Raw genomic sequence first — 144179 nt, forward strand, 5'->3', positions numbered from 1 at the left:
CAGAGGGCCAGGACAATGAGGGGGAGCCATAGACGCAGTCTGGACAAGCTTCCCTAGACTGTGGATGTATGGATGTGTGTCTGTTGGTTTCCCACCTTAGCATTCTGTCCCAGCAACTGCACATAGAGGCCATCTTGACACTTAATCTGTGTTTCCTTAGGCTTCTCTTGCCTGTGACAGATCTCTAGACTTTCCTTTTTTTTTTTTTTTCTTTTTTTTTTTTTGGTGCTAGGGATTGAACCCAGGGACTTGTGCATCTAAGCAAGCACTCTACCAACTGAGCCATATCCCCAGCCTCCCCCCACCTTTTTTTTTTTTTTTCCAGAGACATGGTCTCACTAAGTTGCTTAGGACCTCGCTTAGTTGCCAAGGCTGGCCTCAAACTTGTGATCCTCCTCTCTCAGCTGTCTCAGCCTCCCAAGCTGCTGGGATTACAGGAGTATGTCACTATGCTCAGCCTTCCTTACTTTGGATGACCTTGACAATTTTAAGACTACTGGCAGGTATTTTGAAGAATCCCCTCAGTTGTAACTTACCCCATGTTTTTCTTGTAATTAGACCAGGGTTACTTTGAGATGGAAGACCATGAAGGTAAACCACCAAACTCATATCTGGGGTACATGCTATCAACACAAATAATCACTATCGATGTTAATCTTGAGCACCTGGCTGGGGTAGTGTTTGTCAGGTTTCTCCACTGTAAACTTACTCTTGTTTCTCCTTTTCTATAATGTATACTTTGGAAAAAGTCAATATTAGAAGCCCAGGCTGAAGAAGTAGGGAGTTAAGTTCCACTTCTTTAAGAGCAAATGGGGCAGGGGATGGTGTCCCAGCAACTCAGGAAGCTGAGGTAGGGGGATCACAAGTTTGAGGCCAGCTTTGGCAACTTAGTGAGACTCTTTCTCAAGATAAGAAATAAAAAGGGTTGGGGACATAGCTCAGTGGTTCAATCCCCTGGGTTCAATCCCCAGTACTGAAAAGAGAGAAAGAGAGTGGGATTCTCTATAAAGAAGATTTGTCACTCCTCTTGTTTATTTGTTTGTTCCATAATTTATTAATATCATTATAGACCTATGGATATTTATTTTATACTCTGGGTTATAGTCCAATACTGCTTTATTACTTTATTACTCAAATCCTTTTTTGCTTTGGCCACTGAATGCTTTTCTAGTGGGCGGTCATGGCATACTCCCATCACTGTATTTTATTGAACACCTCTGGGCACAAAGTGATCCAGACCTAAAATCAACCAATTCTCCAAAGCGCCTTTGTTCCTTGGTTAAGAAACCAAGATCTGGGCACTAGATGTGATTGTTGCTGCTGGGATGTCATTGCTTCTAGACCCTCTTACCTGTTGGAGCAAGTAAATAGGTGAACTAGCCCCTCTATACCCACATTTATGAATGCTTACACATATTTATGTGCATATGTTCTATAAGTATGTATATAATTATTACTTGATCTCCAGAGGGATCAATTCCCAGGATTCTCTGTGGGTATCAAAACTGGAGCATACTGAAGACCCTTACTTAACATAGTATTTGTATATAACATGTACACATCCTCCTGAATACTGTAAATCACCCCTATATTACTTATAGTACCGAATACAGTGTAAATGTTATACAAATAGTTACTTTTAAATCTCTATTGTTTGGGGAATGATAATTTTTTTAAAAAGTCTGTACATATTCAGTATAGGTACATTTTTTCCAAAGTATTTTCAATTCTTGGTTGGTTGGATCAGCAGATGCAGAACCCTTGAATATAGAAGGCCAACTGTATACATGTCTCCAAGCTAAACATGACCCCATACTGATGTTTTACAACTCATGATCTAAGTAACTTCAGAAATAAGCAAAGTCTGAAGGATTAAAGGCAAAAGACTTGCATACTGCACTGTAGTTGAAAAAGTTGTTTCAATAGGTGTACACATGCACAATGTTATGTATCCACCAGTATACTATCAATAGAGTATAATTTCATCACACTAAAAAAAAAATTATCCAGTGGCACTTGCCTGTAATCTCAGCAACTTGGGAGACTGAGGCAGGAGGATGGCAAATTCAAGACCAGCCACAGCAATTTAGTGAGACCCTGTCTTAAAATAAAAAATAAAAGGGCTGGCAGTACTGGGGTTGCACACCTAGCATGTGTGAGGCACTGGGTTCGATCCTCAGTACCACATAAAAAATAAACAAAATAAAGGTATTGTGTCCATCAAAAACTTAAAAAATTAAAAAATAAAAAGGGGGGTGGTGCTAGAGGGCCAGGACTGTAGCTCAGTAGTAGAGTGCTTGCCTAGCACATGTGAGTCACTTGGTTCTATCTTCAGCACCACATAAACATAAATAAAATAAAGGCATTCTGTCCATCTACAACTACAAAAAAAAATTTTTTAAAGGGCTAGAGATGTAGATTGGTGGTAAAGCCCCTCTGGGTTCAGTCTCCAGTACAAAAATCAATCAATCAATCAATCAATCAATCCTCCAGCTGGGCATGTAATCCCAGCTACTCAGGAGGCTGAGGCAGAAGGATTGCAAGTTTGAGGTCAGTCTGAGCAATTTAGGAAGAGCTTGTCTCAAAATAATTTTTTTGGGGGGGTACTGGGGGTTGAACCCTCTGAGCCACATCCCCAGTCCTATTTTTGATATTTTATTTAGAGACAGGGTCTCACTGAGTTGTTTAGTGCCTCACTTTTTGCTTAGGCTGGCTTTGAACTCATGATCCTCCTGTCTCAGCCACCAGAGCTGCTGGGATTACAGACATGCGCCACCATGCCTGGCTCAAAATAAGTTTTAAAAGGACTGAGAGTATAGCTCATTGGCAAAGTACTTGACTAATATGAACAGGGCATTGGTTTCAATCTTCAGTACCATAAGAAAAAGGATGTTTAATTAGGTTTTATCCTATCCTTTAAAAGAAATGTCCATTTTGTGTACACACAATGGCACATTCCTGTGATCAATGCCAGCTACTCAGGAGGCTGAGGCAGGAGGATCACAAGTTTGAGGCCAGCCTTGACAACTTAGATCCTGTTTCAAAAAAAATTAATAAAAAAGAGCTGGGAGCCAGTTGTGGTGGCACATGCCTATAATCCCATTGGCTTAGGAGGCTGAGGTTAACCCAACTGGTGAATTAATCCCCTAAAGGGATTAACAGGGTAGGGTGGGTAGGGTGTGGCTAGAGGAGGTGGGTCACTGGCGTGCCTTTGGCATCTATCTGGAGAGTGGGGTCTCTCTCTGCTGTCTGATCATGTGAGCGACTTCCCTCCACCACACTCTTCTACCAAGAAGATCAGCCTCACCTCCAGCCTTGAGGAATGGGGCCAGCTGCCTACAGACTGAGAGCTCTGAAAGCGCGAGCCCCCAAATAAACTTTTCCTCCTCTAAGATTGTTCTCGTCAGGTCCTTTAGTCACAGCAGAGAAAAGCTGACTCAAACACTTGGGGAGCAGGAAAGAAAAACAACAAAAGTAGGAGGATGTTGAGGGCCACAGCCGAGTCAGGATGACACATGGCATTTTTGCCAGAAGTAGTGGTTGAGAGGTGACGCCAGCGAGTTCTCGCAGAGTTCCCGTTGGGTTCCAGTTGAGCTCTCTCGGGGATTCCCGGAGAGTTCCCATTGGTTGGGGAAGTGCCGGAGGAGAGGGAATTTTCCGGCTGCTGGTTCCTGGACGAGCCACATGGCGTTCAGGAGAATTCCCAGGAGTGTGTTTGGAGTGTGCTGGTGGAGTTCAGAAATAAAGTTTGATCCTGCTTCAGTGGCTCATGATTTGTGCCCAGCAAGACTGCGACATTTGGCAGCCCGACGCCTGAAGCTCAGAGGTAAGTGAAATTGTTCGCCCCTGAGGGAAGTCGAGAGAATGGGTGACCATTTCAAAAAACAATGGGTTCTTGTTTTGATTTGTTTTGTTTTTGTTTCAAGCTACCTATCCCTAGAACTTTCTCAGGCAAACTGGGAAAAATGGTTGGCTCAAGGTCTGAAGTTGTTCGCCCCTGAGGAAGAGATAGAAATAGACCACAAATGCACATGTCAAGAAAATAGGAAAATTGATACAACGATTTTTTGTTCCGTTTTTGTTTCATTCTGTTTCAGTTTTGTTTTGTGTTATCTTATTGGGTGGCGTTATCTTTATAGTAGATTAGAAATTAGTAAAAAACCGAAAGAGTGTTAAGTAAATTGTTAGAGGTTCAAACCATGGAGAAAGACATTTTAGATCAAGCAAAAAAGAAGGTTTCTCTAGCTAGTCAGACAGAGGAAGAAAATTTAAAGGAAAAGGGGCTATTAGGGAAAAAGCTACAACAGGAGGCTGCTACTAACTCCTTTCTATCACCAGAGGGCGTAATTCAACCAACAGCTCCACTTATAAAGACAGCTGAGTGGCCCTCAACCCCCGTAGTTGATAGATGGGATCCTGAGACAGGATCTCAAAGATTAACATGCCCTGCACTTGAGCAAGCAGGAGGGCAGCGAATTCACCATGCTTAAATTTCAAAACAGTGAAGCAGTTAAAGGAGGCTGTAACAACCTATGGTCCTCAAGCACCCTTCACTGTAAGCATCGTCGAATCCATTACCAACTTGGACATGATGCCAGCAGATTGGGCTAGCATGTGTAAATCTGTGCTAAATGGAGGACAATATTGGTTATGGAAGGTTGCCAATGAGGAATTTTGCATGGAGACAGCTAGGCAAAATACAGCAGCCAGTTACCCTCAAAGAAATCTAGATATGTTGTTAGGAAAAGGACCTTATGAGGGTCAAAGGCAACAAATTGAATATGATCCTGCTACATATGCACAAATTGCTGCAGACGCAGTTAGGGCATGGAGATTTACAAGGTCGATTATCTAAGGTAATACAGGGAGCTAATGAACCTTACGCTGAATTTGTAGATAGGCTTATTTAAACAGCTACCAGAGTTTTTGGGGATGCAGAACAAGCAATGCCATTAATTAAACAACTGGCTTATGAGCAAGCAAATTGTTGGTGCAGAGAGGTCATTAGACCATGGAAACATGGAGATTTAAACACATATATTAAATTATGTAGAGACATTAATGAACAAGGGCAAGTCTTGGCAGCTGCAGTACAACAGGCTTTAGATGCCAGGCCAAAAACATGCTACAATTGTGAACAAACAGGACATTTTCAAAGGAATTGCCCCATAGGAGGAGGGTTTAACAAAGCTAGGTATCAAAGGAGTAGAATACCAGGCATTTGCCCATGATGCCATAGAGGGAGACATTGGGCTAATGAATGCTGTTCTCAAATCACCATAGAGGGTACTCTGTTATCAAAAAACAGACAAGGACCAGGTGTTTACCCATGATATCATGGAGAAAGGCATTGGGCTCCATTGCCAAAAAACGGACAGGGAGGCCCAATGCTCCGGGGCCCATGACCACAAATATATGGGGCACTGGAGGAACCCAGAAACACCATGGAGGAACCCAGCAACACCATCAGGGTAGTGCCCAGGACACATTATCCATCAGATCTCTCATCAGACAAACCAGAGGGAGCGCAGGGTTGGACATCTGCGCCTCTGCCAGAGCAGTACTAACTCCAGAGATGGGAGTTCAAATCATTCCCAAAGGAGTAAAAGGACCTCTTCCTCAAGGAACAGTAGGCTTATTGTTGGTACGTAGTTCTTCTACTCTAAAAGGACTTATGATAAGTCCTGGGGTAATTGATCCCGATTATGAAGGTGAAATAAAAATTATAGCTAGTTCTCCAAAAGGTATATCAGTAATGTCACCTGGAGATAGAATAGCACAGTTATTAATAATACCCAGGCTACATGATAAATTTTTCGGTAGTAGTATAGAAAGAGGTTCCAGGGGATTAGGCTCCACAGGTGTAGATTGGGCTATGCTATCTTTAAATTTAGATTCTCGCCCAATGCTAAAACTAAATATTCAAGGACATGAATTTAATGGGCTACTTGATACAGGTGCAGACCTTAGCATCATATCTCGTCAAGAATGGCCAAAACATTGGCCGTTACAACAAGCCACTCAAATGCTTCAAGGCCTAGGAGTGGCAACTAATCCCCATAGAAGTGCAATGGTATTAGATTGGAAAGATCCTGAAGGATGTGAAGGAACTATACAGCCATATGTATTGGATCATCTTCCTATAAATTTATGGGGATGAGATGTCCTAAATCAATTAGGTTTGACATTAACAAATAACATCAATCCAAATGCACCTACTATTAGGGCTAGACAAGGTATCAGGAAAGAAAAAAGATTAGTAGAACAAGAACAAGGTATAACAGCACCAATTCAAATAGATCAAGGAATAAATAGACATGGATTGGGTTTTCAGAAGGGGTCACTGAGACAATAAAAATTACTTGGAAATCAGAAAGACCAGTATGGGTTCCTCAGTGGCCCCTGACTAAAGAAAAGATACAAGCAGCCCATGACCTGGTCAAACAACAATTAGCAGAGGGACATATACAACCTTCCATATCTCCCTATAATACTCCCATTTTTGTCATTAAAAAGAAATCTGGTAAATGGAGATTATTGCAAGAATTAAGAGCCATTAATAATGAGATGGTTATTATGGGACCTGCTCAATCAGGGATTCTTCAATTCTCTGCTTTGCTAAAAACCTGGTACGTTTTAGCTATAGATATTAAAGATTGTTTTTTTTTTTTCAATTCCAATTCATCCTGAGGATAGCCCACATTTTGTATTTACTATCCCTGCACTGAATCATGAAGTCCTAATCAGAGATATGAATGGAAAGTACTCCCTCAAGGGATGGCTAACAGCCCAACTATGTGTTAAATTTATGTTAACAAAGCAATCCAGCCACTTAGAAATCAAAATCCTGAACTACAAACATTTCACTATATGTATGATGTATTGTTAGCACACAAAGATAAAAAGACATTGCTAGAATGTTATGCTGAACTTACAAATTTATTAAAAAATTATAATCTAGAGATAGCAATAGATAAAGTACAATTAAATTTTCCAATTAATTATTTAGGAGTTCTATTATCCTCAACCATGGTCCATCCACCAAAAATTCAAATACGAGTAGATCAACTCAAATCACTTAACGACTTTCAAAGGTTATTAGGAGACATAAATTGGATAAGGCATTATCTAGGTATACCAACAGGAGAGTTGGGACCTTTATTTGCTATCCTAAGAGGTCTATCAGATCCTAATTCACCCCGCATGTTAACGCCTGAAGCAAGAAAGGCATTAAAAATCATTGAAACATATATGGAAAATATGCATTTGGATAGAATTGATATAAGTTTGCCTTTATAATAATAGATTGTAATACCAACAAAAAATATTCCTACAGGAGTATTTTGGCAAGAAGGTCCATTATTGTGGATACATTTATCTTATTCTCCTAACACTATTCTTCGTAGGTATCCTGAGGCTGTAGGACAATTAATACTCAAAGGAATAAAAGCAGCAAAGGGAGTGTTTGGAATTTCTCCCAATAAAATTATTACTCCATATACTATGGATCAAATTGATGAGTTAGCTAATGAGTTAAATATTTGGGCAATAATCATGTGTAAATCTAATGTTTCATTTGGTAATCACTTACCATCTAATCCTTTATGGTCTTTTTGGTCTTCGCATCCTGTAGTTTTTCCAAAAATGAAAAGAAAAACACCTATCATGAATGCTCCAAATGTATTCACCGATGGGTCAAATAATGGTACAGCAGCAGTAGTTACCCCTGATCAAACTTTTACATTTTTGAAACCCAAACAATCAGCTCAAAAGGTAGAGCTTAATGCAGTAATACAAGCTTTTGTGATGTTTAAAGATTCTGTATTTAATTTATTTTCTGATAGTCAGTATATAGTTAATGCTATAGTATCCCTTGAAGATGCTGGTAGGATTTCCCCTTCCTCTACTGTTTTCTCTTTGTTTTCCACTATACAAAGTCTAATCTGGGACAGAAAAGATCCATTCTTTATAGGACATATCAGAGCACATACAGGATTGCCTGGAGCCCTTAGTTTGGGCAACGATTTAGCAGATAAAACTACACATGACATACATATTTTCTCTACACTAGAAGAAGCAACAAATTTTCATAAAAGGTCCCATGTCAATGCTAATACTTTACAAAAGTGTTTTAAAATAACTAAGGAACAAGCTAGACAAATAATAAAACAATGTCAAAATTGTGTGACCTTTTTACCACAAGTTAATCTTGGAGTCAGTCCTAGAGGACTGATACCTAACCATATTTGGCAGATGGACGTCACACACTTGCCAGAATTTGGAAAATTAAAATATTTACATGTTACAGTTGATACTTCTTCTGGATTTTTGATGGACTCCCTTCATGCCAGAGAAAAAACTAAAGATATTATAGCTCATTGCTTACAAAACTTTGCCACTGTGCGCATTCCAAAACAGTTAAAAAAGATAATGGTCCTGGTTATACTTCTATCTCTTTTAAACAATTTTGCTCATCATTTGGCATTACTCATATAACAGGAATTCCATACAATCCTCAGGGACAAGGCATAGTTGAAAGAGCTCATCAAACTATTAAAATGTACTTACTAAAGCAAAAAGAGGGAATTGGAAAGGGGTATATATCCCCAAAGATAAACTTAAAATAATCCTTTTTACTCTAAACTTTTAAAATTTGGATTCATCAGGGCTTAGTGCTGCTGAAAGGCATATGTATTCAAAAAAATGTACATAAGCCTAAGGTACTTTGGAAGGATATTCTAACAGGACAATGGAAAGGTCCTGACCCAGTGATTGTCTGGAGTTGGGGTTCTGTTTGTGTGTTTCCACAGGGAGAACAACAGCCGATTTGGATTCCAGAGAGACTAACCAAAGCGATTTCTACAGACCAAAAAGAAGATGATTTGACTCAAATCCGTAACAGCTGATATCCAGAGCTCCAGCTTGGCTATTCTTACATCTGCGACAGTGATTAACCAGGACACTTTTTTCAATATCTATTTTATTATTGCCCTTTCCCACATCATGAAGTTCTATTTTATTTTTTGAGCTCATTCAGACCTAGGTTAATGTTTTTCTGATCAGTTTTATTTTTTGACTGTGGAGTTTTTAAACATTGCAATGGAGATTTCACCTGTGTAAAGCTACAAGGACTTTACTATTGTCTTATGTGTTGTATGTTACGTGTGCACACTTGTGTTTTGTGTTGTATGTCTGTATGTGCGTATGTCCATATATCATATATGAGGAGCGCTCATGAAAAAATGGATCCGAATTTTTTTTATTCACGTGATTTTAATGGTTTAATTTAAATTGGGTAAACATTTGTTGAGGATTGTTTTAATATGTGAACAAATAAGGAGGTTAACAGATCTGTTTGTTTACTTTCACCTTTCCTTTTCATTATATTTAAAAATTCTGTTCAGGATAATGTAAATTGTTCAGAAAATTGTTTTCTTAGTACCTGTTGGAATGTTACATAATTTTTTTTAGCATCATTGCCAGAATTCCTATCTTCATCCCAGTGCCGGTGAAGACAAAGATAAAAACAAACTATAGCTTCTTCAATAGTTATCACAACAAACTGTATAAACTGATGCATCAATGAATAATAACACAACAAGTAATGCTTAGTCAAGGAGTCGAATTACTTTGGGAGGAAATGGACATATTGATGGATTCCTCTGCTTTGAACTGCTTGCAGAACTTGCCTGGACTATGTATCACTTGTATGCATTGTGAACTATCTGTTGGTGCAGCGAATTGTGGTAGTGCTGGCGTATCTTTGCTGATGGTGTCACCGGTGATACAATTTTTCCAAAGGAGCCGTCAGTCAATTGGCTTGGTGTCATGGCATTTCTGTATCCTCCTCCCTTCTGATAGTGAAGGTCTAAAATTTGGGGGCCAACAAAGGTGAGGCAAAGAACCTCACCCCCCCCCACTGGTGCAAAGGCCTATCCACAAGTATGGCTGTATGCTGGACCGGTAGTCAGTGACGGGTATGATCCAATTGCAGTGGTACCAACCTAAGACAGGAGGCTGAGGCCTAGAGGTCAGCTCATCCGATGACGGGTAAGGATCATGTGTAGTATTGGACAGCCTAACAGGCATGGTCCCTAGGCCACATTGCTTGTTGTTTAATTAAACAGAAGGGGGGAGATGTTGAGGGCCACAGCCGAGTTGGGATGACGCATGGCATTTTTGCCAGAAGTAGTGGTTGAGAGGTGACGCCAGCGAGTTCTCGCGGAGTTCCCGATGAGTTCCAGTTGAGCTCTCGCGGAGATTCCCGGAGAGTTCCCATTGGTTGGGGAAGTGCCGGAGGAGGGAATTTCCCAGCTGCTGGTTCCTGGACGAGCTGCACGTGGCATTCGGGAGAATTTCCGGGAAGCGTGTGTGGAGCGTGCTGGTGGAGTTCAGAAATAAAGTTTGTTCCTGCTTCAGTGACTCGTGATTTGTGCCCAGCCAGACTGCGGCAAGAGGAAGTACAGGGCAAAAGGAAAGGGGAAAGGAGGGGAAAATATGGAAAGGAACTGTGGCTAGTTACACTTTTACACGAGATTACAACAATTTGGGCATGGTGGCACATGCCTATAGTCCCAGCGACTTGGGAGGCTAAGGCAGAAGGATTTCAAATTCAAGGCCAGCCTCAGCAACTTAGTGAGGCCCTAAGCAATTTATGAAGACCCTGTCTCTAAATAAAAAATAAAAAGGGTTGGGGATGTGGATCAGTGGTTAAGCACTCCTGGGTTCAATTCCAAGAGACAGAGGGTGGGGGGAGGAAGAGAATGAACATAAACAAGATCTCCCATCCTACAACATTTTAGGATGTGACCTTGGTCCTCCTCATGTTGCAAGATGAAGTCTGTTATTCCTCCCAGTGAGTGCAGGTAGGCATGTGACTCCATCAGAAGTGATGCTGTATCGCAAAAGTGAAAAACCAGCCTCTACCTCAGAGAGCAAAGCCTGTCCACGGAGGGGTCATGACCCACAGAGCACTCCTAGGCACATTCCTACCCTGCTAAATTGTTTATCTACAAATAACAGGAGAGATCTGTTTCACCAGGTGTCCCTGACTCAGTCAGGCTAGGTGGGGATCCATAGCAACCCCCTAGCAGCCACCAATCAGCATGAGACAGGGAAATACCTGGGGTGCCAGAAGACCCTCCCAGTAGTTTATGGTGGTTGGTAACATGTTGGGAAACCATGTAGTTGAGCACGAACACCCCTCTTGGCTTAAACCAATCAGTTCAAATGAATCCCCCTCTTGTAGTAATCAATCACCCCTACCCAACTTGTTCCCACCAGTGAATGTGCTATTCATGTTTTAGAGTTGTTATTTGATTTTCCCGCGGTGTGTGATGATTTGCTAAGAGATGCTATGATGTATGTGAGGTCCCTGCCTTCTCCAAAGAATGTATAAAAACTGCTGCAAACCCTGGGCTCGAGGTCTCTCAGCGTCACCAGTTGCTGTGTGCGCGCAGAGGACTGAGCTAGCTTGCAATAAACACCTCTTTGCTGCTTACATCGATCTTGGGTCTCTGGTGGTCTTTTGGGGGTCCTGAATTCAAGCATAACATAAGGTGATTCGGCTTCCACCTGATCTGAGTTGCTTAGGGCCTTGCCAAGTTGCTGAGGCTGGCCTTGAACTCACAGTCTTCCTGCCTCAGCCTCCCAAGCGCCTGGGATTACAGATGTGCACCACTATGCCCAGCTAGGCAGCATGAATCTTACCAGACTGGAACCCAAGGTAATAAATCAAAATGATGATGGTAACAAAGCTTTCCAGTCTCCTTTCTTTATATCTCCAGGGTAAAAGCTTGGCATTCTGCTCACTTCACAGCTTATGTGACCAACTCATTCAACTCCATGGTTGCTGAACACGATGGTTAGTTGTGGAGACTCTGGAGCCAGTGACAAGTTCAAATCCTAGCTCTTGTCATTTACCAGATAAGAGACTTTAAGAGACTTTGTGCAAGCTATTTGACTGTTCCAAGTCTCAGTTTCCCCATTTGTAAGGTAAAGGTGATGCTAATGATAGCACCTAACTTGTTCAGTGTGTTAATTTTGTCAGATGGCTATGCCTGGTGCAGAACAGGGACCTGTGTTAGTTTTCATCAGTTCGACCAAAATAACTGACAAGAACAACTTAGAGGAGGCAAAGTTTATTTTGGTCCATGGTTTCAGAGGTTTAGTCCATGGTGGACTAACTCCATGCCCTGACCCCAGTTGAGGCAGAACATCATGGCGGAAGACATGGTGGAGGACTCTGCTCCATTCATGGCAGTCAGGAAGCAGAGAGAAAAAGAGGAAGGAACCACAGGGAAGCTGCACCCCTTCAGGATACGCCCCCAGTAACCCCCCCTCCTCCAGCCCCGCCCCACCTGCCTACAGTTACTACCCATTATTTAGCACCCATTACCACCCAGTTAGTCCATTCAAACCCAGATGGCCTGATTCGGTTACAGCTCTCACAACCCAATCATTTGACCACCTAATATCCCTGCAGGAACACAGGAACTTTGGGGAACATCTCATATCCAAACCATAACAGTCCCTAATTACTGTTGGCTATTCTTGTGAAGAATGGACTGTCAATTCTTCTGCAGAAGCTACTTCCTGCAAGCATAAACACTGTCCTCTGTGCCCACTCTACGCTCTCTTGTCCACGACACATAAAAATAAGATATTTCCCCTCTTTACATTGGGAAGGCTATAAAGATAGAAATCCCTTCAGGCAATTTTAGACTCTTTTACAAGCCATATCCAAGCAAGATGGGGCTTTGAAAAGTCTAAACCAAATAGTTCTCCCTATGAGCAAAGGTGGATCCATAACTCTTCTATCGGCTTTGAAGTGTCATTCCCCTGTGTGAGGTCCAAGGTGAGATGGAACATTTTTCATTACATTTTGAAAGACTGAACAATGAGGAAAGAGGTTGTTGGGCTGTTTTTTTGTTCTTTCTTCTTCTTCTTTTTTTTTTTTTTTTTTGGTACTGGGGGTTGAACTTAGGGGCACTCGACCACTGAGCCACATCTCCAGCCCTCCAGCCCTATTTTGTATTTTATTTAGAAACAGGGTCTCCCTGAGTTGCTCAGTGCCTCGCCATTGTTGAGGCTGGCTTTGAACTCATGATCCTCCTGCCTCAGCCTCCAGAGCCACAGGGATTACAAGTGTGTGCCACCCTTCTCAAGCAAAGTCCCATGTACTCAGTACTCTCTAATCTTGCAACCACAGGTCAGCTTTTCAACATGTCACTGTGCTTAGTATCTTAGGAGGAGGGTGGGAAGAGTGAGAACTGGGCACTCCAAGCTTGGGGCACCCTAAGCTTGGGGCACACAGCAGGGTGATTGAGGCGGTGCAATTCCGGTTGGGATGATCCACCCTGGGAAACGGGGGTTGGGGAATGGGGTGAAGGGGCAGATGGCTCCACATTCTAGTTAATTCTGCCTTTTCTCTAACTCCTTTATTCCTTACCATTTCTTCACCCACCTCCAAGGACGTCACACTCTATGTTGAAGGAATCAGGGGAAGATGTCTTTCGATTAAGAAATGTTCTAGCAAATTTAAAGTGGAGGGAAAAAAGGGACCATCTGCTTTGGATGGCTTGTGTATTCAGTGCTATTTTATGTAAACACAGGTTTCAAGTATATAACTGTAAGATATTTCTAATACCTTTAATCAAGTTTATTGTATTATTATATTCTGGAGGTATCTGTAGATCTTGATAATTAAGATACATATAGAGAAGGTGCTTATAATTAATATTGTAGGTAATTGTCTTCTTGACTAATTTCTTTTTAGCCTGGGTCCTGGCTATGTAAGCATCTATATCTCTTAGCTTGCAAGGATCAGCATCCAGTTCCAATGTTTATTGCCCATCTGATTTTATTAAGGAGGAGGGGAGGGAGGGAAGGAAGGCAGGGGGAATCAGGCATCAATAATTACTGCCTGTTTTCCTTTCCCTGAAGAGTTGGCTTCAGGTTGTTTATTTTGAAAGTAATATACAGTATCAAGTGCCTAATATAAAATTCAGTCATGGGCTGATTTAATATTAAATTATGTCATTCTGAGTTGGCTATTTGTGCACTATAAAAATCACAAAGTTCCCTGATTCAATTCATCTTTGTTCAGGGTTGGAGAAGATGGGGAGATACGGTGCGAATGAACCTTGAGTTCTATAATCCAAGGTTATAAAGCAAATGATTCTCATCCTTTTTTTTTTTTTTTTTGGTGTGTGTGTGTGTGTATGTGTGTGTGTGTGTGTGTGTGTGTGTGTGTGTGTGTGTATGTGTGTGGTGTGTGTTGGGATGGAACCCAGGGCCTGTATGTGCTAGGCAAGTAAGTGCTCTACCACTAAGCTATACCCCCACCCAGGCAGTAAATATTTTAGGCTCTGTGGACCATGAAGTTCTGTCACAACTATTCAACTCTGCTGTTGTAGTGCCAAAGCATTTGTAGACAGTATGTAAATGAACAGGTTTGACTGTATTTCAGTAGAAAATAGTTACAAAAACAAGAGAGGGCTAGGGTCATAGCATAGCATGCTTGAGGCTCTGGGTTCAATCCCCAGCACGTGCAAAAACCAAAAACAAAAGGAGAATGACAGTATTGTAGAGAAAAAAAAATATATATATATATATTTTAAATGGTGCTAGGGATCAAACCACAGGCCTGGTGCATATTGGGCAAGTGCTCTATCACTGAGCTACGCTCCCAGCCTGCTGTGGATGATTTTAACAAGATCCAGAGTGACAACATAATGTTCAAAATATCTGGATACAGGGGCTGGAAATATAGCTCAGTTGGTAGAGTGCTTGTCTCACATGCACAAGGCCCTGAGTTCAATCCTCAGCACCACCACCACCACCCAAAAAAAAAAAAAAAAAAACATCTGGATACAATCCAAAATTCTTCAACTAAGCCCTAGGAACATGTAACCATTTTTTATGATCTGGGGCAATCTCAAGTTGACCCAGAGGTTGAAATTATCAGATATAGATTTAAAATACCTATTATAACTGTGTTCTCTGTGGTAAAAGTAAAAACACTTAAAGGCTAGAGAGACCTTCTCAGCAGAGAAACAGAAACTATAAAAAAAAACACATGGGAATTTTAGAACCGAAACCACAATATCTGAAATAAAAATTCACTGGATGTGCTTAATAGCAGAATGGAGATGACAGAAGAGTCAATGACTTAAGATAGATGAAGAGAAAATATTTAATCTGAAGAATGACATGAAAAGGGAATTAACAAAGTAATGGATAGTCTCAGAACTGGCCTAACATTCCTATTATCAGAGTCCCAGCGGAAGGAGAAGAAACTGATGCAGGAAAAAAATAGCTAAAGACATGTTCTCAAATTTGGCAAAAGACATAAAATTACAGATTCAAGAAACTCAGTGTGGGCTGAGGGTATAGCTCAGCTGCACAGCACTTGCCTACATGCATGAGACCCTGGCATCAATCCCCAGGGTGGGCAGGGGGGTGGGGGAGAAAAGAAAGAAAACTCAGTGAACTCCAAACAGGATGAACTCATTCAACTATGTAGGAAAAAACCAAGTCAGATTCTCCTATATTCTCACTCAACAAGCAACATAGATTCTTTTTTTTTTTTTGTACTGAGGACTGAACCCAGGGGCGCTTAACCACTGAGCTACATCCTCAGCCCTTTTTCATATTTTATTTAGGGACAGGGTCTCACTGAGTTGCTTAGGCCTTGCTAAATTGCTGAGGCTGGCTTTGAACTCGAAATCCTCTGGCCTCAGCCTCCCAAGCCACTGGGATTACAGGTGTGCACCACCACATCCAGCTCAATCAGATTACTTCTGACACCAGGGTGTTGATTTTTCCCCCCACACACTGAGCAAGCAATCAATTTGACAGTGACTCTTGCGCCTGCAGATGCCCAATGGGCAACTAAAAGCAGGATAGAACTTGGCATTTCTGCCTTCATTTTGTATCTGTCTTCAGATCCCTGCTCTCTCTGCACATAGGCATATTCATCATTTAAGGAGTATTCATCTAAAAACTGGTAATGTGAGGTTTATTAGCCCTAATTTTACCTAATCTGTCTTGCTTCCCTTTAAGACTAAGGCAAAATTTACAGGTACATTTGACTCTCAGCTTTTACAGCACCCTATTTTAGACCCCTGGAGTGGTGTCTAGAGTCTCCTGTCATTGCCCTAAATCTGCAGTCACCTTCCAGGAATAGGGGAACTTGCAGGCACATTACCCCACAAGAAGACTGCCTTCTGAAATAGAAGCAGTCATCTCATGAGAATTGGGAATTGGCCCCTTCCTGGATCACAGGTTTAATAAATAAAACATCCTAAGCAATGAGTAAAAATTGTTCCCTCAAGTGATAATGACTTCTCTGGACTTCTCCAGAGCCACTGCATAGAACCAGAACTAAGAGAATGATCAACCAGACTACAGTTTGACCAAGACTGCTTAACTATGTGCACCTCTTCCCTTGCCCCCAGTTCTTCCTCTGTTTAAACATAAAGCTCAGCTGGGCACAGTCGCACCCCTGTGACCCCAGCAAACTTCCAGGCTGAGGCAGGAGGATTGCAAGTTCAAGGTCAGCCTCAGCAATTTAGCAAGACCCTGTCTCAAAATTTAAAAATAAATAAAATAAAAGGTTGTTGCTTGGTGGTAGAGTCCGCTGGGTTCAATCCCCAATATTGCTAAATAAATAAATAAACAAATCTAAAACTTTTATCAGTGAGTGACTCAAAGGGCGAGATGCTTGATCTCACTTTGTCTTCCTAATACAGCTGTTTTTCTTTTTAATTTTTTTAGATGTTGATGGATCTTTATTTTATTCATTTATTTATATGTGGTGCTGAGGATCGAACCCAGTGCCTCACACATGCTAGGCAAGTGCTCTACCACTGAGCCACAACTCCGCCCCATAATACAGCTGTTTTGATATAAGTTTTTCTTTCCTGCTTTTCACCATTAATTTTTCTGTTTTTTTTTTTTGGGGGGGGGGGTAAATGGCTGAACCTACTTTGTTGGAACAGCCCAAGTCAGGTCTCTGGCCTAGGACTCTGGTTATAAAAAGATAGACCTAAATCCAACCATATAATTTGTAAAAGGTCTAAATTCACCAAAACCAAAACAACAACAACAAAAAAAAAAAAAAAGAAAAGAAAAAGAAAAAGAAAGAAAGAAAGAAAGAAAGAAAGAAAGAAAGAAAGAAAGAAAGAAAAACCCAGAAGATTGTTAGACTGAATTGGAGAATAGGACCCAGCTCTATTTGTCTCTAAGAAATCCACATTAACTATAAAGACACACACAACTTAAAATAAAGACACTTGGCATTTCTGCCTTCACCATTGTAACAACTTAAAGACACACATAACTTCAAAGGGTCAAAAAAAAAAATTGGAGACCAGTCGTTTGAAGAGCAGGTCTGGGCTTTCTTCTCTTAAGACACCTGGGTTGGGTGGTACAGTGGGGTGGTCACCAGTGAAATGAGCTAGTGTGGCTATAAGCTATGTACCCCAGGGACTAGCTCAAGGTTCCCCACACAGCTATCACTTTAGGCAGGGACTATCACACCCACCTCACCCCAAGAATCCAGAGCTCATAAACCCCCTGCAGCACCAAACTGATTGGGGGTTCCCTTACTTCCAAGAATTCTAATTCAACCTTTGCCAAAGTCAGGGAATGCACTTTTTGGGAGGATGGCTTTGATCTGACACAGCTGTACATGTGCTGCAACTACCCTGGCAAAATGGGCACAGGCTCACAAGATACTGGTCCTGGGGCATTGTAATTCATGCTTTCTAATTCTGTATAAATTTCACCTTTTTCATCATGAATCTAAAAGTCACCACTCTGGTGTCTCTAGAAGCTTCCCAAACTGTCTTCTACCAGGAGATGAGTATTGCCAAGTCCCAAGAGAGGACTTGGCTACTGAAGGACTGGGCTACTGGGGCTGTTTCTGCTTCAAGTGCACAAAGCTTCACATAGACACACTGACATGCAGAAGTCCAATCCAAGCCATTGCTGTCAACAAGACTCTCTCCTCTAGAAGATGAGGTCACTACGTGAGGAATCTGTGACACTATCCTTTCACTGGTGAATAAAAACGGAGGGAGGGCCTATTTAAGAAGAACTCTGGAGATTGTGATTGTAGAAACATTGGATGAATTGCAGGTCAGAGTATGCCAGGATCAGTTTGGAAGTCTTCATCTATTTTTTAGTCAGAATCAAACATATTTTAGAAGATGCTTGACTTTCTGCATAAATGAAAAGCAGATTTTTTTAAAAGAGAAAGTGAGAGAGGAGAGAGAGAGAGAGAGAGAAAATTTTTAATATTTATTTTTTAGTTCTCGGCGGACGCAACGTCTTTGTTGGTATGTGGTGCTGAGGATCGAACCCGGGCCGCACGCATGCCAGGCGAGCGCGCTACCGCTTGAGCCACATCCCCAGCCCCTGAAAAGCAGATTTTTAAAAATAAAACCTAGTTCAGGTTATTTTCAGCCTCAGGTACAATGAATGGCCTCAGTACAAATAATATGAAGTAGAAAGAGTGACCATGTTTTCATGACAAAAGTTAAATTCTAAAGTTAATTGTGAACAGTCACTAGAATTTCAAAGTTAAATTCCCTCCATGTACTTATGGAAAAGTCTGTCTCCATTTTCAACTTATTTTCATAAGTTGTTTTCTGCAGTGCTGGGGATCAAGCCCAGAGCCCTGTGCAAGCTAAGCAAGCAGCTCTTCACTGAACTTTGCCTCCAACCCTTCTTCTTCTTCTTTTTTTTTTAAATTTTGATACAGGGTATGGCTGTTGCCAGGCTGGACTCAAACTTGCTATCCTCCTGCCTCCCCCTCCCCAGTAACTGGTATTACAGGCACGCACTACTGCACCTGGCTCCTTCTTCTATTTTTTCCCCTCTTTAATCCATTCTGTGGCTTGGAAAGTGGAGCTGGTGCGTGTCTGGGATCCCTTAGCCTACTCGTGTGATGCTAAGCCAGGAAGATCACAAGCTCAAGGTCAGACTGAGTGACTTAGTGAGACTCTGTCTCAAAATAAATTTTTTAAAAAAGGACTGGGGATGTAGCTCAGCGGTACAGTGCTTGCCTGGCATGTGTGAGGCCCTGGTTTCAATATCCAGTTGTGGGGAGAAAAGCAAAACAAAAAACAACACAAACAGCTGGAGTGCTAGCGATCACCTTGAAACATTGATCTCTCCTAGGAACAGAGCTCAGCTTGCCAGGACTTCATCAGCGTAACAGCCCTGGGTGGCCCGCTTCTAGACGTTTATGTGAGAGAAGTAAATTCCCATCTTGTGTAAACCACTGCTTGTTTCTGTTTCATGTAGCTAAGTCGAATCCTTCTATAGGTCTAACCAGAAACCAAGATACAGTCTCATCTGAATCCTAGAAAGGACTTCTGGGTGGGAAAACAATGCCAACCTTTTCTTTGTAGATGACAAATGGTAAGGTCACCAAAGACCAACAGCCTGTAACAGAAGGCCTAACTGAGGACCCTAAATGGAGAGCCAGTCTTGGTGGAAAACACCCAACAGGAAGCCAGGAGGAGCTGCGTACTTCCCTGACCCGGAGGCTGCCTTCCTGGCCAGGGCTGGGCTTTCCTCTGAGCACCAGGAGGGTGCTGAGTAGCTATCTCCAGGCTTTCATCCAGCGTGGAGGTTCCAGTCCATTTTCCAACCTCCTTTAGTTTATATACTCCTTTCAACACCTGAAATAATCCATGTAAAGCGCTGGCCCCGGTGCTTAGCACGTGGGAGGCACGTGTCATCTTTAGGAACCATGTCATTCATTTTTGTAGTTTCCATAGTCCCTTTCACAGAGCAGGTGCCCAGTGTCTGCCGACCTGGGAGAATGCCTGCTGCTCTTCAGCTGGGCCCCTGCTTGCCTTCCAGAAGGCCTGCCCCACATGTATGAGTATCAGCAAGAAAAACCCCAGGAAAAGGAGAACCTTTGGCTCCAGGTTACATGAATCCACCAGAGAAAAAGCAGCAGATGGAGGAGGAAATACACTATTTATTTACAATTTGTTCACTTTATCCACAATTTCCCATACAAACATAAAAACTAAAAAAATAAAACCACCACTTGGGAACACAAGTGTCTTTCTGTAATTAGTCTGGTTGAGGGAGGCAGAGGCCCCCCTGCTCTGTGAAGGAGGCTGCTGAGGCACACCAAAGGGGGAGAGGAGGAGGAAGAACGCCTGAGAAACAGCTCACGAGAACCTCGCACACGTGTGGGGGGGTGGTGTGTGGAGGGCTTTGCTGGCAAAGAGACCTGGGGTGGCCCCCGTGGGGACACTGCTTGGCTTCCCAAGGGGATGACAGCTTGCCGCCCCCCTCCACTTCTCCACTGCCAAACACCAAAAGTCAAAACTGGGTCGCACATCTCATGAGCTGTGTGGGTGTGATGGTGACAGTAGGGGACACCTAATGTTGCTCTCTGAGAAGAGCCCTAAACCCAGGGATGCTCAGGACACTCCTTCCCTTGGCACTGACCAGTTGGTCACAGCTTCTGTCCTTAATCCAACGCTGACTTAAACATGGGAAAACGAAAGCCCTCCCCAGAGTCCAGGGAAAGGCAAGGGTCAAAAACACGGAGAAAGGGCTTCTGCCTTCGCAGTCCCTTCTCGAGGAGGCTGCCAGGGGTGGGGGCGGGGGTGAGGGTGGGGGTGAGGGTGGGAAGCTCTGCCACGGGAGAGGGGAGGGGCAGGGCAGATGTTCCAGAAAGGCCCAGGATGGGAAGAAAGGGGAGCAAAGACACTGAGACACTGACGCGGGCCGGGCCGCCCTAGCAGACCCTGCTCCACTGCCTTCAGAGAGGGCGCCCCGAAACCAACCTGGAGGCGCTGAAGCCACCAGCCTGGCAAGCTCATCTGTGCTAGTGACCTAGATTGCTTTCACGTGTTGATGCACATTATAAATATAAAATCATATCTGCTACAAAGAGGACATATATTTGTACATCTTCACCCATATACATAATAACACAATTTACACATAATATCTTGGAGTGGGTCGTCATGGAAACAAAGGTTTGGAGAGGTAAAAAGCCCCTTCTCCCTTCCCGCCTGGTCATTCTCAAGGACGCTTGTACACTTGGTCACGGGGGCCCTTCCCAACTGGTTCTGATGGGGCTAGTCTGGACACAGCAATTCAGACATGTAACGAAATGCTGACAGGTGTGCACACACACACTCACATGCACAGACACAGGGATCTGGTGAGAAAAAGTAAAAGAAAATTCCTAGCCCTTGGGTGTAGGCCTCTTCCCAGAGTTAAAAGCATCAGTGCCTCCTCCATCTGAGAACTGTCTCAAGCAGCTGCCCTTCACTGGCTCAGACGAGGGCAGGAGGATTAGGAAACCAGGGAGGGGGCGGGGCCTGGAGTGTTCTGAAAACATAAGGCATATTTGACCTATGATCAAATCAAACTAAGTCACAAAAAGCAACTGTATCAAAGCCTAATACTTCCATGCCTTAGGCATGTAATAGATTCTGTGGGGTTTTCTTCCTGTTTAAAGAGAGAGAGAGAGAAAAAAAAAAAAGTGATGGTATCACTTGGGACCTGGAGGCAAAAGTCCAGCCAGTCCAAGTCGGTCCACGCAGGGACAATGTGAGTGAGACCCTGAGCCTCCCCTTCTTTTGTCCATTTTTTTTTAAAGGGGCAGACAACCCTGTACCTCCTTTTCTGTCCTCTCCCAGAGCTGGGCCCATCCACATGGCATGGAATACTGAGAGTGGTCCAAGAGACATCCAGAGACACGGAGTGGTGGACGCCAAGAAGTTAAGACCTGGGTGGTGGGGTGAGCTTTTTACAGCAGGAGTGGCTCCTGGCTGGGGTCCACGGCTCGCATGGTGGCCACAGTGATCAGATTGCCATCAGAGATGGGGGCAGTCTGGGTCCCCAGGGGGAGACAGCACCTATCGGCGGTAGTGATTGGGGGCGTCAGCAAACATGTACTTGAGTCTATACGCCTCGGCCAGAAGCAGCCCGATCTCTTCGTTGCCCCAGTGTATCGTAGGTAGGTTCTGTAGCAGCATGAGGAGACCCTGGAAGGCAAGAAAGGGCTTATATTGCTTTCACACTGAAGACCACAGAACCAGTAGGACCCCTCTTAGGACTCAGGGCTGAGATGGGGCTTTCCTTCTGCGGCCCACACCCCCAGACCTTCAGCCTCCCAAACTGCACACAGCCTTGGCCGCTAGCTCACCCCAAGAAGCCTTGAAAAGCCTCTGCTGATTCTTTGATCCACTAACACCCACCTCTTTAAAAACCATAAATGGAGAATAACAAAAAAGCTTTTAAGAGAAATAATCACTCATCATCCAAATATAGCTCTCCTGCTTTGGAGGTATTCTGTCTCAGTTTTTCTTTCTTCCTTATGTGTTTCTTTAAATAGTTGTAATCATAATTACAATTTTATATGTACTTTAATCACCTTTCTTAAACTATAATTTTCATGCTTTTCAATCCAGCCTTCACAAATGGTTAGTCTCAAAGCTGGCGGACCATCCAGGCTACACCCTAATGTGCTCAGCCACTTCCCCTTTGTTAGATACGGAATCCACTTTTTTTCTCGTCTTTAGGGAGAAGGTCGCACTCCTGCTATAAAAAGCTCACCCCACCACCCAGGTCTTAACTTCTTGGCGTCCACCACTCCACGTCTCTGGATGTCTCTTGGACCACTCTCAGTATGGCATCTGGACATCCTTCTCCTAACCTCACTGTTTCCTTGCTGTCCTCGAGGTCCCCTTGTTCTAAGACTGTCCTCAGCCTACCTGTCCAGCTTTCTGTCCACCACCCCACCCTCACCCAGCCAGGTCCCCTCCAGCCACATTTGTGTGTGCCTCCGTGGCCTGGTTTCTGCTCTTCCTCTCATCTGGAACACTTTCTCTTCTCCTCCATCTAGCTAAATCCTATTCAGCTTTCAAAGTCCAGTTTTCTCAAAGAGCGCCACGGAAACAGCCTATTAAAGAGGATATTAGAATAAAATGAACGGGATTTTAGGTTATCTCTCTAATTTAGTTGCCCATGCTGTTTGTTGCTGCTGCTTCATATTATTTTTCTCTTTCTGAATTGGATAGTCTTATTTTTCCAATTATAAAAGTAAAATATAAGAAACTAGGAGAAAATATGTATGCCACCTATGAAAGATAAAAAGGTCAATATCCACATCAATAAGGAGCACCACAGAGCATGGTGGCGCACACTTGTAATCCCAGTGACTTGGGAGGATGAAGCTGGAGGATCACGAGTTTGAAGTCAGTCTCAGCAATTTAGTGAGGCCCTAAGCAACTTATCAAGACCTCATTTCAAAATAAAATATAAAAAGGGCTGGGGGTGTGACTCAGCAGTTAAGTGCCCCTGGGTTCAATCCCAGGTTCAAAAATAAATAAATAAATAAATAAATAATAAAATAAAATAAAAACCGAGTATCTACAGATCAGTGAAAGAAAAGACAAGAAGCCAAGTAAGCCAACAGATGAGCGATGAGAACAGATAACAGAGAATGCCCACGGCCCTCCACACACTATTTTTACTTCTAAAAACCCTGCTTTGGGCTAATCTGAATATTCCACCAGTGCTTCACAGTTTTTAGTGTCAAGATCTTACATATTTTTCATGAGGTTTTTTGTTTTAGTGACAGAAGTTCAGCTGGGCATATGGTTGCCCATGGCACATCATTGCTATGCGCAGCCAAAATGATCAAGTCTCGGCCAATTCTGGGATGGGAGCAGAAATGATCCGCATGTAACTTCTAGCTTCTGCCCTCAGCTTCTTCTCTGCCTAGAAAATGGATATGGGGGCTGGGCTTGTAGCTAATTGGCTGACATGTGTGAGGCCCGGGGTTTGATCCTCAGTACCACATACAAAAATAAATAAATGAAACAAAGATATTGTGTCCATCTACAACTAAAAAAAAAAAAAAATGGGTATGAATGAAAAACTGGAAATAGTCATCTTATACCATAGGACAAAAGCCACATGTTGAAGATGGCAGGGCAATAAATAGAAGATCCCTGAGTCCTTGCCTTTCTGGAACCACGGCATTATTCCTGGACTGCTCTTAGAATGTTAGTTCAGGAAAGTAAATGGCTATCTTGTTTTAAGTCACTATTATTTGGGGTCATCAGTTATAGTAGACAGTAGATAATTTCATATCACCTTAACAAATATAGGCTGTATATAGCCAAATTAGAAATGCCCACAGTTGAGCTTGGCATGATGGTGCTTTCCTATCATCCCAGCTACTTAGGAGGCCAAGACAGGAAGATCACAAATTCAAGGCCAGCCTGGGTGATTCAAGATAAAGTAAATTTCTCAAAATAAAATAAATAGAAAAAGGGCCGGAAATTTCGCTTGGTGGTAGAACACTTGCCTTGCCCGAGTGAGGTCCTGGGTTCAATCTCCAGAACCACCACTAGCACAGTGAAATGTGTGTGTGTGTGGGCTAGGGCTACAGCTCAGGAGAAAAGTACTTGCCTAGCTTGTGCAAGGATGTCAATTTGATCTCCTGCATGGCAAAAAAAAAAAAAAAAGAAAGAAAGAAAGAAAGGAGAAAAAAGAAAAAGAAATGTACATGGTCTTTGATCTAGCAACTCCATCCTGGGGAAATATTTACATTCATGGTCAAAGGTATACACTGCATCATTGCTTCACATGATGAGAGAAGTGTCTGTCACTATGGCAACAGTTAGATAAAGAGAAATGGTGGTGTTTATGACAAATGAAGTAGTTCTACCTGGACTAACATGGGAAGATATCTAAGACATTTTTAAATGGATAAAAGAGAAAGTTGCAAAAAATATTTATAGTAGGATCTCACTTAGATAAAAGAAAATACAACATATCGGTACATACATGTGTGTGTACTTAACAACTTGGGTGGTGAACTCTTAAGAGTTACCTTTGGGGAGTGAAGTCTTTTACTTTTCTCTAATTATACTTCTGTATCTTTTGAAATAAAGTCTATATATTACATGTGTGATAAAACATTTTTTTCATGTAATATAGTATAAGTTTTGTTTAGTCAAAAATAAAAAGGCAGAAAATAAATTACTCATAACTTCATGATCAAGAGGAAGGCATTTTTAAACATTCTAGCATACTTCTTTCTAATCCTTTTCCTGAGCATTTTACATAGTAAATATTTTCTATATGTAATTTTGAATCTATTTGGCATTAATCATAAGCATTTCCTCTATTATTAAAAACTCCCAGCCGGGTGCAGTGGTGTATGCCTAAAATCCCAGTGGCTTGGGAGGCTGAGGCAGAATTGCAAGTTCAAAGCCTGCCTCAGCAACTTAATGAGGCCTTAAGCAACTTAGTGAGACCCTGTCTCTTAAAAAAATATAGAAAAAGGGCTAGGAATGTAGCTCAGTGGTTAAGCATCCCTGGGTTCAATCCCTGGTACCAAAAAAATAAAAATAAAAAATAAAAAATAAAAAAATTCCCTTAGACATTTTCAATAGCCAGAGAATTTTCCATAATGTAAAATGTAGCATAATTTATATCTTCATATTTAATTATTTCTGGTTTTTCACTATGATAAAATTATAATAAACACATTTGTACATAAATCCATCTCTTGGATTTTTTTTAAAGGCTAAATTCCTAGAAATGAAATTACTGTGTCAAAAGGCACAAATGGCGGCTGGGGTTGTGGCTCAGTGGTAGAGCACTCGCCTAGCATGCATGAGGCACTGGGTTCGATTCTCAGCACCACATAAATGTAAAATAAAGATATTTTTTTTAAAAAAGGCACAAATGTCTGTAATTTCAGTTACTCTGGAGGCTAAGGCAGGAGGATGGCAAGTTCAAATCCAGCCTCAGGGCTGAGGATATAGCTCAAAGGTAGAATGCTTGCCTAACATGTGTAAGGCTCTGTGTTCAATCCCCAGTACTGATGGGGGTGGAAGTGAGCACCCTTAGCAACTTAGTGAGGCCCTGTCTCAAAGTATTAAGAATAAAAGGGACTGGGGAACACAGGTGTGCTCAGTATTAGAGCACACCTGTGTTCTGAAAACAAAACAAAACAAAAAAAACAAAAACAAGAGGCACAAACAATTTTTAAAGGTACTAATATTCATCCAGAAAATGTACTCCAAGAGCACACCGTTTTCCATAGATCACCAATATACACATTGACCTCGTTAATTGTGATGATCCCTTAGATCCTCAAGGCTGCGAACAGAACTCAAAACCTATAGTCAAAATGGTGGGGAACCCACAGGAAGGACATGAGAAAAGAATCAGGCTACACACTTTTCTATATGTCTACACTCTCCCTTCCATGGTTGCTCTCATTCTCTTTCTTCCTTTTTTGTTTTTACAGTATTGGGAATTGAACCCAGGGATGCTCTACCACTGGGCTTTATGGTCCACTGTATTTTTTTTTTTTTAAAGAGAGAGTGAGAGAGGGAGAGAGAGAGAGAGAGAGAGAGAGAGAGAGAGAGAGAGAGAGAGAGAGAGAGAGAGAGAGAGAATTTTTAATATTTATTCTTTAGTTCTCGGCGGACACAACATCTTTGTTGGTATGTGGTGCTGAGGATCGAACCAGGGCCGCACGCATGCCAGGCGAGCGCACTACCGCTTGAGCCACATCCCCAGCCCCAAGTCCACTGTATTTTATTTTGAGACAGGGCCTCACCAAATTGCCCAAGCCACCCCTGAACCTGTGATCCTCCTGTGTATCTAGGTGATGACTTTGGAATATGATACCCATGAATTCCTTGGCCTTGGCCCCTTGGGCTCCTCTCCTGTTTCCTATTTCTTTTCCTTAACGTGTCCCCATCCCCACACAAACTGGAAAAGGTATTATCTCTTTTTGACAACCTCCTCCTCGGGAGTCTACTTTTATTCTCAGCTGGGCAGACTCATCTAGAGATCTTAATCTTTTCTGTTCTTTAGACTTTTGGGTGTCTGGTGAAGCCTAAGGATCCCTTCTCAGAATAATGATTTTAAATACATAAAATACATAATGTAGCTATTAAAATATATTTTAAATGGGAAATCCCTACATCTGTATGGTAAGTTTTCAGGTACCCATTTTTTTTTCTTTTATCTTTTTTTGGCTTGTTGGAGTTTAAAATTTTTTCTATAATGGTTACATAATTTGTATAATTGATACAGAAAAACAACCAACAAAAGGCTAAGCTCTCTAGAAGAGAATATACTGTGCTGTGATGGGAGATATCTATAACTTCTAATTCTTCTAAGCTTAACAGAAACTTCTGGGAAGCTTCCAAATAATTCCACCCCTGGACAAGTTAACCTCTCACTTCCTCCAAGAGTAAGGCTTAGCTGTAAGGAACCCTTCTGCCACCTGGTGTCAATGCCTGGGAACTGCAGTACCCCACCCCCAGCCTCCATCACCCCCACCGCAGCCCATCCTAGCACTGCAAAAATGGGAAACCCTGTCCATTGGATAAAGACATAGCACGGTGAATAACCATAGCTGGGGGACAAAGGTATTAATCACAAATCAGGAGCTCTTATCTAGGGGTTGAGAAGAGCCACTACAGGGAATGGCTGAGATTTGTTACAGAGCCAGTTCCACGGGAGCATTAAGCATGACATGCTGTTAGATGAAATACGACGGCAGACAGTCGGGAGAAGGCAGCGTGCAGGGCAAGCAATGGAGAGCAGTTTTCAATTAATGGAAAGGGGGAAGCTGGCTTTTACAGAAGAAGCCTAAACATGGCTGAAACAGAAGAAAAGGGCCTGGCACAGTATCTGCTGAGAATCCACAGAACCCAAAGGAAAAGGCAATGTGACTGAGAAGGAATGTGAGTCATGTGATAAGGGACTAAAGGAGGAGAAGGTTATTAAGTAGTGAACAGAAACTCTGATAAAGGAAAGGCAGAGGGGAACCTCATTAGCAAATGCTTAAGGAAGAACTGGGGAGGAAGAGGGAGAACAAGATTAATTAGACTGGCAGTGACCACCTACCGAGATGTACTCCATACCAGACTGGCTCTGAATGCTTACCTGTACTTTGTACTAACTCACCAATCCTCACATCAACTCCATGAGATACAGATTATATCCATTTTACAGAAGAGGAAACCCTCACAGAGGTTAAGGAACTTGCCCAAGGTTACAGAGCAGTGCTGGGCTGGGATTAAACCAGACAATCTGGCTCAAGAGCTTGCGCTCATTTCTATACCACGCGCTGCCAGCCCTGGGGGGAGAAAGAAGTGAGGCATAAAGAAAAAGGAACAAAAAGAAAACAAGTCATAGGAGAAGCTGCTGGAAGGAAATCTCGGAGTCGACTAATTTCACTCAGTGATAAGGGCTCAGCACAACCAAAGATAGAATGTGTAATAATTAACAGCTAAAGAATTTAAAAGGTGGCATAAAATTAGACTATTAAATAAGATATTGTATGCAGAATCACTTTGCAATATTGGAACATTATTTGCAATTGTAAAGTGTATTCAGGCGTGTAAAAATACTTTCCTAGTCAAGTAAGTACTTTAAAACAAATCTCTCCTATTCTGAGAATCAGTGAGGTAACAAAATATTTCCCCTGGTCCCAATATAATGTTTCAAAATCATGTCCTTGCCTATAAACTTTGAGAGTCAAATTTGTATCCATTGGTTTCTCAGGTACCAAAGCACCTAGTGCATTTGGCATCTTTTCCACCTTACAGAAAGCTATATAGAATTTTTGTTTCCATGTTTAGGAGTCATTCCCTTTCTCATACCAGTTTTTTTTTTTTTTTTTTTTTTTTTTTTAGTGGAGCTTCAATTCTGGGTTCCCTCCAAACCCTTCTTACAGGCAGGATTCAAACTGGCAATTCACCAAATGTCTGTAAAGACAGGACCTGCACCCAATTCCACAACCACACCCAGAAGTCATGGGTGGTGCCATCTGGTTCAAGGAATCTATTTACTTTTAGTCCGTCCTTGGAGGCCTGGAGCACCCTGGGCTTGCACTATTTCACTTAATAACTCTGACCTGTCTCCTCCTTCACAACAGGACTCTCTCCAAGACTCTCCAGTAAAGAAAGAACAAAGAATGCTTCAATTCGGTGGTGCAGAGTCACTGCATGGTTACATGACTCCCTTGTGGGTTCCCTTTTTATATATTTAAAGGAACTTTGATTCCTAAGCCTTGGTCCCCTGTGCAGTGCTTCTCTGCTGTCCAAGTGTTGGCACCTGCTCTCACATGTCTGTAGGCTCCACGTACTTGTACTTTCCCAGAATGGCTTCCTAGACTGCAGAGGGACCAGGTATTTGGGGGTGCCTGTCCTCTCTGACTCACACATATTCCTCCTAGAGAGAGCAGGTCAGAGAACAACAGTCCGCAGGCTTCTGGTGAGTTTCGTGATCCTGTACGAATCCTTTGCCCGCTGTGCCCCCGTGCCCACAGCTCAGTGTAACTGGTGCTCTCTGCTGATTTTTTCCCTTGGAGGTGCTCCCCCCCTCCCAGCAGCTCCTCTGTGTTTGGTGTACTCCGTGCTGCTGCTCTGATCTAGAGGACCTGCCTCTCGTTCCCTCACAGAGAACTCATCTTAACTCCTGTCCTGGGTTTCACATCAACTTGCTTTGGAAAGTCTTCCCCAAACCAGAGCCCCCTGTCTGCCATCTGCCTCAATGGCGTGCTCTGTGAATGGGTCATGAATAAAAACTCTCCCCCAACACCTCAAACTTTCACTCCTACAGGGTCTTATGTCCGGCTATTCCTCTGCTAGGACATACCTTTCCATGGCTGGCTGCAATGGTGAGGACCTGTCCTCTACCTGGCGCTCAGGCAGATGACACCTAGCAAGGTGCAGGCCAGAGGCATGCACGAGAAGGGCCTGTCCTTGGTGTGGCTTTAATCGGAGTAGGGGTGGCAGGTACCTTGGTCCTTGCCTAGCTCCCTCAAGAGTCCTCTTCGCTTCTAGGACCATGCTGGCCTCAGGACACACACAGCCCTGTCCCCGGGCTCACAGCCCTCTGTTCTTACACCTGGTGAGAGAAGCCCCCTCACCCCCTAGGTGGTGCACACCTGCACAGGGGGTTGAGTTCTGGTGCTCATGGCCTACGCAGATGTCTTTGTTTGACTGTGGCTACAGCCTCCCTTCAGCCAGGGACTTCTCCCACCATTGCTGCTCCTGTGGAGAGAAGTCCGCAAGCTGAGCACCACGCAATCTCTTGACAGCTACCATCCCTACATTCAACTGGTTCTGTGTCTTGGTAGTCCTGAATCCTAGAGGCACCCTTTTCCCCTTGAATACCCAAAATGCCAACAACATCAAGATCCTCACTTGGTACCAAGAGTCTAATAATTTACTCTTCAGCATTCCCACACAAGAAAAGAAGCATGTGGTTGGGGATTCAGCTCAATGACAGAGTCCACCTCCAGGGACTGCCTGTGCCTGGCGCTCACAACCTCCATCTCCCACAGAGAACTGGGGTAGTACTCAGATACCTGGAACACAGAGCATGAGAGGGCAGCAGGAATCACAGGTCCTCTGAAAGTGGAAGAAGAAAAACCCAGAAGCCAGAATAGGACAAGGAGGACCTTGGAGGAATTCTTTTTCAGGTTTAAAAGAACCGAGTTTTGTGTTCAACACTTCATTGTGAGGAGAGTCTGCTAGCAACTGCCAAGGAGATGGGAGGAGGCAGATGGGGGAGTGCGGGGGTGGGGGGGAGTAAGCAGGCCCTATCTGTGAGCATGTAGCCAGGCCCCAGGAAGAGTGGCAGCAGGCACAGTGGTTCACAGGTCTCCACCACTCACTCTCCCAGTGACCTTCACCTAATTACTTGTGGTGACACATTTTCCCCATTTGTAACAGTTGGGGTACTAGTTATAGACCACCAGGTATTTTGTTCCAAGGATTAAATGAATTAACAAAGGTCAACATTTAGGATAGTGCCTATACATTAAAAGTGCTAATGGGCTGGGGCTGGGGCTCAGTAGTAGAGTGCTTGCCTAGCATGTGTGAGGCCCTGGGTTGATCCTCAGCACCACTTAAAAATAAATAAATAAAATAAAGATATTGTGCCCAACTACAACTAAAAAATAAATATTTAAAAAAAGTGCTAAGAATTAGCTCTTACTATATGGAACCATATGAAATTGTGGATATTCAAATATTCTCTCTTATAACAGCAATTGCATATGATTCAACCTAACATCATTAGCATTATTCTATTATACCAGCCCAGACGAAGGACATAATTGCAAAGGGCTCCCTCCTAGTACAAAAGAGGCTTGGCCCAGCCCTGTCGAAAGTTCTCATTTCAAGCAGCCCAGAGTCCCTGAGGACTGGTCATTCTACCCACAAAGTGCCTGTGACATGCCTCAGATTCCCTTGCTAAGGGCTCTCAGGAAGGAAACCTCTTAATGTGATGCTCCTTTGTCAGGTTTGGTCCCTCCCTCAGGTAGGCAGCTGCTTGGCCAGAGGGAAAGAAGCAGATGCCTTTCCTCCTGGGGATTCTCACCACAGCTGGGACCCTGCCCTTTGCTCCTGTGTATGCTGATGCCTCCTCTCCAGTCCAGTTTGCTCATCCAGTTTGGTAGTTTCACCAAGGATGAGCCCAGCATGGTGACTCATTATGTTGGAAACTTGGGTGTCTGGCCTACCACCTTGATACTGGGGATTGACCAGGGCTCACACGTGCTAAACAAGCATTCTACCTACAACCATGTTACATCCCTAGCCCTTTTTGTGATTTATTTTATTTTGAAACAGGCCCTGGGTGGCTTCAAACTTGCCATCCTCCAGGTAGATAATATTAATAACAAAACTGCTGAGTTTTTTTTTTTTTTTTTTTTTTTTGGTGTGTGTGGTACTGGGTTCTGGGGATTAAACCCAGGGACGGGACTACCACTCAGCTACATTTTCTACTCATTTTATTTTTTATTTTTGAGACAGGGTCTCACTAAATTGCTAAGGTTGGCCTAGAACTTGTGATTCTCCTGCCTCAGCCTTCCGAATTGCTGGGATTACAGGCATGTGCCACCATGCCTGGCTAATAAGCTCACTATTTTGACAGCTAAGTGCCAAGTACATTATTCCAACTGCTTCACATGCATGAACTTGGTTAATCTTTATAAGAGCCCTAGGAGGCAGGTACTATTATCCCCATTTTACAGATAGGAAAAAACCAAGGCACAGAGAGCTAAGTGACTTGCTAAATGTTGCACACTCGGAAAAGTGGCAGAGCTAGAATTAGACCCCACGTGGTCTGGCTCCAAAGACCATGTCCTATTTTGCATTGTCCCCAAGATGGCTGTTTTTCCTCTGAAACTCCCTTACACCAAGCTCTTCTTCCCAGCTCTTTGGGGTGACAAGTGGCTTGTTTCCCGAAACTGCCACAACTCCCATTTTTATTTCAGCAACCACTTCACCTGGTTTTTCCTTGTGTTGCTTATGAGAGCTTTTAGCCCTAAAACTGGCTGTCTGTGATCTCTGAATTCACTCTCGGAGCTTTCTTTGTGGTGATTTAATACCAGCAGCCCTTTAGCAGGGGGGATTCACATGTCTCCTTTCTCTGCAAAGGTCATGTCCAACCGTTCACGATCTTGCACAGTGCGCTGTGCCCTCGTTCCCCACACTTCTGCCATGATTCTTTCTCCTGAAGGCTACCACCTGTCTAGCCTAACAGCCAGGCACATTTTTTCAGTATTCATAGAACTTAAGAACTGTGGGGGTGGAAGGAACTCTGCAGATTATCCAGTTCAATCGCCAATTCTATTTGGTCTAAAGAAAGAGGGGAGTGTCCCCACCCCACCACCACAGAAGGATCAACTGAAGCGTTAACAAAGCAGCAGACAAAAAGCAAAAAAAGCTCAGGGATAGTCTGTGGGTTTCTGCCGAAAGGCCTCAGACCCATCGGAAAACTGAACACGCTCTATGGTAAGGAATGTCACTATGACCAACAATCTGTTTTTGTTTTTGTTTTGGTACTGGGCATTGAACCCAGGGGTGCTCTACCATTGAACTACATCCCCAGTCCTTCTTATCATTTACATTAAGACAGGCATAGAGAGCCAAGTGACTTGCTTAATGTGGCACACCTGGAAAAGGGCCTCACTAAGTTGCTTAGGGCCTTGCTAAATTGCTGAGGCTGGTCTTGACCTTTCATCCTCCTGCCTCAGCCTCCCAAGTTGCTGGGATTACAGGCATGCACCACCAAGTCTGGTTACTAACACAGTCTTAAAGTCATAGAGCATTGTCCTCTGCTCCATGACAACATTGTGAATTGCTAAAAGCCATTCCAGGAATCACCTGCACCTCTCTAAGCTAATCTGGGGGGCACTCTGATCACATCTGACAAGGCTCTCTGAGCCTGGCTCATGATAACTAAATTAGACCTCATGCTCTCAATATCCCACTGCACCTCAACCACATTATCAAAATTGATAGCTCACCCCGGCGCACAACCATTCCAGCCCCTTGTCCTCATTTATCCTGGGATGTCACATATGCTGCTTGTTGGCAGAAGCCAGGTTCTTAATCAGCGGTCTGCAGCCTTGGCACCTCAGCCAGCACCCACTCAGGGAAGTCAGCTCATCTGCTCTCCTTGTTCTCCAAAGCCCTCCGTGGGCAGGCTGAACCTGTCTCCCCATCTCCCTACAGAACAGACATCTGTTCTTTCACCACCTAACACCAATTACAGGGCTGACTGCTCAGGGGTCACACGGAGATGCTGATGCTCTTGGCGACAACTACGCCGCTGGCTGGACTCAGAAACACATTCAGCTTCTCCCCACCCGTTACCCCCTTCCCCCAGTTTTAAAAGAACTATATGCCCATTAAAGACAGACAAACCCCCTCAGTTCAGAAATGAACACAGCATAGAAACAAATGTCCCTCCCACCAGATGGTGACCAGGAACAACCTCCAGGCTGCACTCCCTCAGATGGCACAGCCTGGCCACCTCTCTCCTCACTCCACATTTCCTCTCCCCTGGAGTTCCACACCTAGATTAGGCCCTTCTGGAGTTTTCTTCAGAGGGACTCAACATGTCCCCGCCTAGGCCATCAGGACACTGTCCTCTCACAGGGCATCCACTCTCGGTCTCCTTTGTCTGTCTGTCTCTCCTCCCTGACCTCTTCTTGTAGGTGTGCCAGGGCTCACACTTGCTTCCTCAGGGATCTCACCCAGTGTCCTGGCCTTAAGCAGCTTCTAGCAAAGGCTCCTAAACTATGCATCCAGTTGAGACCCCTCTCTTTCAGACTTGCGACTCACAATGTCCCTTGGATACCCAATGCATTTGAAATTCAACACGCTCAGTACTGAATTCCAGACTCCTTCCCCATTAACCTGCTTCCCCTTCACCTTCTCCACACACTGCGAACGCCCTTCTGCCACTCACGCTCTAACACAATTCATTGGAAAAGCCTGAGACCCCAGACCTGGGAACTTCTCACACCCTACCGTCACCACCCAGGTCCAAGCCACTCTCATATCTCCTTGGAGAACGACGGCAGCATCCTGGCTGCCTCTTCCACCCCATGCACACCTACAGGTCACAAAAAAGCAGGGTGATTCTTCCAAGGTTACCAGTCAGATCATGTCCCTCCTCTGATCAAGACCCTCCTGTGGCTTCCCTTCCACTCAAAGTGAAAGCCAGAGTCTTGGCCGTGGCTCCGAGTCCTGTGTCTGGGTCCCTGTGACTTCTCTGCCCTCTCTCTTCCTGCTCTTCTCTGGGATCACTGCTCCAGGCCTCGTTGGTCACCATCGTGATTCTTCCACAGCCCAGCTGTGCTGCTGTCTTGGGGCCTTTGCTCCGGCTTTTCCCTCTGCTCCAATTCTTCCAGAAACCCACATGGCTCGCTCTCTCACCCTCCTCTCACCTTGCTCAAATGCCATCCCTCAGAGAGCTTATCCTGACTACTTTATTTGAAATTGCAGCTTGGCTGAGTGCACACCTGTAATCCCAGAGACTCAGGAGGCTGAGGCAGGAGAAACATATAAGTTCAAGGGCTGCCTCAGCAACTTAGGAGACCCTGCCTCAAAATAAAAAATAAAAAATGCTGGGGAAGTAGCTCAGTGGCTAAGCACCCCTGGGTTCAAACTCTACTACCAAAAAAAAAAAAAAAAAAAGAGAGAGAAAGAGAGAATATATATTTTTTATTCCCATCTATTTTTGGGTACTAGGGATTGAATTCATGGGTGCTTGACCACTGAGCCACATCCCCATCCGTATTTTGTATTTTATTTAGAAACAGAGTCTCACTGAGTTGCTTAGCGCCTCGCCATTGCTGAACCCAGCTTTGAACTCACGATCCTCCAGCCTCAGCCTCCTGAGCTTCTGGGATTATAGGCATGTGCCATTGTGCCCAGCCTCTTCTAACATTTTTTAAAAATTTACTATTTACTATGCTTTTATTGTGTGTCTCCCATCAACTAATATTTAGGCTCCATGAGAACAGAGGCCTTTGTTTCATTTCCCAGTATATCCTACACTGCCGAAGGTATCTAGCATGGCAGGCTTTCAATAAATGCTCGTCAATGAATGGATGAAAGACGTTAGGCTGTCCAGCTAGTCTGCAGCTACTCTGCAGCCTTTCTGACACAAAGATCCTTTTCAGACCCAAGGCCTCTGGACTCCACTGACTTCCTGCCACTCGGGCACTCTCTCCTGAGCATCCTTTCTCCCTTCCAATCCCCACCCCAGGTACTTGCTATGGCACCAACTGTTTTACAGCCATTGAGGGCTGACTCCTGGCCACTCACCTGAAAGTCCTCCTCGTCCAAGATCTCCTTCCTCCACTTGATCAAGAAGGCCGCACACACATAGAGATGAAAGTGGGAGAACCCTTCTGGTTCAGACTGGGAAGGAAAACAGAGACAGTCCTGACAAGGAGCCAGCTGTGGTCCTCTTAGTTCCAACCCTTCTGGAAGCTGCAGAAGCAGCAGGACATCACTTGCATGGCAGGGCACCCAGAGGCTGAGAAGACTTAGCAAGGGCCCTGCTCTTGAGGCCAAGGCAGACACAGAGGTAGGAGGTGATGGGAATTTCTGGGCACTCCTCACAGGGCAGGAAGCTGGGCACCTCAGGGACTGCCTGGCACAGAGCGGCAGGGGTCTCTTCATACCTGGTACGTGTCCCACAAGCGGATGGTGCAGCGAAGAGGAAGCTCCCGCATGAGCAGATTATTCATCCACCGAAAGGCAAACTGTAGGTATTCAACCTCGTACCTCCTGAAGTGATTATGCACCTGCTCTGAAACAGGAAGCATCGTGGGCCCTGAAAGCTCTCAGGAGCCCCAAAGGCAGATTCCATTTTGTATCACCCCTCCCTCGGGGAGCCAGACACAGGGGAGCAAACAGGCATCAGACGGCTCTTTGCGTTTAGATTCTATTTGATTCTCATAGCAACGCTGTAGCTCAGGGAGCCCAGCACGTGGAACTAGCCTGACATTCCAAAGTGATGCTCTCGGTGCCCTCTGCCTGCATGGGGCCGCTCTGGCCACAGAACAGGAGACATACGGTTCACTTGGCTGCTGAATCTTATTACTCATCAGAGAAGGAGCCAGAATGGAAAAGAACCTTGGAGGTCACCTTGGCCATTCTCCCAACAGTGAGGAATTCCTCCTCAGCATCCCTGACAGATGGCTAGCCAGCAGGGACTGTGCCACTGCCAGTGAAAGGGGCTCACTGACCCACCAAGGGCAGCTTCTTCCACGGATTTACCGAGTGATTTATCAGAAGGCACTTTACCAACTTCAACAGAATCTAGCCACCTACTAACTCCCAGCCCTTGGGATCAATGTGGTATTCTGACACAAGTCAAAACAAACCGGGTTTCCATTCTACGTGACATCCCTTCAAATAATGCTTACTAGGATTGTTTTGGTTTGATTGTTTTCTTTTTTTGCATTTCTGGGGATGGAATCCAGGCCTTGAGGATGCTAGGCAAGTGCTCTACCACTGAACTACAGCCCTAGCTCCTAATACCTTTTTTTTTTTTAAATTTTGAGACAGGGTCTCACAAGTTGCCCAGGCTGGCTCGCAACTTATGATCCTCCTGCCTCAACCTCCTGAGTAGCCCGAATTATAGGCATGAGCCACCAAGTCTGGCTCCTGATACAGTTCTTGAAAGAACTATTAACCATGCTTACTTCAGGGGAATAGAATTTAAGGAAGAAGATAGATTTCTAATTACTACATGTTTTTCTGCATTGTTTAAACTTCTATAATGAGGAAGTAATAGTTCTAAAATGCAAAGAGACGAGACATATACATTTAAAAGCTACTATCTTAGAGTGCCAGGCCTTAATTCATCAGGCAATTATAAGGGCAGGGGAAAAAAAAAGTGGACAGTGGCAGAAAGCACGGCCTCTGCCCTCTGGAACTGCTCAGCCTCTGGCAGCCAGCGTAGCAACCCAGGAAAAGGCAGCACATGTCCCATGCTAAGCTCTGGAAGAGCGATGCCAGACACTGCCAGTTGGGCCCCAGCATGGGTGCCAACAGCTGGGTTAGGTGATAAGACACAGGAAAACATTCCACTGCACTGTGCAGGAGAAATGGTGAGTAAACAAATAAGGCCGGGAGACTAAAACTCTAAGTCATGACGAAGAGAAGAGTGAGTAGAACCAATCAGGAAGGTTTTCTTTTTAAATATTTTTTTTAGTTGTCAATGGACTTTTATTTTATTTGTTTTTATGCAATGCTAAGGATTGAACCCAGTGCCTCACGCGAGCTAGGCAAGCGCTCTACCACTGAGCCACAGCCCCAGCTCCCTCAAGGAAGGTTTTCATGAAAAGAGAAGTTGGGAAAGGAGAGAGAATGATACACAACTTCTGTGTGTGGAAAAAGAAAGAGGCTTTTATTTTGGGTTATGCACAAAAGTGGGGCATGGCGTTTATGAGTTGGTGTGCTGACCGGCAGAATCCCAAAGAACCTCACTGATGCTAAAGGTTCTGTTTTATGGGGATCTCGTACTGGTTCTTTCCTTGGCCTTGGGGTCCTCAAGAGTCAACAGCTGAGCTTTCTGAATTGCCCTGTAGTTCTATCATCTCATGCCCCAGGCCAGAGCTGGGACTCCACTCTTGTAAGAATCCTGCCTCTCAAAGACATCCTCTTGAGCTGTGCCTCCAAAATCCCAGGCCAAAAGGGTCCCAGAGAGCTCTAGCAAGTCCTGCCTGCTGGGTTCTCAAAGAGACCTGAGGATCCAGCATCAAGCCTGGGAGTTCCAAGTTACATCACTGCAGAAAGTGTGTATGGCAGCCTACTAAAGGCTTGAAGCCAACAGTAATGGGAAGCCACAGGAGGATCCTGAGTAGAAGAGGAGGCGCTGGAACAGTACTTTAGAAGAATGCAAATAGGTGATAGATGGTTTGAAAAAAGAGTATGGAGGAGGCAAGTCCTTCTAGAAGAAAACTGTGGAAATCTGGGAAAGCTGGACCAGAGATGTGCCTAGGAAATACAGAAGAGGTAGACAGAACAGAGTTGCTGAAGGAGAACCGACAGAACTGAGACAGAAAAGGAAGAGAAAAGAAAAACTTGAGATACCTGCAGAGGCCTCCCTTTACCTTCCTGCTGGGAAGTGGGAGGGTGCTGGTGCTGACGACAGCAGTGAGCTACGGGGAAGGGCTAGGAAGGGAGCTGAGGGACCAAGGATTCTGGCTTGTGTCAGAATCATACGGGCTACTGCTAGAGAATTCCTGTTCCTTTGGACCTACCATCAATCCGGCTGACGAGCTCTTCCAGTGCCTTGACCTTCTTCTGGATCCCTGGTTGTGCAAAGGTATAGTTATCCTGCAGACGATACAGAGCCCAGGATGAACAGGGACCCCAAACAGTGGTGCTCCTGCCCCTCAAGTTCACTGAAACTCGTTAAAAAGTACAAGTTATTGTGTGAGGAATGGCCTGTTCAGTGTTGTAATGCTGTTGCTAATGGCTGATTACAGTGTTTCGGGGAACAAAGAATTGCCAGAACAGTGTAGTATGAGTAATGCCTGATGAAGTCCTGCTGGGTGTGAGCACAGCCACAGGGCACTGTGTGTGTGTGGCAGAATGGAGGGGCCTACTCTGAGGACAGAACCCGTGCACCACACAGATTTTCTCAGACTCCCAGGGACACTAGACAGATGCAAAGCTAACAGAAAGAGATAAAGGAGGAACCACGGTAGGCAGGTAGCCCTGTCTGATACTGAAGAGCAATAAGGGCACTGAAGGCCTGAAGGAGCCTCTGGACCTAGCTGTCCTCACAGAGGAAGAACCAGCTCACCTGGATCCCATCCAGCAGCTTGCTCATGCACCAAAAGCTGTCAGCTTCAATGCTTCGCAGCATGTCCTGAGACAAATTGGTCACGTCAAAGTTCTCCACATCCTCTTCTGTAAAACAAAAGGTGAAGAAAGTCCAGAGGTCTTTTCTAAAAATGAAGAAAGAAAGAGTCTAGTGTCTTCAACAGGGTCCTTCTGACCAGGGGAGAACCAGGCTAACCTGATGTCAAGGAACTGCACCTTGCCTCCCCTTGTCAGGGGGACAAATGGATCCCAGGGAAGTCCTGAGGGTTTCATTACAATACTGAATAGGCCATTTCTCACACCAATCCCACTGGGATCAACAACTCTTTCTCCTCCTCTGCACTTGTTCATTCATCTTTAGAAAGTGATAATTCAGGTCTCATGTTCAATGAGCTATACCCAGCTCACTGGAGACAGTCTGGAAAATTCTTTGATTTCAAAAATTATGTGAGCTGTCTTTGCACACTCTCACAATTACACGTAGCAAAAACAGCTGGGATCAGATAGCCCACACAGTGCATTTTGAGGATGGAATCCCTGAATGCTGATAAGGCAGACCAGTTCATGTGCATGCATGTGTGCGTGCGTGTGCACGCGCACACACACATATACATTCTCTCTCTCCTTTTTATTTTTGTCAGTACTGGGGATTGAGCCTAGGGCCTTGAGCTTGTGTAAACATTCACCACTAAGCTACACCCTGGCCCTGAACCTATGGTCCTGTCACTGAGAAGTGAAGGTATGTGCCTGAGGGAGGGTGGACCCAGACTGTGAGTGCTTCTAGGATTTAATTCCACCAAGTTGGTATTCTCCAAGAGGGGTTCTGTAAAACATCAATTCTATAGGATACTTAAGAAAAAAGGAGTTACACAGACAAAAGCAGTTGAGAAACACTGCATTGAACATCTTGGAGATTTATTTATTAATTTATTTTAAGATATTTTTATTAGTTATTGATGGACTTTATTTATTTATTGTTTATATGTGGTGCTGAGAATCAAACCCAGGGCCTCACACATGCCAGGCAAGTGCTCTACCACTGAGCCACAAGCCCAGCCCAAAATATCTTGGAGGTTCCTCAAGATCACAGCATACATTCTGACCAGGGAAGAACCAGGCAAACTTGATGTCAAGGAACTTGCCCCTCGCCTCCCCTTGTCAGGGGAACAAATGGATCCCAGGGAAGTTTCCGAGGCTCTCATTACAACACCAAATGGGCCATTTCTCACACCAATCCCATTGGGATCAACAACTCTTTCTCCTCAGGATTTGAGAAGTTATATGAAAGTCTGCACTAAGTTAACTTGCTTAACTTTGTTTATCCAGCATTTCCCAAGTCTATTTAATCATGGGACCTCTCTAGATAGGATCATCTATCAGCTTCTCACAGGAACCCCACAGTAAGCAATAGGGATTGAGAAGCTGTCTGGTCTGAGAATCAAGTGAGGAAAATGTAAGACACCCTCAAGAAACCTGAAGAAACTGGGCATGGTGGCACAGCTTGTTCTTCCAAAGACTCAGAAGGCTGAGGCAGAAGGATCTCAAGTTCAAGGCCAGCCTCAGCAACTTAGTGATACTCTGTCTCACAAAGTAAAAAAAATAAAAAGGGCTAGAGATATAGCTCAGTGGTAGAAAGCCCCTGGGTTCAATCCCCAGTAATGCAAATAAACAAACCAAAAAGAAAGAAAGAAAAGAATAAAATAAACCTGAAGAAGGAAAGGCCTTGGGATATTTCCTTCTGGCCCCTATTCAACTCTCCCTTCCTGCCACAAAGAGGTGTAGTAGTAAGAAACGTTCTCCTTGTCCAATAAGGCAGGTTACTGCACGCCTGTCAGAGGCCACACATGGGAATGTTCAGGCCCTTGAATTCCGCACCAAAGGCAGCTTTTCCCTTAGGCCCACAGGTCCTATTTTGAAAATAGGATGTTCACGGCAGACACTTGTGCTACAGAGAGACATCGCAACTGACAAAATGTATCCAGAATCCTGCCCTTTTACATTATGGGAATGATTACTAGATCTGAACCTTCTCATGACAACATATAGATGTAACAACTCTGAGATTCTCACTCTGCTTAAAGAACACTGAAGGCGATTAACAACAATAACAACAACAAAATAAATAAATAAATAAATAACCTTTGGAGAGAGTGAGGGTTTCTTGTCAGAAAAACTACGACCCTGGGAATGACCGAAAGGTCTGGCCACAGCCGATACATAAATGTATAAAGTGCTAACCACAGTATCTGGCACACAACAGACACACTAGAGTTATTTTTGATGAAGTTTAAAAGGAATGTATAATGACACAGGAAAGTATGTCACAGTATCAAAGGAAAAAGTAAGGAACAGAATTATTTATGGTAGACTTTCAACTACTGTATATACATTATTTATGTGTGTTTATATGAGCATAGAAGAAAGACAAAACGTATTACGAGATTTACAGTGCTTAGTCCCCAGGTGGTAATGAAGTATTTTATTGTCTTTGAGCTTTACTAGATTTTTCAAAATTTCCACAATAAGCTAATTTTTGATAGTCCCCCCAAATGCATTATTTCAGAAAAAAAAGAGCCACAATTGAGTACACTTGCCTTTTATCACCAAAAAAATAAATAAGATTTTATAAACAACACTAAGCTTGCAGAAACTAAGAATTTAGAGAATGTATAAGAGTCCATTTGAGGAATCCCATTAAAAAACAAAACATAATCCTTCCAAGTAATACCATTTGCCTTTTTGTCCTAACTTCAACATTTACTATGTAGTGTTTTGGGGGGTGGCCATATATAGTATTAACTTAGGTAAATGAAACTGAGCCTTAAGATCCAGCTCAGAATCTTCCTTTTTCTTTTTGCTTCATATTAAGATCTTTCCAGGTTGTTGTACATATCTCTAGCTCATTTCTGCACCCTTTATCTATCCATTTCTGCAGGGATTGCCTCCAACTCTCATGACTACAATGTCCTAAGGAATTGTCCTCTTTGAGCCTGTACAAGAACGGCTCTGGGTTGGACTCAGGCAGATCATTCTCTGGGCCAGTCTCTCTCTCAACAGTGCAGGAGGAAGGAGCAGCCCTTCCTTACAGTGAGCATGGGACTCACACTAACCCAGGCTGGGTAGTAGCTCCCTCATCATGAGAATGGGGGGTACAAGAAAAAGGTAAAACCCACATGGAAGGTTCCAGATTAAAAAAAAAAAAAAACAAAACCCCTCAACTCCTTGGATATACATTTCCCAGAGGAAGATCCAGAGGTCCATAATATTGGAAGGATCTTCCCCAACCTGGGCATTCTAGGATTCCAGAATGCTGTGGTGGAAATGCAAGTGGAGCCACAGAGGAGGAAGAGCCTGGGGAGGACAGGGGGAGCAGGGCTGTCCCCATAGCCTGTGGTTTTTATTGTCAGACAGAATAGCACCTGGGTGAGGGCACACTCTGAAGCCAGACTGCAGAACTCAAATTCTAGCTCTGTCACCCACAGCTACATGACTTTGGGCAAATGACTTTTCCTTTCGAGTCTCAAGTCATAATCTGTTAAGGTGGTAATATCAGTACCAGTGGCAGAGGATATTTAAGGATTTAAAAAGTTAATTAATATATGGAAAATGCTGACAATAGTGTCTGGGATAAAAAATGCATTATGTAAATGTTAGCAGGCATTATATTATTGTTATTATACAAGATACAAATACATTGACATTTGAGATATAGACTATTATTTGCCACCAAATCTAGTCTTCAACAATAAACCCACCCTCCCAAATTGTACCTTAAAACTGGTCAATTCTCAAAGCTTTCCACTTCTACCTTTTGGTCTTAAGGAGGAAATGCAGGCTGGGAATGTAGCTCATAGGTAGAGAGCTTACCTAACACATATGAGGCCCTGGGTTCCATCTCACACACACACACACACACACACACACACACACACACAGCTAATAAAATCTAAATCTTAAAAGAAAAAAAAGACGAAATCCAGGCTAATTACATATGGTCACAGTTGGTCAGATGCCACTCTCGGTAAGGGCACCAATTCCAAACCTTCAGCTGTGCAGGGAGCTGAGGGACCAACAGGCAAGGTGCTGGAGTATTACTCTAGGGCCTCGAGCTGGGGGCTGGTCTGCCCAGCAGCCCTCTGCTCTCACGGACAGGGAGGGGGAGTTCTCTTTTTCTGCCTGCTGGGAGGTTAAGATTCACTCATTCAGTCAAAAACTGTGAGCTGAGTGCACCAGCAAGAAGCAGCCGAGAACAGGAGGAGCAAATGCTCTCTGAAGGGCTTCATTCAGCATAAACAATCTGTTCAGAAGGATCATTAAGCGTCCACTTGAGGAAATTCAACACATAATTGAAGCTGAAATGGGAAACCATGCCAGCCGTGCAGTCTCCAGTGAGGGCAGCGTCTCTGGTTGTCATGACAAGTATACGGCAGCCAGGACTCAGGCTGAGGGACTGAGATTTTTAAGGGTATTTTATGGCTATTTTAAGAGGCAAAGCATCCAAAAGGAGGAAATCCAAAAGCTCTTTATAAAAATCAAATTGCCCACTCTGGGCTTGACGAGAACATGCCTATTTATTAGCTGATAAAAGGCAGCTGAGTGGTGGCTCCAGTCAACTGTTTATTTTTCCTGAGGACTCTGAGTCCTGGGCCTGAAGCCGCTTAATATATGCCTCACAAACTCCCTGACAGCTTTGGGAAGAACAGGTTTGGCCCAAACTGACAAGAGTAACGCCTATTCACTGCTTCACACACTTTATAGGATCCATCTGAGATCCCAGGGCCATTTTCAGATCTGTGAACCAGTGACTCTGCCTGGCTGGCAGCTGCAGGTGGCCTTTGTTTTCCAAAGCCTCGGATTTACCTGACCTGTGTCGTTTTCTTCTTTTTTTTGCTTTAAATAAAAACTGGAATTCTAAGAATACCTTGCATAATATTTTCTAATCACAGAAGGAGACTGAGGAAAACAACAAATAAAATCTTTTTTGGCCATGTGTCTAAAGAACCTCATAAAACAGAAACTTAAACACTTTTTAAAATTTTTATTTACTTATTTTTAGTTGAAGTTGGACACAATGCCTTTATTTTATTTATTTTATGTGGTGCTGAGGATCAAACCCAGGGCCTCGCACGTGCTAGACGAGTGCTCTATCACTGAGCCACAACCCCAGCCCCAAAATTTAAACATTTTATCTGGGAAAACAGTTTTAAGAAAAGTGCCAAAGTGCTGGGGATGCATCTCAGTAGAGCGCTTGCCTAGCGTGTAGAAGGTCCTGGGTTGGATCCTCAGCATTATAAGAAACAAAAGAGAAGAAGAAAAGAAAAGAAGTGCCTAGGACTTCATCTGATCAATTTTATAGAATGTCTAAGTGGTTCAAGCACTATGCACACTTATTGTTGGTGTTGTTCATCTGTCACTTCCAGGCAAGGACCTGGCAACACTGCCACAAACCTTCAGTATGTACAACAGGGTGCAGTGGCCCCTTGGACAAACCAGGAAAGCCAAAGCACCTGACATCTATGTCAGGGGAGTTGCTTTCTGAAGAGGAGATGTTGCTCCAGAGGTGGGTGGAGGGAAGGCTTACTATGAGGCCCTGGTTCTGTAGCACCAGGTCCATGTTTCTGCCTGTCAGAGGAGACATGAGATTCTGAAGATACAAGGAAGAACCTGACCATAGAACCTTCCTGACACTGCACCTGTCAATCAGGGCAGCAACTAGTAACTCTGAATGATATGAACTCTGGCTATTCACCATGGGTGTTCTTGTGTCACAACACCCTGGTTAAAATTACTTTTAAAAACCAATATACTACTTCGTATACAACCAGAGATATGAAAAAATGTGCTCTATATGTGTAAGATGAATTGTAATGCATTCTGCTGTCATATGTAACAAATTAGAATTTAAAAAATAAAATTAAGGAAAAAAACCCTAAAAAAAAATATACTAGTGGGGCGTGATGGTGCACAGTGTAATCCCAGCTATTTGGGAGGCTGAGGCATGAGAATTGAATTTTCCAGGCCAGCCTCAGCAACTTAGTAGAGACCCTGTCTCAAAATAAAAACTAAAAAGGACTGGGATATAGCTCAGTGGTAGAGTGTCCCTGGTTTAATTCGTAGTATCAAAACAAAACACTAATGCACCTCCAAGTTTTCTTTATTTTCCTTAGATTCCTATACTGTTTTTGCTTTCATTCAGTAAATATTAGAAGCTCCTGGGTAGGTCAGCCTCTTGGTACTGCTGTGGGACCCAGATTATGAGCCCAAACACATAAATGTTCAAGTTAAGGGCACAAAGGAAGAGCAAGGTCCAGCACAAACTAAACACCACTCACCCACAGTGGTAAATGTTAGGTCGGTGATGGTGACTTGGTGGCTACTTAGAACAAAGCAGCCCTCGCGGGAAAAGAACATCAATCAGATGCTGGCGGAAATGCCTGTCAATCAGCCAGATCTCCTGACTAACGCCTGTCAATCAGCAGGACCCCCTGGCCAATCCTGGAGTTCAGCCAACTCCCCTGACCAAATCCAAAGGGGCAAGGGACCCTAGAAACACCTTTTCCTGTCCCAAGCCCTTCCCTTCCTGCTGTAAGCCCCATAAAAGTCGAGTCGGGTCGAGCTTCCATGCGGTTTCTCCTCAGACCCTTCCCCTGTCCCCTCTGTGGGTCTGATCGAGTTCTGCCAGGGAGTGATATCTCAATAAAGCCTGTTCAGCGGCCCTTTTAAACCTGCCTCCTTTGGTCGCTGCCTGCCTCGCCTGATCTGACAGTAAATACCACCCTCAGTCACACTGAATATTTCCATCACCCCAGAAGTTTCCTCATGCTCCTCCCAGTCAGCCTCCCACCAGAGGCAACCTTTGTCCCCATCGCCATAGATTAGTTCTGCCTGCTTATGAACTTCAGATACACGGAATCAGACAATATGTACTTTTTTTGATTATCTGGCATCTTCTGATCAGCTTAATGATTTCTGAGATTTCCGTGTTGTTACTTCTATCAATTGTTTGTCTTTCACTGCTGAGTACTATTCCCTGGTATGAACAGCTGTTAATGTATATTTGGGTTGTTTTCAGTTTTCATCTGTATGAATAAAGTTGCTATGAATATTCTTTTTTAAAAAATACTTTTTAGGGGGTTGTGGCTCAGCAGTAGAGTGCTCGCCTAGTACTTGCAAAGTCCTGGGTTCGATCCTCAGCACCACATAAATAAACAAACGTCTTGTGTCCAACTACAACTAAAATATATATATATTTAAAAAAATTGTTTTAGTTATAGATGGACATCTTTATTTATTTACTTATATGTGGTGCTGAGAATCAAACCCAGTGCCTCACACCCGCTAGGCAATTGCTCTACCACTGAGCTACAACTCCAGCCCACTATGAATATTCTTGAACAAGTCTTGGGGGCTATCGGTTTTCCATTTTCATTGAATAAACAATAAAGGTAAAAGGCAAGGCTTTTTGACTAATTTGCTTATGGTCGTAACCCTAATGCCTAGAGCAGCCACTGGCAAAGCACAGGTGCCAGCAAGCCCTTGCTTATGTGTGCTGGACTCTGGTTCCATCCCTCAGGAAGGAGAACTTTTGGCCAACTCAGCCCAGAATCAGAGAAGTGTCGTTACTGCCCTCCAGTGGCCAAGCCCAGCAAAGCGTCACAAACTCACTGTCCAGCAACATTTCCATGGAATTTTCATTCTCTCATTCATCTAGATAGACACGTGGGGAAGGCCTATTTTTAGACACCAAAATGAAAGTACTGGGAATATCAAGAAACTTAAAATAGTCTCTGGCCTCCAAGAATGATAGTCTGGTGGCAGAGGGCGGGAGGGAAACACAATCCTGGTGTGGGAAGTGGGAGAAGCGAACAGGCTGTGGTGTGCTACTGGGTAGGAGGAGGGCATGCGCCTGAGATGAGGGGTGCTGGCGGCGTGGGTGTGGGGGAAGGCTTCCAAGAGGAGGGAGAGTCTTAAGACATGCACGAGGGTTCATCCAGGGATAAGGAGATGGTGGAGCACAAGGCTCTTGTCTTAAGGAACGAAGTGGAAGCAGCGTGCCCAGGTCCTTGCACACTAACTTGGAGAACCCTGCTGCTTAAAATTCTGGTTTTTTGAGATAGGGTCTTTGTGTTGTCCAGGCTGGGTCTGAACTGGGCTCAAGTGACCGCTTGCCTCAGCCCCCCTGGGACTACTGGTGTGAACCACTGTACCCTGCTGAGAACCTGGGCATTTCACCAGTGGGTGATGGAATGTTCGGGCTTTTAGCCCTCTTGGCAGAGTAATACACATAGCCACAGACAACTGCTGCTACACAGATTAGAAGATGAGTAGAGACAAAGAGTTCAATTTGGACACCTGAGAGGAGGTGTGTGTTACTTGAGCATCTGGACTACACGTTCTCAAAAGGGGAGATTTTGCTCCCCCGGGGAGTATTTGGCAATATTGAGAGCATCCTGGTTGTCATGACCAAGACAAGGTGCTCGCTCCAGGCATCTGACACATAGAAGGATGTTGCCCTATATCCAAGGTGCACAGGACACATGCACTGGGAGAGGTAGATTAGAAACAGGAGGAGCTGCGTGGGCAAGCAGGTGTGGAAGACAGGCTGAACGGGCCAAAATGAGACTGAAAAATCTGCTTGGCCATTTTGTCAATTCAGACCTGACCAAGCAGTCAAAAGAACAGAGAGGAAGAAACAGATTCCAAAAAGATTTGAGACATAAAATCATTAGTGTTGTAATTGACACAGAAAAATGAGAAAAGAGAATTATAGATAATTCTTAGCATTTCTGAATTTGGTGACAGGAAATATAGCCAATTGAGAGAAAAGGGTTGCTAGGTGAGGGAAGAAGAGGAGACAAACAGTTTGGAGAGCTGAGGGGTAGCAAATATTGCCAGTTTTCTTCAAATTGTTCCTTCTTTCCTCCTTGTTAATCAGCTCCCCAAGGGTATTTGATAGGACCCTTAGGTACTAGCCACCTGGGCACTAACATCATGTACAGTTTGGGGATATGTTCTTAAATGGAAGGAGTATATTTTTTTCCTTTGTTCTCTGTGTTGGCTGGAATACAGGTACAGTGGCTGGAGCACAAGCAGTCCCTTGGATCATGAGAAGGAAACCACATGGCTAAATATGGCAGAACAAGAAAAGAGAGGAGTCTAGATCCCTGATATCCTGGATCAGCATTTAAGTACTAGAAGACTTTCCTCTGGACTTTTAACATGAAAGAAATAAACTTTCCTATTTTAGTTACAGCACTGTTATCTGGGATCCTCTGTTGTGTGTAAATGTGCTAATCCTAACCGATCCCCTATGAGATATGTGGGTGGAAGTGTCACACAGGGAACTGGACACAGTCACAGATCTGAGAAGGACTTCCCTCCTGGGAATTCCACTGCTATCCTGCTTCTAAATAAAACCTGCAGTGAAAACCCTACTATGCTACCACATCTGAAAAGTTTTTTCACAACTGGTCTCACATTTTGCCTTGAAAGAAACTAACCAGGCATCATTCCTCTTCTGAAACCAGGACACATCATGAGCTCTGCTCTCTGCACACCACTTAGCAGTTACTGTTAAGTAGTTTATTTTGATGATGACCTCACTGTCAATCACACGGGCTCCTAATATGTTCTGAGCTGGATCAATGACACACCTAAGCCCAAATGCTCAGAGGTGAGACTCTAGAGGTATACCACAGACTCACAGATCCAGTCCAGAGACTCTCTCTTCACCATGACCCTCTAGCATTTCACCAGTGAAACTGGGCACAGCTGACTGATCTGCAGAGGAGCCACTTTCACAGAAGCAGCTGCCTTCTGCAGATGGAGACGCAGCCTGGGGGCCAGGCTACAGACTTCCCGCCCAACTTCCTCAAAAGGGAGACACCAGATCTCCCCGTTTTCATCTATTTTACAACAAACATAAAAGTAATAGAGGTTGTAGAGAATGGACAGGGAACGTGATGAGAGAGACCAAACAATGTCCTGGGGCACATGGATCCTGTAGCTCTACTGGGGCCGATTCCCCATGCCAGGTCAGTGGAATGGGGCAGTGGAGTGACATCTGCACAGGATGACAGGGTGGCTGTACGGTGTTCCATGGGGAAGGACAGCCAAGGCCTCCTGTAGCAGGGAGGGTCACATCAGAGGGGTCAAAGCAAAAAGCCTTGTATACCAGCTGCCTTATCAGGATGTGGTATCATTAGAGACGTAGAGAAAAGCAGCAATATTACCGAACAACAGAACCATTGTTGAAGACAGCAATGTTGTACTTCTGTTAAGAAAGGCCTTGAGGCTGGGAAGAAATCCTACTGACTTCACACACAGTAGAATGCTTGCCCAGCATGTGTGAGGCCCTGGGTTCAATCCCTAGAACTAAAAAAGCAAAACCAAATAATAAAACAAAAATCTTAATTTATGTCTATCGACTGATAAGTAGATAAATTTAAGGTGTAGCATATCATCATCATGAAATATTTGGCCACAAAAAGGAACGAAGTATTAATACATGTCACAATGTGGCAAGTCCACAGAGACAGCTGGTGGCTTAGTCTTTTGGGGGCTGTGGGGTAGTAGTGGGTGGTGCTGGGGATTGAACCCAAGGGCTCACACACACTAGACAAGCATTTTACCAATGAGCTACAGCCTCAGCCCCAGGGTTTCTTTTTGAAGTGATAAAATGTTCTAAAATTGATTGTGTGGTCATACAATTCTGTAAATGCACTAAAAACTACTGAAATGTACACTTTTAATGGATGAATTATATGGTATATGAATTATATATCTCAATAAAGCTACCAAAGAACCCCCATAAAATTTAATTTAAAAATTACTACAACTCCAATAAAAATTCTACAGGGTTCCCCTACCTCCTAAACTTGACAAACTGATTCTAAAATTCCTCTGAATGGACTTGGAGGGCATTTTACTAAATGAAATAAGCTATTTACAGATGGACAAATACTAATGATTGCACTAAGAAAGCAGCTGGAACAAGCCAAGCTCACAGAAACAGAGGAAAGAACAGTGGTTGCCAGGGGCGAGGAGAGAGGCAGTTGCCATGTCGTGGGTACAAAGTTTCAGTCATGCAAGATGAATACTTTCTAGAGATCCGCTGTGTAACACCATACATACAGTTGACAGTACTCTATTGTGCATGTCAAAATTCATTAAGAAGGCAGGGAGTGGTGACATATTCCTATAATCCCAGCAATTTGAGAGGCTGAGGTAGAAGAATCACAAATTTATTTGAGACTCTATCTCAAAATCTGAAAAAAAAAAAAAAATCTTCAAGAAGGTAGACTTCATGCCAGGCACTGTAATCCCAGAAGGAAGATCACAAGTTCAAAGCCAGCCTCAACAACTTAGTGAGGCCCTCAGCAACTTAGTGAGACCCTATTTTAAAATAAAAAACAAAAAAGAATGTGGCTCAGTGGTTAAGAGTCTCTGGGTTCAATACCCTGCTACCAAAAAAAAAAAAAAAGAGAGAGAGAGAGAGAGAGAGAGAGACTGACTTAATGTTAAATGTTATCACAGTAAATTTTTAAAAAGATAAAAATAAGTAATTAAAAAGTTCATCTGAAAGAAGATCCAAGACAATTTTCAAAAAAGGATGAGAGTGGAGCCAGGTGCAGTGGTGCACACCTGTAATCCCAGCAACTTGGGGGCTGAGGCAAGAGGATTACAAGTATAAGGCCAGCCTTAACAACCTAGCAAGACCCTGTCTCAAAATAAAAAATTAAAAAGGGCTGAAGATGTAGCTCAGTGGCTGAATGCCCCTGGGTTCAATTCCCAGCACAACAACAAAAAGGATGAGAATAGTTCTGGATTTAAACACACACACACACATATACACACACACACACACACACACACACACACACACACACACCACATGATAAAATAAACCCAGCTCTCTCTGCTGACTGATCATCATGGGAGCGGCTTCCCTTTGCCACACTCTTCCACCATGATGTCCTGCCTCACTTTGAGCCCCAAGGAATGGAGCCAGCAACTTAGGAACTGAAACCTCTAAAACCATGAGCTGCCCCAAAACCTTTCCTCCTCTACAGCTGTTCTAATTGGGTCTTTTAGTCACAGGAGTGAAAAGTTGACTATAACAGAAATTGGGGTTGTTGCTGTGACTAACCTGACCTTGTGGTTCATAAGTTTTTGGAGTATTTTGGAATTGGTGGGAAGAATTTTGAGATGCTTAGCAGCGCAAGCTGGAAATGCTTTAGACTGTTGTAAGTGATGATAAACCCATGCCTGGCTTTTCCTAACCAGATAACAACCCTCTCTGAAGCTCTAATGACCCTCATAAATTCTGATGTTGGAGCCAGCTAAAATATTAACTAGGCTTTGTGTTATGCTTGTCAAAATTTTGTTATCTGTAAGTTCTCAAACCCCTCTTTGTATAACTTTCTGTGCTATAAAGCTGTGCTCCTAGAGAGCTGCAGGGCTGTCTTCTGTTCCTGCGATTTTTGGGAGACACATTGGCAGATGGAAATTATAAGCTTGCTTTAATTTGATTTCAATTGGAGTCAGTGGTCTTTGCTTTGTGTCGTGGTCTAACAGCGGAGCTTAATGGCCGATTCTAGTGGGAGCTCAGAAGATTAGAATGGCAATAGGACCATGGACAGGGAAGAGAGGGATCAAGAGGGTTCAGAGGAGGACTGTAATGGAATTTGGAGTACAGGCCATTTGTGTTATGTTCTGCCTAAGAAGGTATCTGCATTTTGCCCTCCTGAGACTTTCTGTGAGGCTGATTTTAAAAGCAATGAACTTCTTAATCTGGCAGAAGAAATCCCTAGGAAGCATAGCATTCAGGAAGTGGCATGGATAGTGCTGGTGGCTTTTAGTCAAATTTATTGTGATAATCAGGAGCAGAAAGATTTAAAAAACATGAACTTGAATGATGAGAGTAAAACTAGGGCTAAGGAAGTTGTAATTGTTAAAGACAGTACTGCCACTAAAGAAATGCTAAAGACTTTGCGCAGAGTCAAAGAGAAAGATGGCTTGAGGGCATCTCAGGAGCTGGCAAGACCACACCCAACTCAAGTTCAAGGGAGTAAAAGTGAAAATTCTCGAGACCAGTGGGGCTCCCCTTCTTGCACAAGGGGGCCTAGGAAATTTTTTCAACATGTTCAGACACTCAGCGGCTACTGCAGCCAGGGTCCCTGGAGGCTGGGCTACTGCTCAAGATGGCAGCAGACCTTGGTGTCAACGTGATGCTGGTTCTGCAGGAATGCAGGATGCTGGAGGCAGGGGGTCATGGAGGCTTCTACCAAGATTTCAGAGGAAGGCCTGGCAGGCCAGGCAGAGTACAGCAGGGTCTGCGTCCCTGCAGGCACCCCCTGAGAAATCAAAGTGTGCAGATGTGAGGAGAAAGCTGAAGCTAAAGTGGACATCCCCGAGATTAAGACATGCCAGTAACATGCTAATAATCATCCTAAGAAAGCTGCAGGAATAGAATAGAAAGGCCACTTGGGCTACAACAAGCAAGCTCTTTGGAGAAGACATCATGCCATGTGCTGCAGATGCTGGATACAGAACTACAGGACCTGTTTGCCCAGCTGAATTTCAGTCTTGCTTTGGTCCTATCCCTTTTTTCTATGTGCCTAATTTTGTGAATGAAAATGTTTTCTCTGTACCATTATATATTGGATACTTATAAATTGTTTTTAATTTTATAGGAGCTCACAATGTGAGATTGCCTTCAGCCTCAGAGAAGACTTTGGACTTGAAATTTGAGCAATCTCAGAACTATTAAAACTACGGGGACTCTTGGGAATAGACTATATATTTTTTGCATTTTAGATAAGTATGAGCTTATGCAAGAAGGTTCAGAGAATAAATGACTGGGTTGTGAGAGCCTTAGGTCAATCAGTGAATTGATCCCCTGATGGGATTAAGGGTGTTAGCTGAAGGCTGGTAGGGTGTGTTTGGAGGAGGTGGGGCAATGGGAGCCAAGATCCTGCCTCACCTTGAGCCCTGAGGAATGGAGTCAGCCACTTAAAGGACTAAGACCTCCGAAACCGTGAGCCCCTAAATAAACTTTTCCTCCTCTACAGTTGTTCTGGTAAGGTCTTTAAGTTGCAGCAGCAAAAAAGCTGATTAAAAACAATGCAAAACAATAAATACGTGTCCTACCACACTAGGCTATTAAAAAAATTAAAAAATAAAAAACAAATAAATAAATCCAAGCCCTGTGGTACTTGGATTTTAATAAATTTATAAATTTATAATATATTATAAATACTATAAACAAATATTTTGTATCAATGAAAAAACAATGTACTATTTATTAATGGTATTGAAACAACTAGTCCTCCAATCAGAATAGTCCCAACTCCTGCCACACAAGAAAATAAATGATTAATGGAAATTTTAAAAGCTAAATGTAAAAATGATACCACAGAAGTATCAGAAGAAAACAGTGTAGAGTATTTTTACAATCTTGGAGTGAGGAAGAAAAGATTTCCTAAGCAATCCAAATACCCTAAAGAAGATCTTTCCTTCACAGTCTTCATCATAGTGTGGCTCCACAGACAGGGCCCACTGTTGTCTTCTTTAGTCACTAGTCCCTGACACCTAGTGAGAACTCAATAAATACCTGCTGATTGGACAGAGCTGACTATATAAAAATTAGTAAGTTCCATATAAGAAGACACAATAAACAAAATTTAGAGATAAATGATGGCCAGGGGAAAAATATTAGGTTGAACCATCAAAATTCTCATGTAGGGAAGTGAAAAATAATTGAGCATTACCAACTTCATGATGCCTCCACCACCTCCCCACACACACACACACACACACACACACACACACACACACACACGTTTTTTGTTTTGGTGGTACTGGGGATTGAAACCAGGGCACAGTACATGCTAGGCAAGAACTCCACCACTGAGCTACATACCCAGCCCTTTTTATCTTTTGAGAAGACAGTCTCACTAAGTTATCCAGGTTAGCCTTAACCTTATGATCCTCCTTCCTCAGTCTCCCAAGTCACTAGGATAGGGGAGTATGCCACCATGCCTGGCCTCAACTTTTTTTTTTTTTTTTTAACTACTTTGGATCAGAGAATGTTGTAGGGTGAGCCTTTAGATGTGCAAGGACAAAGATCTCAGTTGAGATATCCCCAGGTCAAATAGCAAGAATTAAGTTTTTTTTTTTTTTTTTAAGAGAGAGAGAGAGAGAGAGAGAGAGAAAGAGAGAGAGAGAGAGGGAATTTTAATATTTATTTTTTAGTTATGGGCAGACACAACATCTTTGTTGGTATGTGGTGCTGAGGATCAAACCCGGGCCACACGCATGCCAGGCGAGTGCGCTACTGCTTGAGCCACATCCCCAACCCAAGAATTAAGTATTAAGGTCAGAAAATCCAGATTTGAATTTGGGAATCTCTTTAAATCTCTGATCCTTGGATTTCTCTTCTGTAAAGCAGGTTGGTACATCTACCTTAAAGAGATATTTGGTTCTACTAAATAAAATCAGGTTTGTCAAGGTACTTTAGAAAAGGTAACGTGATTTAAAAATCAGGATGCTATTACTGCTTGAGGTGGCAAGGCCCTAGGGTAAAAAACAAGGGCTAAAGCGACATATTCCTTAGGTGAAGAAAGATGGATGGGAACTGAGAGATTCAAAAAGCTTTATCAACCAACTATATAACACATGGACCTAATCTGGACTCTATTCAATCTTTTGAATAAATTTATAAGAACTGGGAATTTATGGACACTGGTTGTACATTAGATTATATTAAAGAGCTATTATTACTTTTTAGATGTATTATGGCTATGTTTCCTTGTCTTATTGTTTCAAAATAATTTACAAGGTGAAGTGGTAGAGAATTGGCAAAAGTGCTGATAAATAAAACACTGCTAGAGTTGGGTGATGGACATGGTGGGTATAAAATATGATTTTTTTTCTATTTTTACATGTATTTGAAATTTAGCATGATTGGATATTTTGGGCCCCTCTTTCTGGATCAGGAGGTCCTGAAGACCATGTGAGATGAGCTGTAGAAGTGAGACTATGCAGGCTGGCCTAGACTGGCCCTTCGGGAAAGCAGAAAGGCCCACCCTGAGCAGATGCCACAGGTCAGCAATGGCTTCCCTCGTTGACAGGTGCAGCTGATTGTCAAAGACTAGGATCAGAAATCAGTTCTATCTATCACAGAAAGGCAGGAGCTTCATGGAACAGATGGGGTTGAAGTAGGATTGAGATGGGCACTCTTGGAAAGTAAAGGGAAGCTTGGTAGAAAATACAAATGATGGCTAACAAGGTAATTAAATATCCAATCTGAACTATAGCTGTATGTGTGAATGCATGACCAATGTGATTCTGCAACCTGTATACTCAGAAAAATGAGATATTATATCCCATCTGATTCAAATGTATGATATGTCAAGGCCATTGTAAAAAAAAGTCACTGGGCATATCAGCAGATAAATAAAGCTCAAGAGACATAAAAAAAACAAAACTATAGCTGTGTTCTTAGCATGTAAGAGGAGGAAAAGAGGGAGAGAGAGGGAGACGAGGGAGAAAAGGTAAAAGAAGGAAGAGCAGGAAAGAGGAAGAAGAAGAAAGCAATGACTATTACAAAAAACAATCCCCAAATTCCAATAAATCAGCTGAACTACTTTCTTTTTTTGCTACTGGTTATTGGATCCAGGGGTGCTTTAACACTGAAATCCCCAGCCCTATTTACTTTTTATTTTTGAGATAGGGGCTCACTAAGTTGTTTAGGTTGGCCTTGAACTTGTGATTCTCCTGCCTCAGCCTCTGGAGTCACTAGGATTACAGACAGGCATCACCATGACAGACTTGAACTACTTTCCTAATACAGTTAAAAACACAGTAGAATTAAGTTGCCTCCTAAAGTTGACCTATTATTCAGGGAGTGATAAAGTGCTCTAGAAAAGGCTTTCTTATGTTTCTGGATGCTAAATTTTAACTAGTTGTGCTTTCTTCTTAGGATCACCTGAAAGAGTAGACAAGAATAACCTTCCACCCTCACTCCCAGTTCCGTGTGTGTGTGTGTGTGTGTGTGTGTGTGTGTGTGCACGCGCGCACACACACATGCATGCACACATGCTTGTAGAACTGAAGACTGAACCCAGGGGTACTCTACCACTGAGGCTATAACTTCAGCCCCCCCCCCCCGCTTTTTTTTTTTTTTGAGAAAGTACCTCACTAAGCTGCTGAGTCTGGCCTTCAACTTGAAATCCTCCTGCCTCAGCCTCCTGAGTAGCTGCTGTTACAGGTGTGTGCCACAATACCAGGCCTTACCACCAGTTCTACCTTGGCTGCTGCTATTTAAGCAAAAGAAGGGATGATATTCTGTTGCCTCAACTTTTTGAGACTGTCTCATCAAAGACCATCCTTTTGTTTCCCATCAGAAAACCTGAACTGGATGGACCTATTCCTCCAAAGCCCCAAATAACTCATCACCCCAGAGCCTAAAGTAAAAGGTTCTAATTCTGGCTCTGCCACCAGTAAGTAGGCAGAACTCACCTATGAAATGAGGGCCTGCAGGGGATGATTTTCCAAGTCCCTTTCCACATCTTATTCCTACATGAGCTTCTCTTGCCCTGACTAAGGAAACAAAGCCTCCATGTCCCCGTGAACCTCTAAGCACAAGTCATCAAGGAAACCAAAGAGGAGAAACATGATCCTCAACTCCTTTCAAGACTCTGCTTCATTTAGGGGGGACCATGAGAAAGCCCAATTGCAACCATAAATCACCCACTCTCCAAAGTGAGAGGAACCCAGTAGGGCAAAGGTGAAGGAGGAGGGTTAGGAATCAAGGTCCTGGGGTTCTCCCTAGGGATTTCCTTGTCTCCTCCAATACAAGCTGGATTCTCATACCCCAACTTCTTGTCCCCTACATGTCCATATCCTGCTCCTAAGATCTAGCACATGAACTGAAGTGTCAAGGCCTGATGCACAACCCAAAATGCCAACACTTATGGACGGGAGCCTGTGTCTGAGTTCAAAGTAATCCTAAAACAACCTCAAATAAGTCATCAGACCATTTTGTTCATGGCAGAACATAAATACATCACCTTTTTCATTCTTGTGACAAAACAGGTCTTTTGAGGTGAGACCTGTGATCATCTCAAGAGATGAACCCCAGGCTGGTACCACTGTTAAACATTCCAAAGCCACTATCTGTCTTTTTTAGCAGGACCTACTGGCTGCACTCTTGGGAGAAACAAACAAACAGATGGCAGATGAGAAAGAGTGACAGCTCTTTCAACTCGGTGCTCGTGCTTCTTACCCACATATTCTGAGAGGAAGACGACAAAGAACGGAGTGACCAGGTCATTAATTCCCTGGACATACCCACTGGCAGGGTGTCGGATGGCCCAAATAAATAGAATTCTTTCAAAGATCTAGGAAAATGAGAAAGAAAGAAGACGCGAGTGTTAAATCACGGGGACACAATCCCGCCCTCCACTTACCTACCACACAGTTTATCTCGGGATTGATGTAGAATTTGGGAGGAAATTTTTACATTCTATGGGACAAAGGAAGATATAAATGCAGAGTTTCTAACGCACTAATTGTTTTTAAGGTAATTATTGCCCTTTATCTTTTCAGTGGTTCCTGTGACATAAAAATTGGGAAAAGGATAGCATAATGATACAAATGACTTAGAAACAGGTTCACTGTGGATGTCACTAATTCAAGCCAGCACATTCTCATTTCTGGATGCTGCTTCTCTATTTCCAGGATCAAGATATCAGAGCATTCTAGTCTGATACCTTTCTCTAAATCTTTTTTGGTCATCACAGAAATTAAAGAGGAAATACCTTCTCCACCGCCCCCTCACCCTGCTGAGAAGGAAGGAGATCTAGATTTAGCTCCATTCTTGCCTGACTAGGAACAAGTGACAGACTATACATGCAGGAAGTCCCTTCTTATATCAGGATGCAACCCAGACATCTGCTAGAGTTAGGAAGTCAAAGAAATCAAATTCTACGGACTCACACAGCTGGGACTTTGAAAAAGAGAAAACTGCTGGGGTCCCCAAAGGAGAACCTCTGGGGTAAAGTATATTGGTCACAAGAAGCCATATGTCTAAGCCGGGGATACAGAAAACATCTTTACAGCCCCTTATTGGAATCCTGCCCCGTCCAATCCAACTAGATTCCCCTCTGCCTGCATTAGGCCCTCAGGGCTTCTCCTCCCTATTTTCTCCATCTGAAGACACCTGATGCCTGGCTTCATCCTGTTGACCACAATTCCTGGGCCAGACACATTCTTGAGAATGTTTTTTTGACTGGGCTGCCACACCAGAGGAATGGCAGAGGTGACAGTTAGTGTGTGCAGGTGGGGAAGGAGTTCAGAAGGCCTCCCTAGCACACACACTCGGTGGGGTTCCAACCAGCTAGCTCTGGGGTCAGTCCTAAGCAGGCAAGGTCTTCTAGGGAGACCAAGAAAAAGGAAATGGTTATATGGTTTTGGAGATGGTTATTTAATATAGGGAAACATCTACAGACACAATAAAGGCTGTTTCTCAGCCCCTATGTCGGATGGTGGGGTCAGAGAGGGCTGAGAAACAGCCTCCATGCAGTGAGAACAAAGCCCTGTCAGGAAGTGAGCGGCCCTCTGCCTGCACTGCACTCACCCGCTTGCTGTCTGTGGTGTGGGGAAGCGGGTGGGGCACTCCTTTATATCAGCCCAACACTAATGGGAGCCTTCTTGCAAAATGACCTCTCGCCTTCTTGAAAACATAGCTCGAGCTAGACCAAAATTATTTCAGAAAATCTCAAGAATTCTCTGCCCCTCTTTGTTTCCCTGCACCTCTGTGGCCTTTGTCTATCTGGACACCTTTTTAACAAAGCTCCTCCAGGGGCGGGAGTGTGGCTCAGTGGTACAGCACTTGTCTGTCCCCAGGACAGTCTTTCTTGGGGCCTTCCCAGGGTTTCTATGCCACACTACTGGGCCCTTGTGAATGAATACACAGATCCTTGGTGACTGGCTTTAACAATGGCCAAGTGCATGGAGACCTGTAGTAATGCCTCCATAGTAAAAGGATGGGACAATGCAGACACACTCACACTGTACGAGCAAAAGCATCTGAAGGGCATCAAACCTGGCGACCCGGGACAACATGGGATCTGCGCTACAGGAAAAGACGTGGGATCCTGCCCTACAGACAGAAGGGGACAGGATAACCCCTGAAGGTCTCCTTTCAGCTCCTCTGCTAGTGTGAGTGGTTCTGACTTACTTTTGAGAGAGTTCTCAATTATCTTTCAGGTTTACAAAGCAAGCCTTTCAGTATTCAGTGTTGCTTACTTCTTGCTTCTTGGTTAGGGTTTTTACTCTGCCCAAGATGACTACAATCCATATCATGAAAAGGTGATTTGAGAAAAAAGACAAAGCTGGGCCTGGGGGGTGCACACGGGCAATCCCAGCAACTCAGAAGTTGAGATAGGAAGATCTCAAGTTGGAGGCCATCCTGGGCAATTTAGTAAAATAAAAAGGGCTTGGGGTGTAGCTCAATGGTAAAGTGCTTCCCAACTTGCATGTGGCCTTGAATTCAATCCCCAGCATCTCAAAAAACACAACAAAAATAACAAACAAACACACACGAAAAAAAAAAAAAAAAGAAAGAAAAAGAAAAGAAAGAAAGAAAGAAACTATGAAGAATAAAGTTTGAATTTCCATTTTCATTTTCAGATTCCACACTAGGAAAGCCTTTTGAACAACTACTTTCCCATCTCCAAGGTTAGAGTAAGCTTGCACAAAGAAAGGATAAGTATCTGAATATCATCAAGTTAAAATAAGGAATAAGCAGGGTTAGCTAGGCACACGCATCCTGAGACTTGGAGGCTGAGGCAGGACTGCAAGTTCAAGGCCAGCCTCCACAACATGGCAAGACCCTGTCTCAAAACAAAAAAATAAAGAAAGGACTGGGGATGTAGTTCAGTGGTAAAGTGCCCCTGCAGGGTTAAGTAGTAGGGAGCTGAATGCTGAGTGCCTAAAAGGGATTCCAAATATTTTCAGCTTTTTTTTTTTTTAAATTGGTTCTTCTTGGTTAAACATGATAGTAGAATCCATTTTGATAAAATTATACAAGTATGAAATAGGTTTTTAGCCTCTTTTGAACTGAATCTTCTAGGTAAAATAATGGTGTCAGCCTCAAAATATTTCTTATGACATTGGTACGTCATGAGGAATCCCATCAGTAAAGACACTTATGTTTAAATAGAATCATGAATATTGTCCAGAGTCAAACAGAAATTATTTTTGAGCATTTTTACCATCATCCCTATTATGAGAGTTGAAATCAATTCAAAGAGCATTAGCACTCAGCGTCCTGGCTACTGCAAAGCTACAAAGGAAATTCCTGATCTCAAGGAGTTTACTTGTGCCAAAAGATAACAGCCCTATTGACCTTCCATGTGCTTCATTAACTTGTTAGGTCTCAAAATATCACTATTAATTTCACTTCTGGGTTTAATCTCTGAAGAATTTAAAACAGGGACTAAAACAAACATTTGCACATATGTTCACTGCGGCATCATTCACAATAGCCAAAAGGAAGAAGCAACCCAGGTGTCCATCGATAATAAATAAATCAACAGCATGCATTACATACATGCAATTGAACATTATTCAGCCTTGAAAAAGGAAGGAAATTCTGACACATGTTACAACAAGAATGAGCCTTGAAAGACATTATACTAAGTGAATTGAGCCAGTCACAAAGGAAAAAACATTATATAATTTCACTTATTTGAGGGACCTAGAGTTGTCAAATTCAAAATGCAAGTTGTTAGGGAATGGGGGATTATTATTTAATGGGTAGTGAGTTTCAAACTGAGAAGATGAACAAAGATCTGAAAATAGATGATGATGATGTTCACATATCCAGTAAATCACCGCCAGTGAACTGTCCACTAAAATGACTAGGCACAATGGGGCACGCCTATGATCCTAGCTACTTGGGAGGCTAAGGCAGGAGGATGGAAAGTTCAAGGCCAGCCTGGGTAACTTAATGAGACCTTGTCTCAAAATAAAATTTTAAAAGGGCAGTGATACAGCTCAGCAGTAGAGCACTTGCCTACCAACAAGGCCCTGGGTTCAACCCCCATATCGCCCCCCCACCCCAAAAAAGGCTAAAGTGGTACATTTTATATTATATATGTGTTACTACAAATTAAAACAAAAACAACCACTACTTCTAGTTTGATAAAGTAGAACAAACCCAGGAATAGGAATTCTAAGATACAGGTTCTTTACCCTGTTACCAGGTAGCCCCCAAGACTCTTGAGTAAGTTCCTCTCCACTCACATTGATGAAGATCAAGTGAGAACACATGAGAAAGTGCTCCGAAACAAAGCTTCACACATGAACATAAGGTACTGTTGTGATGAGCTGCAGAACTGCAGCCAGGTGCCCTGGGCTATGGGGGAGAAGGACCAAAGAAGGGTAGGTAAATCCCTCACCTCCTGTACAAGTGGTTGCTGGAACAATGGAATGAGAGGATTCGTCCTTGGAATGTCAATGTGAATCTGAAAAAGAGAAGCCATATCCAAAAACACAAATGCCAGTGTGTTCTTTTGACAAGTCATTTTCTTAAGAAATGGGTATCAAAGGAATAAGGGTTAGAGGCAGATTATCTTTAGAAAGAACTGACCGATACAGAAGAAAAGTCAGTTAAACCCTCCAATCTGTATGCAGTAGTTTCCGTGAGAGCAATAGTTCATTGAGCAGCAAGGACACCTTCCCAAACAAGCCACTTACAACAAGCAACTGCTTCAGGGCCTAAGGGAATCCAGTGCTTTCCCCATTCTTTGGAATCTGATTCACTCTGGGAAGGCACTTATTTACCAAGTACAACCAAAGTGTGCACACCTCTCTCAGAAGCTAACTTGTCAACAGTTCTCTAGAACTTTAGTTCTCTTTTAAGAGCTCCAGTAACTGTAAAAAACACGCTAGGACAGGGGAGAAGAGAAGGACTTGTTTATGAAATCTCAACACATGAGAAGTGAAGAAGGACCGGGGGGCTGGTCTGCATGAAGTGGAACTGAAAATCTCACTTCTGTTACCAAAGAGGTTACTCGTGGTTGGTTTGGCTTTTAAGGACTTCCCAATCCCTAGTTAGGATGACATCCTAAAGATGATGTCATCAGCAGTAGAGGCTACTTCAGTTCTTGGGACTGGCCCACCACCCCTGGACTCCTCTTCTCCTTCTTTCACATGAGAAGCTGCCAACAGTCCTTTCTGCAGGCAATGCTGGAAGATTCCCTAATAGCGATGGCTCCTGCAGAAGGACAGGCAGCTGGAGGTGCTCACTGAGCACTGCAGCTGCCAGAGGTGATGTCACAGTCCAGAGAGACTGGACACTCCTGAGTGAAGCTGTCTTTCCTCTCATGTTCCATAACACCCATCACTCACTCTGTGGTCTGTAGACCAGCAGCATCAGCGTTGCCAGGGAGCTTGTTGAAAGGGCCCCCACTGAAGAGCTGCATTTTCTCATAGTCGCCGGGTGGGGACTATGATTTAAGGTCCTAGGTGGTTTGCATGCACATTAAAGTTTGGGAAGCACTGTCACTGACCAGTGCTAAAAATGTTCTATCTATTTAAAATGGCTAAAATCAGAGCCACTGAATGAAAAGCAGGAATTCTGGAAATAAATCTCATCCCTAATCTGTACACTAGAGCCCGAAGACCTGGAAAACCTCCGCCTGAAATGCTACCAGGCGACACACCTAAAGAACGCCAAAAATAAGCCGAGGGGCGGCAGGCGAGGATCGTACCTGTCTGTAGGTATCCTGGTGATGCTCCTCATTTCGAGAGTCGTAATACTGCTCAATGAAGCCGAAATACTCCTCCCGCTTCCGCTGCAGAGTCAGCTTCCTTCTCTCAGTATTGGCGGGGAGGTAGCCCTATAGACAAGACTGCCCATCAGTGAGGACAGACATTGGCTGGACAAGTCCTTTATTTTTATTTTAGCCTGAGCAGTGGTTTGGAAACTATTAAAGGAACAGAAGGGAAACTGCCAAGAGGTCAAGAGCAAATTCCTTTTTGGTTTTGGCCACAGTGTTTGCCCTTGTTCAATGAGGTCCACATGTGGGCAGAAGAAACAGGGCCAGCTTTCTCCGAGTTCCTCAGTCCACTGGCCCCGTGCGGCGCTTGGAGCACGTACTGCTGGGGAGCACTCCACAGCTCCCGGAGTTGGCAGCCTAGAGCTGTGTATGTAGGTCAGTGGGAGGGAACTAGACCGAGTCATGGCCTCTAAGGGCCATGTGTGTGTAGGCCAGCACCTCTGGGAATCACAAGGAACTGGCAAGTTCTATGGTGTATCTCAGTAGTGTGCCAAGGCCTTGGTACTGGTTACACACTCTTTTCCAGTGTACCATTCAGAATCGGCAGCTTAGGAAGCTGAATGGGATCTGTGACATGGCAATTACAATGCCACACAGAACTTCTGGCAGCAGGCCCTTCCTAGCCCAAGCTCCAGGCCAACTCTCCTTCTCATCCTGGTCCCGATCCCACTCCCATTCTCTCATCTCCTTTTCCTCTTCTGTTCACCAGATCCACCCTGAGCAGCATCCAAACTTACTCAAAGTGGCAGAGGTGATGATTACGTGGCTGCAAAATTGGGCTGGGAGAGCAGCGAGGGAAGAGATACTTCCTCTCGAAGACATTCAGGCAATGCCTCCAGTCAGTGCCTGGAGCGCGGGATGCTGGTTTGCTTGACTTTGAATATGCTACTGCACCTGGCACTGTGCCTGGCAAGCAGCAGGCCCTCAGTAAATTTTTACTGGATAAATGAATGAAATCACAGGCTGAGCAAGTCCAAGTGTTCCTACTGCAGTGGCTGCCACAGTGCTCTGTGCACAGGGGGAGTGAGACTAGTATGGCTGCAGAGGGAGGCCCACTTACTAACCCACTTCACAGTAGCTGAGTGGGTTTTGACCACTTTTCTTTTTCCTATTGAAAAAGAAGTGAAGCACAGGGAGTGTCAGAGCTTGCTCATGGGCAGTGGGCCCCCGCACGACGGCACACACCCTAATTTTAGTGAGTTGGGTGGCCGAGGCAGGAGGATCACAAATTTAAGGCTAGTCTCAGCAATTTAATGAGGCCCTAAGAGCTTAGTGAGACCTTGTCTCATAATAAAAATATAAAAAAGGGCTAGGGGCTTAGGTCAGTGGTAAATGCCCCCTGGGTTCAATTCCCAATTTTTTAAAAAAGCAAGGGTGGGATCACTCTGTCTTACTATATTCTGCTTCTCCGTTGTTAAGAAAGTGAGACTGTGACCACAGGAGCCAACTCATGCTTCTCTCCACGTTTGGGAATATGAATATATTTCCACCCTGCACAACTGAGAATAAACTCTCAAGAATGTGTCTTGCTGGGCACAATGGCACATGCCTATAATCCCAGCTATTAGGAAGGCTGAGACAGGAGGATTTCAAGTTTGAGGACAGCCTCAACAATTTAAATATAAGATAAAAAAAATAACAGCTGGGCATGGTGGTGCATGACTGTAATCCCAGTGGTTCAGGAGGCTGAGATAAGATGGCAAGTTTGAGGCCAGCCTGAGAAATTTAGCAAGACCCTGTCTCAAAATAAAAAGGGCCAGGAGTGTGGCTTAGTGCTTAAGTGCCCCCAGGTTAAATCCCCAGGATCAATAAAATAAAATGAATAAAAATAAAGGACCAAGGATGTAGTTTAGTGGTAGAGTACCCTTGGGTTCAATTCCTAGTATCAAAAAAAAAAAAAAAAAAAAAGAATGTGTCTCTGTGCATAGAAATAGGACTGCAGCCCCACAGCTCTGTCACATCCAGTGGGACTAGAGAAGTCTATGGAGTAAGACCAACTTGTCCAGACTAACCTCATCAGGCAAGAAGGGCTGTGTGAGGCTCACGCTTCTCTACAAAGTGGGTAGAACTCACCGACAGGAGTCTCCAGGTTACGGGTCGAACCTCCCTGGGAACCCCTGGCCAGCTACACTTCCTCAGTTCATCTGCAAACAGAAAACAGCCTTGTTGGATTAGGTCCTCCCACAAAGGCCCTAAAACAAACCTGGACCAGCGCTGCCTGACTCCTCCCACCATCCCAGTGAGGTCACCACCACCTGCCACCTACAAGCACAGGGAAGAGAACTGAAAAGAGCAGCAGAAGGACACAGCCCTGTAGTAATGAGCTCAAAGACGAGAGTCAGAGGGGAACAGAGAGAACCGTGGGTGTGGGTCTCAGTAAGAATCCCCGTAAGGAGAAGAGCCCGGAGCTGCGCTGTGTCTACAGGCCCCAGACACCAATCCCACCTCACTCATCCCTACTCTCTACTTCGGCCTTAATACCTGCGGTTCGCTGCAATGGGCGCCAGGTCAGGAGATACTAGAAAAGTAAAAGAAGGAAGAGTAAAGAGCAACAGCTTCCAGGTCTCTGAGAATTCCGGTCACCAAGCACTCCTGCCTGGCCTGGGCTCCAGACTCACCTAAGTCAGTGTTGTGGCTGGAGAGAAGCTGACGGAATTTTTCTAGACGCGTTTTCTCCCGGACTGTCATTGGGGGTGCCCCAGAAGCATTCTGGTCTGAGATCCGGGCAACGAGGGGGATGATGGGTCGGAGAGGGAGTGACTGCTGTTTATGAAGTGGGTTCCTCAGGCATGTGTCACCTGAGATCATTTGAAAGAGAAAGAGAATGAGAAACCTCAACTCTGACTGTCCAACACTGGCCTCCTCCTCCGGAGCATGGGCTGTGCCTGCAAGTGCTGCCAGAGGTGCCCAGCTGAGGTGCAGCAAGAAGTGGAGACCCGGGGCTGGGGATGTGGCTCAAGCGGTAGCGCACTCGCCTGGCATGCGTGCGGCCCGGGTTCGATCCTCAGCACCACATACCAACAAAGATGTTGTGTCTGCCGATAACTAAAAAATAAATATTAAAATTTAAAAAAAAAAAAAAAAAAAAAAAGAAGTGGAGACCCCACCGGGCTCCACTCCTCCCCCAGAGAAAGGGCTGCGTTCTGTGCGTAGGACCAAGGCATTCATGTGCTCACAGACTCCAGATGCTACAGCAATTTCCAAGAACACGCATGGCACCTCCAAGTAAGGTCCAGTGTTTTCTTTTTACCCCAGGCTGGCACCTTTCTACCCCACCTAAGGATGAGTGCAGTCTGAGGCGGTGCTTTCCTCTGCTTCCACATCACAGGGCACAGGAGAAGTGGTGACACTCAAAGCACACTGTAATGAAAGCAGGGGCTGCTCTCCTCAAGCCCAGGCCCCGCGTGGCTGTCCTGGGGCATGAGAGGACTGCAGCCCAGGCCCAATTCTAGCCTGTCCTTGGCCCATCAGGGAATCAGTGGGTAAGCAGCTGTGGCCAAAGGCAATCCCATGCTGGGGAGCTACTGTTCCTCTGTGCTCCCACATCTCCCACCAAAATGAACCAGCTTTGACTTCACCATGATCTGACAGAAGTAACAGGAACGGAACTCTCTGTCTAGCCCCAGATATTCTAAGTCAAGATGGTGGGTAGGAAGAATAAGCAGTAGAGAACGAACATGTATTGAGTACTTACTACGTATAAGTGATCTCACTTGATCCTTACAACATATGGCAAGAATTTATAACTATTTTACAGACAAGGGCAGCCTGAGGAAGTTAAGTCATTGTGAGAGCAAAGATAACACCTCAGTTATATCTGACTCCAAAACACCAAAGTATTTTACTACCACAAAGAGAAGTGGGTTTTTTTTTCGGGGGGGGGGGGTGTTTGTTTTGCTGTTGTTTTTTTGGGGGGATTGTTTGTTTTGTTTTTGTGGTGCTGGCTGAGAGATGAACCCAGGGCCTTGTACGTGGGAGGCAAGCACTCCACCAACTGAGCTATATCCTCAGAGAAGTGCTTTTAATCATGACTCTCATGACTTTCATGACTGTTTCATATTCTTAATACATCTAGGCCTTAAAAGTAATGGTCACAACAAAATTAACCAGCACTACTAGAAAGTTTACAGAAACAACTGTCACGAGGTGCTTGGCTGGGATGCCTACTGTCACTAGTGGAACCTAGAAAATGCAAAGCTGAGCAGATACACAGAGGTTCCCCTCTGTGTACATCTGTCTGTTAACAGCCAGCATATTACACATGCATACAGAAGGGTACCTCTCCATGAGGGAAAAATGCCGGAGAGTCCTGGACAGCTCAACAGTGATCATGGAGGGGGCCTTCCTCACACTGGGAACCACACCCCCAATTACAGTGTGTAGACACTTTCCACAGCCTGTTGCTGTGGCCACCAGACCAATCAACACCAAGTGCCCATCTAAGCATGGCACTGATGGGACCAGAAGCAAGATGGAAAAAGACTATGGAATGGTGTAAAGAGCTTGCTGTAATGAAATGCTCTTAGAACATGAGCCAGGACACACTCCAGGGCTCTGATATTGAACTTCCTTCTTGTCCATTACCAGTCAGCCACTTTAACTTTCACTAGAAGGACAGTCCTTCCCTCCCCAGCTCTGAATAACTGACTTCCATAAAACCCTTTGGACACGTTAAACTCAGCAATGGATACACAAGAGTACACTGAAAGTCCCCAAATACCTTATAAAACCACAATCACCCCAACCAGTTATTGAGGCCAGTTTCCTGAGAAGAAACAGAACAGGCCTCTCCTCTCGTCCCACCCATGCTGACAGGCATGTCAGATGAGCAGAGAGCTGTGACCTGGTGCTTTCTATCATTTGTTGCTCCCTCCTGCAGAAACAGGAAAAAGACCACCTTATACCGGTGGCCTTCCCCAGGGCTAAGGAAGTTGATCAGGGCTGCCAACCATTTCAGCCATTACCACTTTAAAGATGTAAGTCAACATCATAAACCTGGCAGATCTAACGCAATCAAACCACAGAAGTTTTAGACCCCACCACAGGAAAAGGAAAAAGAAAAGGAGAACAGTAGGCAACATCTGGGTGTCAGGAAGCGAAGCGCCCAAGTCACAGGGCTGGGCGATGACCAAAGTGGGAGGTGCAAGAACAGCTAGTGACCAGTTAGGCTCGCTGATGTCAAACCTCAGGCTTGAGCTTGCTTTTTACCACCCCCTGAAGATCTGGGTGATTCCTTAAAGAAAAATCATTTTTAAATAAAATGTACTCTGCTGAGAAGGCCGAGGCTGTGGAGGGGGCAGAAGGGACTTACTGGAGTTTCTGGATAGCTGGGCGTCACTGCTGGACTTTATGACCTTATAGCTGGCAGGAACGTCAGATGTTGTTGACTGGGAACGTTCTGGCTTTACCCTCAACTTGCTGTGGTTTTCTAGAACTTGGGCTGCAGTTGCTAAAGCAACTTTTGAGTTCAGAGTTTGGAAAGAAGGTGATGAAAAGTCCTCTTCCTCATCATCGCCAATGTCCCAAGCATCACTGGTATTCCGAGCAAACTCATGAAAACTTGAGGCCTTCTTATTCTTCAGAGGAACTGCGTTGACTTTTGACCGTTCTTTAATGAAGCTTTAAAAAAAGACACAACATTACCAAGAGGCTGTTCAGCATGTCTGACTACTTTCATTTACTTGCTTTTATAATATCAACAATAAGCTAGCCCTACACAATCATCACCTTCTTCAGACAACAACTGCCCACATCCATTGCTCATCCAGAGGCTTCCAGACCAGCCCTCTGTAGCACAGGTAGATGTGGCAGAGACAGCAATGGTCACCAAATATGCCATGTACTCCTCTATATTTCCCAGCCTTCCTGCATTTAAGCAAAGTCATGTGACTTTGCCAATGGGCCGAGAAAACAAGTGATGTACACACTTCAAGTCCACAGTATAAAAGAAATCACAGGCTCGAGTTCTCCAAGACTCCCTCCTGTGAGAGTGACTGGCAAGGTTCCAGATGGTGGGCCTCCCTCAGCCTAGGCAATGAGGGTGAGCACAGTCTGGCCTCCATCCCACCCCACCCTATTTTGAACAAGCAATATGAGCAAGAAACGCACCTTCATGTATTAATCCACTAAGATTTCAGAGTTAATCTGTTATGGCAACACCACCTGAACCAGCCCTTAGAGCAGGACATAAGCTACTGGAAGGAGAGGAGATAACACAACACATATGCACATATGTAGGATTAAACACTAAGTCCCAAAATGAAAATGTTCCTTTTAATAGCTCTGTTAAAGTCCTCTGCTAGCTTAGAGGAGAAAAAGTCAAAGTTTGATGCTACTGGTTTTTCTTCTTTTTTTTTTTCTTTTGAGTTGTAGATGGACACAATACCTTTATTTTTTTTGTTTTATTTTTATATGGTGCTGGCGACCTAACCCAGTGCCTCACGCATGCTAGGCAAGCACTCTACCACTGAGCTACAACCCAGGCCCGATACTACTGTTTTTAAGACTCTGTTTCTTTGTTTTGTAAACAAAGCGAGAGGCAGCCTCAGGACTAACATATTTGCCAACAACAGGATCTGGCTTAGAATTTAATGAGATTGTTATGTTTTTCACTGTGTCTATTTTGTGTGTGTGTGTGTGTGGTTTTCATTTTTATTTTTTTAGTTGTAGATGGACACAATACCTTTATTTTATTTATTTATTTTTATGTGGTGCTGAGGATGGAACCCAGTGCCTTACACATGTCAGGCGAGTGCTTTACCACTGAGCCCCAGCCCCAGCCCTTACTTTATCTATTTTTAAAGTTACGTTCTATTTATGGCAAATGATATTGGTTTCTCATTTATAGAAGTGATGAGGTTTACTTTTTTAAATAAATCTATTTGAGTAAAGAAAAAATTTTTTTAATTTAAATGTATTTAATAAAGAACAGTACAAGATATAGCAAAAACTCACAAAGATGGTATATAACTAAAAGTTGGGAAACATCAGACTAACCCATTGAGGAAAAATAATCATAACATCATTCCTACTTACTGAATTTTTTTCTTTATGTCCCAAGTCCCACTCCCCTTTAGTGTCTGAAGGCCATATTCTGGTGCCCCAGGACAATCTGGTTAGGACATTTCTAATTCAGCCCTACCTAGCATCCCTCAGACCTTTAACAGAGAAGCAGAGGATATGGTCTTATCTTTAGTTTACAGTACACAGAGACTGGAAGACAACAGGGTCAAAACATCATTAAAATGCCTGTCTAACCCCCCACCTCCACCCCCAGCAGCGAGGCAGGGCCATTCTAGAGTGTAAACAAAGATCTGCCAGGAGAGCTGAAGTCCCCACTTCTAAGAGGTACTTCTCTTTGGGTAGAGGTCTGTGGTCTGCTGACCCATATCACTGCCCCAGATGGTCCACTACCTGTTGTAAAAAACAGTTTAAATTAACATTGATACATATAGTCTGACAACTGACATAGCTCATCAAAATGCCCCCATTAGAATACCAAAAAAGAGGGTAAGATATCACAAGACATTACTTTCAAACACTAGCCCAGGTGGAATAAAGGAAAATACATCGTAATAATACAGAAGAATACAAGATACAAGGACATATTTGATATTGTAAATGAAAACAAGATGCAACTCTTTACCCATTAAACAAGAAAAGTCTTAATAACATATTGTTTTTAGTGCAAAACAGGATACAGGGAATCTAGGTCTCTAATACTACAATGAGTGTGTATCATACAATCTTCTGGAGCATGATCTGGTAACACATACCACGAGTCTTAGTGTAGTTCATTATCTCTAAAAAGATAATCATAGGCATAGACAAAGATGATCTAAAACAGTTTATACTAGTATTACTTTTAAAAATATTTTTTAGTTATAGATGAATGCAATATCTTTATTTTGTTTATTTATTTTTATGTGGTGCTGAGGATCGAACCCAGTGCCTCACATGTGCGAGGCAAGTGCTCTGCCACTGAGCCCCAGCCCCAGCCCACTACTTCTTTTGGTTAAAACCTATAAACCAAAAAAAAAAAAAAAAACATCTAGGCAGGTTCCATGGCACATGCCCGAAATCCTAGAGAGTGGGGATGCTGAGGCAGGAGAGTTGAAAGTTCCAGGCCAGCCTTGGCAACTGTGATTTAGTGACAACCTGTCTTACAAAAAAAGGCTGAGGCTGCAGTGGAGGTGCTTATCTGTAATCCCAATGCCTTGGGAGGCTGAGGCAGGAGGATCACAAGTTCAAAGCCAACCTCAGCAATTCAGAGAAGCCCTAAGCAACTTAGCAAGACCCTGTCTCAAAATAAAAACTAAAAAGGATCTGGGAATGTGTCTTAGTGGTTAAGTGCCTCTAGGTTCAATCGCTAGTACTGTTAAAAAAAAAATATATAGAAGTGATTAACTAAATTATAGCCATCAAAAGTAAAAAACAATCTCCACAAAATAGATTAAAATAGGATCCTCCCAAATCTCCACCATGTTGGCTTAGGAACCGATTTCCTTAACAAGAGTCCTAAAGCACAGGAAGTAAAATCAAGAATCAATAAATGGGATGGAATCGAACTAAAAAGCTTCTTCACAGCAAAGGAAACAATACCATGAAGAGAGAGCCTACAGAGTGGAAGAAAATCTTTACCACATGCACCTCAGATAGAGCACTAATCTCCAGGATATATAAAGAACTCAAAAAACTTAACACCATAAAACCAAATAACCCAATCAGTAAATGGGCTAAGGAATTGAACAGATGCTTCACAGAAAAAGAAACACAATTGATCAACAAATATATGAAAAGATATTCAACATTTCTAGCAATTAGAGAAATGCAAATCAAAACTACTGAGTGGGCTGTGGCTGTGGTTCAACGGTAGAGCGCTTGTCTTGCACTGGTGAGGCACTGGGTTTGATCCTCAGCACCACATAAAAATAAATAAATAAAATGAAGGTATTGTGTCACCTACAACTTAAAAAAAAACTACACTAAGATTCCATTTTACTCTAGTCAGAATGGCAATTATCAAGAATATCAAGGAACAATACATGTTGGTGAAGATGTGAAGAAAAAGGTACACTCATACACTGCTGGTGGGACTGCAAATTGATGCAACTACTATGGAAAGCAGTATAGAGATTCCTCAGAAAACCTGGAATGGAACTACCATTTAACCCAGTTATCCCTCTCCTTGGTTTATACTCAAAGGACTTAAAATCAGCATACTACAATGATGCAGCCACATCAATGTTTATAGCAGCTCAATTCACAACAGCTAAACTATGGAACCAACCTAGGTGACCTTCAATAGATGAATGGATAAAGAAATTGTGGTATATATACACAATGGCTTATTGCTCAGCCTTAAAGGAATGAAATTATGGCATTTGCAGGTAAATGGATAGAACTGGAAAATATCATGGGAGGTGAAATAAGCCAATCCCAAAGAACCAAAAGCTGAATGTTTTCTCTGATATGTGGATGCTAATTCACAATAAGGGGATTGGGGGTGGTGGATAGGGAAGAACAGAGGTACACTGGATTAGACAGAGTGGAGTAAAGGGAGGGGAGAGGGTTTGGGAGAGGAAGGCTAGTAGAATGAATCAGACATTATTACACCATATGCATATATGATTACAGAACTGGTGTAACTCTACATCATGTACGATTAGAAGAATGAGAAGTTATACTCTATCTATGTATGATACGTCAAAATGCACTCTACCTCATACATAACTAATTAGAACAAATTTTAAAAAATAGTCATATATGGGAAGGGTATTAAAATAAATAAAAGCAAAAAAAAAAAAGACCCAACTATATATTTCTTTTTTCTTTCTTGTTTTGTTTTTTGCAGGATGGGTGTCACACATCCCTGGTAAGTGTACTACCCCTGAGCTACATTCTCAGCACTCTTTATTTTTTAATTTGAGACAGTTTTCTCTAAGTTGCTGAGCCTGGCCTCTAACTTGGGATCTTCATGCCTTGTCTCCTGAATAGCTGGGATTACAGGCATGTGCCACCATGCCTGGTCCCAAGTTACATATTTCTTATGATCTCTGTATTTTTTTTTAAAAAAAAAGGTATTCATTAAAAAGAACAGGAAAAAATACCTCAATGTTAACAGTGCTTATCTTTGAGCTGTGGAATTATGGGTGATATTTAATTTCACCTTTATGCTTCTCTGAATTAATCATGAGTTCCACAATGTGCATACTGCTTTTATTAATCAGTGGAATAGGTTGTTTTGTTGGCCTTCATCAATCCCTAAAGGACGAGCACTCATAAATCTATTGAAAGAACAATGAGAAACAAACAAAAGATCAAATAAAAAAATAATAAAACTAAGCAATGCAGTATAAGAGTCTGCAGATACAAAAATCCACCTATGAGCAAAAAGGCAAAGTACTCCTGTGCGACAACATGATCTCTATGACTAATTTTCCTCTCTAGGAGAGGCCCAAGGCCCACCCCTTATAGTACCACCTCAGGGGGTTCACTTCTAGAAGAAATCTACATAGGAGTAAGAAAGATCTGTCATCCACAAACCACTGCATAGGCACGACGTGACCTTATTGTTGTTTCCTTGCTTAGAGGCCACATGCAAATCCAGACTGCATAAATACTGCAAGCTTTGAAGACTCTTCAAATAAACCAAATCAAGAAGGTAAATTTTGCCAGGCATGGTGGCACACACCTGGAATCCCACCATCATACCTATCCTTTAATCCCAGTGGCTCAGGAGGCTGAGGCAAAAGGATTGCAAGTTCAAAGCTAGCCTCAGCAACCTAGCAAAGCCCTAAGCAAATTAGTGAGACCCTGTCTCAAAAATGAAAAAATAAAATGGGCTGGGGATGTGGCTCAGTGGTTAAATGCCCTGGGTTCAATACCCAATACAAAAAAAAAGGTGAATTTTAGAGCTGGAGGTGTGCTCAGTGGCAGAGACTTGCCTAGCATACATGAGGTGCAGGATTCAATCCCTAACACCACTGAGAGTAAAGTAAAAACCAGGAGTCAATCAGCTGAGTTGTGGATATCAGGATGTTTGCTGTATTTTTATTCATACCTTTTTATGCATTTGAATATTTCATTATATTTTTGAAACAGATAATATTCAATATAAAGTAGAGTAAGAATTGGAGGCTAAGGGCTGGGATTGTGGCTTAGTGGTAGAGCGCTCGCCTAGCATGGGCGGAGCCCAGGTTTGATCCTCAGCACCCATAAAAATAAAGGTATTATGTTGTGTCCATCTACACCTAAAAAGTAAATACTAAAAAAAAAAAAAAAAAGAACTGGAGGCTAGGTATGGTGGCACACTCCTGTAATCTCAGTGACTAGGAAGGCTGAGACAGGAAGACTGGCAAGTTCAAGGCCAGACTCAGTAACTTAGCCAGGGCCTAAGCAACTCAGTGAGACCTTGTCTCAAAATAAAAAATAAAAAGGGCTGGGATGTGGGCTCAGTGGTTAAGCACCCCTGGGTTCAATCCTAGGTAACAAACAAAGAAAAATTGGAATTTACTCAAATGAAGATTTAAAGATAAAAAATGGAAGGACATCGGGCTGAGGATGCCTATCTAGCCTGTGCCAAGCCCTGAGTTCAATCCCCAGAGAAGTGGGGCAGGGAGAGGGAGAGAAATAGAGAAAGAAATGGAGGGAGGGACGGAAGAGGAGAGAGAGAGAGAGAGAGAGAGAGAGAGAGAGAGACAATGAAGAGGAAAGTAGGGAGGAAAGGGTTGTCATCTCCGAGACAGAAAGTTATAAGATTCAAGGCAGGCCATTTTTTTTAATTTTTTTTTTAAGATAGAGAGAGGAGAGAGGAGAGAGAGAGTATTTTTTTTAATATTTACTTTTTAGTTTTCGGCGGACACAACATCTTTGTTGGTATGTGGTGCTGAGGATCGAACCCGGGCCGCATGCATGCCAGGCGAGCGCGCTACCGCTTGAGCCACATCCCCAGCCTAAGGCAGACCATTTTGAGGCTGCCAGAAATATCTTAGAGACACCTACCTAGCCTACAAAACCCAAGAATCAACCCATGAATTACAAAATCACCTTTGTCCTAAGGAAAAAGGAAGGAGTTGGCATCACCAGAAGAGGATGGGACTCTAAGGACAGAACGAAGTCGGTGAGAACCACCCACAAGGATGGAAGGGAACAGCAAGGAAGGAAAAGGCACTGTGGGTCACCCCTGGATGAAGGCGAACACGGCTACAGACCAAGGACAATGTGGGGAAGGCCTAAGGCTTTGAAGCTTTGTCACGTTTACTAATGTCATCTCTCCAAAAGAGACGTAAATCCATAGACACGTACATAAATACGTTAACATTTAGGGGCTACTCCCTAGGAGGCCCCGCGCTCGCCTCTACATACATGTTTTCCCATGTAACGCTCGTTGACGAGCCTATGAGGCCATCCTTCCATTCCCCTCTGACAGATGGGGGAACTGGCACTTGTTGAGGTCGCCAGCAGGCAGTGGAGTCTAGGCTCAAACCCAGTCTGCCTGATCCCAGAGCACAGGAGCTCTCGAGCTACTCCACCAAGAAAAACTAGTTAAAAAGAAAAGGGTGAAGTGTGGAAGGCAATGCAGCCGGCGAAGAGGAGTGGCCGAGTACATGGAGCCACACACCAGTTACAATTTCCCAGAATGCACACAGCTGACAGCCCACTCTTTCGCTCACCTTGTAGGGAAACTTCCTGCTACTCAGAATGGGCTGTCAGACTTAGGAAGCCTGAAAGAGAAGAAGCCACATCTAGGGATGCGATCCTTGGAAGTGAAATGTCTCCCCTTACTGTTGACACCAGTGGTTGTGGCAAAAAGTTAATCCAGGTAATTTAGCTGGAGGTGCCTTCCATTTATAGGCTACTTCATTTTAACACAGTCCCTGACCCAACACACAAAAATGCCACAGTGTGGCCTGAAATTTAACCAACATTGTTGAACACAACTATATCAAAGTTTTAGTCACACTGGCCTTGGGTGGGCCCTTTCACCACACCTCCTCACTCTTGGACGTCATAGTATAGTTCAGAAAGCCAGCTCCTTCCCTCACCTCATGAGAGCCTCACAACAAACCTATGAGGTGAGGCTTATTATTTTTATTTTACAGATGAGGAAACCAGGACTTAGAGAGGCTAAGTAATTTGCCCAAGATCATGGAGCTAGTAAGTGGCAAAGAAAAAGACACTCGAGAAATCCAGGTAACACTAAAAACTCAAACAGAATAAATGGTACATTCGAGTAACAGTTGGTGAAGAAGGTTTTGAAAATGAATGGCCACAGGTTAGACACTATTAGGCCAAGATGGTTATTCCCCTTAATAGAATTTTTTGGTTGACACATAATATTTGTACATATTTATAGGGACACAATAAGATTTTTAGAAAAGGTGATGTGAAGCAAGTGGGGAAATTTGTTAACTTTCAAATAAATCCAAGTCATCTTAGTAACAGTGTAGCTTCTTCACATGAACCAGTCTTATAACTTAGAAGACCTCTCAAACTTTAGAATCAATTTAGAAAATAATATATTAAGAAGCTTGTCATGCCATCAAGTGGCCAATGGGGCTGTGTAGCAATAAGACTAGTTTTATTTGAGCTATAAAAACTACTGCAGACAATATTATCACTACCAGTAATAATTTGGCAAATTGAAGTCAATACACATGGACAGGGAGTGACTTACTGTGCTCGTGTAGTTCAGATAATTGAAGACCCAATATAATGGCTTCTGCTGTGATGGAGATTAACTACACAGTAATTAATGACAGTTTGAAATGGAAGGACAATCATGTAGCGGAGAAAACAATAAAAATGTCCCAACAAAGATATTAAAACAAGGGTGATAAATGTTTTATTAGCAACAATCTGGAACTGTAAAACGGTCTGGTTCATACTAGGTGTTGTCCCATGTTGTAGGGGATTAACCACCAACACATACATGAAAAAGGAAGCAATTAATTCAGTGACAATTAATTCCTCCCAATTTTCAAATCTAAGTGATTACATCCAGTGAAAGTAGGACTACAACTCTGCAGAGTGATCAGGGGACATATCCATGGTTTTATATCATTAATAGGTAAGAGAACAAGAGTATAAAAAGTTTGGGACTGAAGTTGTGGCTCAGGGGTGAAGTACTTGCCTAGCATATGTGGGACACTAGATTTGATCCTCAGCACCACATAAAAAAATAAATAAACAAAATAAAGTTAAAAAAAAAGTTTGTCTTGACAATTTGAGATATGGTGGTATTACTGTCCTAGATATAGAAAGCTCAGTTGATGACAGGTGCTGACAAGATATGGTGACCCTGATCCAAACATAAAATGGGACAGTATACCTCAGTGCCTGATGAATGGGTAGACAGATGGGTTTATATGTTAGCCACATGTTTATCAAAGGCAATTATAAACTATGCTGAAATGGATGTATTACCAATTAACAACCCCTGCCTATGATCAGAATGCTGTTAGTTACAAGTGACAGAATACTAAACTATAATGTTTAGATAGTAAACCACAATATCAGGCTGCTGGGTTGGTGTCTCCACAATCTCTGGCCTTTCCCTTGGGTTACAAATTAGCTGCTACAACTTACGGCATCTTCCTTTCACACTACCACATTTAGAAACAGGTGGCAAAAACAGGCTTCCTTCTCAGAATGATTGCTCTCTGGTCCAAAAAGAAAACCCTTCTCCAAGCCCTCTCTCAGGAGATGCTCAATGAGATGAGACCTTCCCTAAGCCACTCACTGAGATGACCAAAGGATTATCATAAAAGGGTTACACCAACTCTAATACTGCCTAAGAGCATCATCATTTACAGAACATCTGGATAAAATTATGGTTCTTGTGAAAGGAAAAAGCGGGGTCACCTGGAAAGACTATCAAGGAGCTAATCAAGAGGGCCTGCCACACTGGTCAACAGACCAGATAGCTCACCCCCATTACCAACACCCCCACTGCCACCACAGAGGCACATTCGTTATAATCGATGAGCCTCTACTGGCACATCATCATCACCCAAATCCATGGTTTATTTTTCTTAGTTTTCACTCTTGATGTCAAACATTCATGGATTTAAACAAATGTATAATGATGTCAATCTACCATTATAGTATCTACTATAAAAATTCTCTGTGCTGTGCCCATTCATCCCTCTCTCCACCTCAATCCCACCAACCAGTGATCTTTTTACTGTCTCCAGAGATTTGCCTTTTCCAGAAAGTCATATGATTGGAATCACAATTTGCACATTATCTTTACTTCCCCACTGATTTTGTAAAGGAAGGAAGGGTGGATATTATGACACAGGAGCCAGGAGGGAGGCAACTTAGGTCTGTACTTCCCAAATCATTAACTTTCCTACACACTACAGCTCTTCTAGAAAACAAGTTCAAAAATTAAACATACCCAAAGACAAAGGCCAAAGTTCTGAGCTGAGAAGGTGACCTACCAGCTCATTTAAATTCACTGTAATGAGTGATATCCATGAAAGAAAGGGGTAATAAAGTGAAAATTGGGGGTATGGATACATACTCACAAAACCTGGATTAAACCACAGTCTCTGTTGTACTTAAAAAGAATATATTAAGAGTTTTACTAGAGTCATAGTCTCCAGCGGGGTTCTAACTCTACTGTACGTATGCCTGGGATTCCTTGAATTTGTCAAATTCAAGACCTGAAGAACACCAGCCCACAGTTACATGCTATTTGCCCTGGTTCTCGCAGTGCGAGGGAGGCGGGTCAGGCCTACTTAGATTCAGAAGCAGAGAGCCCCAGAAACCAGATCTCCTGCTGGAAGATAGGGAGAGTGGTCACCGATCCGTAGGTTTCAGGGATAATATTCACAAAACCTCCGAAGTGAGATAATTTCCCATTTAGTAACGGACCATTTAGAGATAAGAAAAATGCTCATCTCCTGATTCAAAATAGGGCAGAGAAAGAGCTAGAAAAGGACAAAATGGAAATGGTCACTTCAACAAAATAGGAGAGAGTGATGCAAGAAGTAGAAGCATGAAAGGAAAAATGTCTTGACTTACTTTTTGGTGAGTCGAGGGTCCAAAGGAGGGTGTTGTGCTCCATACACCGGCTGGATACTAAAAAAAGAAACAGGAAGAAGCAAGTAGTCAGGAAGCCACACATGTGGGCTGAGTACCATCTATCACCAAACTGGATGGGATCTTTGAGAAATAGGTTACCTCCTAGAACAACTCAACCAGGAGATACTAACCTACTGGGGGAAAAAAATGGCAGGGGTGGGGAGCTGAGGCTTTAGCTCAGTGATAGAGCACCTTTCTAGCATGCATAAGGCTGAGCTCAATGCCTAGCACTCCCCATACACACACGCTGTAGTCTTTGGGGCTGCAGTACATGTACCTCAGTGACAATACAAGTGCTTAACATGCACAAGACCTTAGGTTCACTCCCCAGCACAAAATGAAATACATTTTTTTTAATTTAATGTTTTAAAAAGTCTTTTGATAAGCATGGTGCACACCTATAATCCTGTTTGGGAGGCTGAAGCAGGAGGATCACGAGTTCAAAGCCAGCCTCAGCAATGACAAGGCATTAAGCAACTCAGCAAGACCTTATCTCTAAATAAAATACAAAATAGGGAGCTAGTGATATAGCTTGGTTGGTAGAGTGCCTGTCTTGCATGCACAGGCCCTGGGTTCAATCCCCAACATCACACACAAACACACACACACACACACACACACACAAATAAAATACAAAATAGGCCTTGGAATGCGGCTCAGTGGCTGAGTGCCCCTCAGTTCAATCCCCAGCACAAAATACATACATACATAAATACATACATACATACATACATACATAAAATTAAAAATGGTATGGGAATGTGGCTCAGTGGTTAAGTGCCTCTAGTTTCAATCCTTGGTCCAAAAAAAACAAAAAATAAAATGATCTCCTGCCTGAAGAAACCAGGAAAGGACAAGTTTCAACGGAAATAAGTGGAAAAACTATAGCAAAAGGTCCAGTATGGGACTAAGCTCAAATTTGAGACTTTATGGTTATAGAGAGAGTGTGAAGGTAATATAACAGACAAATTAAAACAGAAAAGAGGAAAATGAGGACAAATAAATACCTTAACTTTCTCATCTTTGAGAGCTCACAAAATATTTAAGCTGATAGCTCAAACAACAGAAGCATTAAGTATATTTTAAGATAGAAACAAGACCATAATAATAGCACATGCCTAGAATCCCAGTGATTCAGGAGGCTAAAGCAGAAGGATTGCAAGTTCAAGGACAGCCTGGGCAACTCAGAGAAGCCTTGTCTCAAAGTTAAAAAAAAAAAAAAAAAGGGCCGGGAGCATGGCTCCGTGGAAGAGTGTCCCTCCCCTGGGTTCAACCCTCAGTACTACAAAGAACTAAAGACAAATAATTTTATGTTAATGTTTGATTTGTTTTGTGATGAAGAGAATCAAACCCAAGGCCTTCTGCATGCTAGGCAACTGGTCTTCCACTGAGCTACCCCCTTGCCTTTAAGCAAATAAATTTATAAAATAAATAATATAAGGAACTGAAAGTAGGTGGGGAGAGAAGAAGCAAGAAACATAACTATGGATTTAATCATTGACCATTGTGGGAATCAACATATAATGTCTGAAGAAATATGATATAAAGTTTTAGGTACAGCCAGGCCTGGTGACACTGAGCTGTAATCCTAGCAACTCGGAAGGCTGAGGCAGAAGGACAGAAAGACCCTCTATCAAAATTAAAAAGTAAAAAGGGGGCTGGGGATATAACTCAGTTGGTAGAGTGCTTGTCTTGCATGCACAAGGCCCTGGGTTCAATCCCCAGCACCACCAAAAAAGAAAAAAAAAAAACATAAAAAGGACTGGGGGTATACCTCAGTGGTAGTACATCCCTTTGTTCAATTCCCAGTACCATTAAAAATACACACACACACACACACACACACACACAATCATTAAAATTAAAAAAAAAAATTCCAAATTATCAGAATAGATACATGCAGACCCCCACAAAAATAGGCACAGTCTGTGTAGTGAAAGATTTTTTTAGTAAAAGATTTTTTTTTTAAAGAGAGAGTGAGAGAGGAGAGAGAGAATTTTTAATATTTATTTTTTAGTTCTCGGCGGACACAACATTTTTGTTGGTATGTGGTGCTGAGGATCGAACCCGGGCCGCACGCATGCCAGGCGAGCGCGCTACCACTTGAGCCACATCCCCAGCCCCAGTGAAAGATTTTTTTTAAAGAAAATATTGAAAACAGAACTAAGAAACTAATATATTAGCTATTTCAATAAATATAAATGGGCTGAAGTTACCTATTAAAAGAAAAGGATTATTATGAACTGGTTAAATAAATTACAGTACACTAAGCTAGGGATAAAGCTCAGTGGAGAGCACTTACCAAGCACACAGGAAGCCATGTGTTCAATTCCCAGCATCACAAAATAAATCAAATTACAGCACATCCTTTTTTATTTTGTTTTGTAATGGAGCTTGGACCCAGAAGTGCTGTACCACTGAGCTACACGCCGGCCCAACCTTTTTTTCCTCTCACTGTGCCCAACATAGTCCATCTTTTCAAAGGAATGAGGCAGTTCTAAATCCACTGACATGAAACAAGCTCAGACATTAACTGAAAAGAGATGCATACTATAGGTATGATACTATTTTTGTGAAAATCTTTTAAATGTCCACACATAATTATGTATGATTAAGTTGGTATATTTTTAGAGTATCTCAGAACATACAAGACACCAGTAGCAGCGGTTTAGAAAAGGAGTCTAATGACTGAAGGACAGGACAGGCTCCAAGGAGACTAGGTTTGTGTTGCAAACCCTTTTGTGCCTTTCCTTTCCAGCTCAGTATCATGTACAAGTATCACCTCTGCAAGAAATAAATCAAGCAACCTTAAGAAGGTTGGAAGGTTTAAATGGGATGATGTGTCAAAAGCCCTTCAGCACAATTCCTGGTGGGTGGTAATATTCACTTAATGGTAAGCAGGTAGTGCGATAGCTTTGCAAACTTAGAACACTACTCAGCACACACGCAGTGCCAAGAAATGTTGGCTTTCTCCCTCCTTTCATTTTTATAATTTAATCCACACCCAATATTTAGAAAACAGAACAAGTTCACCAAGTACAGAGGTGATCCTAAAAATGCTTTTAAATAAAAATGTACGCAATCCAATCATTTTCACACTGATTTCTATTAAGAGTTCAGGGGAACCGTAGTGTACACCTGTAATCCCAGGTACTTGGAGAGACTGAGGCAGGAGGATGGCTAGTTCTAGGCTAGTCCGGGCAAACCAGCAAGACCCTATCTCAAAATAAAAAATAAAAAGGACCAGGGATATAGCTCAGTGTTAGAGCACCCCAGGTTCAATTCCCAGCACTGAAATAAATAAAATGAAGTTCAGAGGGGATTTTTTTTCACCTATTACCTTTAGTTTTGGATACTGCCCCTTCCTTTTTTAGCTATAAGCATCTCTGCTCCTTAAATTTCTCTGGAAGTAAGTAATCTATAGTACTATGGACACTACTACAGAAACACAAACTCGGAAAAGCAAACAATACCACTTTAATGGATTTTGAAGAGTTTCCTAGGCTGGGGGAAAGGACAAAAAATAAGAGCCAAGCATGGTGGCATGCATCTGTAATCCCAGCAGCTCAGGAGGCTGAGACAAGAGGATCATACATTCGAAGCCAGTCTCAGCAACTCAGCAAGGCTCTAAGTAACTTAGTGGGACCCTGTCTCAAAATAAAAAATAATAAGGGCGGGGTATGTGGCTCAGTGATTAAGTGGCCCTTGGGTTCAATTCCTGGAACAACAACAACAAAAAAAAAAATACTAAAAATAAACAAATAAATAACAAGAAATCAAAGAGTAAAGGAAGATGAGCTCTGTGGTGCATGCCTATAATCCCAGCAGCTTGAGGGAGGCTGAGGCAGGAGGATCTTGAGTTCAAAGCCAGCCTCAGCAACAGTGACACACTAAGCAACTCAGTGAGACCCCGTCTCTAAATAAAATACAAAATAGGGGCTGGGATGTGGCTCAGAGGTTGAGTGCCCCTGAGTTCAATCCCCAGTATCAAAAAAAAAAAAAAAAAAAAAAAAAGTAAAGGAGTGAAAATTTGGCTTGAGAGAGAGAGAGAGGACTTAGGACTTATATTAAAAAAAAAAAAAATTAAAACACAACGCAAAAAACCTAAAAGGTCCTTGATTTGTATTGCAGCATTTGCAGATATTCTGAGTACACTTGAACTCTCCAGGTCCACAAGTCCTCTTCTTAGTCAAACATAAAATCAGGGGATAAACTCTGCAAGAAGATCTCAATGGCTCAGTTAGACAGAAAAATAAGAGAGGATCCTTAACTGCTCTCTGTAAAAAGAGTCTTACCACCTGCCAGTAACACATGCAGAGAAAAAGCAGACCTAACCGAGCAGGCTGAAGGGCCAGAGGAAATCAATTACCTAGGAAAGGAATCTTAAAATCATACTCGACTACTTTTTAAAGATGTCAGCGATGTGCTGGCACAGGCAGAAAGTCTAAGATAAATGATGGCCTTTATCAGCAAAGGTATCAGAGCCCAAATTGAATTTGTTAACACATTGCTGAACTAAACCATGATGAATCTGAACCTGGAACACTTTGTATAATAAATCAATTTAGTGCACCACAAAAAGGCCAGGCAAGAAGTTAGAAAAGGAAACCAAAATGATCACAGAGGCTAAATGAAGATAAACTAAAAGAGCCTGACAATTAAGGTGCTCAATTTCCTGATTTTATAATTCGCCTATCAGCCTGTTCCATCTCCACACCTCCCCAGCCCAAACTCAACTCTAGGAAAGACTGGTCTCCACTCCACCTTCCAAACATAATCTAATTATCAAATCAGGTTCTTTCCCCTATTCCAAATACTTTTTTATTTTCTTTGGTTCCAGGGATTGAACTCAGGGGCACTTAACCACTGAGTCACATCCCCAGTCCTTTTTACTTTTGAGACAGGGTCTCATTAAGTTGCTTAGGGCCTCACTAAGTTGTTGAGGCTGGTCTTGAACTTCCAATCCTCCTGCCTCAGCCTTCCAAGCTGCTGGGATTACAGGGGTGCACCAACATACCTGGATGCTTTTCTATTTTCCACATCCCTATTCAAAAATGCATCCATCTTGCAGCATTCCCTTCAAATTCTATAACCTCACTGAGACTCTCCCTATCCCAACCACCTAGCACCCACTAACCCAAGCACTCTCTGATTCCTTAACATACATAAATCAGGGCTTATCTATATACATTTTTAAAAATAAACTAGATTTAAATACTAATGTAAGGCCCATTCATGTAGGTGATCAATACCCAGTTTCACAAATAAGAAACTATGGAGTTCAGACCCCTAGCACACACCTCTCCATTTCCCCCTAGGGAGCCACTTACAGAGTCTGACATTCTTCACACTCATTTTTTATTTTCTATATGTGTATCCCAAAACAATATAAAAGGTCATTTTGCATATTTTTAAAGTTTATATTAATGCCACCCCACTGTAAATATGACTTTGACTCCGACTCACAATGCTATTTTAAATTTTATATAATTTCATGGGTGGCTGGCTGATATCTAACAAAGGTTTTAAGAAAAAAATTTCTTAAAGCAGTATAAAAGCATTTAATTGACATTTTTGAACACTCAAAAAAAGTACAAAGAATAATACAAAAAATATCCATGAGCTCATCACCAATTTCACAAATGTTAACATTTGTCACATTTAGTTTAAGAATATAAAGCACTAGCCGGGTGCACACCTTTAATCCCAATTACTCGGGAGGCTGAGGCAGGAGGATCCCAGGTTCAAAGCCAACCTCAGCAACTTAGCAAGGCCCTAAGCAACTTAGTGAGACCCTGTCTCTAAATAGAATATAAAAAAAGGGCTGGGGATGTGGACCAATGGTTAAGTATCCCAGGTTCAATCTCTGGCACCAAATAAATAAATTAACTGATTAATTAAAAAATAAATTTAAAAAAGAATATAAAACACCAGAGAGACCACTGATGTCCAATTCCCATTCACTCCCTTCCCAAGAACCACTCTTCTGAAGTTGAAGGGTATCTAGTATCCCTTCCATCTTTTGTTACACTTTTAAAAAACATTCTTATTTTTGATTGACACATGGTAATTAAACATATTAGTGGCATACAGTGTGACATTCCGATACATATTTACACTGTGTGATTTTTTTTTCCAATGCTGGAGATTAAACCTCTGCCACTGTGCTACATTCCTGCCCTATATGCATATTGTACATCTTGATTTTTTTTTTCACTCAACAATGTGTTTTCACCCAGCTCCACTTTTAAGTTTTTCTGATTACAAAAGTAACATATGCTTAGTGGAAAAACCGGAAAGTCAATTATACACAGCGTCTTCACCAGGGGAAGCCACGGTGCCAAGCACATTTTCGGCTTCTAGAAAGCCATGGTTTTTTTCTGAAGTGTTCTCACCACCTGGCAGAGCGCAACACACACCAGCAGGCACTTCACAATAGTCAGTGAGTAAAAATTGGAATTCTACAAAACCCAGACTCTGCTCAAGCTGACTCTTCTCCAAACAGCTACAGCTGAAAATTAGAGGCGAGTCCGCTGCAGCTCAGAGAAACCGCACTGCATCCGCAGAGAAAAGCCCTGGGTGAGCCGCCTGGGCGACAGAGGGAGTAAAAGTCAGGCTTAACCTCTGTCATTCTCTTTAATAAAACCAACACCACGCCATGGATTTGCATAGCTGTTTTAAAACCTTGGTTTGGAAAAAAATCAACAGGTATTTGTTTGGCACCGACAAAGGAGCTAAAGCAAATATGGGAAGAGAGTTATCCAATTTCAATGCCAAACATGTTGGCAACTGAGTCAGGTTCACACTTGCACTCCATGGATGTCTTCCAAAACTGGGGCTCTATGCTGTCTCTGGTAATTTAGTATCTTCTAGTCACTTACTTTATCAGAAAAAAACATTTCCAAGCCAAGAAGATGTTGTAATGGACCTGCCCATACAAGCCGGGACCATTGCACTAAGTCTAATATCAGATTCATTAATATTATGAAAAATGACCAAGCAACACAGAAGGTTTTTGATAAAAATACATGGTGCCTCAGTAATTCAAGTAACATTAGCCACTTTTTAACACCTGCCCAGCCCATCCCCCTGGGTGGGAACAGAACCCAGGGCCTTGCCCCCACCAGGCAAACTGAATTACACCCCCAGCCCTCAATTCTTTTTCACGGTAATACAACTTTCTTGACTTTAGGAATAACATTTTGCTTGAAAAGAGGGAGAAGCCCTTCCCAGTAGGATTAGAAATCAGAATGTGGGGAATGAGCCAGGCTCTTATTTGTCTCTCCCATTCCAAGTGTTTTCCCCCATCTTTTTGCTGGAAATGTCCACACCCTAGACTGGAAGAGCTGCTGCCACAGAGGGAGTGTGAACCTTAGCAGAGACAGGAGGAGGGAGAAGCAGAGTCAGAGAGCGCTGCAGCAAGGGTCAAGAAATCCTCGCTGTGGTGTGGGGCAAGTCACTTTCCCTCTGGCCTGTTCCTTCATCTATAGCGGCTTTATCAGTCCTGAGTTCTAACATTCTACAGTTTCATGGCTCTCGGATGTTCATCCAGGTCATCCAATTTGCTACTTTCAAAAGCACAAAGTAGAAAAGCCCACCTTCAATCCCACCCACTCAACTCTCTGCCTATCCATCCATAGGAGCATCTAGCATAACAGAGCAAGAGAGAAATATCCATTCACGTAGGTCGGAGCTGGTAGAACTTTGAATTTAACCCTCAACTTCAGGATTGGTGGGGGTCTCAGAGCTCAATCCAAACCTTTCAGAGGTAAGGAAATCCAGCGGGGAGTTGGCTTTTTCTCTGGAGTTTTGACACCACAGTAACTGACCACCTAACTCAGAAACCTTCTTGGCACCTCCTTCTCCCCTGCGACCTACTGATCCACTCTCCATTTCCACTATCACTGCCCTGGTCTAAGCCAGCATCACCTTTCCCACTACTGGATGCCAGCCGCCTCTAAGGAGCCTCCCACACACACACTGATCTCCCCGGGGCTAAAGGGTGGGGCTGGAGTGTGGGACTGTGCAATGTGTGTGGGAAGAGTGTTGGTCCCAATAACTGGGGGACTTCCTGGAATTTAGTGAGCAGGGGCCAGGGATGTTAAATGTTTTATAGTCACTGGGGCTGGGAATATGGCTGATTGGCGAGATGCTTGCCTAGCATGGGTGAGGTCCCCAAGTTTTTTCCCAGCACAGGGGAAAAAAAAAAAAAAAAAAAGAAGTCCTGCAGCCACTAAAAAACACTGGTCCAAACCATTCTCCACAGACAGCCAGAATGGTTTTGGTTTTGTGGTGCTGGACATACTGGGCTCTAGTTGCACTAACCATTGCACTCATCGCCAGCAGGATATTTTTTATAAATGCAAATCTCCCCCCACCATGTTAACTCCCCCCACCATGGTCTCCTAATACTCTTGGGATTAAAATCAGAGTCCTTGGCTCTGAGCCCTGTTCTGACCAAATCTCGATGATCAGTATTTGGGGGTAGGTGGGTAAGGGGGAGAGTGGGAGGGAGTGGAACCAACTTTTTCTGTATTTTATAGTTTGTTTTTTTCAATGTATAACCAATCAGTATCTTGTCAATACAGTCAGTCAATTGATCAACCTCAAAATAAATAAATAAAAGATCAGAGTCCTTAACTTGGGTTGCTTTTTTGTTTTTGGTACCAGGGATGTAACCCAGAGGTGCTTTACCACTGAGCCACATTTCCCAGCCTTTTTTATCTTTTATTTTTGAGACAGGGACTCACTAAACTGCTTAGGGTCCCTGAGGGCTGGCCTCAAATTTCAGAGGTAAGGAAATCCAGCAGGCAGTACTTCAGTACTTTATCCTACAACTTAGCCTTTTCTCTGGAGCTTGGACATCACAGTCTGACCACCTACATCAGAAACCTCCTTGGCACTTGTGCTCCTCCTGCCTCAGTGTCCCAAGTCACTGGGATTACAGGCATGTGCCCCCACGCTCTGCCTAACTTGTAGGTTAAGAGAGCCCAAATAATGACGCAAGTCATTCTGAAATTGGTATTTAGTATATTTATCTATACTCTACATAAATATACTAAATACCATTGAACTGAAGGACCTGAAGACAGAGAATCTGAATTTTATTCTAATCACAAATGGGAGGTCTGTAGAGGGGCAAGAAGAGAAGCAGGAAGACCAACCAGGAGGCTACAGCAGTTGTCAGGCAGAAGAAGACTCAGTGTGACCCAGATACCAGGGGTAGAAGTGGTAAGCACAACTCGAATCTGGGATATATGTTGATGTGCCAACAGGACTTGTTGACTGGATGTGGAAAGAAGGGAAAGAGTCACAGACCTTAGGATGTGGGGACTAAGAAACTTGGTGAGTAGTGGGACCACTGAGATGGGAAAAGCAGCTTTGTAATTGGGAGGAGGAGGGATGTGAAATCCAGAGTTCTGGCCTGATGTGTGAAGTATGAGGGGCCTATTAGACCACCATGTGCAGATGCATTAGTTGTTCAAGATTCATGACAAAAGCACCAGGACTCAGATTTCGCTCAATCGAATTCAGGACTCTTCTCTCAGTGGTTCTCAAAGTGCTGCCCCTACACCAGCAAGCAGCTGTTGTACATGGATTATTATGAGAAACTCAACTGTTCACATTCCCCCGCCCCAGACCTACTGAATCAGGTAGGTCTGAAGTTTGAGAATCCTTGCTGAAAATCATATTCCTCATCACTAATGAAACCTAACAGCCACAGCTGCCCTACCTTAGGCTTGTGTCTCCATAAACCTTCTACCTAATTAACAAGGGATGGTGGTTTTGTTCCCCTCTCTGCAGTGGGCTCACTGAGGGTTCCAGCAACACAACTGATCAGTTTTTCAATTCCAGGTGCCCTATTCATAGTTTCCCTAAGTGGAAACAACCCAAATGTCCATCAACTGATGAATGGATCAACAAAATGTGGTATCTTTGTACGATGAAATATTATACAGTCATAAAAAAGGATACAGTACTAATGCATGCTATAATACAAAAACGTGCTGAAATTGGTAATGGTTAGACAAAACCATCTATACTCTAAATAAATATACTAAATACCATTGAATTGTACACTTTAAAAAGGTGAGTTTTGGGGTATGTGCATTATTAATGACATTGTTATTTTTAAAAGAATGTTTCATTCATTCTGAATTAGGCTATTTTGTTTAATAAAATTCCTATTTGTTGTCACTTAAGTCATTAAGTCATGATCAAAGAAAGTGAAAGTAACCTGCTACTGCTTTGACTTTTTTTTTGGGGGGGGGGGGGGATAATCAGGGATTGAAACCAGAGGCACTTAATCACTGAGCCACTCCCCCATCCCTTTTTAATTTTGAGACAGGCTCTTGCTAAGTTGCTGAGGCTGGCTTTGAACTTGCAATCCTCCTGCCTCAGCCTCTTGAACCTCTGGGATTACTGGTGAACATCACTGCACCCAAATGATTTTTTACCTTTCAATTTGCAAATAAGAACAAATTAGTTTCATTTCTAGATTGCCGTGAACCTAGCACATGGTCATTTGTGTCACTGCCCTAGGAGAAAGTTTTTCTTTTTCAAGACTGAAAGAGTCCAGATGTAAGAGTTTTATCTTTTAGAAAATGCCTTAAACCAAAAGCACTTTCCCATCTAAAAGACCGTTAGTTTTTTTCCATTAACTAGGAGCTCCCAGGGTTTCCCTGCTAAAAATACACAGCTGAATGATATTTCTTTTCAATAAACAAAGAGACTAACAACTACTAAGAACTGTGGCAACATTTTAATGCCTTAGAATAAACAAGACAAATAATTGTACTGGTATAAGAATCTGAGAAACATTCTTTTAAACGTATATTTGCTCTAATAGTAACAGTGATGTTAAAAATTACTATTTATTGTGAATAATGTGCTAAAATACTGTCCTAGGTTTTTTTAGAAATAAGATATTTCTTTTAGTCCTCACAGTAACCCCAAAGAATGTATTTTTTCCCTAATTTCATAGATAAGGAAACTGAGGTCTAGAGAGATTGTCAATTATCTGTCCTTTGTCACACATGTTAAGATAGCCCAAACAATGATCCAAGTTGTTCTGGCCCAAAAATTCTCTTCTCTAGCCCTGTATATTCTTCAGAATGAAAAAGGAAACCAAAAAAATTGAAAAAACTGAAAAATCTTCTTCCTATCTCACAAAAGTAGTATTTTTAAAAAGATGACTGTGCTGGGCACAGTGGTACATACCCGTAGTCTCAGCTACTCAAGAGGCTGAGTGAGAGGCCAGTCTTGGCAACTTAGCAAAACCCTATTTCAAATTTTTTAAAAAAGGACTGGGGATAATAGTTCAGTTGGTGGAGTACTTGCCTCCTGAGCACAAAGCCCTGGGTTCAATCTCCAGCACCAAAAAAAAAAAAAAAGACTATTCCTAAAATCCAGTAGAAGAAATATAGACTAAAAAAGATAGTTAATAACAAGCTGGGTGTGATGGCCCATGCCTGTAATCCCAGCAGCTCAGGAGGCTGAGGCAGGAAGATTTAGAGTTCAAAACCAGCCTCAGCAACTTAATGCTCTCAGCAATTTAGCAAGGTCCTAAGCAACTCAGCAAGACCCTGTCTCTAAATAAAAAACATAAAAGGACTGGGGATTTGGCTCAGTGGTAAAGCACCCCTGGGTTCAATCCTTGATCAAAAAAAAAAAAAAAAGATAGTTAATAATAAGCAGCAGTCAGAGGCACAGAAGACCAGGCCACGAACCATATCTCCTATTGCTGCTTCCTGATTTCACAGTTTTCCCACTGATTCTGATTATAATCTTAGGTTGTTGAAATTTAATGATTTCTCTATGGAAAACCCCAGAGAACAACAGTTAGCACAACTGGAGAGCTCACAAGACCAGGAAGGAAAAGGATTCAGAGGGCAGGAAGTGGTGCTTATCTAAAAACACAGAACATCTTTAGCACTGATATTAACACTGTTATTCCACAGCACTTTAATCTGAAGCTATCTTTTGCCTTCCCTTGTATTATTTTAATATATAATACTAAAAGCTGACTCCCACCCTATTCAACATATATCTAGTAGAATCTTAAATGTAATAAGACAATTACACAGCCAGATCTCTTTGCTTAAAGAAAGAAGGAAAAAAAATCACAAGGTCAAAAGATTATCCCAGAAGGAAAAGACCTTAATCTATTAGGAAAGGTGGCATGTGGGACAAAACCAAACATGAATTTTATCACTAAGTAATCTGTGGCTGGCAGAAATCTTAAATTCACAACTGAAACACACACTGCTCCTTTGACTTTTCAGGATTCTGCCCAAAACAAATTCAAACTGTAAACGAACAGTAGATTAATGAATGGACAATAGCTAGGAGTGTCAACACACATGGAGAAGTGGGGAAAACAGCTTAGAAGGTCTGCTCCCCAACTCTACAATTTAAGAATGAAAATTTTGGGTGCATTCGCACAAAAGAGCATAACTACGTAGGGGACGGAGAGATTACTTTGGATTGGGAAAATCCTTAGAAAAAGGAATAACCCCGATTCTGTGGTCACCCTGTAATAATTCTCAATGGAAAAAGGCCAACTCAAGATAAAGTAAGATCAAGCTTAGGAATTGCTCACTTTTCCTGCTCCCAATTCCTCAGGCAGCCCACCAGAGCCCTTTGAGAATGCGGGAAAAAGATTCGTAGCTGCCGGACTGGGGGACCAAGGCAAGTGGCCATCCTCATGCAAGCAACCACCTGTGCTTGGTGGAGACCCCAGAGAAGGAGTCCTGTCTAAAGTGGGAAGCAGCTCTGGGTATGGCCCTCCGAGCCCAGGACCCACGGGCTACTCATCCAACTCCACTGCCCCTTCAACCAGGTCTCTGGCCACCTGCCAGTTGAAGTCACCCCTCCTGAGACCTCCGCCCCGAGACCCCCGTGTACATCCCCCTTCCCGCGGTTCCCACAGTTCGCCCGCTCCTTAACGTGACAGCTGCCCTGCCACCGCCAGGCAGCCCCAGCTTTCCCAGCCTAGGTCCCTCAAAACCGGGCTTCCGGCCTCGGTGGCACCCCGGGCCCGCGGGACTGAGGGATTAGGATCTGGAAGGGTTTGGTCCAATCCCCTCTCCCTCTCAGCGTCCTGGGCTCACCTCCCCGGCAGCTTGGCGCTCCTCTTCCAAAACTGCTTGCTGTTCTCGGCGGCCATTGCTCTGGCCCGGGGGAAGCCTGGCAGGCGGGCCAGTGGGGTGGCCGGCGAGATGCCCCCAGGACCCCGCGATCTGAGGGCCAACCCAGGCCGCTTCCCCGCCGCCGGTCACCCGCTCCCAGCTCCTGGGGGCGCCATCTTGGATGTGGGCACCCCCCAACCCTGCGCCGCTGTCATTGGTGGGCTGCGCAGGCCGAGGCGGCGCGGGCCAATCGGGAGCCGGAATCCTGCAGGCCGCTGAAGCCCAACGGTAACGTCAGGGGCTGGGCACACAGGTGGACCAAGAAGGCGGAGCTTGGTGAGCAGGGAGGCGGGGCTGAAAGTTCCTACCGCAGGAGGAGGAAACAGGTAAAGAAAGGGACCCGGGGTGGGGGAGGAACGGCGCCCCTGGGGGGAAGGAGGTTCCTGAATCTATTATTTTTTTTTTTTTGGAAGGAGAAAGCACTAATATATATTTCTATAAATATAAATCTTTGGCCTATTTATAAAATCTCCCAATTCAGGGACACTCTGGTTATTTCTCTACCTTTTCTCATCCTGTTAAAATCCCAATATATATATGTTTTTTTATGTGAAGAACGATTTTTACGGCTCCCCAGTCCAGGGTTGGTGACTGTTCAACATCTAACAGTTGGTTCATGGGAATCTCCCTCTCCTCTGTATTATTCAAATGAACTAATCCCTGTTTCAGTTCAGACTCTCACTTTCTCACTATGAGAACCCAGATGCTGACAAACAAGAGTTTAAGAAATGTTCTTATTTTTTCCATCCAATTCATATTACCAAGCACCCTTTCTTTTGAGGACATAGAATATCTCCATGGCATCAGTCACGCAAGTCAAGGATGTACCCCTCCCCAAAATCCTTAATTCCCCTAATTGATAGATTTTAAATCTTTCACCGCTGGAATTTATTTTCAATCTAATTTTGACTCATAAAGAGATCTAATATTAGGATTTTTGAATCCTATAAATATCTTGTCAGTGATTCTTGCTCTTTTTAAGTTTCTGTGGTTGTAGTCCCTTATGATTTGAGGGGAGACTCACCAGTCTAGAGTAGTTTTGTTCCAACAAAGGACTGTGAATTTGGGTTGATTGCCCTCCACTTCATCCCATTTACTACTAGCCCAAGGCCTTCCATACATTGGAGAATATTTAAGGAACACTCTTCCACATCCAAAGAAGGTCCTTCTTTTATGTGGTGTCCAATGGTATCTTTCTACACAGACATTACCCTCATTTTCAAGTTTCTTTTGTCCCTAATTTCAGAATTATAGGATGGTATGAAAAGGGTCATTGTTATTCTCTCTGAATCTTTAATGTGTCTATAAACTTTGATCTTGTCTTCTTTTGGCACATTTAACCCATCAAACAACCAACCCCCCACCCCCAGTTTACCTGCCTTTCTCTCCCCACCCCTTGTTGGAGCTGATGTTTTTATAATTATTCTGGGGTCAGAACTTTTACTGGACTTTTGGACTTTAGAAGAGCTGAGGTCTTGAAGAAAAGATTTCTTTCACCTTCTAGATCCCTTTCCTTGGTGGCCACTGGCAGTTCAGAGTTCATTCTCTTAAAGCCTGAATTGTCTTTTCTGATGTGAGCTGCCATACACTTGGCCATGTGGCAAAACACTTGCCACCACACAGCCGACTCACATAGCTTTAGAAATGTTCCAGAAGATGCTCCCTATTGACTTGACATTTCATTCTCTGGAAAGGAAAGTATAATTTGTGTACCTATAGATGTCTCAAAGTATCTCTTTTTAAAAATCATTTATGAAATGTTAAATAACACTGATTCCCAGGGGATGTGCTTAACATTGCTTGATCCAGAGAAACTCTATTATTCTTCTTTGTTTTCTACATTTAAACCAGTTTTCCAGCCAAGTTTAAGAAAACAAACACTTCAGGCTCCCAGTGATAACTTTTAAAGTGATGGTTGTAGGGCTGGTGATATAGCTCAGAGGTAGACCGCTTCCCTAACATGCACAAGGCCCTGGGTTCAATCCCCAATATCAGGAAAAGATGAAAATAAATAAATATTTGATAGGGAAGCCAGGATTATAGGACTCTTTCTCACCACCCCATGTCTACCCTAATAAACTAAACCAATCACACTCTTATAGCAGATTTTCTTTTTCTTTTTTATATTTTGGTACTGGGGATTGAACCCAGGGGCACTTAACCACTGAGCCACATTCTCATCCCTTTTTATTTTGTGATGTTTTTTATTTAGAGACAGGATCTTTCTAAGTTGCTGAAGACCTTGCTAAGTTGCTGAGGCTGGCTTTGAACTTGTGATCCTCCTACCTCAGCCTCCCGAGTAGCTGGAGTTACAAGTGTGCACCACCACGCCTGGCCTTATAGCAAATTTTATTAGGCCTCCCTGTTTCTACTCTTTCCCCCTTAGATTTTATTCCAAAAAACAATAGCCAAGGGAAGCCTTTTAAAGTGTAGATCACATCATGTCACTCTTGGGCTCAAAACCTTGCAATGGCTCCCCTCACACTTTGTATAAAACCCAAGCTTCTTAAAGACCCTGCATGTTTTGGGCTAGGTGCAATAGCACATGCCTGTAATCCCAGAGACTGGAGAGGCTGAGGCAGGAGGATCTCAGACCAAGGCTAGCCTGGGCAACTTAGACTCTGTCTCAAAATAAATTTAAAAGGGCTGGGGATGTGGCTTAGTGAAAGAGGACCTCTGGATTCAATTGCCAGTACTGGGGGGCAGAAAAGAGATCCTGCATGCTTTGCTTCTACTCACAGCTCCAATTCATCTCATTCGCTTTCCTAATCCTCTCCAACCACACCCCTAAGTCTCTTTTGCTATTCTAAGCATGTTCCTACTTCCGGGTCTTTAAATTATCCATTATCTCTGCTTGGAATTCTCTCCCTCCAAATGATCTAGGTGGTTTCCTCCCTCATTTCATTCAGATATTCTCAAATGTCTTCTCCTTGGAGAGACCTGCCCTAACTGCCATTTTATTATTTTTTTTAATATTTTGTTAGTTGTACGTGTACCTTTATTTTATTTACTTATTTCTAGGTGGTGCTGAGGATCGAACTCAGTGCCTCACCCTTGCTAGGCAAGGGCTCTACTACTGAGCTACAGCCCCAGCCCCCCAACTACCATTTATTTTTTATTTTTATTTTTTTTAAAGAGAGAGAGAGAGAGAGCGAATTTTTTAGTATTTATTTTTTAGTTTTCGGCGGACACAACATCTCTGTTTGTATGTGGTGCTGAGGACCGAACCGGGCTGCACACATGCCAGGCCAGCGCCCTACAGCTTGAGCCACACCCCCAGCCCCCAACAGCCATTTTAATAGCAGGCTTCACCACTCTTTTTCCTTTTGTTTCTTTATTCTTTATTTTATTTTATTTTTTTCTTTTTTACTGGGGATTGAACGTGAGGGCACTTTACTATGGAATGACATAACCAGTCCTTTTTATATTTTAATTTGAGAAAGGGTTTTGCCAGTTGCTGAGGGTCTCCCTAAGTTACTGAAGCTGGCCTCCAACTTGCAATCCTCCTGCCTCCGTCTCCCGAGTTGCTGGAATTAAAAGCATGCACCACCATGTCTGGCCACTATTTCTCTTCAGTGCATTATTGAATTATATTGCCGTATTATGTTTTCCTTTGCTGTCTATCTCCATCCCTGAGAATGTAAATTCTACTAAGGCAAGGACTTTGTTTTGTTCCCTGCTGTGACCCCACCACCTACAAGAGAGCTAGGCACGTAGTAGTTACTTAATAAATACCTATAATAAGTAAGCGAATGAAGAATATGAACAATTCTTGTCTTTTGGTTTTATGTTGTTTATACACATTTTTTGTTAAGAAGGATTATGTTTTCTTACCCATTGTGAGATGGGTTTACTTTACCAAAGATTCTATAAGCTTTCCTACACTCTTGGTTGAAGAAGTCTTTGCCTCTTGAAAAAGAGTGTCTTCTTCAAACCCTGTTACAGCTTCAACAGAATGTACCTGTACCTAGAATAATGACAGAGGGAGGCCATACTCCTAGCTAGGACATCCTTTAAATCAACCCTGTTCATTAAAGGGATGATAGCTATGGCAGCCAGATCACCCTCACATCAAACTTTGACCAACTAGAGGTGAAAGTCATTGGTTTGATGTTCCCAAGGGTTATTGGACCTCCCCCTTTTTTTCAATACTAGAAAATAAACCCAGGGATGCTCTAACACCTAGCTACATTCCCAGCCCTTTTATCTATTTTTTATTCTGAGACAGGATCTTGCGTTGATGAGGCTGCCCTTGAACTTGCAATCCTCCTGCCTCACCCTCCTGCGTAGCTTGGATCATAAGCGTGTGTCACTGCACTCAGCATTGGTGCTCTTTCATGACAGGCACTTACTGGTCCAGTAGAGCAGTGCTTCCTATACTTTATTGTATATCCAGAGCACTGGGGATCATGTTAAAGGACTAGATTCTGATTTACTTGTTCAAAGGTTTTACCTTAAACTGTATATTTCTAGCAAATTTCTAGATGACACTGAAGCTGATCTGTGACATCACTTTGTAGAACTTCTATAGAACTTGTATGGTTGTGGTCTGTGATCCTTGAATTTATCTCCAGAGTTTGATTATTTTGAAACAGAAAGTAGAAGATTCTCAATGTTGTCTACCTGCAAGTTTTCCCTCCTTAACTTCATCTTCCTTCAAAGGGGAGTACAACATCTTACAATGAAGCCAAGGATGAGAGGCGCAGGGGTTGAAGTTAAGGGAATGAGAGGTGCAGGGGTTGAATGAGGTAGGCACATCCCTATCCTTAGAGAAAATTCTGTGAAAACCATAATCCCTGAGTAAGGACAGGAAAGAAAAGAGAAAGACCTGAAGAATAATAGGGAGTTCATTTCAGAGCGGAAGCTCTAATGGGAAGATAAACAAAGGAAAAAGCTGGGCGTGGTGGTGCCTGCCTATAATCCCAGCAGCTCTGGAGGCTGAGACAGGAGGATCACGAGTTCAAAGCCAGGCTCAGCAATGGTGAGGGCTAAGACACTCAGTAAGGCCCTGTCTCTAAATATAATACAAAATAAGGCTGGGGATGTGGCTCAGTGGTCGAGTGCCCTGAGTTCAATTGCTAATACCCTCCCCCCAAAAAATAGAGGAAAAAAACTGGATATGGTGGTACACTAATCCCAGCTCTGCAGGAGGCTGAGGCAGGAGAATCACAAGTTCACAGCCAGCCTAGGCAACTTATCATGATCCTGTCTCGAAATAAAAAAGACTGGGTACATAGTAAAGCATTTGCCCAGCACACGTGAGGCCATGAGTTCAGTCCCTAGCATCAGAGAGAGAGGAAGAGGGAGGCAGGAGAGAGATACCTTTGGACCTACAGAGAGATCACTGGTGGACTTTAGACTCAGCAAAGGAATGAAGTGAGAGGAAGAGGACAGTGTGATGAGAGGAAGAATTAATAAGTTAGAACAAGGAGGCTTCACAGTGCACTGCCAAGTGTTGAACCAACTAGGAGATAGTGAGGTCAAGCTGGGGTTTTTGAGCGGAAAGCTTTCTTAGTACTTAAACTACCACTAGGAAGGGCCAAAAGAGACAGGTGGGTGTATTAAAGAAGGCAAAGAAATAGGCCAAAAGACTGAAGAGGCAGGAGTGTATTGGAGTGTAGGGAGGAAGAGAGAGTGGTTAGAGTTTAGGTGGGCGTGACGGGATGATTAGGTATTTGGGGACACACAGCAGGGTTGTCCTGGAACTAATCCCCACAGATGAGGAGGGACCCTTGTAAAGTAGAATTGGATTATATCCCCAGGTATAAAACAAGTATCCATGAGTCTGTGCTGACATAGATAAATGATTGAATAGGTTAATAAATAGGGGAGAAGAAACAGATCTCCAGGGAATAAGAATTCCAAATAGATTTTCTAGGTGCTCCTCCCTACAGGAGGGGGAGCATTACTCCAGGCTGCCTTAGTCATTTCTTCCCAAGAATATAGTATAGGAAGGGGGCAGAAGAAAGAGCAACTTTACAGTGGAAAAATTGGACTAAAACACCCAGCCCGGGGATCGAGGTCACCATCAGTCACACGCTGATAATGTGTACCTCGACAGGATATGATGAATGGCACTTGACCTCTGTAAGCTTCCTCCCAGCAAACCAGAACCCTAATGGTCTAACGTGAGAAAAACAGCAGACAGACCCGACAGAGGGACATTCTACAGCACACCTGCCCAGTGTTCCTCGAAACCAGCAAGGCCTTGAGGGCCGCCTTCTGTGCTCTAGGCCGTGGCAGGAGAGGCCTTATCTTCATTTGTTCTCTTGGAACTGAGCAAGCAAGAGTTAACATCTAAACCAGAAGGAGGAAGAGAGGAACCAGAATCTTCTCAGCTGGTTGGGCCTGTGGTTACCCATCAGTCTGGGGATGAACCACCTCAATGAGAATGGCCACCACCTGAAAGTCAGGACATGACCTCTGGTCAGGAGAGAGAAGACAAGGAGCCCTTGACGTTCCAAGGCGTGATCTGGAAGCTGATCTCCAGGGATTGCCACATGCAAAGACTGCAGGTAAAAGGGATGGTCTTGATGTTAAGAGGGAGATTGTATCAACCTAGAGCCTGCTCAAGGGCCAGAAGCAAATAAAAGGCAACCAGAGGTTCAAATAGCCCATGCAGAAACTCTCTTTTTTTTTTTTTTTAATCTTTATTTATTTATTTTTTATGCTGAGGATCGAACCCAGGGCCTCAGCATGCAAGGCAAGCGCTCTACCACTGAGCTACAACCCAGTCCAAGCAGAAACTCTTCTTGCATTGGATCTTTGACTTCAAGTTCTCTCATGAAGCTTTACTGTTGTCTCAAAAAAAAAAAAAATCCATGAAAAACAAGGAAGTCACTGGGCATAGTGGTACACACCTGTAACCCCAACCACTGAGGAAGCTGAGGCAGGAGAATCAAAAGTTTGAGGCCAGCCTTGGCAATTTAGCAAGATCCTGACAATTTAAACGTTGGGTATGGTGGTGCACACCTGTAATCCCAGCTACTTGAGAGGCTGAGGCAGGAGGATCACAAATTCGTAGCCTAGAAATTTAGCAAGACCCTCAACAACTTAGCAAGACCCTGTATTAACTAAAAAAATTTAGAAGGGCTGGGAATGTGACTTAGTGGCAAAGTGCCCCTGGGTTCAACCCCCAGTACCAAATAAATAAATAAAATAAGAATTAAAAGCCAGGTATGGTAGAATCCCAGCTACTCAAGAGGCTGAAGCAGGAGGATGATAAGTTTGAGGCCAGCTTCAGCAACTTAGTGAAGCCCTGTCTCAAAATAAAATATAAAAAGAGCAGGGGACATAGCTCAGTGGTAGAGTGCCCTTGAGTTCAATCTTCAGTACCACGGAGGGGGGCGGGTGGGAGTCTGAGAAACTGTCACAGCCAATAGGAGCCTAAGAAGACATGAAAACTAAACATAATATATATTATCCTGGTACAGGAAAAGGACAGTAAGTAAAAATTAAGGACATCTGTATTGTATATTTTTAGTTAATAATAATGTATCAATATTGGCTCATTAATTGTAACAAATGTACCATGCTAATTAAAATGCAGGATGTTAGCCAGAAGGGAAACAGTATTACCCGTATACACATAATGACTCTGCACCATGTTCAGCCAGCGGAAGGAGAAGTTGTGCTCCATTTGCGTACAGTGTGTCAAAATACATTCTATTGTCATGTGTAACTAATTAGAATAAATTAAAAAAATAAAAGAAAGGAGACAGTATGGGGTGCATATGGGAACTCTCTTTACTATTTGCTCAATTTCTCTGTAAATCTAAAACTGTTCTAAAAAGTCAAGTCTATTAAATTTTTTTGTTCCTGAAAAAAAAAAAATTCTTTACCTGGTAACCAATAACAAACAGGAGGGCTGGGGATGTGGCTCAAGCAGTAGCGCGCTCGCCTGGCATGCGTGCGGCCCGGGTTCGATCCTCAGCACCACATACCAACAAAGATGTTGAGTCCGCCGAAAACTAAAAAATAAATATTAAAAATTCTCTTTAAAAAAAAAAAACAGGAGGGAATGAAGACAGTGTAAGGTTTAAACATGAGAAAGCAGTTACGCACAGATGGCATATGGTTTGCAAATTTGAACCATATTATGCCACTACAGAGTGCAAATTTGGATGCCACATAGCACATCAAAAAGGTGTATGAAATGGGCTGGGGTTGTGGCTCCGTGGTAGAGCACTTGCCTAGCATGTGTGAGGCACTGGGTTTGATTCTCAGCACACATATAAATAAAGGTCCATTAACAACTAAAAAATATATACTTTAAAAAAAGTGTGTATGAAATGATGTACATCGGGTGGCAGTAGAATGCAAAATATCTTTGCCTGATGTCAATAAAAATATATGGATTTTTGTCAGGGATTGGAAGAACACATGGAAAAACAAAGCAAGTTTTGGTAGATGATAGAAATATATATATATATATATTTCTATCTTTTTACTTCTGGAATTTTTCTTTAATGCTGCATTTATTTATTTGTCTGGTACTGGAAACTGAACCCAAGGCACGCTAACACTGAGCTAAGTTGCTGAGGTCTCACAAAGTTGCTGAGGCTGGCCTCAGGAGGCCCAGGTTCCTGAGTCCCTGACATTACAGGAATGCAGCAGCATGTTGAGCTAATGCTATCATTTTTTTTTGTATTATAAAATATGTGTCATACAATAAACCAGGGTTAGCTAACTTTTTCTATAAAGGGCCGGGTTGTAAATATTTTAGGTTTTGCAGGCCACACAATCTCTCCTACAGCTCCAGGTTCTACCGTATAATGTGAAAATAGCCCTAGACACTAGGTAGGTAAAGTAGCATGGCTGTGTTTCAATAAAACTTTATTTACAACATTGAAGTTTGAACTTGATGTAATTATCACGCGTCACAAAATATTCTTCCATTTTTCAATAATTTTAAAATGTAAACACCACTCTTAGCTCACAGGCCACAAAAATAACACATCAGATTTTGCCCACAGGTAACAGTTTGCCAGCTGCTGCAGTGGATATGAAAAAACAAATAATAAGAAAACACAAAAGCCTATTTTGTCCCTCTCTGACCCCGTACCCTTCCCTCTTTCCACAATCCTGAGTTATGGGCTTGGCATTCCTGTGCATGTTACAGACTTTTCCTGCATATGTGCGTATCCATAAACAACATGTTTTTCATGTTTTGAAACTTTATAAATATCACCACACTGTACATATGCTTCAGCAACTGGCTTTTTCCACTCCCCAGCCTGGGAACGGAGCGCTTGTCTATGCATCTCAGTGGTGATATACTGCTTCATTATATGAATACTCCTTAATTCTCATTTCCAGTCATTTTCGTTTTGAATAGTGCTCCGTCAACATCCTTTTATATAGTACCTTGAGCAAAATCTTCTCTAGTGCAGCCTTCTTCAAATTCTAGTCTCTCAATTGTCTTTATCCAATTTGCTATTACAACAAAATATAGACGGGGTAACTTAAAAACAACCGAGATTCAAGTCTGAGTTCTGGAGGCTGGGAAGCGTGAGGTCCCAGGCCTGACCGATTTGGTGTCTGGTGAGGGCCTGTTTTCAGGGTCATAGATGGTGCTGCTAGCCGTGTCCTCATGTGGTGGAAGGGGCCAGGGTGTTCTCTGAGGTTGCTGCTGCTGTTGCTTCTTTTTTTTTTTTTTTTTTTGGTGTGGGGAATTGAACCCAGGTGTACTTGTTATGGAGCTACATCCCCAGCCTTTTTTAAATTTTTATTTTGAGACAGGGTCTTACTAAGTTGCTTAGGGCCTCGCTAAGTTGCTGAGACTGGCTTTGAACTTGTGATCCTCCTTGTGATCCAAGCCACTAGAATTACAGGTGTGCACCGCCATGCCCAATTCTGGAGCTTCTCTTATAAGGGTACCTACTAATTCACTCCAGACCCAACTACCTCCCAAAGAACCACCTCCTAATTCCGACTCGTTGGTGTTTAGGTTTCAACACATTAATTTCTTTTTTAGTTTATTTATTCTAATTTGTTATATATGGCAGCAGAATGCATTTCAATTCATAGTGCACATACAGAGCCCAATTTTTCATGTCTCTGGTTGTGCACAAAGTAGAGTCTCACCATTCATGTCTTCATATATGTACTTGATATAATGATGACCATCTCATTCCACTGTCTTTCCTACCCCGTGTCCTCTCCCTTCCCCTCCCTCCCCCTTGCCCTATCTAGAGTTCCTTTATTCCTCCCATGCTCATCTCCATCCCCATTATGGATCAGCAACCTCATATCAGAGAAAATATTCAGCATTTGGGTTTTGGGGATTGGCTTACTTCACTAAGCATAATATTTTCCAACTCTATCCATTTCCCTGCAAAGGCCATGATTTTATTTCTTTTTTTAAAATATTTTTTTAATTGTAGATGGACACACAATATCTTTATTTCATTTTTATGTGGTGCTGAGGATCGAACCCAGTGCCTCACCGTGCTAGGCAAGTGCTCTACCACTGAGCCACAATCCCAGCCCATATTCTCTTTTAATGCTGAGTAATATTCCATTGTGTATACATACGACAGTTTCTTTATCCATTCATCTATTGAAGGGCATCTTTCTAGGTTGGTTCCACAATTTAGCTATTGTGAATTGTGCTGCTATAAACATCGATGTGGCTGCGTTACTATAATATGCTGTTTTAAAGTCCTTTGGGTATATACTGAGGAGTGGGATAGCTGGGTCAAATGGTGGTTCTATTCCAAGTTTTCCTAGGAATCTCCATACTGCTTTCCAGATTGTCAACACATGAATTTTGAGGGGACATAAACATTCACACTGTAGCATCAACTATTAGTGACTTGAAATAAACTTAAAGATTGGGGCCTTTAATGAAATAAAACAGACAGGAATAAAAAAAATCAGAGTATGCTGTATTTATTATGGGAAAGAGTTGTTTTGCAAAGTTTTTGTTTCAGCTTTTTCACACCTGTATGTGTATGTACACATGTGTGTATGTGCTTAAGGTAGATAGGTAGGTAGGTAGGTAGGTAGATAGATAGATAATGTGCTCAGAGTCTATGGTCATATCACCCTAAATGCTCCCAATCTCATCAGATCATATGCTTGGAGGTCATGTCAATGAACTTTTTTTGTTTTGTTTTGTTTTGTTTTGTTTGGTACCAGGAATTGAATCCAGAGATGCTTAACCACTGAGCCACATCCCCAGTCCTTTTTAAAATATTCTTTATTAGAGTCAGGGTGTCACTTAGTTGCTTAGGCCTCAATAAGTTACTGAGGCTGGCTTTGAACTTGTGATCCTCTTGTCTCAGTCTCCTAAGCCATTGGTATTACAGGAGTGTACCATTGTGCCCAGCCCTGCATTGTTAATAAAAGGCTGTGCTGAGAACATTTGAAAAGCACAGATTGAATACACCTAGGAATGCCTAACAAAATGTGCACAGAATCCACTTTACTAGATATTGCAAAATATTCTCTAAAATGTTTTTTTTTTCAATTTATATTCATCCTCACAGCGGTGAGTGTAAATTTTTATTGATCCATTTCCTAACCTATAGTAGAATTTTCTCATGGGATGTTAAATACATCATACACACACACACACACACACACACACACACACACAAGAATATATAAAACTAGTATGCAGTTTGACAAATAACTTTTGTTTTGTTTTGTTTTGGTACTGGGGATTGAATCCAGGGGTGCTTTATTGTGGAGTTACATTCTTGGTCCTTTTTATTTTTCATTTTTTATTTTGAGACAGGGTCTCACTAAGTTGCTTAGGGCCTTCCTAAATTGCTGAGGCTGGCCTCAGACTTGCAATCCTCCTTCCTTAGCCTCCCAAGCTACTGGAATTATGGTGTTTGCCACTGTGCCCAGTTATAACTTTTATATTCGTGTACCCATTCCCCATACTACACAATAGGACATCCTGGTGGGAATCTCTTCCTATGGCTCCTTTATTTCCACTATCAGATATAAACACTGTGTCAAATTTTGTATTAATTATTCCTTTATTTTTTCTTTATGCTTTCCACATTCCCATGTTTGCACCCTTATATAATATATTGCTTATTTTAATAATATTGCACTGTAGCTATTATGTTGCTTCCTTCTTTTAGATAATAGCATGGTTTTGAGTTTTACCCATATCATAGCTAGGATAACTCATTTTTCACTGCTGTATAACACTCTTTTAAAATATGACATTGTATCTGTACTACTATCAACAGACATTTGGTGGTTTCACACTTGATGCCACAATGAACTCTATGTCTATGAACATTCTTATCCATGCTTCCTAGAGAACAGAACAAGTGGAAGGATTTCTCTAGGATATGAAAGGAGTGGAACTGCTGGTTTACTATATAGGCGTATGTTTAACTCTGCAGTTTACTGCCCAGGTGCTTTTTGAATTGTCTGTTTTCCTTTCCAAGTCCACCCACATGGGATGAGAGTTCCATTTTCGTGTCCTATAACATGGCTCCAATGGTAAATTAAAATAAGCAGAGAAAAGGTGGATCAAAGTCAGATCCTTGGAAAAAAACAAAATTAGGTTGAACAGGAAGTAGAAAAGTTGAAATCTTAATCTCTATTTAGTCGCACGTGAATCTTTCATCATTTGTATGGCACAAATTCAAGACATACAAATGGGGGTGTGAGGGGAGGGGTGGGGTCGTGGAGATGGGAAGGAGACATTATTTCCCTACATACATGAATGATCACACTGTCAGTGTGACCGCACCAACTACAGCCAGAGGAAGGAGAAGTTGTGCTTCATTTGTGAACTATGTGTCAGAATGCATTCTACTGTCATGTTTAACTAATTAGGACAAATTAAGAATAAAAAAAATAGGTGGGGTAGGGGGGTGGGAGAGGATTGGGGGTTCACCGGATTGGACAGAGTGGAGTAGGGGGTGGGAGGATAGGAATGGGAAAAAAAGTAGAATAAATGGGACGTAACTTTCCTATGTTCGTATATGAATACTCGACCAGTGTAACTCCACATCGTGTACAACCACAAGAATGGGAAGTTACACTCTATGTATATATAGTATGTCAAAATACATTCTACTGTCACGTATAACTAAAAAGAATAAATTTAAAAAGTTAAAAAAATAAACAACATACAAATAGGTATGCAGTGGGTTAAACAGTGGCCCCAAAAGATATGTTTACATCCAAATCGCCAGAACCTGTGAATGTTACTTTATTTGCAAAAAGGTCTTACAGATATAATTGAGATTTTTGAGGTGAGATCATCCTCGGTTACTTGTGCCCTAAATCCAAAAACAGTGAGTGTCCTTATAGAAAAGAAGATTCAGACTGAAAGCATGGAGCAATGTGGCCCTGGTGGCAGAAACTGGAGTCCTGTGGTCACAAGCCAGGGTATTCCTAGACCACAGAACCCAGCATAAGCAAGGAAGCTTTCCCGCCTGAACATTTGGAGAGAGTGTGGCCTACTGACACTTAGATTTTGGACTTGTGGTCTCCAGAACTGCGAGAGAATACATTTCTGGTTTTTGTTTTTTTTTGTGTGTGTGTGTGTGTGTGTGTGTGTTGTTGTTTGTTTGTTTGTTTGTTTGTTTTAATGCCACTGCATTTGCTGTAGTTTAAACAATGCAGGACATAAAGGGAAAGTCTGTCTGCCGCATATTCTTGGCCCATAGCCACCAATTTCTCCTTCCCAGAGGCAAACACTGCTGCCAGTTCCCTGTGTGTCATCCTTCTAGAAATGTTCCTTCAGAGCTCCTTAATAATTGACAGAGAGGCTGGGTGTGGTGGTGGAGGCCTGTAATCCCAGTTACTCTGAAGGCTGAGGCAGGAGGTTCACAAGTTTGAGGCCAGGCTGGGCAACTTAGGGAGACCCTGCCTCAAAATAAAAAATGAACAAGAGTTGTGGGTATAGCTCAGTGTTAAAAGTACCCCTGGGTTTGATTCCTAGTTCAACAAAAAGCAAAATAGATAGATAGATAGACAGACAGATAGATAGATAGATGGATGGATGATAGATAGATAATGAACACAGACATTCGAGTTCATTTTACAGATGAGGAGACTGAGTCCCCCAAGCTGGTCAGTGGCAAAGATGTACATCACACCAGGTTTCCTATTTCTTGTGCTCCTTTGAGATAAGAGAAGTATCTAGCAGCAGATTGAGATGTTACAGTAGGGAGAAAGAGGAGGGCGTTGGGTGAATGAAGGAAGAGGAATGCCACAGAGGCGAGAAGGACACAAAAGCTGGTATAATGTTGCCTCAGATTAATGCAGCGCTGCCTCAGATCAGTGCCATACTCTGTAGCAAGAAGATGTTAATTCTCCCATCCCCCTAGCTTTTATTGAGCATCTTCTGTATCCCAGGCACCAAACTATATGGTAGGCTGTGAGCAAACCGTCTTTACCTTGTACCAGGGCACAATCCAGTCGGGGTGTCCTGCTGGTAGGTAAAGCAGTGTGACCAGTAATGCAAATGGGTGTGGGCTGTATCCTTGGGAAACAGCTTCCTCTCCGCAAGCTGCAAAAGGTATTGAAGGGTGACTAGGAGTTTACCAGGTAGAGAGGGAGAGAAAAGCATCTGGGCAGAGGATGAAACGCACCTGGAACTCTAAAGGTTCACCAGAGACGTTCCACCTGAGAAGCCAGGTAGGCGGCGCTGTCGGGGCCTCGTCCACATCCTTAGCCTCTCCGTGTGTGTCAGCACATTGTTTTTTCCCAAAGGCTCGCACCCAGCTCCCAAGAAAACTATCCTACCCGTGCTCAGGGCACCCTGGAAACGCCTAGGAGCTCATTCCTCCCCGGAGTTGCCCGCAGGCAATGACCCTCAGAAGCTGGTGTGTAAACACCCGGGTGGTGCTATGGTTAGGACAGGGTTTCAGTGTGTCCCCAAAGGCTCATGTCCTGGAAGCGTGGTCCCCAGTGTGGGATGTTGGGGTGGTGGGCCATTGAGAGGTGGAGCTTAGCAGAAGTAATTAGGTCACAGGGGCATGGCCCTTGGAGGGAATTAATGTGGTTGTCATGAGCCTGGGCTGGTTCCCAGGAGAATAGGACGATAGAATGGAGCGCGGCACCTCCCTGGAGTTGAAACCCCAGAACTGTGAGCTTAAGAAACATCTTTTCTGGTGCTCGCTTCCGCAGCACATTTCCTAAAATTGGAGTGATATAGAGATTAGCATGGCCCTTGCGCAAGGCTGACATGCAAATTCCTGAAGCGTTTCATATTAAAAAAAAAAAAGAAAGAAAGAAAGAAAGAAAGAAAAGAAAAGAAAAGAAAAAGAAACCTCTTTTCTGTATAGAGTACCCAACTTCAGATATTTTGCTCTAGCAACAGAAAATGCAGTAAGATAGGTGGGGGAATGCTGAGGCATGTGTTTCTCAGAGTTCCTTTACACATCACTATATGGCATGTGCCTCTGCTTATATCACCTGTCCCACTGCTTTACAAAGACCAAGCTTCTCAGCCAGGTGTAGTGGTGCACACCTGCAATCCCAGTGGCTTGGAAGGCTAAGGCAGGAGATCGCAGGTTCAAAGCCAGCCTCAGCAACTCAGTGAGACCCTGTCTCAAAATAAAATATTAAAAAAGGCTGGGGATGTGGCTCAGTGGTTAAGCACCCTGGGTTCAATCCCTGGTACCAAAAATACATAAATAAATAAAAATAAAAAGGGCTGGGGAGGAGCTGCAGCTCAGTGGTAGAAAAAAAAAAAAAAAGAGCTCGACTGTGAAGAGAATGAGTGACTGGAGGATCTCCCTCTCCTCCCACTCCTCCTCCTTCTCCTCCTCCCCATCACCATAATCACCATGATTGTTGTTCTGATTTGGTTTTTGAGCTCCAGTGGGGTAACCCCCTTTCCTCTATATGGAGATGTTCCTGTCTTATGACGATGTGAGAAGCAGAACATACTTCTTGGTATTGCTGCCCAAAATACCAGCTACTCACTTTCCCACCCTTCCTGTGAAAGCTGAGTCACGGACTCTATTAATAAAATGTGCCCAGCTGAGCACGGTGGCTCACCTCTGTAATCCCAGAGGCTTGGGAGGCTGAGGCAGGAGGATTGCAAGTTCAAAGCCAGCCTTAGCAATTTAGCAACTTAGCCAGAACTTGTCTCTAAATAAAGTATAAGGCTCAGTGTTAAGTGCTTCTAGGTTCAATCCCTGGTACAAAAAAAAAAAAAAATGCCCATTCTACATTTGGAATCAGCAGGGGCTTGTGTTGCAAAGAAGCAGAAGCAGAAAGAGTCTGTCTGTGGATGGGCGGTGCCAGGAGTGACAGCAGCGTTCAGTTTGGGAGAACAGTTAGGGCAGCACAACACCCAAGGTCTGGTGCCAAAAGGACTCTCAGTGTGACTGTGGAGTCAAATGCTCGTCGGGACAGTGGCAGCATCTTCAGAGGCCTGGCTTGGCGGTGTGATGTTGGCTCCCACCCTAGACTGGTTGCGTAAAGGCCTCAGCTCTCCCCAGCAGGGCCACATCTCGGTGGACCTTCCCTTTCTGGCTCACCCTAGTGATCGCTCTGGTCAATGGGATTCTAGTAAACATTGTACACGCAGAGGCTTGAAAAGCACTTGTGTCATTGGGCTTGCTCTCGCTGCTGCCCTCTGCCATTGCCGTGAGAACGCGTCTAGGCTCGCCTGCCGGATGATGAGAGAAACAGGGAGCTAGGCCAAGTCTCCCTGAGTTAGCCCAGAAGAGGCCATCCTAGATCAGCCAACAGCCAGTCAGCCGGGGACAGAAGAATGAGCTCAGCCAAAATCAATAACTGTCTGGTCCACCAGCAGTTGATCCCAGACACTCAAGTGAGTCTAGCTGAGATCAGCCCCGCTCAGCCCAGCCTGGAAGAAGCCGAACTCCACAGACTTGTGAACAAAAGACATGTTCATCTGTTACATGAGGCTGAGGTTGATGATTGTTTATGTGACATGATTGTGGCAATAGAGGTTGATTCTGATGACTCTCCGGCCTTCCCCACCGGTTTATAAACTGCTTTTTCTACTTAAATCAACCAAGAATTGAATCTGTTGCCCTGACTAACACAGAGAAAGATTGAAGGTGAATGAGAGAGAACCCAGGGCCCAGGGAGAGACTGAGCAGGGAAAGACGGGAGAGAGATGGGATTGGAGGCAATTGGATCTATTCAGATACAAGTGTTGCTGCAAAATAATAGTGCATGACATGACAGGAGATTACAGTTGGTCCCTCTCCTGGGAAAGCCTGAGCTGGGCTGGCTGTCCTGTGCTGCAAAACCTTCAGGGGCCTCAGCTCCTTCTCTGCTACTCCGTCACATAAGGACATAAAGGTCTAAAATGGTCAAGTTGGTCCAGATGCCCTGCCTCCCACATCCACATTTCAGCCACTGGAATGAGGACAAGAGAGGACATGACCTTTATCCTTAATACTAGATGGTCAGCTTTGTTTCTTCCTCTTTCAATCCATTCTCAGAAACTGGTCACAGGGCTGCACTCAGCTGCAAAGAAGGCCGGGAAATGTCAACTTTAAGGCCAATCAAGCGTTTATCTGAACACTGTTTCTGTGGAATGGGGGGACAAGTAGCCTCTGCCCTGTTCAAGAGGAGATAATAAATGGAACAAGATCTCTAGGGTGGACTTTGTTAGTCATTTTCTTCTTTTATGTGAAGAGGGCTCATTTTTTTTTTTTTTTTTTGGCAGGGGAGGGCCACTCTGTTCCCAGCCTGGGCCTAAATCATTTGTCTAAATCTGTTTTTGGCAATCCCATTCAGCTTTGCCAGGAATTTGCTTTTCCAGCCTCCCCTGTGGCTGAGTGGCCATGTGACCAGTTCAACGCCATGAGGGGAAGGCTGCTGGGGGTTTCCAGGAAACGTTTTACCTGCTGTGAAAGAGACAAGCTTCCTGGAACCCTCCTGGGGGGGATGACAACTACAACTACAAGGCCAAGACAACTACAGGTGCAGCCTAGAGCCCTGACGCCTTTCTGAATGACCTTGAGGGATGAGCAGGTGGAGAAGGGAAGAAAAGATATTGAGGAAGTGAAAGTATCACACCCACGGGAAACAACGCTGAGAAATGCCCCTGGAAGCTGAGTCGCAGTCAAATCAGGAGGACTTTGTTTACAGCAGTGTGATTTATTGTCAGAATTGCCTCATTCCACTTTGGGGCCGGTTTCCCTGCTTGTCCAACTGATTCACCACCAAAGCATGACAGGCGTTTTCTTTGCAGGTTTCAGAGGATTACCCCTTTCTTTCCCCACATGAGAAAATCTTGGTTCATGAAAGCAGAGATCTTGACATGTGAGTGAGTAGGAAGTTCTGATTTTAAAAACTGAGGGAGAAGGGAATGGTTCCCAGCTCCGTACAGCAAGTGGGATAAGAAGAGAAAGTTGGCCTGGTGCAGGGTTGCACACCTGTAATCCCAGCGCCTTGGGAGGCTGAGGCAGGAGGATCTTGAGTTCAAAGTCAGTCTCAGCAACTTAGTGAGACCCTATCTTGATATAAAAAATAAAAAGGGTTGGGAATGTGGCTCAGTAGTAAAGTGCCCCTGGGCTCAATCCCCAGTTTGACTCCCTGTTACAGACCCTAGGGTGAGAGGAGGACACTTGGCTGGGGGCTGAGCTCTGAGCCTCAACTTCAGGTCCAGAAGAATTGAGATCACTGAAATTTGAACATTGAGCTCCTCACAATGACCCCACCTGCCTGAAATCCAGACCATTCCCCGAGGTTCCAAGGTTGGGTGAACTTGGGGGTTCTATGTGATTCCAGCAAGAAACAGGGTATAGGGAAAGGCAGGGAAAGGGGGGTTGTTAAGACAGAATTTTCTCCTGAAGGAAAGGAAATGAGTGAGATTTTACTTTTTGTTGTTGTTGTTTTGGGCGGGTTTTTGTTTGTTTGTTTTTGGAGTGGGGGAAGGTACCAGGGATTGAACCCAGTGGCACTTTTCCATTGAGCCACATCCCCAGCCCTATTGTGTATTTTACTTAGAATCAAGGTCTCACTGAGTTGCTCAGTGCCTCACTGTTGCTGAGGCTGGCTTTGAACTCGTAATCTTCCTGCCTCAGCCTCGCAAGCCTCTGGAATTACAAACGTGCATCACCACACCCAGCAAGATTTTACATTATTTTTAACATATAATATAATAAAGCCACTTCTTGTACTATATTGTTCAATGATGCTGTAAATTCATACTGAGGTGTACAGAACCAAGGGAATGGGCTGGAGATGTGGCTCAGCAGTAGCGCGCTCGCCTGGCATGCGTGCGGCCCGGGTTCGATCCTCAGCACCACATACCAACAAAGATGTTGTGTCCACCGAGAACTAAAAAATAAATATTAAAAATTCTCTCTCTCTCTCTCTCTCTCTCCTCTCTCTCTCTCTTTAAAAAAAAAAAAAAAAAAAAGAACCAAGGGAATGAAATTAAGAAGAGACCATAAATTATCTCCGTAGCTTTTTTTTTAGATTGATATATTTTTTAATAAGAAAATGTAGAAGGTATATCTCTAAGAACTTAAGCCCGTATGCACACAAAAATGTTTATTCTCATTTTTTAAAAATCTAATTAAATTGGCCCGATAGTGTCAGACTAGAAGGAAATCCAATCTCGGCTATCACTAAGGCTCCCTGGGATCCACGAACCACTCAGAATGCAGACGCAGAATCTGGTGCCAGAAACAGGCTGGCTCTCTCCTGTGGCATCTGGGACTGCTGAGTGCCATCTCAGGCCAGCCACAGAATGGGGCCCTGAAACCCACCAGCTCCTGCCTCTGGCCCCACATGAGTGGCAGACTTTCCTTCTGAGTTTGGGGGCAGAGAGTCCCTAGTACTTGGGGTCCACTCCCCTCTCCAGATACAAAGCCAGAAGTCCCCTTTGAGATCCCGTTCCTTCCTTGGAGCCCTGTCACTAGGCAAGTAGGATTTCCACGCCTCTCTCTCTTCCTTCCCTCCTTCCTTTTGCCTTTCTCTCTCTCTCTCTCTCTCTCCCCCCCCCCTTTCTCTTTTTCTGACAAAGAATGATGCATTATTATATAAGGAACTCATACACACTGGGAAAAAATTACTAACACCCTAATACATGCGTGTATTAGCCAAAGGACATACTTGCAAAAAGGCAATAAAACTGGTTAACGAATACTTTAAAAATGTTCAGCACTAGGAGTAATCATAAGATGCAAAAGTGAAAATGATACTTTTCACCTACTCCCTAGGTTAAATGGAGGGAATATATTAAATAGGAGAGAACCTTAATAATACCAAATACGGGCAACTGTACTAAAATAGGTATGAATGGCTATTCTGGGTGAAAGAATGAATTAGCAACAACCATTTGGTGTGTTTTTAAACTAGTTTTTAAAAAATGTTTATTTTTTTAAACATTTTTTAGTTGCAGATGGACACAATATCTTTATTTTATATATTTATTTTTATGTGGTACTGAGCATCGAACCCAGGGCCTCACACGTGCTAGGCAAGCGTTCTACCACTGAGCCATGACCCCAGCCCTAAAATGTTTATTTGTTTTAAATTAATTTTCTGTAAATAGTTGTGGTAGCTAGCTTCAAAGTTTGCCTTCACCCACCCCTGCCTCCTGGCATTTATGTCCTTGCATGGTCCCTCTCCATAGACCCCTGCAGGGTCAGTAGGTGTGACCAATCAGAAACAACTGAAGTGATGACATCACTTCTAAGATTAGGTTGTAAAAGATACTGCAGCTCCTGTTGGGGTGCCCCTCCCCCTCATTGCTTGAAATGAGGAAAACCTGCTGCGATGTCCCAAGGAAACTCAAGCAACCCATAGAAAGGCCCAGAAGGTGAAGAACTGAGGTCTCTCGCCAATATCCAGCAAAGAACTGAGGCTTTCTGCCAACGGCCACATGAGTGGGCTTGGACAAGAGGGAGGCTCTCCCTCCCTCTCAGAGAGCCTTCAGAGGACAGAGCTCCAGCCCACAGCTTGACCAAAACCTCCTGGGAGACCTTGAGCCAGTCACCTCCCCAGGCCACTCCTGGACTTCTGATTTAGAAACTGAGATAATAAATGTTTGTTCTCATAAGCATTTAAGGTTTGAGGTAATCTGTTACAGAGAAGTAAATAACTAATAAAATAGTTGAAAGGGGAAAATAATTAAATATACCTAAAGGCTTAAAAACAAACAAGTTGGGATGTAGCTCAGTGGTGGAGCACTTGCTTACCAAGCCTGAGGACCTGGGTTTGACCCCCAGCAGTGAAAAAAAAAAAAAAAAAAACACAAAAAAACCAACCAAACAGCTGTTGTTTTCTGTCCCACCCCTTCTTAGTCACCCAGAGGCCACTGCCCAAATGCTGGACTGTTACTTGCCAGATATCCTGTTATGAAAAGAAAATAAACCTCTATTAATTTAAACCACTGTTGTTTGAGTCTCTTCCCTACAGCCAAATGCAGTCTCTATAGGTCTAAGGTATCTGGGCTGTAAAGCCTGATCATGTGCTCACATACTATTGCTTTCTTCCCCCTCACCCAATGTTGCAAGAGACCCAGTTAAAGGAAGTGGCAACAATAACTTCTGCAAGGATCACAAATCAAATTGTGAGAGCAATTGAAAATGTAAAGTTCTTACCATAACTGAGTGAATTCTTACCATAACTGAGTGAATCTATAATGCCATCAACTGCAAGATGCACCCTTATTTTAGATACCACTGATAGAAAAAAATGCAATTAATCAAATTATGCCTTAATTCTTTCTCATGTCTTTGAATTTTTATTTTCTGCCAGTCAAAATAATTTTCAGATTTATTTAGACATAGTTTTTTTTTTCCATGCTGTGTATCAAACCAGGGTTTCATACATGCTAATGCAAGCACTCTACCACTAAGCCACATTTCCAGTCCTTGACTGATTTTTTTACATCAATGCTTAGATGAACCCTCAACTTCAAGGGTCAAAAGAAAAACGCAAAAACAAAATAAGACTGTTCCTTTTTTGTGTTGACATCCTTAGCAAATTTGCTATAATCTTCACACCTTTTGTCTGGTAACAAATAGATGCTGAGGTTCCAGGCATCACACTACATTCAAGCCAAGAAAAAAGAAGATGCAAAGACAGTGTCCATCACATTATTGTCTTTATCAGAAAAATCAAAAAGTCTTCCTAGAGCCCCGAGCAAATTTCTGCTTGTATATCATTTGCTACAATTGTGACTCATAGATATCCTTGATAAAAAAACCAATATCTGGGAAAGCAAATATTTTACCCAGATCTGGGCTCATTGCCATTCTAAACAAAAGCAGACTTCTATTAGCAAAGAAGAAAGAAATAGCTATTGAGAAGGAAGCTCATGGTGTCTACTGCAACACACCTAAATAAATAGTAGTTTTATATGCATAATAAATAGTAGTTACTCTTTGGCATAAAGTAAAAATAATGATAGCAAAAGCTTTTATATCGGACAATACTAGAAACAGTTCTGAGTATCTCAAATATATTCTCAGCAACTTTATAAGGTAAATGTTGTTATTATCTTTGTTTTATCTTAGTGTTTTTATTATACTTCATATACTCACAATTAGGTTTACATAATCTTTGGCTCATGACATATCCTCATTGGTCTATTATGCACGGTTTTCTCTCTCTCTCTCTCTCTCTCTCTCTTTCTTTCTCTCTCTTTTTTTTTTTTTTTGCTTTTAAAATATTAGCTATTGGGGCTGGGGATGTGGCTCAAGCGGTAGCACGCTCGCTTAGCATGCGTGCAGCCCGGGTTCGATCCTCAGCACCACATACAAACGAAGATGTTGTGTTCGCCGAGAACTAAGAAAAAATAAATAAATATTAAAATTCTCTCTCTCTCTCTGTCCCCCTCTCTCTCTCACTCTCTCTTTAAAAAAAAAATATTAGCTATTAGCTATTTTAAGTAATGTAGCAGGGGGCTGGGGATGTGGCTCAAGTGGTAGCGCGCTCGCCTGGCATGCGTGCGGCCCAGGTTCGATCCTCAGCACCACATACAAACAAAGATGTTGTGTCTGCCAATAAATAAATAAATAAATATTTTTTAAAAAATTAAAAAATAAATAAATAAATAAATAATGTAGCAGATACCCTCAAATTCTCCACTCAAAATAAAATTAGGATATTGTTAGAAATTTGTGTATGACTTTATAGTCCCCATAATTCATTTACTTCCTCTCCTGACCTGAAGAAATCATCATTCTGATTCCTGAGTTTATTATTACTTTATTTTCTTTTTCATACAGTTTTATTGTTTTATTATGTCTATCTTAAAAAGTATGTATGTGTAGTTTCCTTTTGATACCAGGGATTAACCACTGAGCCACATCCCCAGCCCTTTTAATTTTGAGACATTTGTCTCACTAAGTTGCTTAGGGCCTTGCTATGTTGCTGAAGCTGGCTTTGAACTTGTGAACCTCCTGCCTCAGCCTCCTGAGCCACTGGGATTATGGGCGTGCACCATCGTGCCCGGCTGTGTAGTTGTTTTAACAGTATGTCGTCTTCTATCAAAATCTACCACATCCTTATGTGTGGCTACAGTCATTCATCTTGACAACCATTTAATAGTTCAATGGAGCAAATATGCAGTTTATTCACCTTCAAACCATTCTCATTGAAGTGCCTATTACATTCTTATTGATTTTCTTTTTTCTAGCTATTAACTGGTCTGTCACATCCACATTTCCTAATAACTTTGCATGTGATTCTAGCAGTTTCCCTATAGCTTTTTAACAGCGCATAAGAGCCTGCATTTTCTGCTAGACTTGCCATATTGCTTTGCAAATGACTTACCTTACGTTGTATGTTGTCAATTATCGACATTGGGCTGCCCGCAGAGACTGATCAATAAAGACTTGGACTTGATGCAGCTCGATGCACACAGAAGCCCTTAGTTTCAGCAAAGAGAAATGTTGAAGGGAGGGGAGAGGCAGAGACTATGTGTTCATTGGTGAATATCCCTTTGTTATGATGACTTTTCTTCCCTGGGCCACCTGGCAAAATGGGACTTGGATCATGAACTCTCTCATAACCAGAATTCCCTGAATCTTGGCACATTCTTTAGCACTGTCCTACATATGGTAGGACACTACCAAAGTGTGAGTCACTTTGAGTGTAATTTGCTTCTAGAGTAGAGTGTAGCAGAAGTGTCACTGAGAAACTTTGGAAGCTAGGTTAAGACAAGGTGAGATAGCTTCCCCTAGCTTGGTCCTTGAGAGTACTCAGGGGACGCCAGTCATCAGGTTGAAAAGAAACCCAGAAAAACCTTCTCCACATACAGAAAACACCACGTAGAGAGGAACTGAGGCCCCCAGCTGACAGCCAGCAGCCATTCCAGACACGTGTGTCCTCCAACAGTCTCCAAAATTCACAGAGCGGTGAGAAGTCATCCTGGGTGTGCCCTATACAAATTCCCATCATGCACAGAATTAAGCAAACCCCCTGCTCTGTCCAGAGTGCCTCCACAGGATCCATGCACACAACAAACGATTGTCTTGTGCTCAAAGTTTTGGGGTAATTTGTTATGCAAGTCAGTAAACAGTAACTGGTCTTGAGTTAAAGATGAGGAAGCTGAGACCTGGGGAGAATAAATTTACAGTAAACAGCAAAGCCAAGATCTAAACTCTGACCATTTGACTTGAAAACTTGCTACTTACTCTTAAACTTGACACCTCCCTTACAGATTTCTTTTCTTACATTTTTCAGGATGCCCTTGGCGACCCAGAACATGACTAATTAACTAGCTCCCCTAATCCCGGAATTGAACCTAGGTGGGTAGTTTTACCACCAAAAACAATACAGACACACTTATGCCCTAAAAATAATCTATTCAAAAGGATTTAAACTGAGTTGCAGATTGGCAAGTGAAATCTGCCCAAGTAGGATAAAAGCTTGGTTCAGGGCCTATAAAACAAAGAGCATTTTAAAATAAACATTACATACTTTTGTGGGTTCAAAAATAATTCTGTCAGGGCTGGGGATGTGGCTCAAGCGGTAGCATGCTTGCCTGGCATGCGTGTGGCCCAGGTTCGATCCTCAGCACCACATACAAACAGGGATGTTGTATCCGCCGAAAACTAAAAAATAAATATTAAAATTCTCCCTCTCTCTCACTCTCTTTTTAAAAAGAAAATAATAATTCTGTCAAAGTGAGGTAAAAGAGGGGCCAGGTGTAGTGGCCCATGCCTATAATCCCACCGGCTCAGAAGGCTGAGGCGGGAGTATTTCGGGTTCATGGCCAGCCTCAGCAACTGAGTAAGGCCCTAAGTGACTTAGCAAGACCCTGTCTCAAAATAAAGTACACAGGGCTGGGGTTGTAGCTCAGTGGCAAAGTACTTGCCTGCCGTGTGGGAGGCACTGGGTTCGATTCTCAGCACCACATATAAATAAATGAATAAAGGTCTATCAACAACTAAAAAATATTTTTTAAAGTTTTTAAAAATAAAATATACAAAGAGCTGGAAATATGGCTCACTGGTAAAGCACCCCTGGGTTCAATGCCTGGTATTAAAAACAAGCAAACAAAACAAAATGGTGATATAAAAGGATGAATATTTATTTTTCTAACTTTATTTTTTTCTAGTATAGTTTGCTGGAAAATCTACATAAATATATTTCTATGCTTTGAATGTTTTTGTCTCCTCCAAAATGTCAAATGTGTTGAAACTCAATCCCCACGTATTCAGGGGTGGGGCCTTTGAGGAAGTAACTAAGTTGTGAGGGCTCTACCCTCATAAATGGATTAGTGCTGTACACAAAGACTGGAGGGAACTAGCTTAGCCCCTCTTGACCTTCTGCTTTGTGAAGACGTGAGAACACAGCAAAAAGGTGCCATCTTGGAAGCAAGGATCAGCCCTCATGTGACACCAATCTTGGCTGCCTTGCACCTTCTAGGTCCCAGAACGGTAAGAAACACATTTCTGTTCTTTGTAAAGTACCCTGTCTGTGGTACTCTACTGTACCAGAATTGTGTATTGCAGCACAAATGAACTAAGACAGATATCTTTGAACTGAAATGTTGTAAACATTCCAAGGTGGAGTCAGAATCACTTTTTTCTTTCTTTTTTTATGGTGCTAGGGATCGAACCCAGGGCCTTGTGCATGCTTGGAAAGCATTCTACCAACTGAGTTCTATCCCTAGCCTCTCAGAATCACTTCTAATTGTGTAGTAGAACTGGCCCCCAGCTCACAATGGTTCAACTTACAATTTTTCAACTTTACAAGGGTGTGAAAAAGACATTCAGTAGAAACAGTACTTTTACTTATTTATTTATTTTGGGGAGCAGTGCTGGATGGAATCCAGAACCTCATGCATGCTAGGTGAGGACTCTATTGGAAATACATCCCCACTCCCTGAATTTGAATTTTGATCTTTTCCAAAGACAGTGATGTGCAGGGTGATAGCCTCTTGCAAGCTGCAGGTCCCAGTCAACTAAGCAACCACAAGGACAAATAGCTGACACTCTGCAGTGCACTGCGTCACTAAGCTATCATGTTCAATGGGCTAGGTATATGAATTTTTTTGGGGGGGACTGGGGATTGAACTGAGAGGCACTCAACCACTGAGCCACATCCCCAGCCCTATTTTGTATCTTATTTAGAGACATGGTGTCATTGAGTTGCTTAGTGCCTCACTTTTGCTGAAGCTGACTTTGAACTCACGATCCTCCTGCCTCAGCCTACAAACCACTGGGATTACAGACATGCACCAATGAAGTGCATTATTTACTTAGAATACTTTCAACTTACAATTGGCTTACCAGGCCATAACCCTATTGAAAGTCAAGAAGCATCTTTGGGCTCAAACGGTAGCGCGCTCGCCTGGCATGCGTGCGGCCCAGGTTTGATCCTCAGCACCACATACAAACAAAGATGTTGTGTCCGCCGAAAACTAAAAAATAAATATTAAAAATTCTCTCTCTTTCTCTCTCCCTCTCTCTTTAAAAAAAAAAAAGGAAGAAGCATCTGCATTTGAGATAATGTACCCCTCCAGAAAATTTTACAAATAAACCGAAAAGGCTTTGCACTATCCTTAAGTACTTTTCATAGTAATGTTGTTAACCCTTGGTTTAGACTGTGACAGAGTTATCCTGCTGTCCTTCCACATTGCCTGTTTCAATCATCTCTGTAGCTAAGAAGATATTGCATTAAAAAAAAAAAAAGTCCTACCAGAATGAAAGGAGCCAGTGGTATTTATTTAACAGTCTACTTATTAGGAACTCATGAAATAATTACATTTTCACACATTTACTTTACTTTTACTAAAACCAGGGTAGCCGGGCACTGTGGCTCATACCTGTAATCCCAGTGACTCCAGAGGCTGAGGCAAGAGGATCATAAGTTTGAGGCCAAACCCAGCAATTTAGTGAGGCCCTAAGCAATTTAGCGAGATCCTGTCTCAAAATAAATAAAAAATAAAAAGGGCTGGGGATGTGGCTCAGTGGTTAAGTGCCCCTGGGTTCAGTCTCTGGTACAACATCACAAAATTATTAATTGCAGCAGTCCAAAGGAGACGTGATTGGTCTAGAGAGGCAGCAGGGGAGAGGGTGCTAAGATTTGAATCTATGTGTCCTTCCCAAATTCATATGTTGGAACTTAAACCCCACGGAGACAGTGTTAAGAGGTGAACCCTTTAGGAAAATGAAAAGTTATAGGGACTTCAGCCTGTGGAGGAGATGAGTGCTCTTGTAAAAGAGGATTCAAAGAGCTGCCTTTTGCCCTTCTGCCTTCCACCATGGGTAAATGTAGCAGAAAGATGCCATCTTGGAGGTATGAAGAGCCAGCTCTGCTGGTGCCCTGATCTTGGACTTCCCAGCCTCCAAAACTATGTGCAATAAATTTCTGTTGTTTATAAATTACCCAGGCTATGGCGTTTTGTTATGGCAACATGAACGGATTAAGACAGATAGGAAAAACAATAATCCAAGAGACAGGAGGAGCAGGGTGTAAAGTGGATCAAACAATGAGTTTCCTTGGATGTAGAAGATGAGCAAGAGGAAGGTACCTGCAGAAATGGGTAGACGCATATTGATATTGTTTACTTAAATAAGAACCACTGGAGGAACTGAGGGTGTAGCTCAGTGGTAGAGGGCTTGCCTAGCATGTACAATGCCTGCTGCCCTGGGTTCAATCCCCAACACACACACATACATACACACACACACACACACACACAAATGGAGTCACAGCATATGGGGATGGAAATGATAGAAACTATAAGGTCAGTTTGGAATATCTTGAATGAGAGCAACACAAAAAGTTCCCCAAGGGAGACACAGTAGTTGGAAATGCTGGTTTGAAGTTCCAGATAGAAGATTTGGAAACCATTGGTGTCGTGTACATGGCAGTTATACCATCGGAGTACATGGCAGTAGAATAGAAATGAGTAATTACCTGGGAGATAGTATAAAGTGTCAAAAGACAAATACTTAAGAACCAGCAGAGCCAGGCACGGTGGCACATGTCTGTAATCCCAGTGGCTCTGGAGGCTGAAGCAGAAGGATCATGTGTTCAAAGCCAGCCTCAGCAAAAGCAAGGTGCTCAGCAAATCAGTGAGACCCTGTCTCTAAATAAAATAGAAATTAGGACTGGGGATGTTGCTCAGTGGCCGAGTGCCCTTGAGTTCAATTCCCCGCACCCCAAATAAATAAATAACAGAAGGAAACCATTAAAGGAGTTGCCAGAGATGGAGGGAAAAACCAAGGTGAGGTTGGAGTTAGAAGCAAAGAAAATATGCTTTAGGGGATGAGGGGTGGTCAACGGAAAGTTCCTGAGAGGGCAGGAGACCAGACTCTGGAACACAGTTCATAGTAGCATGGAAGGAAAAAGACCTTCTGTCACTGTAACAAAGGAAAGGGGTGTGTATGTGGAAACGGGGTTTGTGGGTCCAGAGGGAAACGGCTTGGATGAGCCATTCCAGAGAATAGGAGTTCCCAGCTGTGTTGGGGGCCAATGGAAATCCATGACCTTGAGTTCATAGGGGCACAAAACTCTTGTAGGACCTTTGGTCTAGATTGGAGGTTTGGGAAAAGTACATAGAAAATCCACTCTGGGCAGGAGCCTTTTGGTGGAGAGCATTTCTGGCTTTTGCCATTTCAGCGTGTTGTTCTGTTTGTGATCTCTAATTCTATTTACATCGGTTCCAGAAAATTCTATTTTGGGGAACAAAGTATCTTTGGTAACTGTTAATCAAATATATTAGCCCAGAGTCAAGAATAAATTCCTGTTTAACCACTGTTCTCTAATTTTAAAAAGGCTTTTATAAGCAAAAAGGAAAATACCTTACAGTGTGACTTTTCCTTCAGTTTTTTTTTCTGAAAAAAAAGCTGCCTGTTTTTAGGTATGAAAAGGCAAATAACTAGGCTCATGCAAACTAAGGACTTTTGTCTGGGTCCCACCTCCAGAGACTCTGATTTTAGTAGGTCTGGGATAGAGATTGAGTTCTGTCTCTGTCACTATAATTTTTTTTTCTTTTTATACTTTTTTTTTTTTTTCTGTACCAGGGATTGAACACAGTGGTGCTTAACCACTAAGCCACATCCCAGTCCTTTGTATTTTGAGACAGGGTTTCACTAGGTTGCTTAGGGCCTCGATAAGTTGCTGAGGATGGTAACTTACAATCCTACTGCCTCAGTCTCCCAAGCCACTGGGATTACAGGCATGTGCCACCACAACCAATTCATAATTTTTCTTTTAAAAAAAATAGGATGGCCTAGAAAGCATGGGTTTGAGGAAGAATAATGGTCTGGAAGTAGTTTAAGAGCAGAGCAGGCTGAAAATATAATTTACATTTCTAATGGGAAAAGAATAGGTATTAAAACCGTATACCCAAGGTAAGCACGGTGGCACACACCTGTAATTCCAGCAACTTTGGAGGCTAAGGCAGGAATATCACAGGTTTGAGGTAACTTGGGCAATTTATTGAGACCCTGTCTCAAAATAAAAAATAAAAAGGGCTAGAGAATGTAGAATGCCCTGGGTTCAACCCCTACTACCAAAAAGGAGGGGAGGACTGAACACCCAAAAGAAAGTTCTGCAACTTCTCAAAATTAAATGCATCCAGGCATAGGGACCCACACCTTAATCCCGATGAGCTGGGAGGCAGAGGCAGGAGGATCACAAGTTCAAAGCCAGCCTCAGCAACTTAGTGAGGCCCTAAGCAACTCAGTGAGACCCTGTTTCAAAATAAGAAATAAAATGGGCTGGGGATGTGGCTCAGTGGTTAAGTGCCCCTGGGTCCAACACCCTGTACCAAAAAAAAAAAAAAAAAAAAATTAAATGGAGTTTTCTGACAGCTATTTAATTAGATTCTTGAATTGATTTGGTTTAATCCCATAGCCTCATTAAAAACAAAAAACAAACACTTTGTGTTGTTATGTTGTTTGCACTTGTAGAAAACTTTGTTAAAATACATTTCCAAAAATATGCTTTAATTTTTGTAAGATAATTGCCCAGTTGGAAACAGGCGATTCACCCAGGTCCAAAGAAGAATTCAAAGGCCATGCGTGACTGTAGTGGGCAGAATTCTGGCCCCTGTGAAGGTTGGTGAGGGCTGCGTCATAATGCCAGCTGATGAGTTGACAGAATGTTTTCTCCCAGTTCTGGGGACGGAGACCAAGGTGTCAGCAGGGCTGGTTTCCCCTGGGTCTTTGCTCCTTCGCTGGCAGAGGGCCAGAGTCTCCTCCAGTGACTTCACATGGTCATGCTTCTGTGACTTAATTCCTTCTTCTAATAAGGACACCAGTCGTTTGATTAGGGCTGATGCTAATGACCTAATAACTTAATCGCCTGTTTAAGGGCCCTGACTCCATCGCATTCTAAGGCATGGGGGGTTTGGACTGTCCACACACACATTTTGGGAAAAGGCAGTTCAGCCTGAACAACCCTCTGACCTTTGCACCAATGTCTATGGCAAAAGGGACTCTGCAGATGTAATTCAGGTTAAGGACCTAGAGATAAAGAGATTATCCCAGATTACCTACTCACAGGAGCCCAAGAAAGAAGAGGACTCTTCTAAATTGAGGCAGAAGAAAAAGGGAGAAATCAGAGAAGTTCCAAGCACAAGAAGAGTTTGAAGGAACACTTCTGGCCCTGAGATCACAGGAGCTAAGCATGAAGCCTACCATCAAGAACCAAAGCCTGGGGCTGGGGTTGTAGCTCAGTTCTTAGAGGACTTGCCTAGCATGCACAAGGCCCGGGGTTCAATCCCCAGTACCATAGAACCAACAAACAAAAGTCCTTAAGAGGGACTGGGGTTATAGCTCAGTGGTAGTTCACTTGCCTCACACATGTGAGGCACTGGGTTCGAATCTCAGCACCACATTAAAAATAAATAAATAAATAAATAAAGATATTGTATCCATCTACAACAACAACAACAAAAAATATATTAAAAGTCTTGGGCTGGGGATGTGGCTCAAGCGGTAGCGCACTCGCCTGGCATGCGCCGGGCGCTGGGTTTGATCTTCAGCACCACATACAAATAAAAATAAAGATGTTGTGTCCACAGAAAAAACTAAAATAAATAAATAAATATTAAAAAATTCTCTCTCTCTCTCTCTCTCTCTCTCTCTCTCTTTTAAATAAACAAACAAACAAATAAATAAATAAAAGTCTTAAGAACAAAGAGTGGCCCATAAGCTAATACAAAATAAGGAAGGGGGAGGTTAGTCCCACACTTTAAGAAATTGAATTCAGCCAACAGCCTGAAAGAGCTGGAAGCAAGCCAGCCAATAATTGGTTTCTATCTAGCAGGAATTAGAGCAGAGAAGCCAGTTAGGTGTTCAGGCAACTGGGACCTCTGACCTACAGAATTGTGAAATCATACATTGGCAGGAAGTTTCGTTTGTTTGTTTGGTACTGGGGATTGAACCCAGGGGTGATTTACCACCGAACCACATCCCCAGACTTTTTTTATTTTTTATTTTGAGACAGGGTCTTGCAAAGTTGCTTAGGGCTTCGCCAAATTGCTAAGGGTGGCTTTGAACTTGCAACCCTCCTGCCTCAGCCTCCCAAATCTCTGGGAATATAGATATCTGCCACCACATCTGGCAATTTGTATTGTTTCAAGCCATAGGTTTGTGGTCATTTGTTCCAGCAGCAGTGGAAAACAGGTTAACAACCAACTAGATTCAACAAATTAAGAAAAAATACTAGAATCAAATCTGCAGTTGCCTTAAACCCAGGATGAGCCAAATGATAAAATGAATCAAATTAAGTGACTAGTAAAACTGCAAGTTTCGAGGGAGATGAGTCAGTCTTCAAAGTCCTAGGGAAGAATCAAAAACTTAGCAGGGCTGCCACAGTCTGGCTGGGCACAATTCAGGAGCCACTTGTCAAAAGAAACGAACTTTATTTTTAGAACCACACACGCCAAACAAAACAGCTCCTCAGGAAAACCTTCAGAGCCCAACTGCCAGCACCGGCTTCCCACAAGCCTCTCCACCTCCTCCACTCCTCCTGCTCTTGAGACCGATTGGCTGGGTCGCATGGGCGGAGCCAAAAAAGTCCCCCAGTGAACAGCTCCTTGGTCTGAAAGGGCGGGGAAACAGCCCAATGAGCATCACCGCAGAGGAGCCAATCAGTTGGCAGCTAGAAGTTGCTGGGGCCACTGTGAGACAATCATCAGCTGGCAGCTGGAAGTTTGCTGGCAGCTGGAAGTTTGCTGGGGCCCCTTCGGCTGTGGCTCTCAACACAGGGCCACCTCCCACAGGCCAGGTGCTCACTTTGCTCAGGTCAACTTGCAGCTAAATTCTGAATGGTCGTCAGTAACTATGAGTGATTCCTCTCCTGACAGGCAAAAACTGACATCTGGGTGTCTCAATGCATAAAAAGTGCAAATACCCCTGATTCAGTCACCACTATCAAGTAGTAAATAAATATGTATGATTATATAACAAAAAATGTTGTAAATTCTAACACAATGCCTCACTAAATGTTTATTGTGATCATTACTACTGTTATAATTACTTAATTTCACTAAATAATTTATTACATTAAAGCATAATTTTCTCTCTCACTCACTAACTCTATTAATTAAATTTGGGGGGACACCAGGGATTGAACCCAGGGGTGCTTCACCATTGAGCCACATCCCCAGCCTTTTTTATTTTTTATTTTGAGATAGGGCCTCCCTAAATTGCTGAGGTTGGCTTTGGACTTCTAATCCTCCTGCTTCAGCCTCCCAAGCTATAGGAATTATAGATGTGTGCTTCTAGGCCCCACCAAAGCAGACTTTTTAAAATTGACTCTGTATATATAACTTGTATATAACTTGAGAGATATAAATCTGTAGGGACAAAAAAAATGAGCCAGTATTAAGATTTTAAATCACAAATGTAGGAATACAGGAAAAAACACATTAATAGTATTTTCACGGGCTGGGGATGTGGCTCAGTAGTACAGTGCATGTGTGAAGCCCCTGGTTTAGTCCACAACACCACAAAAAAAATGAAGAAATGGTGTTTTCATGTAACAGACAATTTCACATTTGCTTTATCAAATGAGATACAGAGATTTCAAAAGCACGAACCTCAAAATCCAAGGCCTTCCAGAGCCAGGCAAGTAGGATGAATTAGTAAAGTCAGGAGGTGTTCAGGTAACAGGGAATGCTGGGGCCAGGAGCAACAGGGCAGTGTCCACCTGCCCAAAATCATTTCCAGTTCCTTTAAAAGACCGAGCTGTTCAAACAAAACATGTTCCCGGATCTGGCTGATAATTTTTGCTCCCTTCAATTACTGGTCTGTTCTCCTTTCCCAGGTTAGAGACGGTTGCTTTCTCTTAGAACGACCAAGAGTTTACCCTTAGAAGGGAAGAAGAGGGAGGGAGAGGAAAAAGGGAGAAAAGCTGGGGAGCAGAGAGAGAGAGAAAAGGAAGGAGAGAGGAGCACAAGGGACCTGAAAGGAACTGAGGACAGGTGACTGAGAGACAGGCCTTTCTCCGGCCAAGGACTCCCAGGAAATATGGAATGGGGGGTCTCTGAGCTCAGCAAGCCACGAATCTCAGGAACAGATGAGGCACAAAGGGGTTGAGGGTTAAGACTGCATTCAAATCCTGACTTTGCACCAGGTGTGATGGCGCACCTGTAATCCCAGCAGCTCAGGAAGCTGAGGCAGGAAGATAGGGAGTTCAAAGCCAGCCTCTGCAACTTAGTGAGGCCCTAAGCAACTCAGCCAGATCCTGTCTCTAAATAAATTATAAAATGGGCTGGGGTGTGGCTCAGTGGTTAAGCGCCCCTGGGATCAATCCTCAACACCAAAACAACAACAACAACAAATGCTGCTTTTGCAGCTGAGCAGATGACCAGCTTTAGACAAAATTAATTAGCTTCTCTAACTCTTAATGTCCTGATTAGTAGGTATTAAAATGATTATTGTAAGTATGAAATACTTAAATGGCAATTAAAACAAAAGATATTGGAAGACAATACATGATTGATTATCAAATGAATTATAAAAACCACAGTGATCCTAAGATTACAGTGACTTGGGAGGTTGAGGCAGGAGGGTGGCAAGTTTGAAACCAGCCTCAGCTATTAAGCAAGATCCTAAGGTTTGTGAGATACTGTTTCAAAATAAAAAATAAAAAGTGCTGTGGATGTAACTCAGTGTGGGAAAGTACCCCTGGGTTTAATCCTCAGTACTAAAAAAAAAAAATTAAAGGGAGACATAAATATGTGTATATACCCGCATGTATACATACACACACACACACATATATATATATATATTGGTGGTACTGGGGATTGAACAATCCAAGGACACTCTACAGCTGAGCTATAGCCCCAGCCCTTTTTATTTTATTTTCTGACAAGATCTCACTAAGTTGCTTGGGCTGTCCTTGAACTTGCAATCCTCCTGCTGCTGTGATAGTAGAAGCAAATGTGACTTCATTTTGTTTTATGACTTCATCCTGTAAAACAGCTATGCCAAGTGGAAGGGTCATGACTGGGGCAAGATGTTCTTTTCCTTTTGCTATAGAAACCTTTAAGAACACAAAACTACCTAACGGGGTATTGTTTCTGTAACTAGGGTAACGGGGCTCTGTTTCTGTAACTGGGGTGACTGGGCTCACTGTGATTGGTTAGGCTTCCCTCCGCTTGACTGCACTGTCCCGCTTCTGTAACCTGGCTTGCTTGCATTGGCTAGACCCTGAACATCCCTTTTGGGGTTTTCAGGCTTATAAGGAACACCCTTGCAATTGTTCGGGGCTGATCAGGGGAACAGCTTTATGTTCTGGTCAGCCGCCACCGGTGTGCTTCAATAAAGGCTTGATTCGATTATACGTGAGTGGTCTGGAAGTCAGTTTATGAAACCCTGGGACGAAAGCTTTAACTATAACACTGCGGTCTTGCCTCCTTAGTTGTTGGATTTACAGGTGCACACCACTGAACTTAGCAAGGAAATATCTTTATGAGAATATTGTGAATAGAAGCATAGGCTAATGAGATAAAATGCAAACAGTAAAAATCTGCTGGGTTGTTCAAAAAACAGGAGGTACTTTTTCCAATGGGTCACTACTCTTCATTGGATTTCTTCAGTGAAGGAGTAGTATGTTAAAGAACAGGCTAAGCTATTGTAGTATATAAGAAGGCCTTGCCAGACATGGTGGTGCATGCCTATCATCCCAGCAACTAAGGAGGCTGAGGAGGATTGCAAACTTAAGGCTAGACTCAGCAATTTAGCAAGACTCTAAGCAATTTATCAAGACCCCACCTCAAAATTAAAAATAAAAATAGCTGGAGATGTGGCTCAGCATTAATCCACCTCTGGGTTCAATCCCTAGTAACAAAAATAAAGAAAGAAATACTACAAATTAGTGCAGCCAATTTGGAAAGCAGTATGGAGATTCCTTGGAAAGCTAGGAATGTAACCACCATTTGACTCAGCTATTCCTCTTCTCAGACTATACCCAAAGGACTTAAAAACAGCATACTACAGGGACACAGCCACATCAATGTTTATAGCAGCACAATTCACAATAGCTAAACTGTGGAGCCAATTTAGATGTCCTTCAGTGGATGAATGGGTAAAAAAAAAAAAAAAAAAGTGGCATTTATACACAATGGAATATTACTCAGCACTAAAAAAGAATAAGATCATGGTATTTGCAGGGAAACGGATGGCATTAGAGAAGATTATGCTAAGTGAAGTTAGCCAATCCCCCAAAAAACAAATGCTGAATGTCTTCTCTAATATAAAGGGGGTGACTCAAAGTGGGGTAGGGAGGGAGAGCATGGGTGGAAAATTACCTCTAGATAGGGAATAGGGGTGGGAGGGGAAGGGAGGGAGAAGGGGAATAGCTAGGATGGTGGAAGGAGACGGTCATCGTTATACAAAATTCATGTACGAAGATGTAAATTTGGTGTCAACAGACCTTATATACAATCAGAGATATGATAAATTGTGCTATAAAGGTATATTAAGAATTATACGCAAAAAAATAAGAGAGCTCATGTATAATAGCATAATTTGGCATGAACAGACTTTATATACAGAGTTATGAAAAATTGTGCCATGAATGGATAATTAAGTATGAAATGCACTCCACTATTGTCATGGATGTAAGAAATAAGAAGAAGAAGGTTTAAAGATAGTAGATTATTTATAAGAAGAGTTTCTTTTCTTTTTTTGACATTTATTTTTTAGCTGTAGTTGGACACAATATCTTTATTTTATTTACTTATTTTTATGTGCTGCTGAGGTCAGAACCCAGGGCCTCGCACGAGCAAGGCGAGCGCCCCACCACTGAGCCACAGCCTCAACTGCTTCTTCTTTTCCATCTCAAGGAGCCATTCTCCATGACTGATGAAGGTGCTTTCCAGGGGCTGGGGATGTGGCTCAAGCGGTAGCGCGCTCGCCTGGCATGCGTGCGGCCCAGGTTCGATCCTCAGCACCACATACCAACAAAGAACTAAAAAAGAAAAAAAAAAAAAAAGGTGCTTTCCATATTCAGCAAGAGCTTCCAAGTCTGGGTCAGAGATCAGCTCTGACCATGGCTAAGAAATAGGAAGGAAGAGGGGCTGCAGAAGTGTAGCTGGTGGTGGCAGGGGCTCGCACCTCCCAGGTTGAGGCCTGGGTTCAATTCCCAGCACCAAAAGGAAAGAAAAAGGACGCAGGAGAGAAAGTGAGCGCATCCCCGATTCTCCCATGAGTAAGACTATAAAGGGGCACACAGGGCTTCCCCTCACCTGCCCTTGGTCCCATGGCCACATCAACAGTCAAGGGAAGCTAAGCACGGGCTGGCTGGCCACGTCTCTAGCTAAAAGCAAGAAGAGGGAAATGGCTACAGATAGACAGTTACTCATCTTTTCCAGAGATGGACCAATGGAAGCCCAAATTTTTTATGAGAATTCTAAAGAAGACTAAGAGGAACTCTGTGGTCCATTGTAGGTACAGGAGGCAATTATGCAGCAGGTGCAAAGTACAAGGTTAGGTTATGTTGGTTAGGTTACGTGGCTTTTTTCCCATCTGTTTTTTCCTTCAGGAACTAGGTGTACAGAGTTGGATTACTCATCATCCTGGGTCATAAAAAGCAGTCATCATTGGTACCTGTATGGCTCACTTTTATTCTTTTTTCTTTCTGGTACGGGGACTGAACTCAGGGGACCTTCACCACTGAGCCACATCCTCAGCCCTTTTTACATTTTATTTAGAGTCAGGGTCTCACTAAGTTGCTCAGGGGCCCGCTTCGTTGCTGAGGCTGGCTTTGAACACATGATCCTCGTGCCTCAGCCTCCCCAGCTGCTGGGATTACAGGTGTGCATCTCTATGGCCAGCACTTTTATTCTTTTATTTAATAATTTGTGTCTTTAAACTATGATGAGACTTGTGAATCCCTTACAGTTATCTTTACATCCCTGTCCTATCCCTGATTCTTACACTTCAGAGGTCTTTATTATTCTCTCACTCTTTTATTTTGTTTTGTTTTCGGTTCCTGGGATTGAACCAGGGGTGCTCTAACATTGAGTCACTTTTTATTTTATTTTAAGGCAGAGTCTCACTAAGTTGCCCAGGCCGCTAGACCTTGAGATCCTCCTGCCTCAGCCTCCTGAGTTCCTGGGATTACAGGCATATGTTATCCTATCTGGTTTGCTTTTTAAATAAAGTTTTATCCACATATATATGTATGTCTAAATAACATATTATCTCATTTTAGTTGTTTTCGAATTTTGTGAAAAGGTTATCATCAGGGCTGGGGATGTGGCTCAAGTGGTAGCGCGCTCGCCTGGCATGCGTGCCACCCGGGTTCGATCCTCAGCACCACATACCAACAAAGATGTTGTGTCCGCCGAGAACTAAAAAATAAATATTAAAAATTCTCTCTCTCTCTCTCTAAAAAAAAAAAAGAAAAGAAAAGAAAAGAAAAGGTTATCATCATACTATGGCCCTTAAATTCTAAAAATATTTTTTTCTGGGGTTGGGGAGATAGCTCGGTTGGTACAGTGCTTGCCTCACATGCACAAGGCCCTGGGATCAATTCCCAGCACAAATAAATAAATTATTTTTTTTTCTGGTTACAGAATCCTGGGTTGGCAGTTTTTTTCTTTTACCATGATTAAAATATAAATCCAGGCTGGGAGTGTGGCTCAGTGATAAAGTGCATACTAAGCATACATGAAGCCCTGAATTCAATCTGCAGCACATTAAAAAATATATTTTTAAAAAATCAATATGTTTACATATATATATTTTTAAACTCTATTTTTAATTTTTTAGTTGTAGATAGACACAATACCTTTATTTTGTTTATTTATTTTTACGAGGAGCTGAGGATCGAACCCAGAGCCTTGCACGTACTAGGCAAGTGCTTTAGTGCTAAGCCACAACCCCAACCCCTATATTTATATATGGATACACACACACACACACACACACACACACACACACACACACCCATTTGATTTGGGTTTCCTTTGATTCCTTTTGAATAAAAAAACATGGTCTTCCAAAGGGCAGTGACTAGGGTACCAGTGCCATCCTCCTGGATCCTTTTGAGATTTCTTTTCTTCCTTTCTTTCTTTCTCTCTTTCTTTCTTTATTTCTTTCATTCTTTCTTTATTTGTTTATTTATTTATTTTTGTAGTGCTGGGGATTGAATCCAGGGCCTTGCCCATGCTCGATGCTCACTGTATCACCTAGCTACACCCCAACCCTTGCTAGATCATTTTCTATGGTTTCCTACCTCTATATAGATTTTCAACTTTACCTTTTATTTATTTAAATATAGTAATCAAAGGAAATCCTGACACATGCTACAGCATAGATAAATCTTTTATTTATTTTTTTTTTAAAGAGAGAGTGAGAGAGAGATTTTTTTTATTTTTTTATTTATTTTTTTTTTTTTTTAGTTTTCTGTGGACACAACATCTTTGTTTGTATGTGGTGCTGAAGATCGAACCTGGGCCGCACGCATGCCAGGCCAGCGCGCTACCGCTTGAGCCACATCCCCAGCCCCCTAAATCTTTTATTTAAAAAAAATTTTTTTAGTTGTAGATGGAAACAATACCTTTTCATTTTATTTTTATGTGGCGCTGAGCATCGAACCCAGCGCCTCACATTTGCTATGCAAATACTCAACCACTGAGCTACAAGCCCAGCCCCCATAGATAAATCTTAAGGTTATTATATCAAGTGAAACAAGCTAGTCGCAAAAGAACAGATACCATGTGACTTCTCTTATATAGACTTCTAGAGAAAGTTGAATGGTGGTTTCCAGGAGCTGGGGGAGAAAAAAAATGGGAATATCTTGTTTAAGAGGTATAGAGTTTATTTTAGAAGATGAACAAGTTCTAGAGATTGTTTGTATGACAGTATTAACTATAAACTATAAACACGACTGAATTGTATGCTTAAAAATGGGTAGGATGGCCGCTGGCATGGTGGCACACACCTGCAATCCTGGCTACTCCAGAAACTGAGGCAGGAGGATCACAAATTTGAGGCTAACCTGGGCAATATAGCAAGACCCTGTCTAAATCAATCACTCAATAAAATTAAAAATAATTCTTAAAAAATGGTTATAGTGGCAATTATACCACAATGCAAATAAAATAAAAATAATATCAGAGTTGTTTTATAATCTGTATTTATTGTAGTTCTGTTGCTGCTATACGATATTTCAGCTGGTTCTCACAGCGCCTTGTTCTTATGTGCTTGGTTATTATTATTATTTTTTTTTACCATGTTCTGGTCATTATCCCTGAAAAATTGCTAATGGTGACTTTGGGATGAGGACCAGCATAAGAGGTGCCATCCTCCAGGGAGGATTTGAGTTTGTTTCTGCCAGGCACTTAGAGACACTTCTAGTTCAAGACAACTGTAAATGAGATTTATGAATGAAAGGGTTTAAAAAAAAAAACTTTACATAACTTGGTTATAAATACACATGCACTCACAAACTGGCTATGGTTACAAGTTCTCAAGAAGAACTTTTTCCTGATCTGCTCAGTGTGTACTGTGAACTTAGAGTCTCCTGGGAGAAAGATGTAGGGGCACGTTTACTTTTGATTCACTGGTACCCTAGTCACGGCTAATGTGAGGGAAGACCTCTCAACAGATGCGCCTCCTGGGTGGAGCCTGCTCATTCCTCTTACCTGCAAGGCTGGCATAATGAAATTGACACTTGCCAGTTGTGGAGGCACAAGCCTATAATCCCAGCAACTCTGGAGGCTGAGTCAGGAGGACTCAAAACCCAGTCTCAGCAATTTAGTAAAAAGGGCTGGGGACGTGGCTCAGTGGTTTGCTCCTGAGTTTAATCCCTGGTACCAAAAAAAAAAAAAAAAGTAAAAGAAAATTACGTTTGCCCAAACTGGCAAATACCCTCAAAGCAAAACTAAATCCCTGCTTTGCTGAAGTCCTAAAGCTCTCACCTGATCAGCACTTCTGTGCTTTTAAAATATTTAAAAACTATTTCAGGATTGGGGTTGTAGCTCAGTGGTAGAGTGCTTGCCTAGAAAGCTAGAGGCTCTGGCACTGCAACAAAACAAAACAAAACAAGTCTATCTTTTCTAGTTGTTTTTAGCCTCAAGTTGCCCTATTAAATAATCTAGCCCATGAGAGGTCCTTCTACTTTATCTCCTGTTTCATTGATGTCTGCTCTTTCTGTTTATTTTCTTTCTGTTTATTTATTCTGTTTCATTGATGTCTGCTCTTTCTGTTTATTTTCTTTCTGTTTATTTCCTACTTTTTGATTGTTCTTATTTAAAAAAAATATTTTTATTAGTCGTTGATGACTTTTTTTATTTTATTTATTTGTATGTGGTGCTGAGAATCAAACCCAGTGCCTCACATACAATTTGGTGTTTCTTGCTACGAATGAAAATTACTAGGAGGTTTTTTGTTTTTTGTTTTTTAATTTTAATATTTATTTATCTTTTCTTAGTTCTTTGTTTGTATGTGGTGCTGAGGATCGAACCTGGGCCGCACGCATGCCAGGCGAGCGCGCTACCGCTTGAGCCACATCCCCAGCCCCAGCAGGAGGTTTTGAACCCAGAGAAGTTTTGATTGGTCTGGGGTGGGTACTTCCAGCAATTCAAATGCCAAGCCACGGTTGAGAATCACCATTCTTTTTTTTTGGGGGGGGGGGTAAGGTGGGAGTACCAGGGATTGAATTCAGGTGCATTCAGCCACATATCCCCAGCCCTATTTTTTGCATTTTATTTAGAGACACTGAGTGGCTTAGCACCTCCTTTTTGCTGAGGCTGGCTTTGAACTCGCAATCCTCCTGCCTCGGCCTTCAGAGCCGCTGGGATTCCAGGTATGGCCACCGCGCCCGGCTGAGAATCACCACTCTTAATTTCTCAGCTGGCTGCTCCCAGCTCCAGACTGAATCCTCCCTTCTCCCTGCCTCACAATCATTTTTTTTAAAAAATACCTTTATTTTTATTTATTTATTTTTGTGTGATGTCGAGGATGGCGCCCAGTGCCCGGGTACTAGGCAAGCGCTCTGCCGGGAGCCACTACCAGGGCGGCCTCTGTGTCCTGGCCTCCCCTTGTCCATCATCCGCACGGTGGAGAAGGAGGCAGGCAGCGTGCTCTGTGCAGCACCGGCAGGAGCTGCAGCCCGGCGTGTGGTTTGTCTCCGCAGGAGGCCTCGGCATGAAGCAGCAGCAGTGGTGCGGGCTGACGGCCAAGATGGGCACCGTGCTGTCGGGGGTCTTCACCATCCTGGCCACCAACATGTACCTCATCTTCGAGCGGAAGCACCTGGGGCACGGCAACTGCTCCGAGATGAGCCTTCAGGAGGAGAGCCCCAACCCCGCGCGGCAGTTCCTCATCTGCTGGAGCTACACGATCGTGCTGTGCCTGTCCATGGTCACCATCGTCCTCAGCTGCCTCCTGCTGTACGCCGTGTACGCGCAGATCTACAGCGGGCTGCTGGTCTACGGGGTCTGGATCCTCTTCTACGAGGCCGTCAACCTGGTGGTCCAGATCTTCACCAACCAGCTCAGCTCCGCCGAGGTGCGCGCCATGCGCTGGCTGGGCTTCGTGCTGAGGACCCTCCTGCACTGCTACGGGCTCTTCTTCGTCGTCGTCTACGCCCACACCATCTACAAGAGCCAGAACCAGGGGAACATCGTCTTCTACAACAGACGCGTTTCCATGAGCGGCGGAGAGACTCCTCGGCAGAAGTCAAAGATCCTGAGCTTTGTCCACCACTATAAAGAGTGACCTGGGCGCCTGTCTTTCCCCAAGAGGCAGGTCTCTCCGGTTCTTAGGGTAGCCCCTTTCTTGCTCTCTCCCCCGCCCCCTTTGGCTGAGCAGTTTGGCAAGTGCAGACCCCAGGGCCACTCTTCCAGGGGAATGTGGAGAGATGAAGTGATTCTGATCATAAAGGACGTATCCTGCTCCTTGAGGGCATTTATTGAGTTCAAGGGCCTAATGATCCATCAAACCTTCCTTGAATTCTGCCTTCCTGTTCTGGTTATGCTACTGCATAACCTTACTGGTCAAAATCAAGATGAAAAAGTACAGAAATGAAGCTGATTTGCTGAACAGCCGGCTCTCTTTGTTTTGGTATGTCTTCATTCGTCTTCAACCCACAGCTCTTTTAATGTAATCTCGGGCTAGCCTCATCTGTATTTAGACTCAGATTGTTGTAGCACACAGAAAAGACACTGTTGGCCTTGGGGTGGATTTGTGCTATGGTTTCCCCCTCTGTCTTCTATGCTATATTCCAGATAAGTAAGACAATAAAAATAGAGGAGAATCATTCTTCAATCTGTCTTGAATTCTTTCCCTCCTTTGGCGTTCAAGAAGCACTAAAGGGACTTGATTATTCAAGAGGTAAATTTGTGGGACACCATGGCTACTCGGTGAGGCTGAGGCAGGAGGATCACAAATTGAAGGCCAACCTCAGCAACTGAGCAAAGCCTTGTCTCAAAATTAAAAAAAAAAAAAAATTAAAGGGACTGGGGACATAGCTCAGTGGACAATCCCCAGTACTGGAATAAAAAAATTAAAAAGTGATTAAATTTATTTCTATGACTATCCCTGTACTGTACACTGTGGGGGATACCAAAAAAGTATAAGATATGTAGCCTGACCTTCAGGATTTTGTAGCTTTATGGAAGAGACTAACTTTCTATTTATGAATCAATTAGCCAATCATATCATAAAATGTACTGTTGCAGATCAACAAACTCTCCTCCTCAAAAAAATAAACATATCACACACGCACACACAAAAGCCTATAATTGGACAAATGTTGGCATATGTACATGCCATGAAACCATCACCAAGATCAGGTTCATGAGCAGACATCATCCCAAACTTCCCTGTAATTCCTGTCTTCCAACTCTCTTTTTTTTTTTTGGGGGGGGGGGGCGTACTGGGGATTGAACTCAGGGGCAATTAACCACTGAGCCCCATCCCCGGCCCTATTTTGTATTTTATTTAGAGACAGAGTCTCACTGAGTTGCTTAGTGTCTCCCTTTTGCTGAGGCTGGCTTTGAACTTGTGATCCTCCTGCCTCAGCCTCCCGAGCTGCTGGGATTACAGGTGTGTGCCAACATGCCTGGCTTGTTGTTTAGTTTTTTTAATTTTTTAAATATTTTATTTTTTAATATTTATTTTTTTAGTTGGACACAATAGTTTTATTTTGTTTATTTTTATGTGGTGCTGAGGATGGAACCCAAGGCCTCGATTGTGCTAGGCAAGTGCTCTACCGCTGAGCCACAACCCCAGTCCTATTTTTTTTTTATTTTTAAGTAATCATGAATAAGAACAATTTAAATATTTGTGTGCAGGTTTATATGAATTTAATGCTTTCATTTACCTTCAGTAAATACCATTTTCCCTTTTTAAGAAACTGGCATTTTTCTTCCCAGAGTGACTGTCCCATTTAAATTCCCTCTCTGGTCCATGAGAGTTCCTGTCCCTCCACATCTTCCCCAGCATTTAACATGGGCAGGAATTTTTCATCCGAGCCATTCTAGTAGGTATATAGTAGTATTTCATTGCAACTTTAATTTAAATTTCCCTGATGACAAATGATGTTGAGCATTTCTTCATGCACTGATTTAGCATTTTTATATCTTCTTCAGCAATGTGTCTGTTCAAATCTTTTGCAGATTAAAAATGTGTTGTGAAGCACAGGGTTCGATTCTGAGCACCACATAAAAATAAATGAATAAAATCAAGGTCCATCAACATTTTCAACAGCAAAAAAATGTTGTTAGGCAGACAGTGATACAAGCCTGAAGATCCCAGTAACTTGGGAGGTTAAGGCAGGAGAATCACAAGTTCAAAGCAGGCCTCGGCAACTCAGCAAGGCCCTAAGCAATTTAGCAAGATCCTATGCTAAATAAAATATAAAAAGGGCTGGGGATGTGGCTCAGTGGTTAAGAACCTGGGTTCAATCCCTGGTATCCAAAAAAAAAAAAAAAAAAAGGAGGAGAAAACCTAATACAGAGTTATTTGAAATGAACAGAAATTTGTTGACTGGGAAGTGTAGGAATGAGGGCCCAGCAACTGGCAAAGGCCTTGCTGTGTCATAACATGACGAAAGGCCTTAAGGCGCAAATAGGCAAAAGGAGGGCAAAAAAGGGAGGGAGTACCGGTCAGCAAGACCCTCCCACAGTTCCAGCCCGAGTCCACTCATGAGGGGGGCCCTGGTGACCTTCAAAACTCCCAGCTCAGACACTGTCATGACGGCCATTAAATTGCAACCTGCGTTTTGGAGGGGCAGACATTCCAACAACAGCACAGGCCATTTCCATTTCCATAGGAACTTTAGAATCAGCTTGAAGTTTCTATTTTTAAAAAGCCTGCTAGAATAAATTTAAAAAAAAAAAAAAAAAAAGCTCTCTGGGATGTTGATAAGGATGGCACCGGATCCATAGATGGATTTAGGGAGAATTGAAATCTTGATTTCAAATCTTGATTTCGATTCTAATACATATCACCTCCCCATTTATTCAAGTCTTTAATTTCTCAGTAATGTTTTATAGCTTTCAACACTCCAGTCTTCATGTCATTTGTCAGATTTATTTTATTTTTTTCTCTCTCTCTCTCTTTCTTTTCTTAGTGGCACCGGGGATTGAACCCCAGGTGCTTCACCACTGAGCAACATCTGCAGCCCTTTTTATTTTTTACTTTGAAACATGGTCTTGCGAAATTGCCAAGGCTGGTCTTGAACCTGGATCCTCAGCCTCTTGAGTTGCTGGAATTCAGGTGTGTGCCACAGCTCTCGTCTCCATCATTGATTTCTAATGTAATTTCAATATGAACAGAGAACATACATTTTTCATTTTAAATTTATGGAGGCTAGTTTTTCGTTTTTGTTTTTCGGTGCTGGGGATTGAGCCCAGGGCCCTGCACATGCTAGGCAAGCAGACTACCACTGAGCCATACACCCAACCCCAAGACTAGTTTTATGACATTTAATCTTGATAAATGTTCTGTGTGAACCTGGAAAGAACAGCTGCTACTGTTACATGCAGTGTTCCATAATGTGAATTAGATCAAATTGGTTGATAATATTGTTCAAATCTTATAATACCTTTCCTAATTTTCTGTCTGCTTCTTTTTTAAATTTTAATTTAATTTTATTTTTTTAGTTATAGATAGACACAATACCTTTATTTTATTTATTTATTTTTATGTAGTTCAGAGGATTGAACCCAGTGCCTCACACATGCTAGGCAAGGACTCTTATCGCTGAGCTATAAGCGAAGCCCCTTCTGTCTACTTCTATCAGTTAGTCAAAAAGAAGTATTAAGGTCTCTGAATATAATCATGGATTTGCTTATTTCTCTTTGAAACTAGCAGCCTTTTCTTTGTGTATTTTGAAGTGTAAATGGGTACATGAATGTTTAGAGTTATTCTATCTTTTTGATATAACAAGCAAAAAATAAGCCCTTTATCATTTAAATTGACTTTTTTGGAGAGGGGGTGCCAGGGATTGAACCCAGGATGATTCTACCTTTAAACTACATCCCCATCCCCTGGCCTTAAACTTGGGATCCTCCTGTCTTAGCCTCCTGAGTAGCTGGGATTAAAGTCTGTGCCACTGCACTTGGTTGAAGTGACCTTCTTTACTCTGGGAATACTCTTTGCCCTACAGTTTATTTGATCTGGTATTAATGCATCCAGTCCATTCTTCTTTTGATTTGTGTTAACAAATTTATCCTTTTTTTTTTAAACTTCTAACTTAAAAGATGCTTATTGTGCAGGGAGTGTGACTCAGCTGTAGTGCACATGCCTAGCATTTGCACAAGGTTCTTCTTTCAATCTCTACTACTGCAATGAAAAAATTAACTAATTGACTTTTAACATATGCCTAATATAAACAGTATATAGTCAGGACTTGCTTTTACTTTTAAAATCTAATCTGGGGCTGGGGATATAGCTCAGCTGGTAGAGTGCTTGCCTCGCATGTACAAGGCCCTGGATTCAATCCCCAGCACCAAAAATAAAATAAAATCTGACAACTACTGACTTTTAATTTGGATAATTAGACCATTTACATTTAATGGTTTTCTTGTTATTTGTTTTATATTTGTTTCATCTGTTCATTTATTTTTATTCACTTTCTGTCTTCTTTTGTATTAATTTAATACTTCTTATGGTTCTATTTTTCTTTGTTACTTTAAGGAATATAATTAATTTTTATGTTATTTTAGGGGTTTTTTGGTGGGAGGAGATACCAAGGATTGAATTCAGGGGCACTTGACTACTAAGCCACATCCCCAGCCCTATTCTGTGTTTTACTTAGAGACAAGGTCTCAGTGAGTTGCTTAGCACCTTGCTTTTGCTGAGGCTGGCTTTGAACTCATTTTATCTGGGATCTTCTATCCTCCAGATCTGGGGACAGTGAGAGGCTTATGTATCTGAAGTCATTCTGGGTCGAGGATGGTGGGAAATTAAATGCAGGAATAACTTGGATGCACCTTAAAAACATTATACCAACTGGGCATGGTGGTCCATGCCTATAATCCCAACTACTCAGGAGGCAGAGGTAGGAGAATCTCAAGTTCAAGGTCAGCCAGGGCAGTATAATGAGACCTTGCTTGAAAATAAAAAGAAAAGGGTTAGAGACGTTACTCAGTGGTAGAATCCTTGCCTAGCATTTGCAGGGATCCTGGATTTGATATCTAGTACTGAAAATAAATGAACAATTTAAAAAAAAAAAGAAAAGAAAAGGAAGCACACTATTGTACTACCATAAGGTTCTTATATTAGATGTGGAGTAGCATAATATTACTTAAAGGTAGAATGTGATGAGTTACATATGTATACCACAAACCTTAAATCAAATACTAAAATAAGTCCAGCATGGAGGTGCTTGCCTGTAATCCCAGTGGCTCAGGAAGCTGAGGCAGGAGGATCGAAAGTTCAAAGCCAGCCTCAGCAATAGCAAGGCACTAAGCAACTCAGTGAGACCCTGGGGACGTGACTCAGTGGTTGAGTGTCCCTGAGTTCAATCCTCAGTACCATCCCGAGAAAAGCAAAGATTTAACAAGGAACAGGGTACCCCATATGTCATCTCAGTTACTCAGGAGGCTAAGGCAGGAGAATCCCAAGTTTGAGGCCAGTCTGGGCAACGGAGGGAGACCTTGTCTCAAAATTAAAAGATCTCCCTCTCCCTCCCCGTACCCTTCCCTCTCTCTCCTTCCTGGCTGTCATGAACTGAGCAGCTTTGCTCTGCCACACCCTCCCATCATGATGCTCTTCCTCAACTTGGGTCTCGAGCTGTGCAACTGGCCCACCAGGAGCCAAAATAAACTTGTCCTTCTCTAAAATAAATAAAATAAAAAGCTGGAATACTGCTCAGTGGTGGAACACTTTCCTAGCATGTGCAAGACCCTGGATTTGATCCTCAGAACTGCAAAATAAACACACACACACACACAAACAAAATTTTAAAAACCAACCAAAAAAGAAGAAGAAGAAGATGGAAGCCTGGAGAGAAGATAGACAATGTTGCAGCCCAGGCCAAGGCTAGACGTTGGGATGCTCCCTAAGTCACTTGTGTGAACCCCTGTTCAGAAACTGGAGAATCTGGAGGCAACAGCAAAGAATGCACCCATCCAAGAAGAACTGAGCCAGGTGCAGTACACACCTGGTGTAAGGGTCCGGCGAAAAGTCGGAGGAAGAGACCACCAAGAGACTGACTCATGCAATTGCAGAAGGGGATTTATTGAGGATCCAATTCAGCGCGCTGAGGCTCCAGGCTCACTCAAGAAGGGAGAGCAGCCCAGAGCCCCGGGGAGGGGTCGAGCAGTGCTTAAGTATACTTTTTGGGGAGGGCAGGGGCTTTGCATACATCAGAACAAATCAGCATGAGGCGCGGGAAAATTGAACAACAACTCTCATACATGATTAACACATTCATTGGCAGGAACAGGTCGGGCAGGGGTGATTGGTCACTCCTAAGCGGGGTACACATTCAAACTGATTGGTTCGGGCCCTGTATGCCTACGTGACAAGCTGCACAGGGCCTTAGGCTAAATGGCCAGTAGGGCGTTGTCTTAACTGCCTCAGGAGTTTCAGGTTCTGGGTGTAGCAGAGGAACTTAACAATACCTGGTCCTTCACTTTTTAACTCAGGCCTTGCAACTTAGAAACTTTACCCTTTCACTGGAATCTCAGCAGGTCGGGAGGCTGAGATTGCAAGTTCAAAGTCAGCCTCAGCCACTGAGCAAGGCCCTAAGCAACTTAGCCAGATGCTGTCTCTAAATAAAATACAAAAAAAGGGCTGGGGATGTGGCTCAGTGGTTAAGTGGCCCTGGGTTCAATCCCCAGCACAAAAAAAAAAAAAACAAAACAACAAGAAGAATTGAACTTGCCTACCTGCAGAGGAGGTACCCCTTTTCTCACTTTTTGTTCCCTATGGGTCCCCAGCCTGTTGGCTGGTACTGCCCATATTTAGGATAGGTCTTCCCCACCCTCAGTTTGTAGACTCACAGGACGGGGACACACACACACACACACACACACACACACTCCAGAAGTGCTCTTTACAAATTTTCTAAATGTCTTTCAACCTGGTCAAGTTGACAGACAAGGTTAACTATCCACCATGGAAACTTGTCAGTCAGAGAATAAGTGTGTGTTCCCCTCATGTGTGATTGTGCCCCTTCCTTCTCCCCCACGCAGTAGCTCACAGGGTGGTGAATGGAGAGGAGAGAGGCTTGCTGGGGAGCCTTCTGCACTGGGAAGTGTAAGGAGGGGATCTGGGGTGTAGAGGGACATTTTGGTGGAGGTCCGGCCAACCCCAACCTTGGACCCTCTGTTATAAACGTTCAGCAAAGTCTGCCTGGCCCTGGGTATCTCACCCTGGCTGGAGCCAACCTGCGGAGTTCAGATCTAACCAAGGTTGCAGCTGGAGGCCTGTCTGCTGGGCTCGCCTGGGTAGCATCTTGGCCTGAATAGTAAATCTTGCATTCATGAACCTTCCCTCATGCCACCCACTGCTGGCCCAACCCTGTGACTTGGGACAAGACCGAGGCACTCCCATGGAACAAAATAGGACAATTCCATTTCTAAGGGTTTGGAAGGAAAGACAGGGGGAGGGTTAGGGGATGATCCCACGCTCTAAGGAGGCAGAAGAGCTTCCTTTCTTTGGAGAAAACAAATTCACCAGAAGGGAGCCCTGAAATCCATCCCATCATTATTCCAGATACAGGAGCTTCCTAAGGCCCACAAGCCTGGAGCAATAAGAGCAGGGTTTTGTGGGTTGTTGTTGTTGTTGTTTTTTTTTTTTTCCATCTAAAGTAAAGCTGGAGTTGGGGCGGCAGAGTTGGAAGCTACCTTCGGATCACCCCAGGCCAGAGGTGCTTTCATTTCCCAGTGATGTGGCTGATTGAGTTAGAGCAGGGATCACACCCATGTCCCTTGACCTCCAGCTCATGGCTTGTCCACACAGCAGCACTGATGTCCCCGACCCTAGTGGCCTGGGGCATTAGCCTCAGGCAAGCTGTGCTATCTTGTCATGTGTCCCCATATATTTTTTTTTTCTCTGCAGGCAATACTCGGGTGACCCTGGTATACAATGGATACCAGGATGTTGTCCTTCCTGGCGGGCCTCTTCTCTGTCTTCAACACCATCCAGTTCTTCATCTTTGACCTGAACCAGATGACGTACATCGGCTACCAGGACAAGTACAACATCTACAGGACCACCGACTCCCAGCTGGGCTCTTGGGTCATGAGAAACAGGCGGGTCATCCACACGGTCCTGTCCCTGGTCACCCTGGGCGTCAGCTGCTTCCTCCTCTACTGCCTCCACCACAACACCTACACCGGGCTGCCCGTCTACGCCGTGTGGATCGTCGCCTACGAGTGCATCCACCTCTCCATCGCCCTGTTCATCCACCGGATCATCAAAAAACAGTTCAGGGAGCTGAGCCACTTGTACTTGATCTTTCAAGTCTCGAGAATGTTCCTGCACTTCTTGGGTCTGCCCTGCCTGGCCAAGCACGGCTATTCTATCTACAAGGATTCCTCCATCTCGAGCAAGTTAAGCCACCGCAGGCACTCCTCAGTCAGCACCATGGACTCCTGGTCCCCCGTTGGACCGGGAATGCTGTACCGCAAGTTAAACTAAGCCCTGCCAGGAGCATGCGTTCCGAAGATGCTGCTTGCTCTTTCAGAGTTTGGGGGGTTTATGCATTGGGGAAGGAGAGTTCCTGGGGGAGGGAAGGTTGCATGGGCCAATTGCTGGGCCTGTGAGGAAGGGCCACTTGTTTTAGCAGGAGTGATGGATCACCTTCCAGCTGACGTCACCATGGTGTGTGTTTCTGTCTCCTAGTCCCCTCTGCACTCTTAGTTTCTAATTTCTCTGTTGTGGATTGTCCAACGGATACATGGTTCTCCTGAGCCCTTTTGAAGCAGCGCTGGCCAACAGATCTTTCTGGGCTGGTGGAAGTGCTCTTTCTCTGTACTGTCCACCAGCCACAGATGGCTATTGAGCACTTAGGGTGTGGCTCTTATAACCCGGCAATAAATTTGTAAATTTTTATTCCATTTTAATTAATTCCAATTTCAATAGTCACCTGTGGTGGCTTGTGGCTCCTCTAATTGGAGAGCGTGGTGAACTGGAGACTCGGTTGGCTTCTAGCCATAGAAAAGGCCGACCCCTGCCCGCTTCCTGTATCCCTCTCCTCCTCTCAGACTTCTCAGAAAGTAAAGTTTATTGTGTTGGTTCATCACAACATGATGAAGAAGAATCCCCTCTTAAGGAAGCTCCAGTTGGGTGCGGTGGCACACTCCTGTAATCCCAGTGACTCAGGAGGCTAAGACAAGAGGATCACAAGGTCAAGTCCAGCTTCAGTAACTTAGAGAGACCCTGTCTCTAAATAAAAAATAAAAAGGGCTGGTGTGCAGATCAGTACTAAAGTGCATCTGGGGTCAGTCCTCAGTACAAAAAAAAAAAAAAAAAATATATATATATATATATATATATATATATATATATATATATATATCTCCAGACATTGCC

General features: G+C 43.0%; 3 protein-coding genes and 1 non-coding gene across 6 annotated transcripts; 3 read left to right on the plus strand and 1 right to left on the minus strand.

Moving 5' to 3' along the window:
- Nucleotides 1-19998: 19998 nt before the first annotated feature.
- Tbc1d22b (TBC1 domain family member 22B) lies at nucleotides 19999-92425 on the minus strand. Of its 3 annotated transcripts, XR_003300333.2 has the most exons (14): nucleotides 92242-92425; nucleotides 79070-79126; nucleotides 68349-68656; nucleotides 65656-65835; nucleotides 65111-65181; nucleotides 62969-63097; nucleotides 61655-61720; nucleotides 57475-57589; nucleotides 39166-39272; nucleotides 38618-38693; nucleotides 36029-36156; nucleotides 35667-35762; nucleotides 27976-28168; nucleotides 21964-22034 (listed from the first exon to the last, which is right to left on the minus strand). XR_003300333.2 is itself a non-coding variant. In XM_026383714.2 (13 exons), the coding sequence occupies exons 1-13, from the start codon at nucleotides 92295-92297 to the stop codon at nucleotides 21906-21908; spliced, it is 1518 nt and encodes a 505-aa protein (XP_026239499.1). In that variant the 5' UTR covers nucleotides 92298-92425; the 3' UTR covers nucleotides 19999-21905. The 3 variants fall into 3 exon arrangements, 2 of the variants coding, with proteins under 2 accessions (XP_026239499.1, XP_026239500.1); XM_026383714.2 differs by lacking the exon at nucleotides 27976-28168 and having other exon boundaries at nucleotides 19999-22034; XM_026383715.2 differs by lacking the exons at nucleotides 27976-28168; nucleotides 65656-65835 and having other exon boundaries at nucleotides 19999-22034.
- A 14992-nt stretch (nucleotides 92426-107417) lies between these two features.
- On the plus strand, nucleotides 107418-107521 carry LOC113179248 (U6 spliceosomal RNA). The gene has a single exon (XR_003300338.1). It is a non-coding gene; the product is annotated as a U6 spliceosomal RNA (small nuclear RNA).
- A 26812-nt stretch (nucleotides 107522-134333) lies between these two features.
- Tmem217 (transmembrane protein 217) lies at nucleotides 134334-134906 on the plus strand. Its single transcript, XM_026383356.2, has one exon. It carries the CDS (start codon nucleotides 134334-134336, stop codon nucleotides 134904-134906), a length of 573 nt encoding a protein of 190 aa, XP_026239141.1.
- Nucleotides 134907-142730: 7824 nt separating this feature from the next.
- Nucleotides 142731-143285, plus strand: Tmem217b (transmembrane protein 217B). The gene has a single exon (XM_026383526.2). It carries the CDS (start codon nucleotides 142731-142733, stop codon nucleotides 143283-143285), a length of 555 nt encoding a protein of 184 aa, XP_026239311.2.
- The last annotated feature ends 894 nt before the right edge of the window (nucleotides 143286-144179 follow it).

Source organism: Urocitellus parryii, chromosome 8 (genome assembly GCF_045843805.1).
Source record: "Urocitellus parryii isolate mUroPar1 chromosome 8, mUroPar1.hap1, whole genome shotgun sequence".
Classification (NCBI taxonomy): Eukaryota; Metazoa; Chordata; class Mammalia; order Rodentia; family Sciuridae; genus Urocitellus; species Urocitellus parryii.

Excerpts from the sequence above, each read along its gene's own strand:
- Tbc1d22b (XM_026383714.2), bottom strand. The coding sequence starts at position 92,297 with ATGGCCGCCGAGAACAGCAAGCAGTTTTGGAAGAGGAGCGCCAAGCTG. Across the intron at positions 65,182-65,655 it reads CAGCCACAACACTGACTTAG|ATGAACTGAGGAAGTGTAGC; the intron begins GTGAGTCTGGAG and ends TTCTGTTTGCAG. Across the intron at positions 39,273-57,474 it reads CTTCCTCTCAGAATATGTGG|AAGAGGATGTGGAGAACTTT; the intron begins GTAAGAAGCACG and ends TTTGTTTTACAG.
- Tmem217 (XM_026383356.2), top strand. The coding sequence starts at position 134,334 with ATGAAGCAGCAGCAGTGGTGCGGGCTGACGGCCAAGATGGGCACCGTG.
- Tmem217b (XM_026383526.2), top strand. The coding sequence starts at position 142,731 with ATGGATACCAGGATGTTGTCCTTCCTGGCGGGCCTCTTCTCTGTCTTC.